The sequence below is a fragment of the Solanum stenotomum genome, chromosome 3 (assembly GCF_019186545.1).
Source record: "Solanum stenotomum isolate F172 chromosome 3, ASM1918654v1, whole genome shotgun sequence".
NCBI classification, from domain to species: Eukaryota; Viridiplantae; Streptophyta; class Magnoliopsida; order Solanales; family Solanaceae; genus Solanum; species Solanum stenotomum.
The window spans coordinates 33,305,750-33,430,573 of NC_064284.1; the positions used below are offsets into that span (position 1 = coordinate 33,305,750).

General features: G+C 33.7%; 3 protein-coding genes across 3 annotated transcripts; 2 read left to right on the plus strand and 1 right to left on the minus strand.

Moving 5' to 3' along the window:
- The first annotated feature begins 8,101 nt into the window (after nt 1-8,101).
- LOC125858888 (uncharacterized) lies at nt 8,102-9,205 on the plus strand. The gene is made up of 2 exons (XM_049538670.1): nt 8,102-8,492; nt 8,850-9,205. Exons 1-2 carry the CDS (start codon nt 8,102-8,104, stop codon nt 9,203-9,205), a joined length of 747 nt encoding a protein of 248 aa, XP_049394627.1.
- A 44,827-nt stretch (nt 9,206-54,032) lies between these two features.
- On the minus strand, nt 54,033-56,585 carry LOC125860199 (uncharacterized). Its single transcript, XM_049540110.1, has 3 exons — nt 56,300-56,585; nt 55,554-55,877; nt 54,033-54,756 (listed from the first exon to the last, which is right to left on the minus strand). The coding sequence occupies exons 1-3, from the start codon at nt 56,504-56,506 to the stop codon at nt 54,229-54,231; spliced, it is 1,059 nt and encodes a 352-aa protein (XP_049396067.1). The 5' UTR covers nt 56,507-56,585; the 3' UTR covers nt 54,033-54,228.
- A 14,323-nt stretch (nt 56,586-70,908) lies between these two features.
- Nucleotides 70,909-108,880, plus strand: LOC125857847 (rRNA biogenesis protein RRP5). The gene is made up of 40 exons (XM_049537500.1): nt 70,909-71,112; nt 71,280-71,485; nt 71,619-71,762; nt 74,790-74,966; nt 77,928-78,021; nt 81,766-81,884; nt 81,999-82,121; nt 82,216-82,287; nt 86,484-86,576; nt 87,702-87,815; nt 87,902-88,024; nt 88,567-88,752; nt 88,831-88,905; nt 92,633-92,769; nt 93,671-93,802; nt 94,177-94,322; nt 94,453-94,518; nt 95,120-95,226; nt 95,531-95,611; nt 95,726-95,800; nt 95,894-95,995; nt 97,202-97,370; nt 97,453-97,598; nt 98,033-98,116; nt 98,205-98,305; nt 99,754-99,907; nt 100,006-100,080; nt 100,304-100,454; nt 101,583-102,207; nt 103,179-103,236; nt 104,509-104,654; nt 104,733-104,916; nt 105,278-105,376; nt 105,753-106,138; nt 106,246-106,422; nt 107,241-107,337; nt 107,438-107,593; nt 107,679-107,909; nt 107,993-108,076; nt 108,201-108,880. The coding sequence occupies exons 1-40, from the start codon at nt 71,025-71,027 to the stop codon at nt 108,306-108,308; spliced, it is 5,691 nt and encodes a 1,896-aa protein (XP_049393457.1). The 5' UTR covers nt 70,909-71,024; the 3' UTR covers nt 108,309-108,880.
- The last annotated feature ends 15,944 nt before the right edge of the window (nt 108,881-124,824 follow it).

Consider the following 124,824-nt stretch of genomic DNA (forward strand, 5'->3'; position numbering starts at 1 on the left):
GAGTCGTACTTCTTTATTGGAGGTGTAATTTTGACGTATTAAATTTGATGTTATTGTCGAAAAACGTTTGTCAATTAAGTCAAGTGTGTATTATTTCACTTTTAATCTTATTTCTTAATTTTACTTTTTGTTTGTTGTTTTTGTTCCCAAAGGGTACAAGTTAATGTATGTTAAATACCCACAGTAAGGGTGAACGGTTAATTCCTTATGGCCCAAAGCTTGAGAAATTTATTTGAAAGAAAATGAATGATCAAGAGCGCAAAGCACAACGACTGAGACAAATTGTTGAGGCTCGAGCTAGGGGTAATAGTAACAATGGTAACAACAATAATGTTGGAAATGAACTTGGTGACGATGAAGATGGTTGGGTTGCAGTGAATCGTCGTCCAGTTCCGAGAGCTAAAGGGAAACATAGACAGGTTGACCCCATTGATTTTGATCTTGATGAGGATGAAACTGATATGGATGAAGTTGGAGCCACTGGGCTATTGTTCTCCCACCCTTAGCACAAGGAGTAAAATTTACCACTATAGGCGGGGCGGATTCTTGCCTTTGTAAAATAAGGCTTATGCCTTAGCCCCGAATTTCGGGGTCCCAAATTTTTATCAAAAATAAATTATGTGTTAAATTTTTTATTGAAAAAAATTATTATTTAAGATAAAAAGTATATTTTAAAAAATATATTATTTTACTCAGTTTAACATATGTTGTCCTTTGTTAAAAATAAGAATTAATAGTGAAGAGTGTTGAACAAAGAGAATTACAAATTCATTTTTTATTTCGTTTTGAAGCATTACAACAAACATATAGAAATGGGGTAAATCAAGTTATCATATTCTTGAATCAGATTCTATGGTTCTAACTCTTATCTTTGTTTAATATTTGTCAACTTTACTTATAGAATTATATTAACAATTCATATAATAATTACCTCATTGAAAGGATGTTTTTCAATATTGAGTTGATAAAATCTTACCTAAAATCAATAACTGAAAAAACAGCATTAAATACTAATAATTTTCATCTAAATAGTGTAAGATAAATAAATTTTGAATAAATACGTATACGAAGTTTGTTTATATTTTAGGCCTCAAATTAAAATTTCGCTTTAGGCCTCCAATTACGTTGAGCCGCCCCTAATTATAGGTATCATGATTCAACTGCTGAACTTGAAATGATTGTTTAGAAGAGTAGTTGGCAATGATCCAAATCTTCACATAATGAACTTCATTAGTATTTATATGTTTTCTGAGATCCATGGAGTTAGTCAAACGGTTATTCGTTTGAGATTGTGCATGTTGTCTATATCTGACGAGGCATTAATATAAGTGAATGAGTTGTCACACGACTCAATCACCATCTGAAAAGTGTTGAAAGAGGGTTTTTGTAATACCGGGGAAACTAGTGAACTAACCTAGAGAGTTCTAGAGCCTTGTGTTAGAATTTTAGAGTTTGGTATGAGGGTTAAAAATCATAAAAATAATTTTCGTACTTAGAATAAAGGTTTTAGGGTTAGGGCATCAAGGTACAACCCCCCAAGGACCACCCAAGGGGTCCTTGAGGAGGACCCCAAACAGCCCAAAAGTTGTCCAAAATAGCAGCCTCCCACGAAGGGCATCCACGAATTGTGGATGGACCCACACCCCATGGGTTGGGGTCGTGGGTCAAGGCTGAAGCTTCCCCGCATGTTAAGCCCCAGAACCCTCCCCTACGAAGGTGCAACACGATTCGTAACCCCACCCACGGTCTGTGGGTGGGGGTCTCGTGGGTGGGGCATATTTTTAGTAAATTAGTTTTAAGTTAGGGGCTTAGGGGTTAATTGGTAATTAGTTAGGGGATTAGGGGAGGTCGGTTAGTTAGTTATTAAACCACCTATATAAGCCTAATAGACCCCTAAACTGAGTGAGTTAAATCATTCTTCTAAGACCCCAAATTCTCTCCAAATAATTCTCTCTCTAGAAGTGAAAAAGAAGGAGGAGGAGGAGGAGAAGGAGAAGAAGGAGGGCAGATTTTCCTCCATTGTTTCAAGCTTGGTTAGGGCTTTGAATTAAGGTATGTTAGCTTATTCATCTTTGGGTTCTTCCACCGATAGAGCCCCCTAGGTTTCCCCCAATTGTGAAGTCAAAACCCCAATTTAGCAAGGGTTTCTTCCTACATTGTGGGTAGTGATGAAGATTGATTCCAATTAACTGGATGACACTTAATTATGTTTGATTTAGCATTGAATTATGATATTATGATGAATTTATGTAATTTCTATGGTTAACCCTAGCCTAATTGATGAATTTGCTCTTTTGTGGGTTTATGCCATGAGAGGTGAAGTTGAAGATTCATAGTGATCTTCTAAAATTAATATCATGTGTAGTAATTGTTCAAGGTTAGGAACATATAGACATGAATTGAACTAGACTTTATTATATGAAATGGATCTTGACTTGTAAAGCCCGAAGTTGAACCTTTATGATGAATTATCACTAGAATCACCTAGTAATGAAGAATGTGATTAGAATACCTTGAAATCTAGGTATGAATGTTGATTGTAGAAGTAAAGCTTTGAGAATAGGGCTTGTAGTCATGAATGTTGATGACTAGGGCTTGAGAGTAAAGCTAATATGATTAACTATATATGCTAAGGCTTTTAGAGTAAAATCTATATGTGAATAGAAGTCTAATGAATAGAATTGTGATGAAAGATCTTTACCTACCTAATTCACCTTATGAATAATAGATGGTAGGAAATGATAGAATCACTTGAAGTCATGATGATATCCATGTCTAATGTAGAATTTTATATATGATATTAGGCATGAATGTTAACTTAACATGAAAAGTGTTCTCACATAGTAATGGTTCTAGGGTTGAGGGGCCTCTCTCACCTAATTGAACCTAAGGCTAAAGAGCCTTCATACCTAGATCATGGATGGTGATAGTTGCTCACACATAGTCTAAAAGAGGTATTTAGTGAAGTAATATGGATTGGTTGTCAAGGACATCTTTCTATGAACTTGAGTCAAAGTAGAGACTTAATAGTTATCTTATATGATTTAGGCCTACCACCGAGTGGATATTGAAATGAGATGGAGGTTCCCACCTAGTTGAGTTTGGGCTTCCAACATGGGATCTCTCACCTAGAAGAGTTCGGCTTTCCTACAGTGAGTCTCATGAGATGAAAGCCTTCACCTAGTGGAATTTTGGGTTTCTAGTAGCAATCTATGTATCCCATAACTACGTGCCCCATAGGAAAGTTAGCTAGTGGATCTAACTAAGCTAACAAACCGGTTCTACCTTAGGCAAATGGACCAACCCTTAACGATGTGGGTAACACCGGGAGAGATCATGTGATAGCTCATATGTTCTCGTGTCAGTTATGGATATATCCCAACTACAACAAGATTAGTAATGAACTAAGATTATGCTTAATGTAGCATCTCATGGAGTTCAAACCTCATGGACTAAGATTATGCTTAAGGAAGCATCTCCTAGAGTCCAACACAATTAATGGTCTAAGATTGTGCTTGAAGAAGCATATTCTAGAGATCAAACTAAACGAACTAAGATTAAGCTTGTGGAAGCATCTCCTAGGGTTCAACCTTAGTGAACTAAGATTATGCTTTCAGTAGCATCTCCTAGAGTTCAAGCTTGATGAACTAAGATGTACTTAATGTAGTATATCCTAGGGTTCAAAATAATGAGGAACTAAGATAGGCTTAAGTACCTCAAAGTGTTCAGGAGTATGAATGGACTTAGACATGTTAATAATGAACCTAGACATGCTAAAAGAAGTATCTCATAGGGTTCAACCTAATAATGAACTAGGATGTGCTTACGGGAGTACTTCATAGTAATCTAAGGTATAAAGAGAAGAACTAGGTTCCAAACCAAAATGCATTAGAATGAGTGTCACGATCCGATTTCTCAAGTCATGATGGCACCTAATATAACCCACCAGCAGGTAAGCCAACCCGTAACCCGGAACAACAAGTAATGGGTCTAAGGGTAAAAACTAAACAAGAATAGGCAAACAACAATATAAACAGGCGGAAGCAAACCAAAAACATATATACAAATAAAGATCCCTCCCAGAATCTGGAAGTCACTAGTACAGAGCTACTACAAAATGAGTACAAGTCCCAAAAGTGGACAACAGAGATTGGACTGTCTCGGAAGGTAAAAGACAAGTCTATATATATACAGATGGAGGCTGAAATAGTACAAAACGTCGTGTGCTCACTATCGTCTCCGGATCAGTCTGCTCTAAGCTCGATCAACGCTGGCTACTAGTGCCCGGACCTGCATTACAAAACAGATGCAGAGCGTAGCATGAGTACCAAAATCACAGGTACCCAGTAGGCATCATAGGCCGACTGAACTTGAAAAGTAAAGACATTATGAAAAGAAGGAATACGCAAATCGAGGTCAAGAACAAAAGTCTAACTAACAAAGGAATGCACACGAGTGTACAAAGAACTAACTAAAGTAATCTATAAGCTAACTATACCTAACTGGGCCCTCATAAGCCCAGAAGGTACACTCGTGCGCAAGTTAAATAAAAACCTGAACGGACCCCCATAAGCCTGACGAGTACACAGAATAACTATAACTAAAGAGAATTGCATATGAGAACCCAAGAACGGAGAACACGAATCAGAACTTCAACCCCAATTAGTAAAATCTGACAATACGGAGGCCGGACCTCGAACCGGATGCTCACCAGAAGTACTTAAGTAACCAATCATAAGTATCAAGTATCTGAGGCCGGAACTCTAACCGGATGCTCTGTATAGGTATCTGGGCAATAGAGGCCGGAACTCTAACCGGATGCTCTATAAAGGTGCCAATGTAGCTGTTGAAAGAGTCACAATCGATCCACACTCATAAATGTCCGTGGAATGCCGTTCATACTAAGCCAATCAATGTAAGTCCTTGGAACCGAATCGAAAATCAAATTCAAATCGCGAAGCAGAACTAGCATCGCCGATTTAACTCGTGAAGCCGTAACATCGGGTAAATAAGGATAACTATCATCAGATCAAGCGTATTGCCTAACTAAGGCCCAAACTATCAGACTCAAGTCTGCTACACCAGTCTACAGGGATCTAAGCCGGTCGAGCGACGTCGGGGCAAAACTAAAGCCTATCGGATCTGAATCATGTATTTCTAAGGCAAGCCCTAGTCAAACCTAAACTAAGGCCCAACATGCTTCAAATAAACAGTAATTAAGCATGCAAGCACTTCACATAGCGAGGAGGGTCAATTAATAACACAAAGCATGCTCACAGTTACCCGATAATTCTCGAAATACGCTGAAAACATGATTTCTAAACATCTATGCATGATTCAATAACTACCAACCCAAATCCCAACTAATCAACATGCATTCACACTCTCAAGCTCAATCTAAGAGAGGAAAACCGTAGTCTACCTGTAGGTCGATCACACGCGCTCCAAAATCACTCCTTCGGAGCTTTCCCTTTCCGAACGGTCTCAAAACGCTACCCCTCTATCAAAAATAGAGTCACAACAATAATACGGTCGTTTAGACACCAAAATCACAACAAACGGAGACGGGTCAATTTTGGAGTCAAAACGGGAATTGTGGGACCCGCGCAGGAAATTTTGGAATTAACCCCAAAAATGAGTCCTAACCAGTTCCCCCAGCTCATATCCCAAAATGGGACACAATTCGGGGCTCGGGAACAACACAATATCAACATGCAACTAAAACCCAAATTTTCTCAAAAACTATAAATGGGACAGCAGTTGAATCAGTATATTTACCAGAAACTGGAGGTCTACAGTGAAATGCGACAACACCACGACGTTCTCCTCGAAAAACCACTCAAGATAGCCTCAAAAATCACTGAAATCGGACCTAGAATGGCTGAGAAAACAAGTCTCAAAATCTTCCAAAATCAAGCTCACAAAAGGGTCGTGGCAGCAGGTGTTTTACGAAAATTACCTCAAACGGGGACCCCAAATCACTATCCGAGCTCACCAACGCGTTGTCCTCGAAAAATATCACAACTTTGCCTTTTGAATCGCCCAAATCGGTTGAGAGATGAGAGAGTTATGAGGGTTTGAAGTTTGGGAAATGTTGCTGTTTTTCTGCATTTATTACAGAAAATCTGCAATAATTCCCAAAACTTAAAACTCCGATGGGGTGCTCCGATCTCGTTCGGAACCCCGTGCATGCAAACGAGATATGCAACCATACCAAATTCGACATTTCAGACTCAACGGTGCAGTCAAAATTTCCATCAGAGGTCATCTCGATAAAAAGTGGGTCCCACTTCCCAATGCCATTTTAAGTCAAAACCCACAAAAGGGCTCGAAAAGATATTGAAAACCTCCAGATACAAAAGAAGGGTCAATTTAGACCAAACTCGACATTCTGGAGTTAACCACGCTGACGGAATTCTCATTCGAGCACGTTTACTCAGAATGTTGACCAAAGTCAAACTTAGGCTTAAACTTAAAGTTAAAACGCCTAATCGCACCGACTCACACTGAAAATCTCGGGAGTCATGTCGACCATGCTACTAGCCTAAAATGACCCTTACGGAGCTGATGGAATCATCAGAATTGGGTTCCGATGTCATCTTCTTGAACTTTTGATTGAAAATGATCGTTCAAGGTTCATAAGCTCCAAAACACAAAAACTTGCACCAAGACCAAACGAACGACCAGGTGACCAAACTGTCAGTCCCAACAAGTCATAAATGACTTGGGGTCGCTATAGGAACGCTCTAAACGACACACAGAAGGCAAGACACAGAAATGACCAAGAGGGTCATTACAATGAGGACCTAAAAGTGGTACTTAGTATTAGTAGTATTACGGAATGTTATTGATTCATTGCACAAGTATGACTTAAGGTTATTCAAGAAAGTGTTCTTTTGTGTGATGTATCTTGAGATAGGATTGTGATATAGTTGCCTTCCTTGTTAGTATTGACTAAAGGTGATAGTTCCCTTGTCTATATGACGTAAGCTAATAATGAGACCAAAGGAAGGTGAGTATGACTATAATGACTTCAAGGTTATGCTTAGTGTGAAGGGTAGTATGGGATGCCTTTCATGCATTGCACAAGTGTGCTTTGAGGTTACTTAGGAGTATAGTGCCCTTATGGTAGAAAAGCTTAAGACTTGACCATGCATATGGGCTATGATTAAGATGACCAAAAAGGGATACTTGTCTTGGGTGGTATTATGGGATGCTATTCATGTATTGCACATGTATGCTTTTAGGTTACTTGAGAGTAGTTCTATTATGGTATAGATGACTAAAGAGTTAATAATGCTTATATGATGCTTATGTTGGAGACTTTGCTTATTATTATGATATTGTCTCTTGTGCTTATAGTTTATGTTTCATGAAGTATTTCATATGATTTTGGATTATGTCTTATATTTGACTAACCCTTGTCTTATGCTCTTATCATTATGGTAGCTAACATTTTTAGTACAATTTGTACTAACACATACTTTGCCTACATTCTCATCAAATGTAGGGGTTTGGAGACTTGAGTTCTATTCTTGGAAATGGGTTTCTTAGGAGCAAAGGAGTTGAAGATCTTGGTGAGTCCTCATAGCTTTGAGGACAAAACCCACTAGTTCCTTTATGTCTTTTATTTTCATGTTGAGACTATTGTATGGGTTGTGTCCCAAAGCTTTTAATTCAAGTTGAGTTTAAATGGCTTGAGAGAAAAGTGTAGTCAAGAATTTCGCTTGTTTTTATGAAAATGACTTTGATTATATGGATAAAAGTCTTTAAATTTTTCGTAATTTTCTATTATCTTATGTTATGATATGATAAGGGCTTGTATGAGACCCCTTCAGGGTCAAGTACGCCATGTTACATCTAGGGTGTACCCCTGGGTTGTGACAAACTTGGTATCAGAGCACAAGGTTTAGAATAGTTCTAGGATTGTCTCAAACCACGTGTAGTAGAGTCTTGTTCATAAATGTGAAGCGCGCCACATTTATGAATAGGAGGCTATTGGATGTTTAGGAAATATCACTTCTTCATTCTCTAAGTCGTGTCATAGAGTTTGGCTTTAGTAGGCCCTTCTTCTAGTCTGTGCCCTATGGTTTTTCAGGGTATGGCTAATACAAGGGCAAATTCTAGGAGGGATGAGGAAGGCAATGTGGAGCAAGAGGTTCCTAGCCAAGTTCCACACCAAGCTCATCCCCAAACTCCGGTTGACCCCGCAATGGAGAATGTGACCCATGCGGAGTTTAGGTCTACTATCCAATTATTAGCTCAAGTTGTGAGAACTCAAGCCAATAGAGAGGTGGTTGCTCCTATGAACACTAATGTGAATTCTGCGGCTTCTAGATTGAGGGATTTTGCTAGGATGAACCCTCTCATGTTCTTTGGTTCCAAATTTGGAGAAGATCCTCAAAAATTTGTGGGAGAGGTTTACAAGATAATTGATGCTATAAGGATGACTTCGGTTGAGAAAGTGGAGCTAGCCGCTTATCAATTGAAAGGTGTGGCCCAAGTATGGTATACTCAATGGAAGAGGAATAGGCCGGTAAGAGCGGGTCCTATAGATTGGGAGGTGTTCAAGAAGGCATTTATTGATAAGTTCTTTCCCCGAGAGATGAGGGAAGTTAAGGTAGAAGACTTTATCAACCTTCGACAAGGAGGTACGAGTGTTCAAGAATATTCTCTAAAGTTTACTGAATTGTCCAAGTATGCTCCGGCTATGATGGCAGATCCTAGGGATGAGATGAATAAGTTTGTGTCGTGTGTGTCTAGATTGGTAAGAAAAGAATGACGTTCGACAATGCTTCATGATAACATGGATATATCCCGTCTCATGGTGCATGCTCAACAAATGGAAGATGAGAAACTCCAAGACAAGAATAGAGAGGCAAAAAGGGCTAGGACCGGTGATGGGGATTTCTCCAATGCTAGATCCGATGGATATGGTCAACCTAGGACCCAACAAAAACTTTCCAACCAGAAGAGGGTGTCTAAACCTAAGCCTCAAAGATGGAGTAATAGTGAATCCGTGTTGCTTAAGCCTACTTGCTCCAGAAAGCATTATGGTGAGTGTCTAGCCAAAAAGGATGGGTGCTATGGTTGTGGTAATGAGGGTCACAAGATGAGAGATTGTCCAATACTTAGGGCTAGAGGGATAGAGGCCAATCAAGCTTCTCTTAGGGGTATGGATTCCAATGTTCCCGAGCAAAAATAGGTTCTAGGTTCTCCAAACTAGTGGTGATCAATAGTGACCTCTTAATGTGGCTACCGGTATGTTTTCATGCTTTATTTGATTTCGGTATTGTTTGGTATCTTGTGACTTGATATGTTGGACTTTGAAATTGTCCTTAGTATGAATGATGTTTAGAAGAGTTTGTGTAAGTTTACTCCCAAGGGGGAGATAGTGTGCCTATCTAGTAGGGTTATTGTGTGATTATGTGTTGCCATGATTTCCTAATATACATGTTCATGAAAATGATTAGGTCTTGTTAGAAATGACTTATATGTATTGTTTTGCCTCATGTTGTAGTGCATTTGAGTAGAGTTGCATATAGACTTCATGAGATGAGTTAATGAGCATGCCTTAGTTTGGAGTTGAAAAATTCCTCCTTGAATAAATGCCTTTTGAGAGTAATTTGCATTTAGGCTCCATGAGTGTGTGTTGAGCATGCTTTAGCTAGGAGATGTTAATTCCCCCCCTTAAAAATGAGTAGATATAGAATTTCATGCATTTTGGGTTAGTAGAAGTAGTTCCTACTCCCTTGTGTTGCATTGAATGTGTTTAGCTTGGAATTGAAGTTTTCTTCCTTGGTTGTGTGCATTTAGATGTAGTGCATGCATGATGGGATGCTAGTCTAGAGTTGTGATTTTAAGAAGTATTTAGAATCGTTATTCGAGGACGAATGATCTCAAAGGGGAGATATTGTAATACCCGGGAAACTAGTGAACTAAACTAGAGAGTTCTAGAACCTTGTGTTAGAATTTTATAGTTTGGTATGAAGGTTAAAAATCATAAAAATGATTTCCGTAATTAGAATGAAGGTTTTAGGGTTAGGGCGTCAAGGTACGACCCCCAAGGACCACCTAAGGGGTCCTTGAGGAGGACCCGAAAATAGCCGAAAAGCTGTCCAAAACAGCAGCCTCCCACGAAGGGCATCCACAAACCATGGATGAACCATCGCCCCGTGGGTTGGGGTCGTGGGTCAAGGCTGAAGCTACCCTGCATGTTAAGCCCCAGAACCCCCACCTACGAAGGTGCAGCACAATCCGTAGGCCCACCCACGGTCTGTGGGTGGGGGTCTCGTAGGTGGGGCATATTTATAGTGAATTAGTTTTAAGTTAGGGGGTTAGAGGTTAATTGGTAATTAGTTAGGGGATTAGGGGAGGTCGGTTAGTTATTTATTAAACTACCTATATAAGCCTAATAGACCCCCTAAACTAAGTGAATTAAATCATTCTTCCAACACCCCAAATTCTCTCCAAATAATTCTCTCTCTAGATGTGAAGAAGAAGAAGATATGAAAGTAGAGCAGATTTTCCTCCATTGTTTCAAGCTTGGTTAGGGCTTTGAATTAAGGTATGTTAGCTTATTCATCTATGGGTTCTTCCACCCATATAGCCCCCTAGGTTTCCCCCAATTGTCAAGTAAAAACCCCAATCTAGCTAGGGTTCTTCCTACATTGTGGGTAGTGATGAAGTTTGATTCCAATCAAGTGGATGATACTTAATTATGTTTGATTTAGCATTGAATTATGATATTATGATGAATCTATCTGATTTCTATGGTTAACCCTAGCCTAATTTGTGAATTTGCTATTTTGTGGGTTTATGCCATGGGAGGTGAAGTTGAGGATTCATAGTGATCTTCTGAAATAAATATCATGTGTAGTAATTGTTCAAGGTTAGGAACAAATAGACATGAATTGAACTAGACTTTATTATATGAGATGGATCTTGACTTGTAAAGCTTGAAGTTGAACCTTTATGATGAAATATCACTAGAATCACCTAGTAATGAAGAATGTGATTAGAATATCTTGTAATCTAGGTATGAATGTTGATTGTAGAAGTAAATCTTTGAGAAAGGGCTTGTAGTCATGAATGTTGATGACTAGGGCTTGAGAGTAAAGCTAATATGATTAACTATAGATGTTAAGGCTTTGAGAGTAAAATCTATATGTGAATAGAAGTCTAATGAATAGAATTGTGATGAAAGATATTTGCCTACCTAATTCACCTTATGAATAATAGATGGTAGGAACTGATAGAATCGTTGAAGTCATGATGATATCCATGTCTTATGTAGAATTCTAGATATGATATTAGGCATGAATGTGAACTTAACATGAAAGGTGTTCTCACATAGTAATGGTTCTAGGGTTGAAGGGATTATCTCACCTAATTGAACCTAAGGCTAAAGAGCTTTCATACCTAGGTCATGGATGGTGATAGTTGCTCACACATGGTCTATAAGAGGTATTTAGTGAATTAATATGGATTGGTTGTCAAGTACATCTTTCTATGAACTTGAGTCAAAGTAGAGACTTAATAGTTATCTTGTGTGATATATGCGTAGTACCGAGTGGATATTGAAATGAGATGGAGGTTCCCGCCTAGTTGAGTTTGGGCTTCCATGGACGTTCCCACCTAGTTGAGTTTAGGCTTCCAACATGAAATCTCTCACCCAGAAGAGTCCGAATTTCCCAAAGTGAGTCTCATGAGATGAAAGCCTTCACCTAGTGGAGTTTTGGGTTTTTAGTAGCAATCTTTGTATCCCATAACTACGTGCCCCATAGAAAAGTTAGCTAGTGGATCTAACTAAGCTAACAAACTGATTCTTCTTTAGGCAAATGGACCAACCCTTGACGATGTGGGTAACATTGGGAGAGATCATGTGAGAGCTCATATGTTCTCATGTTAGTTATGGCTATATCCTAACTACAACAAGATTAGTAATGAACTAAGATAATGCTTAATGTTGCATCTCCTATAGTTCAAACCTCATGGACTAAGATTATGCTTGAGAAAGCATCTCCAAGAGTCCAACACTATTAATTGGGTAAGATTGTGCTTGAAGAAGCATCTCCTAGAGATCAAACTTAACGAACTAAGATTATTATTGTGGAAGCATCTCCTAGGGTTCCACCTTAGTGAACTAAGATTATGCTTTAAGTAGCATCTCCTAGAGTTCAAACTTGATGAACTAAGATGTACTTAATGTAGTATATCCTAGGGTTCAAAATAATGAGGAACTAAGATAGGCTTAGTGAAGTACCTCATAATGTTCAAGAGTATAAATAGAGTTAGATATGCTTAAGGTAGTATCTCATTGGGTCCATGTTAATAATAAACCTAGACATGCTAAAAGAAGTATCTTATAGGGTTCAACCTAATAATGAACTAAGATGTGCTTAAGGGAATACCCCATAGTGTTCTAAGGTCTAAAGAGAGGAACTAAGTTCCAAACCAAAAAGCTTTAGAATGAGGACCTAAAAGTGGTACTTAGTATGAGTAGTACTATGGGATGCTATTGATGTATTTCCCAAGTATGACTTAAGGTTAATAAAGAAAGTGTTTTTTTGTGCGATGTATTTTGGGATAGGATTGTGCTATAGTTGTCTTCCTTGTTAGTATTGACTAAAGGTGATAGTTCCCTTGTCTATATGAAGTAAGCCAATAATGAGACCAAAGGAGGGTGAGTATAACTATGATGACTTCAAGGTTATGCTTAATGTGAAGGGTAGTATGGGATGCCTTTCATGCATTGCACAAGTGTGCTTTGAGGTTACTTATGAGTATAGTGCCCTTATGGTAGAAAAGCTTAAGACTTGACCATGCATATAGGCTATGATTAAGATGACCAAAAAGGGATACTTGGCTTGGGTGGTATTATAGGAAGCAATTCATGCATTGCACATGTATGCTTTTAGGTTACTTGAGAGTAGTTCTATTATGGTATAGATGACTAAAGAGTTGAATAATGCTTATATGATTCTTATGTTGGAGACTTTGCTTATTATTATGATATTGTCTCTTGTGTTTATAGTTTATGTTTCATGAAGTATTTCATATGATTTTGGATTATGTCTTATATTGACTAACTCTTGTCTTATTCTCTTATCATTATGCTAGCTAACATATTTAATACATTTTGTACTATTGCATACTTTGCCTACATTCTCATCAAATGTAGGGTTTGGAGACTTGAGTTCTATTCTTGGAGATGGGTTTCTAAGAAGCAAAGGAGTTGAAGATCTTGGTGAGTCCTCATAGTTTCGAGGACAAAATCCACTAGTTCCTTTATGTCTTTTATTTTCATGTTAATACTATTGTATGGGCTGTATCCCAAAGCTTTTAATTCAAGTTGAGTTTATATGGTTTGAGACAAAAGTGTAGTAAATACTTCCGCTTGTTTTTATGAAAAATACTTCGATTGTATGGATAAAAGTTTTTAAATTTTCCGTACTTTTCTATTATCTGATGTTTTGATATGCTAAGGGCTTGTATGAGACCCCTCCGGGGTCAAGTACGCCATGTTACATCTAGGGTGTACCCTTGGGTCGTGACCTTTCCTAGAGAGTTCTTTCCACTATCAAAGAAGTTGCAGTTGAAAGATGAGATTAACAACCTACTTAGGTATTGCATGAAATATTGCTATGGTTCAACTAGAAGTTGAAATAGTGTCAAAATCATAAGCTGACTGATGACCATCCAATGGAGACTTTCTATGGCCTTTGAACTCAACAACCAAATTCATTGTAGATGTAGTGGCGGGGAGGGGGGGTTATTTATGGCTCAAATTTTCACGGATGTAGCAATTATCCTACTAGCTGAACTATCAAAGAACAACAAGTTCTAACATACTAGAAATTATAAAGTTGCAGGAAATAGCTATGCAGTTGGTTCATCGATGTAGTGTGATCAAGATATGACTCACATAAAAACATAGATAGACCTCTTGACCAATCAGTTTTTAATAGGTGGTGCTAAAAAAGTTATAGGGGCTGCAGGTAGACTTGAGGAGATCTTGATTTTGACTATGATACAAAAGGCTAAGTACCTGAATAATCAGGGCGCTCTTCAGACCTATGGTACAAGAAATCAAGGTAGAAATTATCAGATGATTGGGCTGGAAATCGTGATCAAGAAAATTGTCACAATAAGAATAACTTCAAGAATGAGCGTAGTGGAGTTTATGTGCCTTTTATAAAGGGTTGGTAGTGGAACAAGTAACTCTAAATAGGAAGATATGTTAGCAAAGGTACTGCAGAGGGTAGAATGTACTTACTCTGGAGTAAAAAAGTTGAAGGGTGATCTATCAAACATGAGTCAACTAATAGATTCACACTCCACGTCTATAAAGCAATTGGAGCATCAAATGGGGCAACTGTCTGCAACTCTAAATCAGACATATGTATTCTATGTGACATTTATGTCCTTCAACTTTGGGTATGCACAAGTACACACTCAAACTTGTATAAAATTGAATAAGTAGACATATGCATTCTATGTGGCATAATACACGTAAGATATCATATAGGACACAAATTGTCACATAATAAGCCACGTAGGACACATGTGTCTACTTGTTCAAATTTATATAAGTTTAAATATTTACTTGTACACATGTAAAGTTGAAGGGAATAAATGTCAATTGATGCCAAATTAAATGGTATATTTATCTATTATGCCTTTTGGAAATAAATATGGCCAAACAAAACAATAACTTACCACAAAAGAGAAAAGTAATTTGAGGTTCAACAAGAACAGTCTAGCTGATTGATTTTTAGTGAAAGAACTTTATGATTTTCATGTAATATTACTGATGATAAAGGTTAAAAAAACTTAAATATACAATTTAAGCACTTAAATAACCTCTATTTAACAATAGTTTGACTTTGCACCAATATAGCAATAGAATCTTTACAACATAAAACAAAACCAAAAATAAATTTAAAAACGGTAAAAAAAAACCAATGCACCATTCTGTATTAAATAATATATTAATTCCTTAATTTACTCCAATTCTGTTATTACCCACAAATATCTCACTCATTACTTACTATTTCTCTCTCATGACCTCAAAATAACGTATTGTAACCAAAAACAAACTATCTCTCTCTTCTGTTAAGGTCGTTTCAATGGTTGAAAGTAACATGTATCAATTATAATTCAGCACGTTGAAAGATAAGATGTCATAGGTATGTATCGTTTTTTTAAATTACTTCCGATTTTTTTTGTTAGATTATATATTTTGATTTTTCAAAAAAAGAAAAAAGAGCAGTTATTTCAGTGGTTGAAAACTCTCTTTTCAAGGTTTTTTGTTGTGGCTAGCCATGATAAAATTATTATTTATAAATTGGTTTTGATGAATCATTCATATGACAGTAATGTTATTTATATAATTGTTAAAAACAAATATTCAATATGGATTGTAGATTATGGTATTATGAATTGTAGGATTGCATATATAATCAAAAACAAGATTAATACTAAATATAAGTCGAATTCTATAACTTTACCACCGTTTATTGATAATATTAATATGAAAATCAGCGTTAATAGTAATCTACTCACTTTTTAATTTATTTGATTATACAAAATAATTTGGTAAAAAATCTTGGTTAGATCATGATGTTATTACATCATTCATGTACACTATAATTAATATGTAGATATTAAAAAACTAATATTATATGATGGTGTTATGCATTTAGTTGATTGTTTAATTAAATTTATTATATAAATAAATTAGTAATTATTTTGTTAGTTTGTGGTGTAAATGTTTGGCATATATCATTCAGTATATATCAAATTGAAATATATACCAAATTGTCACCATAATGTACACCTTAATTAAATTGTAATTTTGAAAGAAAAAAAAGTTATAAATAATTGATTATATTATGATTTTATATATTGATGTAGGTTTGAATGTTTCTAACTATTTATGGAATTGTATTGTGATTTCAAGATTGCATGAGTGATATCTGACGCAACCACCAATATGATCTATTGCTTCCCACAATTAGTCGTCGAAACAATAATATTTGAGCTGATAATCAAATGAGTTGTGCTAAGAAAAATTTGGTACATAATTGATTAAATTATGGTGTAAGTCATTCTAATGTTGGGACATACACAAAATATCAATTTTACAACGTACTCTAAAGCCTTATTTGTTTTCATTAATATTAAGACGTCTGAATCTGAATACACATCTGAATGATTAAAATCTTGTCTCTATATCTGAATATTGAATGATTAAGATCTTGTCTCTATATCTAAATATTAAATGATTAAGACTGTTTGTTATTAAACATCTGAGTATATATATATATATATATATATATATATATATATATATATATATAATTTTTATTAATTTGTAAACACAATAAATATTATAATTCAAATAAAATTGTAATTAAATATTACTTTAACAAGATATTAGAAAAAAAAACATTAGTCTTTGATAAACGTTAAAATATTTAAATTATAAATTTATATTTTAACTTTGATAAAAATAAAATGAAACTACATGGACTATATATATAATATAAAAATAAAAGTAATTGTTAGAAAACAATATAGTCATCTTTTTTTTTATTTCAAAAATACATATTTATGAAGTTATTTTGCACTTTAGTCAAATAAAAATTTTACAATAAATTTTATCAATTTTGGGTAAACATGCCACAAGAACAAAAATGAAAAGTATAAGGAAAATAATTTGGATAATTAATAAAGTTGGAGAATAAGAGAGGCTTAAAAAAATTGAAGAAAAAGATATGGAACACATTTTTTTCCGAAAATAAGTGTCTTAAAAGGGACTGAATGAAAATAAAAATGTCACAGATCTGATTCATTCAGACTTTTTCAGACCCATTAAGATATTTTTTCAGTAAAAAAAAACAAACACACTTAATGACCTAATGTTTGAATCATTCAGATTCAGACCTCCATTAAATGCAAACAAATGAGGCCTAAATCATTTTAAATATCTAGTTGATCATTATAATGATATAATAGATAATGAATGCCAATGTTATACCACACCATTTTAAAGAATCAAATTATATACTAGTGAAATTGTCTTTACAAATGAAAATATGTATATTGAAATCATATTGTACATCAATTGACACCATCATATGATTTCATGTTTTCTTTTTTACAATATTACCTAAAATAATTCTATTATTGGTATACAAAGTAGTATGTATAAAAAATTATTAGGGTATGTAAAAGTTTTTTTTTATGATTTTACATATATTGGTATTTCATATAATGGAATATAAATTGATATTTCTTTTACAAAAGAATTGAAACGGAAATGGAGAGAGAGAGAAACTCCGAAAGTAATTATATCAAATAAGGAATGTGTTTAAGGGTAGGAATACTATTAATTAGGCAATAAATTCTCTCACAAAAAATTAGCAATATAATTCAAAAAATCAACCAAAAAAATGAGAGAGAAAAACGTGCATCCTCAAAAATAGGGTCTTTAAGTAAAGAATCATATTCAACTATAATTGACATTGGGAATTCTAAAAGTAAACACAATAAATTATGAGTCTCACAATGTTATCAAATTAGTTGGTGTTTTTTTATTCGTTTATGGTGCAAATGATGGTGTATGTTAAAAATTATATATTAGATTGAAGTGTACATCATATTGTCACCATAATGTGTACCATATTAAGTAAATTTATACCAAAAAACAACGTGTTTATACCCTTTTATGTTCTAATTTTTACCACTATATATTATATACCGCACATAATTTAAACAAAGAAAAACAACTTTTTACCATTCTATTTCATAATTTTACCACTATATACATATATATATATATATATATATCAATTTTGCACATAATTAATACCAAGAAAAGAAGAGGTTTATATCATTTTTTTAATCATTATATAATTATTTGGTTAGTTTGTGGTGTATATGTTGGTGTACATCATATATATTATATATGTAATATCCCAGAAAATTTGTTAGCAAAGACTCGAACCATCCTTCGTTGTGAGTAGGATTTTACCGAGAAATTTAAAATTTATTTAAGTATTAAGGTCCCTAGATGTAGCACCTTGAGTTCCAAGAAGAACTAAAGAGAATTCATTCAAGTCATTCGTAAGATCTTTTAAGTTTTGGGTCAACTTCAAACAACCATAATTTCAATAAAGAATGACTTAGGTGGCCATTAGATATCAAATGAAAGGTATTTGGATTATCTTTCCAACGCCACCGAGTTTTCTAAGTTTCGAGTTTGGATGAGTGAGATATGCATATTTGAAGTCAGAATGTCTAGTTAAGGAAAGTTACCCGAAAATATGAGGGGTATTTTGGTCTTTTCCTTACCAGTCAAATTTAATTCATTTTTAGTAAGATTTTAGGAGTCTAAACTGATTTGGTTTAGTTTTACAATCCTAATATACGCTTAGGTTTTAGAAGAGAGTTCAAGAAGAGAAAAGAGGAGAAAAAAGGGAAGGTTCAAGGTGTTCGTCAAGATTCTTGAGTTTTCTTACGGATTTTCACCAAGGGTTTGATCCCTAAGACGTATGTAAGTTTTCATAGTGTTGGTTTCATTCACCCACACGCCAATCATGAGTTTCTTTTACGAATTTCATCCATAAATTTAGGTATATTGAGTTCTTGATAAGTGTTCTTGAAGTTTCATTTTAAATCTTGTTTTGTTGGGGTTTTGAAGAATTCTTGAGATTAAAGTTAGTGATTTGAGGGTTGTTTTGAGTAGATTAGTGTGTACTTAGGTTGGGTATTCGAATCTAAGTGAATGGGGAAGAAACCATTCAAATCTAGGCGAACTAGGGTGAGAAAACAAGTAAAGAAATTCGTCAGGGTTTTCTGGCAATGGGCTGGCGCACCGCCACACCATTGCGCCAGCTGAGAGTGTCTGTAGTTCATGGATTGGAACCCTGCGCCACTCAGTGCGTCAGGGTCACCTATTGATAAGTCCTGGATTTGAACTAATTTAAGGCTTTGTTTATATAGATTTAATGTCCTCAAATGCTTAATTTGTGCCATAAACTGATGTTAAATCCTTGATTTCTAGGTCTATGGATTGAGGAACAAAGCAAGGACACTAACAAGCAAAAAAGAACAAAACAAGCTAAAGAAATGAAGAAGGGCGAGCCTGAGAATCGCCAAGAGCACTTGGCGTGTCATCGAGTGGCTCATCTGACCGACTAAAGTTCCAGTATGCCAAGCCCTGAAGGAAGAAACCAAGTCGAGAACGAAAAGGAGCAGTCGGTGAATCGCCGAGCAGTTTCATGAAGCAAAGATAGATCGCCCAAAGTTATAGACCTCAAGGAAGCTAAATTTTAAGGCAAAAAGGCGAAGGAAGAGGTCAAAGGGAGGCTCCCCGAGTGGTTCGGCGAGCCCGACTTACTTCACCAATCGGCCATTCGTGGCTTATTTTTGGCAACTATAAATTAGATTTTCAACATTCAATTTAGTATGATATGTTATCTGGAGAATACGAAATTAGCTTAGAACAATTTTCTCTTAAGTTTTTCTTAGTTTTTGAAGAACCTTAGAGATTCAATTTGGAGATTTTGGAAGTGGGTTTCAGATTTTCTTAAAAAATGAGCATTGTAAAGACTAAATCTCTCTTACCCATTTTATGGCTAATCGATTCAGTAATAGTTTTTACCCTTTTATGATGCTTGGCTAAAACCCCAATTCTTGAGGTGTGATCATGTGATTATGGTTTGAATTAGTTTATGTGTATTGTTAATTACTAGTTTAAATACTGAATTAAAGTGAGTTTAATCATTCATTGAAGTTTAATTTATGAATTGTAGTTGCAAATGCAGTTCTACTTTAGTTTTCTTGGCTTGCTCGAGATAGAGGATTTAGAACTAAGATTATTGATTAATGATTTATGGGTATTGGGTTGAACTGGGTTTAGCTCGAGAGAGTGAATCCTAAACTCAATCCTACCCATCTAGCTCAAAAGAATGGATGTATAAAGGTATGGGTTGTTCTTCATTGTCATGCTTGTTGATGTTAAAAAAAAACCACCTGATTCGGGGTAGTTGTTCGAGAGAAATCTATCTCCCTTATAGTCTAGCCTACTCACTGATTTTCAGTTGTTTACTAGTAGTTTCAATTACCCATAGATCAAAATTTACCTATAATCGATCACATCCCGGGAATCTATCTCCTTATTGTTATTTTGAATTGTTTGTAACTGTTGTGTAGTTCATAATTGCAAATCAAAATCTCCATTTGACATTCGTGTCACCCCTTTAATTTGATTAATGTCTATTTCGATAATTTCTATTCTTATGGCGGATTAGACCACATTCATACTTCTTAATTAAATTCTAAACACGTACCACTCCCTGTGGGATTTGACCCCAACTCATTTAGTTGGGCTTTCTACTGATTTACGATCGTTGACACCTAGAATTGAATGAGGTGTGCTTGAAACGTTGAATCACCTGCCCCCACCCGTTCTTCATCGTTTAGTCTGTATGAGTTCTTTCAAAGGGTACCTTTACTCCCCTTTGATTCTAACCACTCTAAACTACTTCTAAAAACATAGAAATCATTCATAACATGAATCATAACCTTAAATTCATAATTCAAATTCAAGGTAGAGTTAAGAGTTATGTCCTGAGAATTCTTTTGAATATTTTGAGAAAGTCCCTTTAAGTCTTTTGAGGAGTCTTCTACAATTTCTAATAACTTGTTTCAAGACGCGAGAAAGTATGTATGAGAATGAGGAGAATGTATTCATGAGTCTACATTATCATTAACTCAAATTCAAGAAAAAGTTAAAAGTAGACTTCAAGAAAGTCTTTGAGTTCAATTGTGAATCCTTTGAGATCAACTATCGATTTGAACTAAGTTCTGAGGAAGTAAGTATGAGAATGAGAAGAGTCGTATACCTGAGTTCCATATTGTTATGGTGACCCTCAAGTCGAGTCGTTCATGCCCATAAGTTTCGCATGAACTTTATAAATTGAGCATTTTTTAGAGGGGTAGTATTTTCAAGTTCTATGTTCTTGAGCACTGAGTTCCTAATCATTTTGAGATTATATTCCTAATCATGGGACTGTTATATGTTACCCATGAAGCCCTTGTGTTGAGTTGAGTTGTCCATGCCCATAATTCAGCATGAACCCTATGAGTTGAACATTCTTGAGATAAGTAGTATCATGAAGACCTTGAGTTGAGTTGTTCATGCCCATAATTCCGCATGAACCCTCTGAGTTGAGCATTCTTGAAATGAGTAGGATCATTAAAGTTCATGAGTTCTCGAGTTGTTGAGTTTCGGGTATTGAGTTCTATGTATGATTATTGAAAACCTTGAATTGAGTCGTTCACATCCATAATTCGGTATGAACCCTATTTTGAGAAGTCTTTTACAATTTTTTCTAAACTTTTTTTAAGACTTGAGCATTTGAGTTAGAGAAAAAGTAAAGTTGAGTTCATTTTCTTTAAAATGATATATGGGAACTAAGTATTTCCAAGAGAAAATGTTTTCACATTTAAGATGAGAGGAAACACCGATTTTCAAAAGAGTTTTTGAGCAGTTTTGAGTACCATTTATTTTAAGAGAATGATTTTTGAATAATAATTTCAAACCACAGAAAGCGTTATGTTTTTAAACATATGAGCTAGTCACATTTTGGGAGTAGTATTGAGCACCGATATGGGGACGAGTTCAGATAACTCAAAGTCCTCATAAATCATGTAGCCAATGTGGGTAGAAAGGGTCATACTTTTTAGATGATTTCTTAATGTTTTTTAGCATAGACTTGTGGATCCACTTAGTAGTAGGTTCTATACCCTGGCAAAGTATAGAACAATTCTGGCAGCATGGGCTAGACGTTGTATCATCAGATAACTCATAGTGATGGTTGTCGGTTAGAGAATCTCCCACAAAGTTTATATTGTATTTTTATATACAAACTGAGTTAATATTGTATTCTTCAATACATTGAGTTATTATCTACTATTTTAAAAAGCTTTCCATATGTTGCATCTTTTATTGTTGTTTTATTCAGAGTTGAGTATCTTATTATTGAGTTGAGCCATATTTCTCTGAGTTGAGTTGAATTATGTTTCACAGAGTTGAGTATCTTATTGTTGAGTTGAGCCCTATTTTATTGAGTTGAGTACATTCTTACTAAGTTGAGTATCTTATCCTTGAGTATCTTTGAATATCCTTGAGTACTCCTTAAGTTAAGTTGAGTGAGTTGTAAAGAGGCAAGTATGTTTCTTTTCCAACAGTTCAAGCTTATGTTTATGCTTTTGAATTCCCCTTACATGCTCGTATATTCCATGTACTGATGCCATTTGGCCTGCATCGTTTCATGATGCAGATACAGGTAACTAAGGTCATCAACAGGAGCTACGTTGATACCACTTGCAGTTCGAGTTAGCTTTGGTGAGCCTCCTTGCTTCCATAGGATTCCATTTACTTCTCAGTTTTGTTAGGATGTCATGGGTCTTGTCCCGAATTCTATCTTTGTCGTTTAGAGGCTTCATAGATAGACATTAGAATTTGAGAAGTCTGTTTCGTTTACTTTGTTAAATGTTTTAAAGACTTGGGTTGCCTATTTCTGGTGAGTTGAATAAACTATTTTTATTCAGAGTTAGTCATTTGAGTTAAAGATTTGTAATTGAGTTCAATGAATTTTATTCAGTTTTTAAGCTTTGTATGCTTGAGTTAGTTTTCCGCTTGTAGTCAACCAGGATGAGGGTTTACTTGGGGACCAACAATGGTTCTCGAGTGCCGGTCAGTAGACTCGGGTCGTGACAATATATCTGATTGAACTGCACACCAAAGTGTCACCATTATACACTATTTTAATTAATTTGTAATTTGTTTTTCACTCCCAAAAAAATTAGCATCAAAATTTAAAAAGTAAGAAAAAAATACGTAATAGAAGAGAAAGAGAAAATATTTTTACAAGTGTAATTGTACTAAGTAAGAAAGAGGTTAAAAAAAGCAAAAAAAAAAGGGAAAATTGTACACAATAGCAAGCATATAAATCAGAATAAATCATATAGCTACTGTTTCATATATTTGTATTTCGCAACAAACGTGCAGCTAATGTTACACCATTTTTGCCATTCAGTTGGGACCTACAAATTTAAAAAAACGGAAGATTTCTCTTCCATTTTCTTTCAATTTCTCCTAAAGTCTCTCCCCAAATCAGTTTTATTTTAATCGGTTGGGGACCACTCATTTCCAAAAACGGAAGATTTATTTTCATACAAATCTCTTCCCTATCTTTTTTCTCCCAGTTTCTTTCAATTTCTTCTAAAATCTCTCCCCAAGTCAATTTTTTTAAAATACATATATTTTAGTCATATACACTTATAATTATACAAATACAGATTTTCTCCTAATCGTTCTCTTTTGCATTTTCTCTCTTTCTCGCTTTATACAAATACAAATTATACAAATTACAATGTATAATTATACTACGTCGTTGAGTGGGGATAGACTGAACCAACTATGGAGCATTACATTGTCTTCCCGTATTTGAGCCAAGCAAGGCACCTAGGTATATCCCTATCCTAGACACAAATCAATTCAAGTGATATGCAAGAAAAAATCATGCTCCTTATATTCCACGTTCTATCCCTTTATTTCTCTCCTGAGTTCAAAAGAAAACAATAAATTTATTCTAATGGTGGTCAAGCATCAAAATAGTAATAACAAGAATATAAGAACAATCAATATGATAAACAATTATGCCGAATCAAAATTACTAAGCAATCATATTGTAAGTACATATAATCCAAGAACAAGAAGTTTAACTCCAGATAGACATAGAGTAATTACAACCAATCATTCAAAGAAATGATGTAAAATAAATAAAAGAGAAGAAAGGATGAAACCCTAAACAAAAAATTATTGTCTACATTATATCCTCCTCCTTCCAAAAATTAATACAATGAACTATTTATAGATATAAAAAAAATCCTAAATAAAATAATTGAGTCTAAAATGAATTAGGAACCAAAACCAAAAGAAATAAGGTCTTCCGCGTGAAGTGTAGTGACTGTAGTTTGCCGCCTCAATTGGTAAGTGGCTTCAGAAGTTGCCACGTGGAAATGACATAATTCAATTCGAAACTCTTCTTCAATTGACACTTCTAATATATATAAATAAATATAAATATTATATATTATTATATTAAATTTAATATATTAAGCTATATACTTGATTTCCTTCTTCAACCTTCCATCTTTAATTCATTTCAGCTCTAAATTTCTTCATCTTCACACCAATTTAATCCTATAAATAAAATATATTATTAAGCACAATCCATAAAATTCATGCTCAAAAAGGACAAATATAAATACTAAATGTGAGGTCAAATAATGATGATAAATATGTACTTTGACCTCATATCAGCATTCATAATTCCACAACACTCCCCCTTAGATGTCCATGTATTGATTGATAATATGCCTTAAGAAAATCTTAATTAAAGAAACTTTAGTGAAAGAAAAAGAGTACATATATCTTTAAATACACATTTGCTTGTTGCCTCACTAAAAACCTTGCTAGGAAAATCCCGTGGGACAAAATCTAGGTGAAGGAAAAAAGAGCACAACGCGTATTTTACTCCCCCTGATGAAGATAACGATTCAGATGGTGAAGTCTTCACATTCCAATCTTGTGTACCATCTTCTCAAAAGTTGAGGTTGGTAAATATTTGGTGAATAAATCTGCTAAATTATCACTTGAACGGATTTGTTGTACATCAATATCACCATTCCTCTAGATATAATGTGTGAAGAATAATTTTGGTGAAATCTGTTTTGGTTTTATCTCTTTTTTATGAAGCCTCCTCTTAATAGAGTTATGCATGCAACGTTGTCTTCAAAAATGATTGTGGGTACTTTGACATCATACTCCAAGCTGCATCTTTCTTTGATCAAGTGTATCATTGATCTCAACCACACACATTCTCTATTTGCTTCATGAATATCTATTATATCAGCATGATTTGAAGAAGTAGCGACAATGGATTGCTTCATCGATCGCCATGATATAGCAGTACCATCGTATATGAACAAATAACATGTTTGAGATCGAGCTTTATGTGGGTCAGATAAAAAGCTTGCATCCGCATGACCAATAAGATGTGCACTATCTTTGTTAGTATAAAATAGACCCATATCACTGGTCCCTTTTAGAGGTTGCAATATATGTTTAACTCCGTTCCAATGTCTTCGTGTCGGGGAAGAACTATATCTTACTAACAAATTAACAGAAAATGTTATGGCAGGTCTCGTAGCATTAGCAAGATAAATAAGTGCAGCAATAGCACTGAGATATGGTAATTCAGGACCAAGGATTTCTCCACTCTCTTCTGGAGGTCGGAACGGGTCTTAATTCACTTCAAGTGATCGAACAACCATTGTGGTACTTAATGGATGTGATTTATTAATGTAAAATTACTTTAAAATTTTCTCAATGTAAGCATATTGGTGGATGAAGACCCCGTCTGCTAAATATTCAATTTGTAGACCAAGACAAATTTTTGTCTTTCCAAGATCTTTCATCTCAAATTCTTTCTTTAGATATTCATTTGCCTTTTGAACCTCTTCAGGGTTCCAATGAGATTTATGTCATCAACATAAATGGCAAGTATATCTAACGAATTCTGATGTCGTTTTCTTAATAAAATTACAAGGACAAATGACATCATTTATACATCATTTATATATCAAGTACTCACTAAGACGATCATACCATATACGCCCTGATTGCTTTAGACCATACATGATTTTTATAATCTGATCGAGAACATTTCCCAAGATTTTGAACTATATGCTTCAGGTATTTTAAGTCCTTCTAGAATTTTCATATAAATTTCATTATCAAGTGAACCATAAATATAAGTTGTAACCACATTCATTAGATGTATTTAAAGATTTTCATGTACAACTAAACTAATGAGGTATCGAAAAGTTATTGCATCCATATCGGGTGAATATGTTTCTTCATAGTCGATGTCGAGTCTTTGAGAGAATTCTTGTGCAACAAGACGTGCCTTGTACCTTACAATATCATTTCGCTTTCGCACAAAAACCCATTTATAGCCAACAACGGTTTTACACCATTTGGGGTATGGAATACAGGTCCAAGAACCTCACGTTCAGAAAGCAAGTCTAATTCTGATTGAATTGCTTCTTGCCATTTTGGCCATCACAGCTTCGTCGACATTATTCGATAGATTAAGGCTTAAGACCCTCAATGTCTTGCATAAGATTAAGTGCAATATTATATGCAAAAACATTATCCACTATAATTATTAATCGATCTAAATTTATTCCATCACCCGTAGAACTTATTGAAAGTTCTTCATTCACTTGAGTCTCGAGTTCACTTATCTCTTTAGGAATATTAGGATTAATCAGATCTTGAACCTGTTCAGGAGACTCTTTTATAGTGTCTTCTTTATCATTTTTCGCGCTTCTTTTTTTACATTTTTTGTCTTTTGAACCCAATGGTCTACCATGCCTCGGGCGTGTTTGGGATTCAGAAGCCATGACACTTGTAGAAGGTCACTTTGGGACGTCAATCCGAATAGGCACATTCACTGGAGGAATATGTGGCTTTGCTATCCTTTTTAAATCAGTAAATGTGCCTGGCATTTGATTTGATATATTTTGCAAATAGATGATCTTCTGGACCTCATTTTCACACATAGGAAAACTGGGTCAAAATGCGATAATGATGAAAATTTTCATGCAATTTCTCTTTTAGATTCATTTTTTCATCCCCATAATTGCGGAAAATTTATTTCATCAAACCGACAATCTGCAAATTGATCAGTGAATAAATCTTTTGTCAATGGTTCAAGGTAGCGAATTAAAGGAGGGTGAGTCAAACCCAACATATATATGTCTAACCTTCGTCAAGGGCCCATCTTAGTACATTGTCGCGGTGCTACGGGCACGTATACAACACAACCAAAGATTCTTAGATGAGCTATATTAATCTCATGACCAAATACTAATTGTGACGGCGAGTATTTACTATAATTAGTCGGTCTAAGATGAATGAGTATTTCGGCATGTAAGATAGCATGACCTCATACGGTAGTGGGCAATTTTATTTTCATAAGTAGTGGTCTTGTTATCAATTGTAAGCGCTTAATAAGTGACTCTACAAAGCCATTTTGAGCATGAACATGAGAAACAAGATGTTCAATTCTTGTCCCAATTGATAAGCAATAATCATCAAAAGCTTGGGATGTAAATTCTTCAGCGTTATCAAGGCGAATTGATTTAATAGGATAATCTGGAAATTGCGCCCTTAATCTCATTATTTGTGTCAATAACTTTGCAAATGCCAACTTTCAATGATGATGGTCTGGCAATTAACTTACCTTGATAACAAACAACATATGAAAATTTATCATTTGTAAGAATCTTCAGGTTCTTTAACGGATGCCAATTGAATTTTCATGAATTCCTCTCATCATTATTGATCCAGGATGAACTATTCAGTCTTGCCATAACACAAAAGCATTTAAATCAGTACACTTTTGGTTTACGATCGAATGTGTTTCGATTGTACTAATTTTTGCATAATATAAGCCAGAAGATAAGGTTGGTAATTTCTCCAAAACATATTCCTGGCCGGGGACATTCTTGGTTATAACAAGGTATTCAATATTCATTTCATTTAGTGTCTCAATATAATATCCATTTCGGCAAATATCTTTGAAACTTAACAAGTTTCTTGGGGATTTAGAAGAGAACAACACATCTTCTATAACAAGTTTTGTCCCCTTAGGCAAAATATAGTAGCTCTTTCGGAGCCTTCAATCAATTTTGAATTATCAGAAATTGCAGTAACATTTGTTTTCTTCTAAGCAAGTAAGAAAAGTATTTCTCATCTTTAAATATGGCATGCGTTGTTACACAAATATTTGCATGATCGACTATTGATCCAAACGAAATTTTGGGTATATCCATATTTTCTTCAAAAAAAAATATAAACAAAGTAAAATATTACTACTAAACAGGGCTATAATACAAACATTATTTATTTACAAGGATTAGAAAAACATAAACATAACAACTAGTACAAACAAATAGAAAAGGAAAATATCTAAATTATCACGGGCTCGTCACATATCATTTTTCCTTGAGGGAATACAAAGAAATCAGCTACACCCAAATGCATAGGCTCAACATTATCTTCAGTTACGAAATTTGCTTCTGCATTATTATTCATCTTATGTATGGGCTCAACATTATCTTCAGAGATAAAGTTTGCTTCTTGATTATTATCACAGTTTTTCAAGGATGCTTGATAGAGCTGAACTAGACTCTTAGATGATCGACAGGTACGTGACCAGTGCCCCATTCCTCCACATCTATGACATGCACTTTCTGAATTTTTCTTTTGCATCACTTCTTGTTTTTCACCCTTTCTTTTATACTGGTGGGCATTTTTTTTGTGCAAGATGACTTGTCACACCCCGAGCCTACACCCTAGGCGAGACTAGCACTCGAGTACAATTGCTGGCCCCAAGCGAACCCTTGGTCTGGATTACTTACTCAGCGGAAGACTTAAACATAAGAGATAGTCTCAAAATATAATTCATTCAATAACTTAAGAGATAATAACTTAGCTAAAATGGCAACTCAAGTCTTAATGTATCCAACTGAAAAACAGAAATACTAAAGAACTATGACTACTCGCCTATGAAGCCTCTAAAACAAAGAGGGATGTCGAGACAAGAACCCCGCTCATCCTAACAATTGAAATACTAGAAAATAATGTAAAAAAAATCCCTCTGGAAAGCAAGGAAGCTCACCAACTGACTCTGAGTGCTCAACTGGATCAACGAAGCGCTGGATGTTGATCATGGTTACCTGTGTCTGCATCATTAAATGATGTAGACCAAATAGCATCAGTACATTGAATGTACGAGTATGCGAGGGGAATACTAAACATGACATAAGCTTGAAAGGAATCTGAAAAGAACACTTACCTTGGCTTTACTCAACTCATAAATAACTCAACTCAAATGCAAAGTAAACAACAATAATGGTGCAGTTATATAAAGCATTTAAAACAAGAGGTAGCAACTCAATATGTTAAAGAAATGCAATAACAACTCAGTTTACATGTAAAAGTAATATAATAATGTGGGAGTTTCTCTAACCAACAACCATCAATATGAGCCTAAGTGATGATACAACGTCTTTCCCACACTGCCAGAATTGTCATAAACTTTTCCGTCATATAGAATGCCTTAACTAAGTAGAATTACTAGTCTATGCTAAAAAGCACTAAGGAATCATCTAAAAAGTATGATCATTTTCTACCCATGATGGCTACATGGTTTATGGAGACTTGAGTTATTATGAACTCGCATCCCCATATCGGTGCTCAATACTACTCCAAAAATATACTCAGCTCATATGTTTTTAAAAATAAAATTCTTTCTTTGGTTTGAGATGATTACTTAAAACTTAGCTTAAAAGCTCTCTTGGAAATCAGTGTTTCCTTTCTTGCTCAAATGTGAAAACATTTTAACTCTTGGGAATACTTAGTTCCCGTATAATCTTTGAAGAAATGAACTTTACTCTTACTCTTTACCCAACTCAAAGCTTAAGTCTTAAAACAAGTTTAAAACGTTTGTAAAAGACTTTTGGAAAACACTATGAACTTCTCTTGACTTAACTCTTAACCTCTTGACTCTTAACTTTCCTTGAACTGAATTATAGATTCAAGGTTCATGATCTCATGTTTATGGATGATTTTATGATGTTTAGCCGAACCTTAGAGTATAGAAATCGACTAGAAAATATAGGTATGTTGCTAAGGAACTAGTACGGAAAGAAGGGGGGAAAGGTGGGAGAACTAGCGTCCCTGGCACTGTGAGAGGCGCGGGGCGCCAGCCCTTGAATTTCAGAGGCTGACTTGGAGCGCTCTGGCTGGTGCGGCACCCTAGAGGTCAACTTTCAAGGGCTGCTTTGGGGCGCGCTGAGAGGTGCGGCGCCCCAGCCCCTTCCCTAGATTTTTGACGAAACTTATTCTTCGTTTTTCAACTATAAACCCTCTAATTTCACTTGATTTTTCCCCAAACACTTAGAATCGAATATATGCTCAAAATACATAAGATTCTACCCGAAATCACACCTAAAGTCATGAATCAAACTCAAGAAACTTCAACAACAAGAACCCACAAGATTTCAATGAATTATCATCAAGAACTCATAAGATTTGCTACTGAAACAATACAATTTCGCTGAATTAAATCATGATTGGCGTGAGGGTGAACTAACCCAACGCTATGTGATGTCACATACCTCGTAGGGATTAACCCTTGGCGAAATCCACACGCAATTCTCCAAGAAATCGACTAATCCTTGCTTTTTCTCCTTTTTTTCCTCTTCTTTTCTCTTATCTCAAAATCCTAACTCTTTTTTGAAAAGCGTAAACTGACTAAGTTCAGTTTAGACCCCAACTAATTACCAAAAAATGAAATTGAAATAATTGGGTAAGGAAAAGACTGAACTACCCTTCCAAAATTTGGATTAAACTTTACTTATTTGAACAATCCAACTTCCAATGGGCATATCTCACTCATACAAACTCGGAATCGCACAAACTTGGCGGTGTTGGAAATATAATTCCGAGATCTTTCCTACGGTATCTGGAAGCACACCTAACTCATTCTGAGCTAGGAGTTAAGGTTGTTTGAAGTTGACCCAAAACTCATTCTTAACTTAACAAATTTTTCAGATTTTTCATTCTTTCCAAAAATGACTATTTCCAATTATAGTTCTTTCAAATAGCGAGGTGTTACACGAACATCATGATTATAATTTATTTTATGACCACGGTCACGATTGTGGCCACGACCACAATCAAACCCACGACCTCCTTCTTGCTGGTGATAATTTGTTTGATTCACTTCAGGGAGTGACATAAAACCAACGGGTAAACTTTCATTATTTTTCATCAACAGGTCATTACGTTGTTCAGAAATAAGAAGATGTGAAAGTACTTCATAATATTTTTTAAAACTCATTTTTGATATTGTTGTTGCAGGACATATTCACAAGAGGAAATGTGGAGTATGTTTTCTCAAGCTTAGCATGTTTAGTGACATCTTCTCCACATAAATTTAACTGTGATATAATTATATACATGAAAGAATTATATTCAATTATACTTTTAAAGTCTAGTAACCTCAAATTGAACCAATCATGACATGCCTGTGGAAGAATGACCAACTTCAGGTGTTCATATATATCTTACAAATTATTTCACAGTATAAGGGGGCCTTTAATAGTGAGGTATTGCATTTTCAACCCCTCGTCAAGATGGTGGCAGAGAAATATCATAGCTTTGGCACGATCTTGGATGGATGTCTGGTTATTATCTTTGATGGTGTCTACCAAACCCATCGCATCCAGGTGGATCTCAGCGTCTAGTATCCATGACGAGTATCCTTTTACGATATATCCAACGCAAAAAACTCAAGTTCAAAAATATTAGACATTTTTAGAAAAATAAATTCCTTACCCTTTTTACCTATTTAGAGTAGCTCGAGTTGGTGGAGTCTCGTGTTGATACTGTGTTGTAAAATAAAAGTTATTAACTAAAGATAATAATAAACAAGGGAAGGAGAATAGTTATGTATCATTTCAATTCTTAGTCTCCTCTCATAATGAAGGTAGCAACCCTATTATAGGCAAAACACATGTGGGAAGAAACAACATTCACTAGCTTGCACGAGTTGTGCACTAGTTTCACTCTTAATAGAGCAATTACACACTGTACACACGCCTCTCTATGGCATCCATAATTCCCTAACATTAATAAAACAATACTAAGAATAATTTATATAACAACACCATGTCACTTTCTTATAAATATTATCTCAATTTAAAATATAAAAATTCTAATATCGTAAAATTCTAACTTAGAAAGTGCAAATTTACCCTTATTGTAGTGTAAGTTATATGGTCAATTAAAAATACAAATATTAGTTTAAATTGTTAAGAGTATTACCATGGACATTTTACATAAACAATAACTATTACCCTCATAATTCACATTTATAGTAAAATAATGTATTTTATCATTTAAAACATTTTAGTTCTCTCTCTCCCCTTCTTTTTCTTTTTTTCCTATTTTCCTCTTTCTGGTTCTCTTCACTTCGGAAAAAACTTATCCGCACCGGGTGTATACACCAAACTAATGCAATTTTTATTATTATGTGATTTAATGAATTAAAACACATGTTAATTAATTAAGGTTAAGCAAAATGAACTATAAATTTAAACACTTGGCATGCATGTATTGGATTGGTGTATACTCCCGGTGAGGGTAAGTTTTACCCCTTTACTTCTTCTCTTCTTTTTCTTTTTTTCCATTTTCTCTTTCTCCCTCTCTCCTTCCTGTCTCTTTTTTTTCCAGAGCTTATTAACGGAAAAAAATATTTTTTGAAATTTCTTATACAAATATATTATAATCTTATTCACTAAAACATTTCTCCTTTCAATTTATAGTAATATAATGTATTATACCATTTATAACATTTTTTAGTACTGTTAATATGAGAAAAAATAATAACAATTATAATACATTTTGAATACAATATATTATACATATTATAGGCATATTTTAATGCATGTGGTGAATACAAAACTAAAACATTTTTAATATATATATTATAAGTATTATATGTGAATTTCAAACATTTCAGTACTAGTTAAATTACTTTACGTTATTAGAAATGTATTATATTTGTTCTGGAATAATAACTATGGAATTTATAGTAACGTTTAATATCGAATTCAAATTGTATTATAACTATCGTTTATATTTATACAATTTTAATACAACTGTAATACATATATTTCAGAGCTTCACCTTTTCTTTTTTGGTATATCACCACCACCAAACCACTGATTATTTATATTTACCACAGTTTTGATACAACTTTAATACAATTTTTCAAAACTTCTCCTAATATACAATTTTAATACAACTTTAATACAAATTTATATCAAACGATTATTAAAGCTACAATTATGTCATATATGATTAAAAAAAAAGTAACACTAAAAATTGTAATTAATCAAATAAAATATATTATTTATGTAAACATTCCTATTACAATACCTCGATAGAATATTGTCGAGAAAGGTAGATAAGAGATAAAGATTATAAATTATTTTGAGGGACGAGAATATAAATAATTAGGACCCTTTATTTATATAAAGAAAATTAATTTGGTTTTTGATGTGAGGCCAAAATACATATTTTTAATTATTATCTGCCTCACATTTATTATTTATATTTTTCCTTTTTGAGCTTGGATATTATGGATTGTGCGTAGTAGTATATTTTATTTGTAGGAATAAATTGGTGTGAAGAGGAAGAAATTTGAAGCTAAAACGAATTAAAGACGCAAGGTTGAAGAAAGAAATCAAGCAAACAGCTTAATGGATTAAATTTCCCACGTGTCACAGAGGGAACGCATCAAGCAACATTGAAGGCGGCGGATGAAACAGTGTTTCAAACGGAATCCAATTCCATTTGGTTTTGGATTCCCAATTAGTTTTGGACTCAATTATATTAATTAGGGTTTCTTATATCTATAAACAGTCCATAAGAATAATTATTAAAGGAGGAGGATACAATGTATAAAATAACGTTTTTTTAGGGTTGTATCTTTTCTTCTCTTTAATTTATTTTACATCTTTTCTTTGAATGATTCGTTGTAATTGCTCTATGTCTATGTGGAGTTAAACTTCTCGTTCTTAGATTATATTTGCTTACAAAATGATTATTTAGTGATTTTTGTTCGGCATAATTGTTTATCATATTGGTTGTTCATATATTCTTGTGATTACTATTTTGATGTCTGGCCACCATTAAAATAAATTTATGGTCTTCTTTTGAACTCAGGAGAGGAATAGAGGGGTAGAACGTGGAATAAAAGGAGCATGATTTTTTCTTGCATATCACTTGAATTGATTTATGTCTAGGATAGGAATATACCTAGGTGCCTTGCTTGTCTCAAATACGGGAAGACAACGTAATGCTCCATAGTTGATTCAGTCTATCCCCGCTCAACAATGCAGTTAGGCTGTCAACTGTGGTAGACGGTTAGAGGTTGGGAGATCATGACTTTATTATCAACCCCGTGAATCAACAACTAGATAATCAAATAATTTGATGAAATTGATGCTAAACATGATTGTCAGTTAAATCATAATCCTAGATCGATTCATTCATTAACTGTGTAAACATCAATCTTTTCTTAGTTAGTTGCTTTTTAGTTATTTTATCTTTATTTTTAGTTTAGTTAATATATATTCATCTTTTGAAATCCTCCCTTGAATAAATAATTAGAATTAGTATAATTTAGTAAATAGTTAATCGACAAGTCCTTTGGATTCGATAATCCGGCTCTTTTAGGGCCATTATATTACTTGTGCGACCACGTACACTGTGTGTGCGCAATTGGAAGGTAACATAATTGTTAGCTAAATATTAATTATTTCACTTTTGTGAAGTATAAGTTTGATAATACAAATACTAATAACAAAAATAAAAATAAAAATTTATCTTCAAGAATTCAGATTCAAAAATATTTCTTGGCATGTAAACTCAAAGTTCTTGGTTTTAATCGTAGTTCATAAATAAAAGACATGATATATCACAATTTTATTAACCAATGTAAAAAGAACTCACTTCTCACTCTAAAAGCAAATAGTTCCATATTCCTCTCTTTTTTTGTCCCCCTTTCTTCCGAAAGAACAACCTTAGGGCCACTTAGTACTTATTTTTAAATGTATAACGAAATGCATATAACACTCCATTGCAATACTAAATAGGTAGATAATCTCTACTGTTAAGAAAATATTTATTTTCAACTTTTAATCCACTAAAACAATAAAAAAGAATTTCACAAATAATAACTCTTGCGATTTTAAGATTTTCCACAAAAAAATAACTTGATCAAGAACATACCTCATAGTAATACATATTTATGTCTTTTACCTGCCATGAAAAAGTGGTAATACTCCAAGAAAACAATAAAAATGTAAAAGAGATTAATCAGAGTTGCAAACCACCAAAAGTAATTGTAAAATAGAATTGAAATGAGTTACCCAATTTTACTTATGTGAACGATCCAACAAATTACCCATAAGTCCATCATGACCAATGTAAGATCTCACGGATAGATGAAGTTGAGACAATCCCTCAAAAAGATTAGAGAATCGTGCTAATAACGTGTCATAAAATAAAGACACAACACTAAAATCAAATGGAAAGAGCAAACAAACAAGAAAGAGGATGATTAAAAGTAACAGTAATTTTCTGTCAATATTTGGTATATTATTTCATACAATGTAGGCCTTTTATAAGCCTAAAGTAATTTGAAAAACTACGCATACTACAGTACATATGGGTCATAAGACATCCACACCCACTTATTATATACAGCATTAGTCTGTTAGTGGTAATTTTCTTTTGAAAAATAAAATTCAAAAGAGGAAATATATTTTTCTCACAATGTTTAGATCTTTTTTTTAATAAATTAACTGATATATATAAATTGGAGAAATATATATATAATAACAAAAGGACAATAATATCATTAATAAGAAAACAACATCAATAACTTTCAAGGATTGGTTGTCAAGATGTCACTTTAACAAACTTATCATACAAGAGATGTGAAATATACAAGTCTGAAGGTGCAGCATATAAATTTTTTATATAGTTTCTATAATTCATATGAACAATTCAGTCTTATTTTCGCATTCTAGAAAATAAGACATGTGAAGTTGTCCACTTTCATGTGACTTATTAAGATCTACAAATGAGATTCATAGTGTAGTTTCTCATGCTAATTCAACAAAGCACTACTACGTAAGTTCATGTAATTGCAATAGTTTCCTGTAATATCAATTGGAAACTGTTTCACATTGTCCGAAGGCACTCAAGCAACAACTTATTGAAGGTATTTTCATCTTGTTCGTTTTTATTTAATTTCTCAATACATTACCGTTAAATATGATTCATATCGTCTCTACTACTTTTATGAGATACATGTGTAACACACGTGTTCAGATACTAGTATTTTTTAACAATGTTTAGATCTTTTTTTTAAAAATTAACTTACATATATAAATTGGAGAAATCTATATATAATTTAAAAAAAAGGACAATGATATCATTAATAAGAAACATCAATAACTTTCAAGTTTTGGTTGTTAAGATGTCACTTTAACAAACTTATCATACAAGGGATGTGAAATCTACAAGTCTGAAGGTGAGCCTCCGGCCTATAAATTTATTATATAGTATGTATAATTCATATGAACAATTGAGTCTTATCTGCTTTGTCACGACCCAGACCGTCGTGATTGCCACCCACACTAATCCTCCGGTGTGAGAACCATTACTACAACCCAAACTAACAAATTTTTGAAAACTAAGGCATTTAAAGATACGAAAGCAAGTTTAAATCACAATAAAAATGGAGTCCCCATAAACTCCAAAGGTTTAAATAAACAAGTCAAACTAATGCGGAAGAACAACCCTAGAACCTGAAAGTCATTATACCAAAACTCTACTAACGACAACTCTAAGAACAAGGGGTACAACCCCGAAACTAAACAAACACCTTAAACAAATAGTCTGAATCCGAAAAGAGTGGACTTAAACAAGGAAGATCCATGGCAGCCCGAAAGAAATGGCTCACCCTTGAATCCGCTCACGCTCAATAGTCACCTTAGGTCTATCAATAGCCGCCTGAAAATGCCTTGTACTCAACAAAGAAGAAGCAAGTGCAGTATCAGTACGCAATCACAGTGTACTGTTAGGATCACGCGACTATCCCAATAAGTGAAACACATGCAAGTAACCACAACATTATAAAACAGGCATATACCAAACATATACAATATTAGTCAACTTTTCAAGATCAATATAGCATCCCACATTCTCAATAATACACATTAGTTATCAATTTAGAACAACATGCAGTCTTCCAATATCAATCATCATTAGATATAAACGTAATCGTCACAAGTAGATGCACAACACAATTCAATGGTGCTCTCATGGAACCCAATTCAATGGTCCTCTTATGGCAACCGATCCCATTTCATACCGAAACGTGGCAACCGATCTCATATTTATGCCGGAACGTGGCAACCGATCCAATGTTTATGTCGGAACGTGGCAATCGATCCAATCAACAAATCACAATCACAATGTATATTCTCACAATCATACAAGCAGAGATTATTCATGGCATACAATTATTCAATTATCCTCATTACGATTAGGGTGATCAATAATGCAACATTCGCATACATACATGCATTATAATGAGCAATTACAAACATATATCACACCAACAAGAAATCACAACCATCACCTACCTCGAAACAAGCTTGAAACCCTAAGAAACTTGATCCTTCCCTTTTCGATTTCGTTCCGCTTGTTCTTGGTCTACAAACAATCAATATAATACGGGAACCAATAAACAATCACTAATTACCCAAATTGCTAACAATTCTATGAAACCTAGATCATACCCATGATCACAAGTATACAAAATAGGGTTGTTTCCACCATAGAATCTAGATCAAAATCCTCCCCCATCGATAATTACCCATTCTATTACGTTTTATGAATCGAAAAATGGATTCGGGGAATGAAAAACTTACCTTTAGCCCCAAGAATGGTGAAAAATGGTCAAGAAGTCGTATGGGGTCGTCTCCTAGCTCTCAAAGTCGAAATGTGCAGAATAAACACATTTTAGGGGTTTATTTACGACTTAAGTCGCGTCGAACCCGCCACAGCGGCACTGTCAGAGTAAGAACCGTGTTAGTGTCTGGGTGTATCCTGGGGATGTGTGGGTTATGGTGTTGAATTAATGAGAATGAGTTGGATTGTGTATCGTTGGATTGACTCGGGGTAGGCAATGATTAGTCTCGTTCAGAGGATTGTCCTAAATTGCTCAGTAAAGTTGAAAACTGTTGGGAGATTTAGAAAGGAGAAAAATCCCAGAAAAAATTTATTGCCTGAGTACTGTTTCCGTCTGAGCCGCTGGGGCGGGATTTTACCGCCAGCGCGAGGCCCCCAGTGCGGGACAGGGCGAGACATAACCTCAACCCTCTCTCCCTTATTTTCCCCTAGTCACAATTATAGACCCCGAATCATACCCGAACTAACTCCCGCGATCTAATTCAGTGTTCATCAATCGAATGTAAGTTATAAAATGTGTCGAAATTGTAGAGAACCTGAGCATATAAGGAGGAAATCAGTGAGGCCGTGGAGGCCGGGGAAATGGTAATGCAGGTAGAGGGGTAGTGCAGCCAGGCAAGGAAGTTGCCCGTCAAGATGACTTGGCTCATTTTTATGTTTTTCTGGGTAAGACCGAGTTTGAGGGTGTGATGCAACGGTCACAAGAACTATTATTGTTTGTTACCGGATGGCTAATGTGTTGTTTCATCAAGATTCTACTTATTCCTATGTGTCTGTGCGATTTGCCTCTAAAGTTGATATGATTTGTGATATACTTGATGCCCCCATCCATGTTTCTACCCAGTTGAAGAGTCTGTCATAGTCACCCATGTGTATTGTGTTTGTCCTGTTGTGTTTTGGGATTTTCAGAATTGGGTTGATTTGGTTATGCTGGATATGACTGACTTGATATAATCTTAGGCATGACTTGGTTGTACCCCCTATTATACCGAGCTTAATTGTAATACTAAGTTGGTAACTCTAGAGATCCCAGTAGGGAAAGAATAGAGTGGGAAGGGGTGTACACGTCTAAGCTAGCTAAGATTAGTCACCTGAGTTTGAGGCGTCGTGTTGTTGAAGAGGTTGACTTCGTAGTGATAGTCAAGGCTAACTGAGCATAATGGTAATAAGAGTTCGTGATGGATTGTGATGGGATGTAAATATATAATAAGATTGTTGGTTAAGCAAAATTTGTATAGTAATTACGATTTGTGAGTATCTAAGGTTGTGGTTTTCTAATATTTGGTGAGTAACGTGGTTGTATGGAAAGTTTTAAGAGATGGTGGGACACCACTTGAATAGAATTTAAAAGAGCTAGGGTCATGATGAAGAAAAATAGTAGGATGTAGTACAACCTTTAGAGAGAGGCGAGAGCAAGAATATTTTATTTGATTCTTAAGACTAAAGAGGTATCTTCAAAGGGGTAGATAATTGGGTTTAGAGACGCGTGATTTCAGTTGTTTTTTGCTGTGGCTATGGTAATAGTGTCACAAGACCATCAGATTGGTCAAAAACTATTAAAAAAACTTGAGAAAGGAGTATGCAGACATTAGCTTGAGTGTGATGATAAGTGTTTGGTTTTGGTTTTGAGTCTAGTAATAAGTATGATTGAAAGTTTAGCGAAATATATTGTAAGATCTATGAAGATGCAATCAATGATAAATGAAGATCCATTAATTCATAAAAATTTTGAAGGTACAAGCTAATGTTGATAGAGAAAGAGATTGTGTTATATGGTGGAAATTACAATTCACATATTTCATTGTGAGTCTACATTCGTGGTGATGTATTTTGTCAAGGTATGAATTGGCAAGGTGAGAAATGATCAATTGTTTCCAGTATTGAGCATTTGAAAAGACTTACACCTGGGTTGAGTCGTAAGTTTACTACTATTGATTGTCAAGTACCTAAGAAAGGTTTCATTTTCAAAAGTGTTGGTTTATAATAAGTTAAATGGTCGGAGTGTTTATGATGGTTGTTAGTATTGTGAGTATGATTCACTAGCTATGCTCTAGTCTATTTTCCACTTTGGTGGGTGGATCCCTAGTGGTGGATCAGGGATACCAAATCCTGCGATGTTCTCTTGGTTGAGTGGGAAGATTGGAAAGATTTGGTTATTTCGAATGACATAATTGGTGTTGTCTTGGAGTTGTTTAAGTATTTTAGTGGTTCTACATGTACCACCTTGCTTATGAGAATTTATAGAAGAGCTACCAAGCGTATTTGTGGTTGTCTGGCAATCTTAATATTCCTTTAGTCGTCGAGGTCATGTATCGATTATGTGTGGTTAAATGTGGGGATCATTGGGTCCAATTCTACTGTTCTTAAGAGGTAATCTACAATTACTAAATCTAACATTTCGATAGTGTTGTTAGAGGGTTTGTATGCTTGGACATGTCCCTCGAGGAGTATCTGATGTCTAAAGATCAATTTTTTAGAACTTATGCTAGTGATGGTGTTACCGACGTTGGTGACCCTATTCAACTGTCGGTAGTCTATACACATCCTCTTATGCTAGTGATGGTATTACCAACGTTGTTACTCTAGCTAGGACCATAGAGTTGTAACAACCAAAAAATTTGTAGGTTGAACTAGAGCCTAAACGTATTGTCAATAAGGTATAAAATGAATTCCCCTAAACTAGTAGACCATCTAGGTGTCCTATGGTGATCTATGAGTTAAGGCCTAAGAGAGGAGTGCCAAGCAAAAAGGAGCAAGCCAAGGCCAAAGGTCAAGACTGTCCCAAACTTGGAGCTACTGTCTCAAGCTCCACGGCCATCACCACGGGCAAAGTGGGAAGCTTCGTGAAGTTTCATTGGCCAAGGGAGAGGGACCTCTAAGTGTCTTGACACTACCTCATCCTTCACGAGAGGGACCACGAGTCGTGGTCCACTTAACGAGTCATGGTCTACTTCACGACTCGTGAAGGTGGGCGTGGAGATCCCTTAGCTTTTGGGAGTTTGGGGTTGTTAGGGTAGCTACTGCCCAAGGCACCACAGACATCACTACGGGTCGTAGTGCACTTGACGAGGGAGAGGGGTGGCTCGTGAAGGTCACTTGGCACCAAGGCTTGAAGGCCTTACCTCCACAAGGCCAAGTCATGACCAAGGCCATCACCACGGATCGTGGGAGGCTCCATGATCTTGCCTTGGCCAAGTGTTGGCTTATGAATGAAAGGGGAGCTACTGCCTCAAACACCACGAGCAACACCACGGCTCGTGGTGCACTTTCATGACCCAAGAATGGTGGTCGTGGTCCCTGACAGGGACCATTTAAATGAGGAGTTTTGGGACTTTTCCTTTTAAGTCCCAATTTAAGTAGGGGTGTTTTGGGTATTTTTAGAGGTCATTTATATATTGGTTTTAAGCCTAAATTCATGAGTTTTGTCCATTATACAAAAACACCCAATTGAAATCAAACTATCCCACTTCTCTCTAAACTCTCTCTTTAAAAACTTTAGAAGAAGAAGAATGCATTGGAGTTAGGGTTTCTCCATTAATTCTAAAGGAATCAACTAAGGTATGGTTTCTCTTCACTCTTGGGATCTTTTCCCCAAGAGGCCCTCTCAAAATTGGATTTCAAAGTTCCCCAAATTCTAGGTTTTCTCTCAATTTTGTGGATCACTTTCCAAATGTGTTTTCATTGAAATAGAATGATTAATTATGGTTGTATATGATGATTTGTGGATGAATTAATGTCATGTTGATGGTTTTGAACAAATTCCCATAAGACCCATGATTTCCCTTTTTTTCTCATTTTAAACCCTAGTATGACTTTAATGGTGAATGAAGGATGAGAATCTAATATGTAATTGTGGAATTCATTATGGTATTATGATGTTGCTCTATATGATGAATGATTATCATTGAATTAGGGTTGAATCTTGATGTGATCCTTGAAGACTATGAATGAAGATTGTCAAAGTGATGAATGTTCATCTATTGAATTGTTGATCCACTTATGGTGGAGGTGCTACTTGATTATGAATTGTAGTGATTGAGTTATGTTTTTTCTTCCCTACAACCCCAAGTGTTGACAAGTATGCTATGATGTGAACATGAGTGTTAAGCTATGATTATGGTAGTGTTGGTATGATGAATAGAATGTAAATCTCATGAACACTAAATGACTTCTATGAATGCACATTGTTATATGTTGATAATTCTATGATGAAAGGTTATTCTTATCTTAGAACTTGTGAGCTATATGATGAACGATGGTTTGAATCCCTAATGCACTCCTTATTGAAATAATGTGTAAGTAAAGGCTTAATACTACTTCAAAAGGGAATTATGCTTAGCACCGAGTGAACATGAATATGAGATGGAAGCTTTTACGTTTAGCAAGTCGAGCTTCCCATATGGGTTCCTTCTACGTTTAGCAAGTCCGGGTTCCCAATATATATGTTGTCTCATGAGATGGAAACTTTTTACGTTTAGCAAGTCTGGGTTTCTAATAGTAATCTCCTTGTTTCTTAACTATGTTTGCCCACATAGGTATTAGCTAGTGGATCCACCTAGACGTTATTATGTTAGTTCTACATTGGCAAGTGGAATACTCTCTTTTCGATGTGGGAGTAGAACACCGGATTCCATGAAGCTCACATGGTCTATGTCGGTTATTGCTAATATCCCTATGTTTCAAGAAGATGATCTAATGTATGAATATGACTTATGTAAATGACTTATGAACTCTAACTAGGACTACTTGAGGGATACTACTTAGTATAGGTGAGGGTATGGGACTTTACCTATGCATTGCACAAGTGGGTTCTGTGAGGAGTTCTTGTGTGAGTCCTTTATATATGGTAAGGTATGAATTATGTTAAGGTTGATTTCACCTATTATGATGTTGATTATGTATGTGACTACACATGTGTCTTCTTGATGGCGTTACTTAATATATATGGGGGTATGGGACTTCATATGTACACTGCACAAGTAAACTTGAAATGAGGGTCATGGGTGGTGTCTTATGATGGTATAATGTAAATGGAACTCAAATATGTAAGGTATGGGTTATGGCTTCTTGTTATGATCATGAATGTCTCTTCATCTTGTAATGTGGATTGGCTAAATGTTCCTTGAATATGTATTATGGCTTTTAACTTAAAATAGCATGTTTTCATATAAAGGTCCCTTTTATGCATGTTTTAATTGCATGGCTTCCATACTTAGTACAATTGATTGTGCTAACCCATATTTGTTCCTTTTTCTACTAAGTGTATGTCCGGGAAGTGATTGTGCTACTAAGAGACTCAAGCTTGTACTTAGACTTTCTCCAAGACTTTTTGGTATGTCCTCAATTCCAGGGACACACATTATGACACTTATGTTCCTTATATTGTAATAGACTATTAAACTTCTTATTTACTTGTCATTTTGAGACAATTCTATTGTAAAGGGCTATGATCCCAATTTGAGATTCTTATGTGTACTTAGATGGTTCCATTGAGATGATGAAGTCTAGACATTCTACTCTCTATTTTCTATTATGAGACACTTTGACATTTATGTTGAAAAGTTTTTATATTTCCGCATTATTCAATGTCTATATCCAATGACGAATATGCTAAGGGCTTGTATAAGATCCCTTCGGGGTCAAGTACGCCGTGTTACGCCTAGGGATGCTCTCGGGGAGTGACAAGACTGAAGGAGGAAAGATACCAATTTGTATCANAAAGTTTTTATATTTCCGCATTATTCAATGTCTATATCCAATGACGAATATGCTAAGGGCTTGTATAAGATCCCTTCGGGGTCAAGTACGCCGTGTTACGCCTAGCGATGCTCTCGGGGAGTGACAAGACTGAAGGAGGAAAGATACCAATTTATATCACCCTGATACCAATTGGATTCAAGTCATAGCACGAAGGAGTAGAAAGAAGTGTGTTTTTCCTAAAGTCTAATAGCCTCTCGAAGAAAAGTACGGACGTCATCGTACCGTTCCGCAAAACTCTATTAGACTCGTTTTGGTACAATGAGATCAACGAACCTAGGGCTCTGATACCAACTTTATCACGACCCAGACCGTCGTGATTGGCACCCACACTAACCCTCCGATGGGAGAACCATTACTACAACCCAAACAAACAATTTTTTGAAAACTAAGGCATTTAAAAATATGAAAGCAGGTTTAAATGACAATAAAAATTGAGTCCCCATAAACTCCAAAGGTTTAAATAAACTAGTCAAACTAATGCGGAAGAACAACCTCTAGAACCTGAAAGTCATTATACCAAAACTCTACTAACGACAACTCTAAGAACAAGGGGTACAACCCCGAAACTAAACAAACACCTTAAACAAATAGTCTGAATCCGAAAAGAGTGGACTTAAACAAGGAAGATCCATGGCAGCCCGAAAGAAATGGCTCACCCTTGAATCTGATCACACTCAATAGTCACCTAAAGTCTATCAATAGACGCCTAAAGATACCCTGTACTCAACAAAGAATAAGCAAGTGTAGTATCAGTACACAACTACAGTGTATTTGTAGGATCACGCGGCTATCCCAATAAGTGAAACACATGCAAGTAACCACAACATTATAAAACAGGCATATACCAAACATATACAATATTAGTCAACATTTCAGGATCAATGTAACATCCCACATTCTCAATAATACACATTATTTATCAATTTAGAACAACATACAATCTTCCAATATCAATCATCATTAGATATAAACGTAATCGTCACAAGTAGATACACAATACAATTCAATGGTGCTCTCATGGAACCCAATTCAATGGTCATCTCATGGCAACCGATCTCATATTTATATCAGAATGTGGCAACCGATCCCATATTTATGCCGAAACATGGTAACCGATACAATGTTTATGCCGGAACGTGGCAACCGATCCCATATTTATGCCGGAACGTGGCAACCGATCCAATGTTTATGCCGGAACGTGGCAACCGATCCAATCAACAAATCACAATCACAATGTATATTCTCACAATCATACAAGAAGAGGTGATTCATGGCATACAATTATTCAATTATCCTCATTACGATTAAGGTGATCAATAATGCAATATTCGCATACATACATGCATTATAATGAGCAATTACAAACATATATCACACCAACATGAAATCACAACCATCACCTACCTCGAAACAAGCTTAAAACCCTAAGAAACTTGATCCTTCCCTTTTCGGATTCGTTCCGTTTGTTCTTGGTCTACAAATAATCAATATAATACGAGAATCAATAAACAATCACTAATTACCCGAATTGCTAACAATTCTATGAACCCTAGATCATACTCATGATCCCAAGTATCCAAAATAAGGTTGTTTCCACCATAAAATCTAGATCAAAACCCTCCCCCATTAATAATTACTCATTTTATTACGTTCTACGGATTGAAAAATGGATTCGAGGAGTGAAAACCTTACCTTTAGCATCAAGAATGATGAAAAACGGTCAACAAGTCGTATGGGGTCGTCTCCTAGCTCTCAAAGTCGAAAAGTGCAGAATAAAGATGTTTTGGGGTTTATTTACGACTTAAGTCGCGTCGAACCCGCCACAGCGGCACCTATCCCCCCACAGCGGTCCCGCCACAACAGCCAAAACCCCCGCCAAAGCAGCTTGCACGAAACAGTGAGCTATTTTAAGAAATTCAAAAACCTTTTTTCACAACACACCTTTAACCCACGACACTCAGAAATACCTGTTCACACCAAAGTCAATTTCGGGAGTTCTACTCACCCAAATTCAATTCCGTAAAGTCGTACGGATTATTTAACGCGTTAGCTATCTACTCATGTAATCGATATCACATTTAAATCAACCAATTGCTACTAGATTTACCTACACCTTAATGACTCCGATTTTGTCCAAATCTGGACTAGGTTAGGAAATTTCAAGTTACTACCAAAAAGTTTTTTGACCCCAATATTTCCCCATTGGCTTTTTCGTAACGACGGAATCAGGTCGTTACATTCTTATTCTATAAAAATAAGATACGTGAAACTGTCCACTTTCATGTGACTTATTAAGATCTACAATTGAGATTCATAGTGTAGTTTCTCATGTTAATTCAACTAAGCATTACTACGTAAGTTCATATAATTGCAATAGTTTCCTGCAAAATCAATTAGAAATTGTTTCACGTTGTCCAAAGGTACTTAAGCAACAACTTATTCAAGGTATTTTTAGCTTGTACGTTTTTTATTTAATATCTCATTACATTACCATTTAATATGATTCATATTATTTGTACTACTTTTATGAGATACACGTGCAACACACGTGTCCAGATACTAGTATCGATGCACATGAATACCAAATCATGAAGTATGTTATTTTTCTCTTATAGATAATGTCAATAAAATTAAACCATGAATTTTAGTATAATAATAAAGTATAAGTTCTTATGAATAATGGATGTGGAAACTTTCTTATGATTACTAATTGTGTGCATATAAAAGCATATCTATCTATCTATCTATATGTATGTCTGTCTGTCTAACTATTTGTCTATCTGTCTAACTATATGTCTATATGCTTATCTATCTGTCAGTCTATCTGTTTGTCAGTCTGTCTCTCGTTTGTTTGTCTCTGTGTCTATCCGTCTGTCTGTCTATCTGTCGACCTGTCTATATGTTTGTATGTCTATCTGTCTCTCTGTCTTTCTCTATGTCTATCTGTTTGTCTATATGTCTCTCTGTCTATCCTTCTATTTATCTATATGTCTGTCTGTCTATCTATTTATTTGTATAATTATTTTTCTATCTATTTGTCTATCTATCTGTCTATTTGTCTGTCGATCTTTGTGTCTATCTGTCTATATCTCTATTTGTTTATTTGTCTGTTTGTCTATCTGTCTGTCTATCAATCTATTAATCTATTTATCTTTCTATATATATATATATATATATATATATATATATATCTTCTATTTTTATCTCTCTATATCTATCTATTTATATTTATCTATCTATCTATATTATCTTAAAAGCATGAACTCCTAACTTGAATGTTAAATTACTATAATATCCCTAACTTAGGTTGTGACTTTTTCGATGAGCTGTGACTTTTTCGAAGGCTGTGATTTTTCGATGAGCTGTGACTTTTTCAATAAGTTGTTACTTTTTCAAAGAGTCGTGACTTTTTCAATAGGTTGTGACTTTTTCAAAGGGTTGTGACTTCTCGAAAAAGTCATGACTTTTCAGAAAAGACACAAAAACATTTGTTCATACTACCCTTTGTTGACTATGAATAGAGGGGCTTCCTCTCATTTTTCAACCACAATGTTTTTAATCTTCGACTCTTTTTCTTGCATTTTAAAAAATTTTGTGTGATTTATTGTCATTGAGTGAGTTCGAAGTTTAGCGGAATATAAGGTACCATTTTTCTGATGAAGTAAGTCGTTCAATCCTAAGAGGGTATATTCCATAACCTCGAATACTTGAGGAAAATAATTTTGATGATATAATAATTATTTTTTTGCTTAATATATACATTAGTATGTAATGTTCCAATATATGAAGTTAACATGATGTAGTCTAAATTCATTTGTTTTTGTCAACAATTTCTCTTGAGATGTAGATATATGCTTCTGAATATCTTTTCCAAAATATAGACAATTGTCACGATTTATTTTTGATGCTCAAGACAAAAGAATGACTTTATTTATCAATGTTATTTATGTGATTTAAACTCTCATTAAGTTTGCTTCAAAATAGTTATTACAATATAAACAATGCCCTTTTGTTTTACTTATTTACTATTTCTTAATATTTCAGTATTTTAGATGAAGAAAATTTTATATGACTTGTAATAAGTTCAGTTGAAGTTTGTATTAGTTTAATTTTTATTATTTATTTAATAGTTAATTTTATGAGATAAATATTTTCATCAATGCATATATATATATATATATATATATATATATATATATTTGGGAAGGTATTTGTATTTAAATTAAAGTATTATACATGTCACAAATGTATTATCAAGTTAACAAGATCTTCTAACTTCAAAATATATAATTTTAAAATGTTTCGAGTAAAAAAAAACTCACAACAAATGTGAAAATATGTGAATATATAAAATGTAGTTGTTCTCTTCACATGTTCATATGACATCTAAACAATTTAACGTGGAATACACATTCAAAGCACATCTGGTTAGATGACAAGAAAAATACAAAGCAAATATTGTATATAAGGTAATATTAGGAGATAAGATTAATTACATAATTGAACCTCATCAAATTGAAATAAATATATACATTATTACATTTAACTAATAAAATTTTCCATTGACCATCTTCATAGGTTTGCGTGAATAAAAGATATATATGACGATCCACGTTGAACATTCACAAAAGAATCTGCAATGTTATTTTTTGTTAAGTTTATTATTCAAATCTTCGCTTGAATAAGCAATACTATTTACTATAACACATATTTTTGGAATTGGTAATCACGTGCTACGCATGTGTCAAAAAACTTGTCACCTTAAAAGTATGAACTCCTAACTTGAATGTTAAATTACTATAATATCCCTAACTTAGGTTGTGACTTTTTCGATGAATTGAGACTTTTCCGATAAGTTGTGACTTTTTTCAAAGGGTTGTGATTTTTCGATGAGTTGTGACTTTTCCAAAGAGTTGTGACTGTTTCAATTAGTTGTGACTTTTCCAAAGTGTTGTGACTTCTCGGAAAGGTCACTTTTCGATGAGTTATGACTTTTTCTGATAAGTTGTGACTTTTTTCAAAGGGTTGTGATATTTTGGTGAGTTGTGACTTTTTCAATATGTTGTGACTTTTCCAAAGGATTGTGACTTCTCGGAAAGTTCATGACATTTCAAATAAGACACAAAAACATTTGTTCATACTACCCATTGTTGACTATAAATAGAGGAGGGTTCTCTCATTTTTCAACCACAATTTTTTTAATCTCCTACTCTTCTTCTTGCATTTTAAAATTTTTTGTGTGATTTATTGTTGTTGAGTGTTCGAAGTTTAGTGGAATATGAGGTACCACTATTCTGATGAAGTAAATCGTTCAATCCTAAGAGGGTATATTCCATAACCTCAAGTACTTGAGAAAAATAATTTTGGTGATATATAATTATTTTTTTTCTTAATATATACATTAGCATGTAATGTTCCAATATATGAAGTTAACATGATGTGGTCTAAATTCATTTGTTTTTGTTAACAATTTCTCTTGTGATGTAAATATATGTTTCTGAACATCTTTTTTCAAAATTATTAAACTTCTCAAGAGTGAAAATATGTGAATATATATGAATCATTTAAAAATTTATCAATTACAAAATAAATTTTATATTCAGTAATATGAAATAAACATTTTCATTTTGTCCCTACACTAAATTAAAATCTAATAACTATATGAAAAAATAGTAACATTAATTAAAAGTCATATTTATTTATGTAAGTATAAAATTTATTAGAAATACATCTATTGCACATTAATCCTTTAGTTATAACATTATAAATTCTCTTAGTTATTACTAATTATTGCAAACGTTATTCACACTCTTTAACATTCTTTAGTTATAATATTATGAATTCTCATAGTTATTACATTAATTATTTCTATCTTTCATCTTTTCTTGTATTAACTTTTGACCAATAAATTTTCATATTATTACACCGCCCCTATATATGTGATAACGCGATGTTGTTATTTTTCCCTAGATAAATCGTGCTTGATTGAATAAATTGAAAATCGTTTACAAGTATATGAACTACATCTTTGTTGGGTGTAAGATAAACAGGTGATTATAAACTCATTGATAATAATCTCATGCAATAACCTAAACATATCAATATTCTATTACACTTAATTTCCGTATGACTATATTTTTGAATAACAAACCATACGGGCACAAATTAAATATCAGTAATATAGGAGACTATTTGTGCAAACTTTTAAAAAATTACATTTAGAAAATCTAAATAAGAAATTTGGTCAAACTATAACTTAAACACTAAACTCAAATGATAAAATCACAATTCGCAAAACTTTCTTCCTCTCTCAATAAATATCTTTAGTTGAACAACAACGAAAACAAATTTTCTCTCTATGGATTCTCGAAAGTCTTTTACTGATGTTAACACCCCTCAAATTTCAATAAATCATGGAGAAAACTTTGGTATCTATGTCTTCATTGTTTGTTTTAATTTGTGAAAGATTTAGCTTGTATACATTATTTATATAAATTTTTAAAACTTTATTGCAAAAAAAGGAATTTTTCTCAGTTAACTATGGACAGTCAAATAATTATCTTCGATTTATGTATACAGTCAATCAGAGCCAACAACAAAAATGTCATCTATTATGTTATAACTTATAAAATAAAAATTATTATACAAAGATTAGTTCTAAAAAAGAAAATGTAGTTGTTCTCTTCACATGCTCATATGACATCTACACAGTTTAACGTGGAGTACACGTGCAAAGCACATCTAGTTAGATGATAAGAAAAATACACGACAAATATCGTCTATAAGGTAATATTACTGAAATACGACTAATTACATGATTGAACTTCATCAAATTGAAATAAATATATGCATTATTGCATTTAACTAATAAAAATTTTCATTGACCATCTTCATAGATTCGCGTGAATAAGAGATATATATGACGATTCACATTGAACATTCACAAAAGAATCTACAATATTATTTTGTGCAAAACTTATTATTCAAATCTTCAGTTAAATAAGCAATACTATTTACTATAACATATATTTTTTGAATTGGTAATCACGTGCAATGCACATGTCGAAAAACTAGTATTACCTTAAAAGCATGAAATTCCTAGCTTGAATGTTAAATTATAATAGTACCCCATTAGCATATCTTTTATATTTTATATTATATTATATTTATTTAAGTATTTATATTTATATTATAAAAATATTAAAAGCATACACCTTTTCACATTGAAGGGTTAAGACTTTTTCAAAGATTTGTGACTTTTTCAAAAGGTTGTGACTTTTTCGATGAGTTGTGATCTTTTCAAAGGGTTGTGACTAATCCAAAGGGTTGTAACTTTTCTGAAGAGTTGTGCCTTTTCTGAAGAATTTTGTCTTTTCTGAAAAGGTACAATAAACACATGTTCATACTACCTTTTCTGATAAGGCACAATAAGCACATGTCTTTTCTGAAGAATTGTTTCTCCTTTGTGACTTTTCTAAAGAGTTGTGACTTCTTGAATGAGTTGTGACATTTCTGAAGAATTGTGACTTTTCTGAAGAGTTGTGCCTTTTCTGAAGAATTGTGTCTTTTCTGATAAGGTACAATAAACACTTGTTCATACTACCTTTTCTAATAAGGCACAATAAGCATATGTCTTTTCTGAAGAATTGTTTCTCCTCCTCCTCCTAAAACACCTAATTTAGTACATATTTTATATTTATTTATATTATAATATAAAATATACTAAAAGGACATTGTTTCACCACGAAGGATTGTGACTTTCCAAAGGGTTGTGAACAAATTTTCTAAGTTTTCTATTATTCTTCTTAACACCCAATTTAATACATATTTTATATTTTATACTATATTTTTTTTAAGAAACTTTATGGATCATGATCTAATTTATTGATTATCTCAAAGAAGCTGGACAAGTACTAATACCAAAAGCCTTAGCCCGAATCCTACAAAATATTTCATACTATATATATTTATATTATAAAGTATATTAAAGGCACGCACCTTTTCGCATCGAAGGATTGTGACTTTTTCGATGGATTGTGACTTTTTCAAAGAGTTGTAACTTTTTTGGAGGATTGTGACTTTTTCATATCGGCCAAACTTTACAATATTTTAGAGATATGATTAATACAACAATATTTTAACTCCTAAAAAAAATATATTAACAGGTACAAGTACCTTATCAAGTTGTAGCGTAATTTATTCTCTCTTTGTTGTCTCTTCCTCAATTCTGATTCCATGCATCAAGAATGCTTTAAAAGTTTTCATAATAAAAAAACACAAAAGTAATTCAATATAAATTCATAAAAGATAAAATTTTATAGATCATTGAATAAAACACAAATGTAAGTTGTCGGACAAACTGATGACAGAAGGGAAAATCACACAAAAAGTAGGTACGAACCAAAAAATGATCGTGGTTGTGATAAGTTGTTTAAGAATTGAGCAATTGAAATAGCTTTTCTTTTGACATGTTGAATGGAGGAAAAAATTACAAGGAAATTATAGTTTTTTTTTTGTGAAGATCCAAAGTAGACTTCCAAAGAATTGACGAGTTCCACAGAAATTAGGGATGAAATTTGTCACGAAGAAAAAGATACAAGAACATGTATGATTTGCCTAGTTTTTATAGTTAGTTCCTTAAGAGACCCAACTAAAAAGATACAACAGTATGAAGGGACACAAGAGTTGAAGAAGCGGGTTTAAAGGTAAAAATACAATAGGGGTAAAAACCTAAAAGTACGAAGGAAAACATAAAAATAAACTCCTAAATTCTAAGTATATATTTGATCAGATTGAGATAATTTGGAGGCTGGAAAGAAGGAAAAGGTTGTAATTTGACTTTTTGAACTCTAATTAAGGAAAGTGAAGACTTCTTTTACTCTTTATGAAATGTTAATGAAATGTTTGAGTGAGTAAAGGGGGTAATGGATTAATGGGGGTCCCCTATAAATGAGATGACGAACATTCATGCGGGTACAAGTGTCATGTTATGAATTATTTAGGGTTTGTGAGCATGATTTGAAGGATATGTGATTTATATTGATTCATATACATGTTACCTTCTGATAATACAAGTGGGGGAGATTCTAAAAGCTCCTTTATGAGAGATGCTAAAATAGGGAAGAACTAGAAAATAACTAAAGCTTCTTGGAATTTCTTGGTATCTTATTTTTTATTCTCTGCAAAGCTTCCTTTATAGGTTTAACAATTTAACCATACCTCAACATAAAACAACAGTACACTTGAGTACTAAAAAGGCTATCTCATAGCATGTGACTATGCTCTAACGTCTTGCTTGAAACTAATTGGAATAGATAGGTGCGCAACTCGAGATTGATTGTTGGATTTTTTAGTGTCATTATAATAGCTTCCAGCTATAAAACAACCTCTCTCGAGCGAGGATTTTCTTGGGTGTCCAGTTGTGAGTTTGTCTTTTGGGGGCCAAATACCTCTAATCTCTACCCAGGCAGATATTCAAGGCTTCCTATGACATAATGGGAGAGCCCTTTCCGTTCTCCTCAGATCCTGCAAACGTTCCTTTGTTCTTGGGCTTGCTACGTGTCATCATGTGATCTGCTCTTGTTAGTAGATCTGATTTTTTTCCCTACATTAATCAATTACACAAAAAATACATTTCAATCAAAATAGACTAGTCAAAGTTCCAACTTCTAACTAAGTGGAGTCATTTTTTTGTACTAATACTATTTTATATATCTGATTGTATTAAAATAATAATAATAATATATATATATAAATTGTATATGTAACTATATAATTCAGTATGATGTTAATATTTTATTTTATAAATATCAAATACCAAAATATTTTTAAATGCATACCAAATATCATAATGACGAATTGATGTATAAAAAATTTCAATTTCATATAGCATTTGGTATCTACCATGACATGCCCACCCCTACTCAAGACTGCATAATCATCTCTTTTGACAAAGTAGATACTTTATTTACATTCAATGAATGCTCCAATTCTAATTTAATTGGTGCATAATGCAATCAAATATTTAGCACTTAAGGGTCGTTTGGCTGAATGTATAAGAAGAGTGTTGAATGAGGTATATTAGTTATGTTGGTATTCATTGAGCTCACATTAATTATGCTAAGATAATTTCTCATGTGGTGTCTGATTTAATATATTAAAAATAACATGCATCACTTTTTTTTGAAAAAAGTTTTATACAAAAAATATCCTCCACAAAATAGTGGAAAGGATGTGGAAAAGATGTTGAAGAAAATTGTCTTTACCATGCTAATATGCATTAAAAACCCTTACATTGCTAATATCATGATTTCCCATGTATTAATTTATACATAGCATAATACCAAATAGAGTGTGCATTAGTTATACATAGAGTAAAAATATATCAAACTAGGTATTTATAATATAAAAAGCTAATGCATGAATTATTTTTTGTAATGCATCCTATCAAACAACCCCTTATTGTATATGTTATTGATAGAGGTTAAAAAAGTTGGAGAAATTGATACAACAAGTTCCTACATTGATACAGCAAAGTTCAACAATTACACCCAAAAACAAGATATTAATACATTTCCTATGATGATCTGTTAGCAGCATATAAAACAGAACAAAGAGGAAAAACAAAAACCACTCTTGAGATATTCAGTATCATCAAAAGTAACAATATATATATATATATGATGGCTTGATCATTTTTATCGATCGATTGGTGACCTCCAGTCAAGATTTTCCTCAGGATATCCCTTGATTAGTCCTTGAGGAGGAATGAAAGAGTCAATAGAGAGACCGGGGACGTTGAATGCAACATCATCGATGGTATATGTCTCTTCCATTCTGGTGATTGCAGGCCCAGACTTTAAGTTATCCCCAAATCTTGTGATAATCACACTTGAACAACCTGAATGTGCAATCATCACGCCTTCTACAGGCCGATAGTCCTCCACTTTTGTACCCATTGTTGTTTCCCAATACGTTGGAGGGGAACCGGGAGACTGTATTCTGGTCAAGTATGAGTCTTCTACATAAACTAGCAATCCACTTCTTTGGCTGAAGTAACCAAACACGACATGCTTGATCATCTCAGCTGTATTGTCACTCCTTTCAGTTAAGTCAGGATGATTGGCAGATAACTTTAGCACAAAGGAATCAATACCCAATATATTCTTTTCACCAATGTATTCGGCTGCAGAGAAAACTGCTGCTACAGCGAGTGGATCAAGCCCCTACAGACCAATTCTGTGTTAGGAATAAGAGAGGAAAGGAGTTTTTCCTTTAGCAGGACTAAGTTGTTAGTAGGCACAGAAACGTCTCGCCTTTAGATCAAACCCAAATCACATTTATTTGGGTCGAAGTTGATAGTATATTAATCTATGTTGCTCGGACTCTTCAAAAAATGTCTACGGGTGCATGTCAGATACTCCAAGAGTAGTGCATTTTGAAGAATCCGACACGGGTGCGGCAACAATTTTGAAGAGTCCGAGCAACATAAATACTAGAACTATGTATATTATGTCTTTAATCTATCTAATAAAGATTGGGTCCAAGTTTAATGAAAGAGGAAGATTCCCAAGTACACCAACAACTGTATTACTAAAATGCAAAATAGTCACTACCTAAGTTGCTCAGACTCTCCAAAAATGTTAGCACACCCGTGTCGGATCCTTCAAAAATACACTATTTTTGGAGGATCCAACACGCACCCATCGACATTTTTGGAGAGTCCGAAAAACACAGGTCACCACAAAACAAGCTTTTTGCCTAATTAGTACAAAAGGAAATTGGTTCTTTTCTGAAAAAAACATGTACTTTGCCTTTATAGTATTGTCATAAAGTTGTGAAATAAGTGGTCACATGTAACACCATCACCAAATGTGTAGTGAGGTAGGGAGTAACATGGGAAAGGTAATAGAAAAACAAGATCCATATTCCCATTTACCCTTCACCATAAAGCTAAAAACTTGCCTATTAAGTAACAGTTTAAAAAATTGAGTTAGGAATATGGGGTGATGATGTGACTTGCCTGAAGAGCTCGACGTAGAGGGCGTATAGCGCCTTTGGCAGCATGAGAACCTAGCCAAGGTGTGTGTCTCCAAGCAACATTACCATCACTACCAGCTACAACTTTGTGAGCAGCAACAACTAACTCAATTAACCACTTGTTAGGTACCATTTGCCACAAAACAAAGCATCCCTTTTGTGAAATAGTACTAGCAGGTGAACTAGCATCCACTATAGCCATTGATACTTTTCCACTTACATACATATTCTTTACTACCCCTTGTATCTTCCTACACCCACTTGCTGCTGTGAAGTGTTCAATTATGTATTCAGCTGATGACGATACCTATATTCATTTATTAATAACCAAATACGCATTCAATATTGTACAACAAATTTAATATACTTGTCTATACACAATGAATACATACTAAATTAAACATCTCAATCCCCAATCCAAAGGTAATTTTTGAACAATTCAAAGTATTATACTAGTTTCAAATTGATTTTCTTTTTGCATCGAGCCCCACAATGTGGACTTAACTATAAAAAAAAGTGCAAATTGTTGATAGTATACTACTGCCAACAAGGGTTATGGTGAAGTAATAAATACTCTTTCACCAGGTCTAGGTCTCGGGTACAAAATTGTCTTTGTTAGGCAGTATTTTAGCCCCAATATGGGTGCTAATTCAGATTTAGTCGGGTTCAAATGTGTGGATCCCCAAATATGAGCGAAAAAAAATGAAAGAAAAAGGAATGTTTACTTACTTGAGAAATGGGTATTTTAGGATTGGAAGAAACAGGGAAGAGAGGGCATCCAAGAACACTTAGTAGAATCCTGAGGTCAGATTTCTTAGTGATGAAGATCAAAGAGAAGTGAGTTTTAAGCCAATTTCTCCATGAGGAAGAAGAAGAAGAAGGATGAGTTTCTTCATCATTTGTTGGTACTTCTGATAATGGTGCTAGACGAATCATTTCTTCTTCTTCTTCAGTTGAACCAACAATACTCTGATATTTTTACATCACCATACATATAAGCACTTTGGATTTGTAGAAAGGATTTGTTGTTTTAAATACAAATACTATTCTAGTGTTTCTCTTTCTTCTTGCTTTTCTTCACGTGCACCCAACCTCGCGTCACACTTACTTGCCAATACCTTTTTACTCACATATACTTTCACGATATGTCACATAACATAATAAGTGGTTTTAAATTCTTGTACGAGCATGAGATTTTTAATAAAATGTTGAGAAAAGTGTTATAAAAACATTCTTAAACTTGACAAGAATTTAGGGATATATTTCACTCAAGTGGTGTATTTAAGCTTAATTAGTCAAGTAGATGGGTTTTTTAAGATTATCCATAGTTTAAGGACGAAACTAATAAATGCACTAAGTTTGAGGGTATTTTCAATACTTGTCTTTTTTTCTAAAAGAAAGAATTATTTAGTTGAGACTTGGAGTGTTGATACGGACGAAAATGTTTTTAATTCTATTTTGATTGGCTAAAATGTTTGAAAAATATTTTCTCTAGTTAAATAAGTTTTTTTTTAAATGAGAAAAGTAACTTTCCTAACGAACGTATGAAAAAACAAGTTGCATAAGTGGAATTCTCAGTTTATTGTCTGATCCCCACCTATTCAATCCCCCAACTGGCTCCACACCTTGACCATCACATCCCGTCTTCAATATATATATCTTTATATATATAGGCTCTTGAAATAATATTTTTCTACTTACCTACTAAACATGAAAAAAAATAAGTCCGATACCAACTTGTTTTCGAAGAAAATCATTTTCCATCGTGGGAAACACACCCTTTGAGGAAAGTGAGAAGGTTAGGTAAGAGTTTCTTAAGTAGAAAACCAACATTCTAACCGGTAGGAGAGGAGTTGTTTTAATTAAGAATAGTATACTAATTAAATGTTGTACATTATTTGTCATTGTTTTATGACACAATTAAGACCTTTTAATTCTTTAGCACTTCTAAAATATTGAAACACAACTAACTCTTAAGCTAAATTCACGGTTTGCCAAATATATATATATATATGAATGCCACGCTGTAATTTCCATTAAGTATTATGAACTAATGAAAAAAAAAACTCTAGTTCTAATTTTTCGAAATAGTTTTAAGGTGATTTAAATCTATTTTTTCTTTAAATGAGATCATGCACTACTTTGCACCTAAGGATGTGACCTAGTGGTCAATGAAATGGTTGAAAACCTCAAGATTTCTGATTTAAAACTCAGCAAAGATGAAAAACACTAGGTATTCTTATAATATGTCCTAACCTTGGTGGACATTTGTTATTGGTGGGAGGTGGCAGGTATCCGTGGAATTAATCGGAGTACGCAAAAGCTAGCCCGGACATTAGGATTATCAAAAAAAAATCCCGCACTACTTTGTAGCCAAGGATGTAACTTAGTAGTCAATAAAGTGGTTGAGACTCTGAGGTCTTATTTTCAAAACTCAGCGAAGATAGAATATAAAAAAAAAAAAAACACAAAGTGATTCTTCCTATAACCTTTGTGGATAAAGTTGTCTGTTATCTGTTATTGGTGAAAGGTGACAGTACCCGTGGAATTAAATGAAATATGCAAAAGCTAGCTCAGACACCAAGATCATAAAAAAAAAATCGGCATTACTTTGCACCCAATGATGTGGCCTAATGGTCTTAGGTTTCAGATTCAAAACTCAACAAAGATAAATAATAATAATAATAATAATAATAATAAAAATAAATAATAATAATAATGATAATAATAATAATAAAAGAAAACTAAATACTTCTTCACATCTGTCTTAGCCTTGACGGACAGAGTTATCACGTATCTGATGACAAATATCCCATAAAATTAATCCGAACACCATGGTCATAAATAAAAATCCTGCACTACTTTATTAAAGCGCCTTCACTTGGGGACCCACTACGGTATTGGGCGTCGCATGGAAATGAGAAAGGTACTTGTGCCTATTTATTCTTCACAAGATTCCATAACACAAAGTCAAGATCTATTCTACCTTAAATTTTTGAAAAATCCTATTTTGCTTAGTATTTTTTTTAAAAAAAAAAAAGCCTTAATACATAATTAGCTTCATAAATTAGTTAGAATATTTTAATTATATACTCAAATTAAGTCATTTTTCACTTGAGCAATCGAACCCTTGATAAAATGTTTAAATTAGACATTTTCGATTTATAATTCGGACAAACTTTTATGTGTGTATATATTCATTCATATATTAAATAGTTAAGTTGATCATAAAAATATGTCATCTCCTTAATTATACGCATCAACCTCAAGTAGAAAATATATAAAGCTTTACGACTTATTGAAGTATCAACTTGAAGTTAACAGAAATCAGACAATAACGCAAATGCAATATCATTAATTAGATTCGATCGTTTACTTTTTTTAAAAAAAAAAAAGTTGTATTATATTAATTTTTCTATTAATCTATTATTATTATGCATAATAAAAAAGTTCTTTGTTAGTCTACTATGATGAGTGTGACATCCCAAAGTAGAGCAAATATGCTTGCAATAATCACAACTTATCTTAATATATAATATTTTGTAGAGTGAGGGTGACACTCTCAAGCAAAAGCTAAGCCACCGTGTGGTTATACTCAATGATGTTTAATTGCATTATATACTTTACGATTTTCATTGTTTAGTTTACTTCAATTTTTAGTTCAAGCTTGAAATATTCATTTTTAGTTTTTTTTTATTTAGAAAAAAGGAAGAAAAGAAGTAAAATATTCATTTATTTTTTTTGACAAATTACCAAGTTGGACCACAGTGCTGGTTAGATGATTTGCAGAGCAAATGGTGGATATATTAGTAGGTAGTGGAGTTGAAAATAGTCAGGTACATAAATGATGCAAGATTTAGAATTTTTAATTACATACGATTTTTTTTGCTTTTAAGTATTGAAAATATCTTAAAGTCGACGTAAATTATTAGTTTCATCATTAAATTATTGACAATCTTAAAAACACATTTTATTTGACTAACTGAATTTAAATACACCTACAATCTTACAATATGAATTAAATACACCCCTAGATTATCGCAAGTTTAAGAGTATTTTCAACATTTTTCTCGATTTTTTATTAAGAGTTCTATGCTCTTACAAGAGTTTGAAACTACTTGTTATGTCATGTGGCAGATTGAGGGTTTATCTACGTTTAGTTTGTTAAGTAGAAAAATATTTTTAAGGCTATCAATAATTTAAAAATGACACTAATAATTTACCCCAAATTCAAGATGTTTTCAATACTTTTCATTTTTTTAAAAAAAAAATTATATACGATCATAGCTATTGGCTTTGGGTCAAAAGAATGCCTCCAACAGAAATTTTATAACTGAATCATATAATTCCAAAATGTTTGTACCAAACCACCAGAAATGCCATCATTACCCACACACATATTATATATATATATGTATATATATATATATATATTGAGATTTGAGGGACTGAAGATAGAGACCCTTTGCCTGCCTTTGCCTCCCTTAAAAGCTCCAATTTTGTATCTCTATTTCATTTACAATAATACTACTCACTCACGACTGTTTCACCTTTAATCAGTTGTCATCGATTCAAGCTTTAAATATATAGAAAATCTTGTTGAGAGTGTCATCTTCAAATGGGCTTTTTAGTGCGCAATTCAAATTTAATCGGACTTCAATACATGCTCCGAACATTGGGAAAATCAAAAATAAATAAAATAATACTCTCTTTGTCCCTAATTATTACTTGTCCACTTTTGAATTGGCACACCTATTAAGATAATAATTGACATAGTGAGTTTACCATTTTACCCTTATTAACTATGAAGTAGATGAATTAAAATCTTAATATTTTCAAAAAGTTCTATCTTTTTCAAAGTAATTAATTGAGGATATAATGGGTAAAAAAAAATTGTTTTTTCTTGATTTATCAAAATTGACAAGTAATAAGGACAACTAAAAAAGAAAAAATAGACAAGTTATTAGAGACAGATGAAGTAATAGTCATGTACTCTTAGCATGTCTTCGACGCGCCTTTCCTTTCATTTTCATGTGTGCAAACAACTCTAGAGGAAGGGAACAAACAATAATAAATATAAATATATATATATATATATATATATATATATATATATAATTCTAGTAATAAAGAATGAATTATTATGAATTAATCAGAAAATTGTCATACAAAAATTACTTTCTTATTAAGATTTAATGACATATTTCTATTCACATCACCCCGCCCCTCAAAAATTATATATAGATTTTTTGGTAAATTTAATTTAATATGGTCAATCAACCACTACATTACATTATGTAATGAAATCTTTCATGTCACCATAATCAAGTACAGTATTATCTCGTACAAAATTTTATATTCGAGATTAATTATTCCAAGTTATCAACCAAACTACCTCGAAGTGCATTGCAATCTAGCTATCGAGATTCAAGAGTATCTTGATTCAACTACTTGTTTGAACCTAGCTATATAAACATATTTTATATACTATTATTAATTTTAAGTAAGAAAAAACATAAAAATTTTGGGAATGGATCTCATCATATTACTTAAATATATATACTCTTATCATTTATTAATTTTTCGTATGTGGTTGAGTAATTTGGTAGTCTTGTTCTTCAAACATTTCTAACACATACACATGTGAAGTGTGAAAGGTTGACATAATTGATCATTTTAGAAAATCAATAAACTCTTACTTTCTACCGCACGTTTTTAAAGAGATGGTATTATTATTTTTCTTGTTAAAGGATTTTAAATTTATGACTAAGAGTATGACTCATGTTGGAGTGATAGAAGTGACACCAATTACATTCGCAGACAGCTCAAATATATTAGTGATCTAAATCCAAAACTGAACAAAGACCTTAAATTTTAGTTTTTTTTACTGAAGTTTATTATAGCAAATTCATTTAATTTTTCTTAAGACATAATGTTTTAGAATTGTCAAACTGCTATAAAAAAAATTTCCTCTTACATGAAAAGTTTATATTTTCTCTCAATAATACTCAATATTTGTCACGATCCAAACCGTCATGATTGGCACCCACACTAATTCTCCGGTGGAAGAACCACTACTACAATCCAAACCAAGCAACTAAACCAAAAACTTAAACATTTGAGTTACGGAAGCAAGTTAAATAGCTAAAGAATGAAGTTCCCATAAACTTCCAAAATATCTAACAATGCGGAAAATACACCTAGAACCTGAAAGTCAATGTACCAAAACATCTAAAGTTCAACAAGTCTAAACAAGAAGGGTTACAACCCCAAACTAATGAACTAATTAACTAATTAGAAAGTCTAAGTCTGAAATGTGGACATAGACAGAAAGAGAAATCATGGCAGCCTGGAAGAACTGGCTCACCCTTGAATTCGAACTATCACTGATCTTCTAAGTGAGGTCTGTCAATAGCCGCCTGAAGATATCCTGTACTCAACAAAAATAAGAGCAAGTGTAGTATCAGTACATAACCACAGTGTACTGGTAGAATCACGCGGCTATCCCACTAAGTGTAACATACATAAATCAATATAATCACATGCATATATCAAACATATACAATATTATCAACATTTACGAACAACGAACAACTTCACATTTCTCAAGATACACAATTATGACAAGTCATTGGTCCTCTCATGGAACCCAAACCCAAACAGTTAGCATATCGGAACATGGTACCCGATCCAAGGTTTATGCCAGAACGTGGCAACCGATCCAAGTTAGTGTGTCGAAACACAACACCCGATCCATTCAACAAGTCACAATCACAATCACAAGTACATTCTCATAATCATATAATCAAGTCATGATTCAATGGCATTTGTCAATCATAAATCCTTATTTACAACAAGTATGATCAATAATGAAACATCCACATACATATATGTATCATAATAAAGCAAGACAAACATACATCACGCAATCATAGAATCACAACCATCACCTACCTCAAAACAAGCTTGAAACCCTAAGAAACTTGATCCTTCCCTTTCCGAATTCGTTTCACTTGTTCTTGGTCTACAAACAATCAATATAATACGGGAATCAATAAACAATCACTAATTACCCAGATTACTAACAAATCTAACAACCCTAGATCATACCCATGATCCCAAGTATCCAATTTAAAGCTTTTTCTACCATAGTTTCTAGATCAAAACTCTCCACTATCAATAATTACCCATTAGATTACGTTCTACAGATCGAAAAACGGATTCGGGGAGTTAAAATCTTATCTTTAGCCTTAAGAATGGTGGAAAACTGTCAAGAATCGCCTGGGTTAATTCCTTAGCTCTAAAAACCGAAAAGTGCAGAAGAAAAATGTTTTGGGGTTTATTTACGACTTTAAGTCACGTCTGACCCGCCACAGTGGCACCCACCCCTCTACAACGGCCTCGCCGCCCTGGTGACCAAAATCACTGCCAAAACGGCTTGCACAAAACAGCGAGCTAATTAAAGAATTCAAAAATCCCCATTTCACAACACGCCTTCAACCAACGACACTCAGAAACTACTCGTTCACGCTAAGATCAATTTTGGGAGTTCTACTCACCCGAATTCAGTTCCGTAAAATCGTACAGATTCCTTAATGACTTATCTAACTACTCATGTAATCAAAATCATAAATAGATCACCCAATTGCTACCAGATTTCTCTAGATTTTAATGAATCTGATTTCGTCTAAATCTAGACTAGGTTGGGAAATTTGAAGTTACTACGAAAAAGTTTTCCGAACCAAAAATGTTCCTCGTTGGCTTTTCTATAACGATGGAACCCGATCGTTACAATATTGAAAATGAGGCACTCAACTTTGGAGGCCTAAGACTAGGGAATGTGTATTGGTCGGTTCGGTTCGGTTTTAAAGTTTATCGATTTGGCTTATTGGTTATCGGTTTGTAGAGATGTTAAATTGTTATAGAACCATTAAGATATTGGCTTATCGGTTATTGGTTTATCGGTTATTGATCGTTTAGGTTATCGGTTTAACTGTTAAGATTTGACAAAAAAAAATATTGAAAATCACGTAGAAACAAGGTGACAAACCAAATGAACCACGCATATGAGTTCACAAATTACATCTTGCTTAAAAGCAAACACATTTATATTGTAGAATAACCAAGTATTTGAGACAACCAAAAATAAAAGTAGGAAGTCAAACTCTATGTCAAAGACTTTATATATAAAATGATATAAATATAATTATTTAATACCCTATTGGGTTATCAGTTAACCCGTTAAGAAAAAACCTCAAACCGTTAAGAACCGATAACCATCATAACAAAAAATATCAAAACCGTTATCAAAACCGCTAAACCAATAACCCATTACTGATAAATTAATAACTTTTTTTTTATTCAAATTATCGATTTCGGGTCGGCTCGTAAAGTCTCCCCTGATTACATGTCACGACAGAGGGGGAGCACAAAGCCTAAGTTGTGGTGGGACCATAACCCATGGGTGGCCTATAACTAGTTATTGCACTGTAACCAGTGGCCTAGCTTGTTATGTGTGCTAGGAGCAAAAGAGGTCAGACATATAACATATTCCAGAGGTTGTATTCCTGCATTATGATCAGAAATTTATGGATCATTGTCATGAGATCTGAAAGTGAACTCCAAATCATAAAGTAGTATTTTAGAAAAAGTTTCAGGAAAGCATGAATTACTTGAAGTGCATTATTTTGAGAAAGAAAAATATAAGCAGCTTTAAAGAAATCATATCTTAATTTCGAGAAAGTACAATCGACTTTTCATAAAAGCATATTCTTTTAAAGCAAGTTCAACACAGTTATAAAGGAGCATTTTGATATTAATTCGAGATATAAATTATATATCAATTTCCCCCTAAAGTGGAAATTTTTCCCTTAATGGGACATCATATCGTTATTGAGCATTATTTCATTGTTGTGGGAGTAGTATTGAGCACCGAGTTGGGTAAGGATTCACATAATCCAAACTCCATAATTGCACGGCTAGCATAGGATAAGATTGTGTTGTTTATTCGGGCGACTCCTCAAAAAGACTCTGGTAAGGTTTCAGAGATTGAACCTATTAGTTATGTTCTTCTTATACTCTGACAAGGTATATGAGGACTTTGACACATAGGCAAGATGTTGTATCCTCATAAGCTCACGTGATGGTTGTCTTAGAGAAAACCCCCAAGAAAAGTGAAGTTATATTATTTTCAATATTTTCTATCATTGCATATAATATTAATTGTTGAAGTACACTTGCATGCTTTGCTATTCAGTTACCTTTATATTAGTTTATACTAGAGTTACTCATTCAACTTAGTGTATGGAGTTGTTCATTCAACTATTTTACATACCGTACATTCCATGTACTAATGTCATTTGGCGTTGCATCTTTAAATTATGCAAATTTAGATGTTCGTAATTGTCAGGAAATGCTTCATATGATCTATTTCATTAGCTTTTGTGAGACCTTCTTGCTTCTAGAGTACTCCAGTTTAGCTAGTTTTGTATTTAATTATTTGTCATTGTTAGTAGAATAGTTAGGTAGTCGTGGGTCTTGTCCCGACACGTATCTTCAGTTCATTAAATGTTTCATAGACGAGTTAGATGTAGGGGTATGCATCGGTTGGTTTGGTTCGATTTTATTTATTATCAGTTCGATTTATCGATTTTCGATTTTTAAATATGCTAAATCAATAAGACATTTTTATCGATTTTCAATTTATCAATTTTGGTCCTTGATGGTTCAGCTTTCGGTTTAACCAATAAAAAAAATACTTATAAAACATATATATGCCTTCTCCAACAAATTTGATGTGACAAGCCAATAATGTAACTTTATAGAACACTCATAAAATGGAAACAATAATAACTAACTTGAAAGAACTATACAAGTGCAAGACAAAGAGAAATTAAGAGGAATATGATTCTTACTTTAGGTTTTGACGTTTTGTATGATGTGAAGTTTTGAATTCAAAGACATTGTAAAGTGTGAATTGAATGTTAAAGGGCAAAGATAATAACTGGTAAGGTACTGAGTTAAGTAGTTAATATTTATGTAGGATGAAGTTGTAAATTACTACTGTTTTAATGGATTATCAGTCTGCCCAATAACCCAATATTAAAAATCAAAATTAAACCGATAACTCGATAATTTTTTTACAAAACTATTAAAAATTTGTTAACCCATTAACCCAACAGTAATAATCCAATAACATTTTTTCGATCTAATTTATCGATTGGTTTGTTTTTCACACCCCTATTACTTTATTTTTAAGATTACACTAGTTATGTTGTTGTAAACACAATTATACAATTGTTTCTTTATGTACTTGTATGTATATGTTGGGGTGTACATCGGTTCAGTTCGGTTTAAAGGAGCAAGCAGGCTAGACTTTGTGCTAAGCAAACTATATGACTAGCTTACCTAGTTTGGTAAGTGTAGATATGCAAAAATTTATGGGATTAAGTCCAAATTTTGTATGAACTAAGTTCTAAATTCAAGATATATTGGCCCAAGTCAACATTTTGGGTTAATAAAGCCGGATTAATTATTTAAGTCAAGATAGCATGACTTAAGTCAAATCCAACTACATTGGGCTAGGCTGGGCCTCTACAAAATGGTCCACCCGCATATTTCAAGCTCAAGGGTCCATTAGGATTACTTGGAGGCTACCCTAAAATCCTAATTGTGTATTATCGGTTCAGTTTTTAAATACATTAAATTAATAATCAATTCAATAGAGTATTTTTTATCGATTTTCGGTTAATCGGATTTGCTCTTTAACGGTTCGATTTTCGATTCAACCAATAAGAAAATTCTTGTAAAAATAAATATATGACTTCTCCAATAATTTCACACGACAAGAACTTTACTAATGCTCATAAAATAGAAATAGCAATAACTAACATAAAAAGAACTATACAAGTGTAACACAAAGAGAAATTAAGACGAATATGGTTCTTACTTTAGGTTTTGAAGTTTTGTATAGTGTGAAGTTGTGAACTCAAAGTCACTGTGAAATGTATATAGAAGGTTAAAGGGCAAAGACAATAACTAGTAAAGTATTGAGATTATTATTTTAATATTTATGTATGGGTAAAGTAGTAAATTACTACGGTCTTAATGAGTTATCGGTTTACCCAATAATCAATATTTAAAAATTAAAACCGAACCAATAACTCGATAATGTTTTTTATAAAACCATTAAAAATCATTAATCCAATAACCACAAACCAAAAACACCTTTTTCGATTTAGTTTATCGATTGGTTCAATTTTTGTACATCCTTAGTTAGACGAGTTTGTCAACTTTTATATTCAGATGTTCTCAAACACTATCATTATTATTATTTAGATTTTTTTTTTCAGACTTTAGATAAAGTTGTTGAGATGGTTTTGTTATGTATAAACTATTTTGATGTTCTTATTTTATAAAGCTTCTGCATAAATTTGTTCAGTCCTCCGTACTACTAAGCTAGACCAAAGGTCGCTTGTGACCAACAATGGCTCTGAGTGACGGCCATGCTTAGGGTGTAGGCTCGAAACGTGACAATGAGATACAATGTAAGTATATTTTAGGTATTGTAATGTTTTAGCTGTTTATCATTAACAATGATGTTTTATGAGTATTGCGTATTTAGTTATTTGTAATTAACAATAATGATGTTTTATAAGTATTGATTGTGTTGTGTTCGAAAATGTATATTTATATGAGAAAAATATAAAATAATCATTATAATTTTATAACAAGGAAAATATAAATTTTCATCTAATTATTTGTTAAAATTTAACATTAAAAAAGGGAAAATTTGGTCATTAAAGTTGTTATTGTCAAGAATAACGTACAATTAACGACCAAATTACTAGTTATTTATGATATTTTTAAAGACCAAAATGGTAGTTAGCGAAGGAAAAAATTGGTCTCTAAAGGAGCTATAGAGATCAAATTTGTTGTTGTCGCTAAAGGGTCTTTAACGACGAGATCAAAATCATGTCGTGAATCCATTCTACATTGAAGAAAAAATCGAATATTCACTGATCAAATCATTCACTCCATGGTCTGATAGATCTTTTGAAGAACTTTAGCAACCGAACACGATTAGATTTTTTTCGATCGTAATTGAACTGTAACAATCGGATTTGAACATTTAGCGATCAAATTTTCTCTTTGCTAAAAGCCTTTTTTCTTGTAGTAAAGGAAGCTAAAACGAACAAAATATTACCTATTGCAGGGCAACAATTTGAAACGATGAGAAGAGTTTCGTTGGGAAAAACCTAAGAATGAACTTAAAGTTTTTAAACTTTTTTCGAGTAAAAATCTCTCGTTTTAGATGAAAATAATGTGTATTTTAGATGATAAATTCAATTATTTTTAGATGAGACATTTGCGCTTAATAATGACCCAAAAGAAGGGTACTTCTAGGGAGATTTTTGAATCGATTTTGGGGGGAAAATGGAATCAGAGAAATTTCAAAATCCTTAATGGTTAAGGATTAAGGTGACTGAAACCACACAATCTCGTACGAATTTGAGTGAAAAAATAAAATGAAAACCTGTAAATTTGAAGAAAAATATTGGATATTAGAGTGAATTGAGATCATAATTTGTCTGGGCCAAAATTGTTGAGTATGAAAATTGGTCTCGAAAGAGGCAGAGGATGTGGTCAATTTTGAAATAAAAGAATGACAAAGGGGTTACAATTTTTGTCAAATTGAATGACCAATTGCATTACAAAGTTAACCAATAAAATTTAAAATGTAATCAAATTGAATTAACTTGACTAAAGTTAAAATGAAACAAATTATTATTGTCAATTAATAAAGTAAAATAATTATTAAACATAAACTAATTACTTCAAAAAATAGAGCTACTAGTTAGTGACTCTTTTGATATAAAACACTATTTTTTAGATGAATTTTTAAAAAGTAGTAATTATATAAATCTTTATATCATAAACATATAGAAACATATATACTACTTATTTTATTAGAAAAATGACAAAATAATTAACCCAAAAATGACGTTAAAAATATTTTTGGACTTCATAAAGTTTATTAATTCGAATTGTTTGAAATTAAAGAAATTGGAAGTTAGGGCCTGTTTGTTCATGCGATATGAAATTATGATATGAAGTTGAAGTATTGTTTGGACATGCAATTTGGACCTTTTATGTGATATGTTTTCTCATAAATATAAAAACTCATAAGTTGTAAAACTATTTTAATTGTCCAAATTATTTATACAATCTTACCAAATAAACAAAAAATTATAAAATCACATAATACATTATCACAAAAATATTCTAATCAATACAATATTTATTGATCAAACCTTAAATCAATAAAAAAATAAAATTGAACATAAGAGCGTTCAAGTTGTTAGTAACTAAGAAAATTATTTTTTGAATTAGTGTCACAGTGGTTAGTTTTATCCACTCAATACAATGATGAAACTTCTATTATTATTAAACATTGATTTGAATGGAGTAGTAATAAATTTGATAAAAAAATAATGAATTTGGTGAATATAAATGGTAAATTAGGAATTGATTTGAAGTAAAAATAAATTTTATATTGATGAGAATAATCGTTATTTATGAGATATAAACGATTTAAAAAGTAATGATATGAATTATTGATTTTAGGGATAATTTCAGAGACTTCCCTCCAGGTTTCGCTCTATAACATTCACCTTCCCTGTGGTTTACGATTTTACGTCTACCTCCCTTATTTTCATTTTCTTGTAACCATTCTTTAAACCTATTTAAAATAAATATAAATTAATTTAAATTTGACAATTTTACCATTCTATTATTATTAAACATTGATTTGAATGGAGTAGTAATAAATTTGATAAAAAAATAATGAATTTGGTGAATATAAATGGTAAATTAGGAATTGATTTGAAGTAAAAATAAATTTTATATTGACGAGAATAATCGTTATATATGAGATATAAACGATTTAAAAAGTAATGATATGAATTACTGATTTTAGGGATAATTTCAGAGACCTCCCTCCAGGTTTCGCTCTATAACATTCACCTTCCCTGTGGTTTACGATATTACGTCTACCTCCCTTATTTTCATTTTCTTGTAACCATTCTTTAAACCCATTTAAAAAAAATATAAATTAATTTAGATTTGACAATTTTACCCTTTTATATATTAATTTCTTCATATTAATAAATATTATATAAAAAAAAAACTCATTTAACAAATACTTTAAAAATAAATCAGCACAAATAAATTTTCTTAAGAATTAAAAGTCTTCTTCTCTTCAAACTTCCACTTCATCAGTCATATTCTTCTGCAAATCTCATATCATTGCTAATGCAGATTAAGTATTCTTATTTTGTGGATTTTGATGCTACATCACGTATAAAATACTCCTTTTGTCTTCTGGATAATTATGTTTTTCACCCTAAGTATTTAGTTTAGGTCTTATGGCTTGATGTGATCTAAAAATCGAGTATAGTCACCTTTTGTAACTACAATACAAAAAGTAAAATCAGAAGTACAAAAATCTATATTTCCTATTTTTGTGAGATCTAAACACTTAGATCTCAAGTTCGTCCACTTTCAAATAGAGTAATTGTGGTTTTAAGTATGGATGTGAATTATGATGAAGGTTTGAAGCACGTGTTCAATATTTATGCAAATCACAGAAGTATACATATTATTCTTTACAATGTTGAGATGGTTCCTTCTCCCCAACAAGTACGTGATGACTCAAATGGAGATTTTGACAATTAGACTCCTAATGAATCAATGAACATGAATAACGCTACAAAGCGGGTTATATCGAGTGAAAAAGATTGTAATAATGATTTACTTTTTAAAGTATTTGTTAAATGAGTTTTTTTTAAAATAATATTTATTAATATGAAGAAATTAATATATAGAATGGTAAAATTGTCAAATCTAAATTAATTTATATTTATTTTAAATAGATTTAAAGAATGGTTACAAGAAAATGAAAATAAGGGAGGTAGACGTACTATCGTAAACCTCAGGGGAGGTGAATGTTATAGAGCAAAACCTGGAAGGAGGTCTCTGAAATTATCCCTTAATTTTATTTACATATATGAAACAAATGACTAGTAGATATATATAAATTAAATGTAGATTTTTTTTTATACAAAATATAAATTTGTGAATTAATTTTTGTATTAGAAAAATCTCATATCATGATTTTTGAAGAATTTGAGATTTAATCTGATGATATGAAATCGCATATCCAAACGATAAAGAAATCATATGGCCAAACGTCGTAATTGTAACATTGTGTATGGGCTAGAAAATTGTAAAGCCCAATAGTTATGATGAAAGAACAAAAAACCTAAGTAGGAGCGGAGCGTCTGTCTGTCTGTGTTGCAAAAAACCCTTGTAAAACCCTGTGAAGTTTACCGGCCTATACCTGTCGGAAAAAGGAAAAACAATTCCAAGTCTCGCCGGCGTTTTGTCAAGGAAGATGGCACCCAAATTCCAAAGCAAAAAAATTGCACTTAAAACCTCAATGCCTATGCAGCTTGAAGATGAAGTTCCTGACTTTCCTAGAGGTACTTCTTCTTCTATGACAACAAAATTTGTTCTAGTTTATTTGATTTTCGATTTATTGAAGGAAAATATGTACTATTTCCCTATTATGGTTTCTTCAATATAGATGGACCTCCAGACGACATTTTTCCACTAATATTGTTTGTTTGTGCTGTTTTTGGGTTTGTAGGTGGGGCAACTTCTTTAAGCAGGAAAGAGTTGGATGAAGTTCGAGCTGAGGTGGATGCAGAGTTTGAGGCTGAAGAAAGACTATTGAAGAAGAGGAAGAAGCAACACAAGGTGCAAAGGAGTAATACAGAAGATGATTTAGGTTCCCTTTTTGGTGGTGGCATCAATGGAAAATTGCCAAGGTTTGCCAACAGGATCACTCTAAAGGTATGTCTATCAAACATTTTTTCTCTTTTAAAATTACATGTTTACAAGTTCATTTTTATTCACCTGCATTTTGAGTGGTTATCCTAACAACTGGCACCAAACATTTAACAACTTTACTTTCTTATGCATTCAGAATATATCTCCTGGAATGAAGCTCTGGGGAGTAGTTTCTGAAGTAAATCAGAAAGATATTGTTGTCAGTCTCCCAGGAGGCTTGCGGGGGTTAGTTCGAGCATCTGAAGCACTTCCTCCCTTTGTGGACGATGGAGCAAAACTGGTATTGGATCTTCTGACAACTTATTTTCTGATATAGGTTCTGTGAATTGTATTTTTAATAATTCCTGAAATCCTTTTATTTATGAAGTTTCCGAACAACACTTCAACTTTTTTTGTTACTTGTCTTAAAAAAACACTTCCAGCTTTTTTGTTCAAAGCTTATTTTATGCCAGAGTTTAACCGTTTGGCAAGCTGGAAGGAATTTGAATTATTATGTAGTGTATGGTGTATCAATATCTTCAATTTATCTATTAAATATAAGGGAGGATAAAAGAAGGTGAGATACGGAAACCAACCCAAAGTGATATTCCAGCACTAGTTCAAGCTTATTGACTAAAATGCTGTTGAAGTCAATAATTGTTCTAACTAATGCTCTCTATGTTTACTTAAAAAAATTTCTAAGTAAATAATCTCTCTTTTATAAGCCCCACTGAATAGTGTCTGAACTAAAAGTCCTGAACTTATGTGATAATTGTTCATGTGTATAACATTGAATTTCTGAACCCACACTAGAAATATTTTTTCCCCCTCTATTGAGAAAACGAAAGCAACAAAGAAAACTAGTGAAACTCAAATATTTAGGAGTGAATAAACTTCAGGAACTTTGAGAATTTTAGTTCATACTTTATGATTTTTTGATTTGTTCTCATCCCTCAAATTTTTGGGTTGTTATTTTGCAAAGTTTCTTTTTGCACTTTTGTACTTTTTCTTTGATAACCGAGAAGTCTTCGAGAACTAGTGGTTCAGAGTTATTGCAAGTAGCATAATATCGGTCTTTCTAGCAAAAGTTGCTATGAGTTTGTGGTGGCATTTTAGTCAACAAAGCCAAACTAGTGTTGAAACGTCATGCCATGGTTTGTGAATATTCTCTCATTTGAAGAAATGCACTACAACTTAGAAGCACGTAGAGATGATAAACTGAAAGATCGGCTGAGATGGTTAGGTTATGTCCTATGTCCATCTATAGATCCATTAGTCGATAGGTCTGAATCCATGGTGCAAGTTGTTAAATGGGGAAGGGGTAGGCCTAAAGTCACATTTACAGAATTTGTCTCAGAAAACCTACAATTTTTTGGAATTCATGCAGATTTGCAAAATATAGGGTAAAATGGAAGAAAAGATTTGTATAGGCAATAACAGTAAGTTGTGGTTAACGTATAGTTCTTTAGGAGGAGCCTTCAAGTCTTGTTAGAGATTAATATGACAGTAGAATATCTAGAGAATGTCTTTTGGCAGGGAATTTGAACTTCTAAACATTGAGTTAGTACTGATCTAAATGAAGCATTATGGTTAATATTATTCATTTTGTGGACTCCAACTTGCGTGGCATTGAGATATTATTGTTTTTGTAGAAGAAATGCATTATAAGTTATACAATCATCAATTGGCTTAAGGTTTTATCCACCCCAGGGTTAAATTAAATGGAAATGTTTTTGAGTCCATGTGTTTATTGTTTCTCAAGGCTTACTAAAATATATGTCGTTATTGCATCTCAAGAAGATTCTATTGTACCACACTTTTTTAGTTCTTAATGAAACCTTGGTCAGTATTTCAATGGATTCATATCCTTTTAGTTCTTAGCCAATTTCTCGAGGATTACTATTTCACGAGAACCAACATATAACCCACAACAGAGAGTTCCCAAATATTACTATTGCAAAACCTTCCCATAGAAAGGTATTTCATTTAGGCTCAGATATGGATAAACATTGAGTATAGCATGTTTGAAATATGTTGTAGCATGAGAGCTTTGTTCAGTTTTTTAAGGGTTAAGGGTTCATATCCTTTTAGTTCTTTGCCAATATCTTAAGAACCATCATGAGAGATGTGGAGTAGTTACGATCTATATGAAAACCAATTGGTCAAGGTTAAAACGTTTCACTTGAACTTGAGTTCTCGGCTATTACTGTGCAGTGTGCACAACATTTTTAGAATAGAAACATCATCTTGTTTAAGGTTAAAAGTGGTTAAACAATGAGCTGTAGTATATTCAGAGTATGTTACACCCACAAGAGTAATTGTTTGGTACAAAAATTGATATTTTGTGGAGAGAAAGAGCTCAACTTTTTGTTTTTTACTGTTCATGACCTGGAAAAAGTTGCTAGAAAAATCGTAGAGGCTTATGCCACAAAACAAAAAATGAGGGGAGATCTCCATATGTAACCCCATTACTTGATACATGTAATGTCAACGCTTGAATTGGAAGCTTTTATAGGTTTGTACACATACTTGGATTTGTTAGGATTTCCTAAATTGCTGATTTACTGATCTATGCTGGAGGAAAACATTGGTAGTCTTTTCTATTATGAGACGATGATATATCATCCAGAGTATGACATCTCTTTAGCAGTGCATAAATTAAATCGAGTCTCTGTCTCTAGCCTTTATGACGTATTAAAGATATATAATCCTCCAAGTTTTCCTTTCACCATAGAGATCTTATCATTGACATAATTTATCTATTTATTTGTTCAATTTTGAGGTAATAAACAAATTAGACAAATGAATAATAGCTGAAATATCGCATGCAAACAGAGCGCTTGATTTTGTATACATCTTGTATGAGGAGCTTTCCCTTTCAGTTAATTATAACTATTACTTATCAAATATGTGGATAACACATGTATTAAATAATTCTAGTAAAAACCCTCAGGGGTTGGCCTGCTGGCAATTGACTTGAGCCTTGGGGTTTGCTCCCTTTCAAGGTCTCAAGTTCGAAACCCACTAGGTGCAAACAATTTCTGAGGGCTATCGGACTGGGTAAAACCTGAATTAACCGTGGTGCACTTGCGGGAAACTCCTTGCCGAGGGCCTGTGCACCCCCGGGATTAGTCGGGGCTCAAAGAGACTCGGACACCCGGTGCAAATCAAAAAAAAAATAATTCTAGTAAAGGTAAATTCAAGCCAAGGTTCCTTAAATTTTCAACATAGTTTATCATCTCTCTAATAGAAGTAGTTGTTGAAGATATTGCCTATTCTTAATGATTGTGTAATTTTGTTTTTCTAATAGCTTAATTTACCTTCGCAGTCGGAGATGGACACTAATTTTCTTTCTAGTGTATATCACACCGGGCAGCTGGTTTCTTGCATCGTCTTGCACTTGGATGACGATAAGAAAGAAGTAGGGAAGAGAAAGATTTGGCTTTCCTTGCGTCTCTCTTTATTGCACAAGAACTTGACTCTTGACGTTATTCAAGAAGGAATGGTATGTTAATTATCTTTTAGTTATCACCATTTTGAGTTATATTTTACTGTGTTGTAGTCTGAATTAGTAGCTTGTTGCAAGATGAGGTTATATTTACCTTTTGCTAAAAAGGAAAAACTGAAAGCTTCATTGTTTCCCCAAGAGAAATAGTCCAGCCTTTTGCTTTAGGTTGATGAGAAAATTAGGAAGTGCTTATCGAAAAACAAAAAAGGAAGGTAGAAATTATACAACAGTCTAATTTGCGTTTCAGATTTTTGAGACATAAGATGATAACAAATACTTGAGAAAAGAGTGAATAAGAAAATTGTTAATTTTCTATTGCGGGTTAAAGCAATAATTGTGTATAACAACCCAGAAATCCACCTTGTGGAAAGGTTAACTCAGAGATCCTAGGTGAACATATGCTATTCAATCTTTCAAGTATGTCTGAATTCGACAAAAAGATTTGGTTATATGAATCCTCTGTAACCATTCTGCAATATCAAGCCAAGATCATTCCTATTTTACTTTGCTCATAAATAATTTCCCTTTTAAGGCAAATTTTGGGCTCTCTAATGTTAGAGCTTCTTTAAATTTCACACTGACTTTTACCAAGTTTTAGTTTTCTTATAACTTGTTTAATTACCTGATAAAACTTTTTCCCTTTATTATGACTTTATATGATATGTCAAACAAAAACGATCTTTTAAAAATCTTTTGGCAAGGTTTCTGATGGATCAATATGGGCGGTCAAAATAGGTTGAGTTAATAAATAGGCGGGTCATCAACCTGCCCGAACCTGCGCAGATCATGTTTTCATGGGCTAATTTTGTCACCTCTAGTAATCACGTTCTAAAGAATTTGTCTTCCTTTAAGGTATTTTCCTATTGCAACAAGCATGTCGCGATGTTTTGTGTTAGCCATCCTATAATGATGCTATTTTCTATATCTTTATTTAGTATGCCATTCTCTAGTAAAGATTGACTGTTCATACGTAATCATGTTCTAGTGTGGTCCTTATTTGACAAGGGGTCTAATTGATCGTCCATATAATGTCTTACTTCTACTTATCCTAAAACCTTTACCTTGTAAAGTGATTCTCCACTGTTCCATATTCTGATGGACATTCTTGTCACTTTCAATTATTAACACAATATCATTTTCAAAAAAGCATGTACCAACTGAAGTCAAAATGGACATTCACATGCTGCTCTAATTGAAAAGTTCTCTTCCTAAAAAATATCTGCAATTGGTCAGAGGGTGTAGAGCAATGATATTAAGAGTGAATTGTTAGGAATGAACAAAATATGATTAAAAGAATGTACAATTGATAGGACCATTTTTAAAAAAAGAATGTACAGTTAAAACAATACAAAACAAAATAAAAGAATGTATTGTTGGTAGTAGTTTTCTTTTTTTGGATAAAGTAAGAAATTTTCATTAGAAAAGGGAAAAAAGCTTGCTCGTATACCATTTTAACAAAAGAATGTACAATTGAAACAATACCAAACAAAATGAAAGAATGTATGGTTGGTGGTAGTTTTTTTTTGATAAAGTAAGAAATTTCATTAGAAAAGGGCAAAAAAGCTTGCTCGTATACAAGAAGTATACTAGAAGTAGAAAACCATACACACGAACATGGTTTTCTACAAATAACATACACTCGTCTATACGTGTAGGAATTCTATAGATGCACCAAAAAGAAATAATGGAAAATAGGTTACTCCTCATGTGTACAAAGTCTTTCTCTACTCACTCAAAAGCTCTTCTATTCCTTTCTCACCATATTATCCACATAAGTGCTAGAGGAGCAACATTTCATTCCATGCATCTTATCTTCCTTCATCTAAATGGCCAACTAAACATTGTTTCTTTCATAGTGTTTGACATCACTTTTGCGACTTTTCCTTTAGTCGATCATGATGGGAAGATCCCGCTGCCCCAGGATCTCGGCACCCCTCTCACCGAAAGGTGAGATATTTGCCTAACCAATACCAATGCGATCCCTTTCTTTCCATTCCTCTCCGGTCCGATCCGATCCCAAAAAAATATAGCAGCTTCAGGCACCCACTCAAGTCTGAACCATCTTAGAGTTTCCCACCATAAACAAGGAGATATCTGACAATGTAGAAGGTGATTCATATCTTCCCCTGATTCTTTGCACATTAAACACCAACTGACACAAGCCGTCTTTTTCTTCCTCAAATTCTTTGCCGCCAGGATAACTCCCTTTGTATCTAGCCAAGTGAAAAAACATAGCTTTTTTGGTGCCCTAGGGATCCATGCTGATATATATGGCAAATCACTCTCTTCCCTAGTTAGAAACTTCTCATAATATGACTTCACCAAAAAAATACCATGCCCCTTTGGCCTTTGCCCTTCTTCTCCATATATCATGGCTATCCATAATAGCTTTTTGTCGGTGATGCAAATCAAGCAAGTCCTAAAAATTTGTCAAACTACCATTCTTGCAAATTTCGCCTAAACCTCAAATCTCAAAGCAATTCTCCCCGTGTGCACTCCATAACCGTTGAATCAACATTTTTTTTGTCCAGAAATATTTCACACCCCAACCTTGAGAGACACACCTAGCACTTGACGCCACTTTCCTTAGCAGGGCGTATTATCCTTGATCCTTATTTTTAAGGTAGCTAAGGTAAAGGTATTTAGGTGACTGAACTAATCATCTATACACACAGAGAATCTTATGTGTGCTCCAGAAATGTACAAAACAAGCAAGTCTGAGATGGTGTTCTCAGCTCTTGGCATTTCTTTGTAGAACAACTTCCTGAACTTTATATTACTTAACCTTTACTAGAAGAAAGATGTACATTATCTAAATGTTTGGGCATAATCAACTTTTGGAACTGGTGTATTATTTTGTATCTGCTAAATTCGTGTTCTTTAAATGTTAAATTCACATTCCTTTACTCGATATTATACATTTTCCTGAACTTGTGCCTTATCTTTTTTGATGTACAGATTCTTAGTGCATACGTGAAAAGCATGGAAGACCATGGTTATATAATTCATTTCGGGCTGCCTTCCTTCTCAGGATTTATGTCAAAAGAATCAGGTAATCTTCACTTCCACTCAAATACTCCCTTTTGATTCATTCTCTGACTAACAGCAGTATTAGCTGCACCTAGAAGCTAGATATGTAAAATTTAGATATACATATCTATATGCAGATCCCTGAACCTCCTTGCTTTCTTAAACTTTATGAGGCTTTAAAGGGCCAAGATTTCTATTTCCGTGGCTCTTATGCTGTGTTCATTGGTGCTTGGATGTCATTTCTTGAAAGTGTGTTCTTGATTAAGGTGCATAAAGCTAAAGAATATGCATTTTTCTATCATGCATTTGTTTGAAGCATTTTTCTTTCATGCATTTGTTTGAAGGAAAAAAAAATTGCTTGTAGGAAGAATCAAGCTTCCTTCTAATATCCTGCCAAAAAAACTTAATTTGGATGATTGATGTTGCAAACCTATAAATATGTAGAAATGTCTCCCCTTTAAGAGTTAAGTTTTTATTTGAGGTGGTTCACACTATTTGATGTTGTATTAGAGCAAACACAAGTCTTTATATGAAGCTCATTGTCACTAATCAATAAAATACTGTCATGTAGTGGAGTGTGTTGTATACTTAAATAGATAAACAAATAGTAGTATCTCATCTCTAAGAGTGAAAAGTCAACTTTTCGGCACTTTTCTCTTTTAGGTATAATTAAACTGAGATTTGATGTGTTAATATGTGGAGGATATCAAATTTTGAATCAATGTTACTTTTCCTTGTGGGATATGCTTCTATCTCCTCTTTTGCAAGGCCAACTTTGATGGCCATAGTAGTGTACTAAATTTTAACCTTTGAAGGGACAATTTGGAGTTGAAGAAATCATTGAAGCTTCTCAAGGAACATATGATTTTTTTGATTTGACCCAAATCATTCTTTCTTCTTGTCTTTATTGGAGCACACCAAAAATAATGCCTTGTAGAATTGACAAGGTGAATTTGATGAAAGACATATTCGACAAAGAACTTGTTCTTTTGTGCGTATCTTTTATGTATATAAGGTCTCTTGGAAATAAATTTGAAAAAAATGAAGAAATTAGGTCTTGAGTTAGAACCTTGTAATTTTGTCATGTGATGATTTTGGTGGAATTTTTGTCTTTAAAGAGTAGCAAGCATTTTTCTTGCATCTAGTTTGAATCGTATTTAGTAAGATGGAGAAGATTGTACGAGGTCGTTTGGTTCACCTATGTACTAGTTTTGCAGGAATTACGATGCAGAGTGAATTGATTTTTTTTTCCTGACTAAGGTTAGATAACCTTATGAATGATGTGACAAACACGTATATTCAAGTTACTGAAGAGTAGAACACCTACAATAACTATGGTTTTCTATGAATTGTCACCCAACCTTCTATACATATAGGAACCACGTGGGTTCTCCATAAAGAAGTAAGGAATAAGAGATTATTCCTCAAATGTGCGATATCAATTTCCACTCCTTCCCCCTTCGGGGTGGCCCAGTGGTTTGGGCTTGGGACTTCCATGTTGAAGTCTCAAGTTTGAAACCCCTTGCCAGTGAAAGCAAGGGGTTTGCCTTCTAGGTCGAGCTGGTCGCATCGGGCTTGCCTAGTGCGGGTTACCTCTCCTATGTGGTTTGTGAGCTATTGCATAGGAGCACAGGTTTTACCCTGTGCGCACCCAAAGGGTAGCGTTTGCGGATTTTCCTTGTCATAAAATAAATAAATTCTACTCCTTAAAAAGCTCTCTCATTTCTCTTCATATAACCCACACGGGGAAGAACAATGATGTTCCCGCTTGAGAAATAGCCTTACATGCCGTAACTCTCCAAACAGTAGATAAGAAGTTGAGCTTTGATAAAGAACGTCTAGAATCCTAAGCTTGAATCTTTGGGAAGGATTTCTTCGAAGATCCTATGATCATAGAGAAGAGTCGTAGTAGACTAACCTTGGTGTGGGGAAGTATTGATAGCAGAGAATACTCGTGCTAGGACTTGAAAAATCGGAGAATGAGGTAAGAGTTCGGAAAAACTTGGACTAGGTTCTAGTTTGAGACTTGAGACCGAACTGCTTTTGGGCATTAAGGCTCCATTGTGCGCGATGGGCGTCACGTTTTTCCCTTGCATTTAGTCGCGGTGCGACCTCGAACTTGGGCACGATGGACCTTGCGTCCTCCATCTTCATGACGAACACTCATCATTTTCCCCCATTTCCCATCTAATCTTGGTCGCGACGCGACCTCCATCGTGACGAACTTCATCGCGATGGACGTTGCTTTGCACCCTGTATCGTGGCTAACACTTTTTAGGCTAAAAAACATGACTTAGGTAAATCACGCGTAGCATCTTGTACCAAACTTGGATCAACGGAGTGGTTTGATGCTTTGGAATCTAAACACGAGCACGGTGTCGGGTATGACCACACATTCTTATTAAACACTACATGGCCCTTCCAAATAAACTTTAAATTGCCGAGCACAATCATATCTTTAGGTTCGGATCACATTATCCATGTCTGATACTCTGATGGGTCAACCCTTAGTATGGAAGTACGAGCGTTAGTGGAACCCTAGACCTGAAAAGAAGCATAAGTGAGGTAGGTCTGAATGTGTAGCGATTCTTTTCTTTTCCTTCTTTTAATAGTAGATTTTTTTTTTCAAAAAAAAGAAACGTTCGTTTCTTTTGCTTCACACTTCTGTCCCAACAAGCGGTCTCTTCTTCCACCGTGCGTCGCCTCAGCCATCTGAAGATTGTTGGAAGGTATAACTTTGGGGAAAATGAAATTAGGTTAGAGTACCCTTGTCCAGCTTCTAGACCTATTATGTATATTCTTTGCTGTCCAGAGCGTGGCACCAGAGGTTGGAGAAATTGATGAGAAATATTTGGTGGGAGGTCACAGAAAGTTCTGCCTAATAAGCAGGAAACTATGCATCTCTTGTGAAGGTGGGGATATTGGGATCAAAGACTTGAAGGCGTTCAATAGAGCCCTTTATTAGGGAATTTCAGTTGTCAACCATATCCATAAGGTCTGTTAAGTCTTCAAAAGACAGAAACATCACACATTATACTAGTTTCTTCTGTGTACTTCTATTATCAATTGTAGGAAATCAGTATTGTATCACTAAGTTGTACTTCTAAATCATGTAGTCCTATGCCATGAACTTTTGCAGAGTTTTCACTAGCTGGATTTTGACAGTTTCATGATTTTAGGCTGAAACTACTCGACCATTATTTGCAATAAACTTTCTGCATTTTCTTGATTTTTATTATCCTCTTTTTCCGATTTCTGCCAGTGCAAATTCGTTTTTCTCTTTCAGATACCAAGTTGGTAGGTATCAGTGTGAGAAATATTTTGTTGGCACGAGTTTCCTACTGAATAAATTGCTGTCTATATAAAGTTACTGATTTCAAAATAAAAATAAAAAATTGCTGTCTAAATGTTAGTTAAACTTTATTTTGCATATTTCGTACCTTTCAACATCATTTGGTCATATTGGAAACACAAAACAGAACATTCTCTGCATGATACAACAAGAACATACCTTGTGTAATCTCACAAAGTGTGGTCTGGGGAGGGTAGGATGGAGTGTACACAGACCTAACCCCTACCACAAAACAGAATATTCTCTGCATGATACAACTAATTTATTCATTCTGCACCTTAAAATATTCATTGCTGCCAACTTGTTCTTGAGGCATTATTTTCAATTTTTCATGATACGTTATATTGTACCTAACTTCTTATTTGCCTTTTGATATTGAACCTAATTTCTAATCTGGTTATATCCTTTTTGCAGAAAATGTGGAAGTTAAGAATAGAAGCGGGCAGCTGGTACAAGGGGTTGTTAAAAGTATTGATAGAACACATAAAGTTGTTTATTTGAGTTCTGATCCTGATGTTGTCTCAAAATGTGTGGTATGTTTTTGGAATTAATTCTACAGTTTTGGTTGTTGTTAACTTTTGCATATTGTTCCTTTTTGCCTCATAATGTGTTAATGTATAACATACAATAAATTTACCTCTGTACAGACCAAGGATCTTAAGGGTATCTCAATTGATCTTCTCGTTCCAGGCATGATGGTTAATGCCAGTGTGCGTTCAACTCTTGAAAATGGAATTATGTTATCATTCCTCACGTACTTTACCGGAACAGTAAGTTTGCGGTGTTTCAGTTCTGTCACCAGAGTTTAGCATTCTATATGATTCATTGTTTCCGTCTACTTATTTTTACTTTCTGCTGCTACAGGCTGACATGTTCAATTTGCAGCAAACTTTCCCCTCTTCGAATTGGAAAGTTGATTATCCACAAAATAAAAAGGTAATAACTCCTCACTTTTGTTTGAGAGGGCTAGCTGGTATTATAAACAAGAGAAGTACACCAATAGTGTGCTCTTGAAGTAATTACATCAAAAATATAAAGGAACAGCCAGAAAAATCTGTCACCTTTGTCCCTTATAAACTATCTAAAAATAGGGTAATGTCCCCTGGATCTTTAGGTACGGTATGGATACACCAAAAGTAAAAGGTTGCTAAACAGTTCATTTTTAGACTTTGGAAAGGAATGCTCTTGTTCTCAAAACAAATTTCTCTCCCTCTAAATTGTCCACCAAATGCAGGCAGGGACAATCTTCCATCTTTTCTTGTCCTGACTGATTTCCATCTCTATTCCAACATGCTAGTACTTCTGCAGTATGCCTTGGCATGGACTATCTAATACCCCTCAGGTTAATGAACCATTGCCATAATTTCTCAGTCACTTTACAATGCAAAAAAAGATATTTATTGTCTCTGTCTCAGCTTCACAAAAACCCCTCACTTGTTTGGATAAAAAAGGCGAAGCTGAAAATGATTTTGGAACAATGCTTCGAATGAGTAGGTCACATAAATTTGTGCAAGTTTTATGAAAAATCAATGTGTATCATGAATGAAAGACTTGCTAGACCAATATTTTCTTTCTTCTTTTTATCAAGAATGAGCTTGTACTTTCCAAATACGTCTTCTGTTTGGAAGACAATGTTCCTTGAAAATCAAGGCATTTACTTGGTGCTTGGCACAGGAAGGTATTAACCTATGATTTTCAACTTTGCTAATGGGAAGATGGCCTTACAAATTCATAAAGCTGTCATTGTTGCATAGTGTGTAGGAAGAGCGATGAAAATAATTCTCATGTTTGTTTGCATAGCAATGAAAATCAACGTATTTACTTGGTGCTTGAGAGGCTTAACACCAATGGGTTGCTACCACTAAGAAGATCTTTTATCCATAAGTTGTGATTGTAGCATAATGTGGTGAGAGAGCAGTGAAAGTCATTCTCATTTGCTTTGCATTTGTGCTTTCGAATGTTTTTTGTTTTTATTGTTTGTGGGAGCTTTTGTTGCTCCATCTTCAAACACCGAGATGTTTTTATAACGAGATTTTTATTGGTCCAATATGGAGGACTGAACCTCAAAAAAAAAGTGACAAAGATGAGTTAAACAATTAGGGGTCCCTTGGTTGCTGGTTAGGAGTAGAGTTATTCATGTATTAGAACCCACTTAACTAGTACCATGTTTGGTAGCATTTTAGTTGCTATGTATAGAATTCAACACACCAAGTACGGTGTTTGGTTACCAGTTTACAATTCTGCATAACTAGTACATGTATAGGTTATATGAAGGAATTTATGTATTATGTTATGCAAGATAGAAGATGGAATAACTAATACATGAATAACTAAACCATGCATCACTAATTTCTGTATTACTAATACATGCATAACTCTAACCAACAACCAAATGACCCCTTAATGTTCTAGAAGTTGTGGGGATCAAGTTGCGCAATTGAGTTGTTTTGCATATCAGTTAATTTACCATTAACCATTGCTAGAGCGTAAGAAAAATCACTATCCCAGGGAAAGTCCTGACAGTTCTCTCAAGACAAATACACCATGAGGGCACAACATTTAGCTTGGAAATGTTATGCCCAAATCCGGAGGAGCATGTGACCAATACTCGATGCAATTAATTTTCATAGAATAAACTAACAAAACATGTCTACCCAAAATCATGAACATACATAGCGCCCAAGGGTATGATCTTGTGGTCAATGAAGTGGGTTGAGCACCATGAAGTCTCAGGTTCAAATCCCAGTAGAGGCAGTAAACACTGGGTGATTTCTTTCCATTTGTTCTAGCCTTTGTGGACAGAGCTACCTTTTGTGGACAGAGCTACCTGGTACATATTGACGGTGGGAGGTGACATGCATGTATCTCGTGGAACTAGTCGAGATGCGCAAGCTGGCCCGAACATGACGGTTATCAAAAAAATAAAATCATGAACATGTATACAAAATTTTGTAAGAAAGTTCATATCTTTAATAAGAGAAACATATGGATCAATAGCCTAAAATCATAAGTACAGCCCATTGCCTCAAAATATGGTGCAAAAATCATACATAAATGTAAAATAACATAAGTCTCATGTACATAACTAGACCTTCATAATGTATCGCAGAACCTTTATGGATGGTACATAAGGAGTACGGCTTGCACCAGATATGACTCGTCTATGCAAAAGAATATTAGACATGACTAGCACCTACTGATAATAGTAGTGAGGCTCACCCAAATAAGTCGAAGAGGAAGAAATTGTTTAGGTCGTCTCACCAGTTTGTGTGCACCCGTATCTGCATGGAAAACATAACCAAATGACTTCCAAATGCATCCCAATACAACCAATTGATATATATTTAATTTCCATCAATTCTACTCCAAACAATTTCAACATAACCAAATAGGACTCATGCATTGGCTAAACCATTTAAATCCAAACCCCTTTATCTATACCTTTAAACATACCCATTAATTCATTAAATGGTAGTTCTCAAAATGAGTCATTGGAGTAATTACCCAACTCATCTTCTAACTTCAAGTTTACTATTCATCATCTTCTCAAGACCCAAATATTTTAAAGAAAATTCTTTAGTCAAATGAAGTCTAAGTTGTGGGTTTACCTCTTTGAAGGAAAATCTTAACTTCTCGAGAATGTAGTGTTAATGATTCTTAGAATTTCATTTTCAATCCATGAGAAAGTTGATATTTGTGTTAAATTTTGGAAATCACCAAAAACCATCATACATTTCTTATCTTGAAGTGTATTTATGACTATGGCCTTGTCTCCCTCTCTCCAAAGCTTTCAAGCTTCATAAATGAGGCTAAATTTCTATCTCCCCGACCTCATTTCTATTTATAGAACTATGGTCTGCCAGCTCTTCTCCTATCCCGCACCTCTTAGACTTGCCAGTTTTCCCACCATGAGGAATGGTTGGTTTTCCAGGTCCTTGTTTCATTGGGCTTGCGGATCTCCAATTTGCTGTAACGAAGCATGGTTCGCTAATGTCTTTTCGTGGCGCTCGCCTGTGTCTGTAGGTTACTGAACTGCTAAGGCCATCAGTACACTGCCACTGTCTCATGCCTTGGCCATTTCCTTAGGTCCTACATCCTCTTTTGCGACACAGGAAGTTCCTGGGAGTTCAACTTAACTCCAACTTCTTTGGGTGACGTTACCACTTCAAACCACCTCCAATTCTTGACATACATATCAGTGTTATCAAAGGCGCACTAAGCCCTGAAGCGAGGTTCAAAATGTGTTGAGCGTTTTGCCTTTCCCTTGCTTAATGTGCCTTCAATGAAGTCATCAAGGTTCTAAGGCATGCTTTTCCTTGCCAATTAGCCTCTTCGGAAGAGGAGACCCTAAACAAATGATATTTCATTTTATCGTAAACTTTTTTCAATTTCTTTGTTCATATTTTTGTCATTCATGCTTATAATTATTTGTCTTAGTCTAAACATATATATATATATATATATATATATATATATTTGTATTTTTTTCTTCTCTTTGTGCCTTTTTCCATTAAAGCCCTAACTGACCTTAGAGTTTTTTTGTGCTTTTTGTTTTTGATAACACTGATACATATGTTAATCATATTTCAATGACTTCACCACCCTCGTGCACCTCAGGCTACTTTAATCATGTCATTAGGGTTGTAATTAGCCCAAATCAATATTGAATTGTATGGGGCTTTACAAGGAAAGATTGTAAATTGATGCTAGAGCAAGAAAATCTCATAAGTTATTCGGAAGCTTCTTCCATAAGTTGTAGGCAAATTTTCAGTGTAGGAAAAGATGATTATGCCTTTACATTAGGCAATATCAGGAGTGCTTCAACTCTCAGTCTGTGCACCTGTAACAAGTCACCTGTGTTCAGTCTATTTAGAACAAAGGGATCATGCATATGCCTTTATTTTGGAGGATGAGATTTTCAGTTGAGTGTCGGAAGGAAAAGGAAATAGAGTCTGGAATTGCACCAAGTAATGGTTTGCAAATTCTGTTTTGTCCACCTCCCACACCCTTGCTGATCAAGGAAGGTTGAAATCAGTTTAGGGTTTATATTGAGTTTTCTTGCTATGCTTTACTTTTTCCAATTAAATTGTCCTCTCTTTAATTTCAGTGAGCACTTTATTTTCTTGGTGTAGGTTAATGCTCGGATACTATTTATTGATCCCTCAACTAGAGCTGTTGGTTTGACATTGAATCCTCACCTGGTTCACAACAAGGCTCCTCCTGCAGTAAGTTCTTAAGATCCTAAGTATATCGACTCTAAAATATTGCATGCTGCAGATTGGTTGTTTGCATACGGAGAATTATTTAATGAAGCTGTTCATTTAATTATACTTGGCTTGCACTTGTTTGATTCATAGAAGTACCTTTACTTAGTTGAAACATGGAATGAGGGAAAAAAATTGAATTATAGGAGGACAAATATGGCCCTAAAAGCTGATGGAGAGTAAAGATTGTTTTAGTCAATTTTAAGTTAGACACAGACCTGGACCTTTTGCATTTCTCGGGATATGGTTGCAGGAGAAATCATTGCTTATTCTATGTATGAATCTTGCTAAGGTGCTTGAGTGTCTATGGTGGATGTTATAGGTCCTGATTCAAGTGTATTTGTAAGACCTTACGAGGTGCTTTTTGATGGGTAGAACATTGCAGTGAGGTCTGTTCCAGGTCTTTTAGAGATGTCAGACTTGCCTATAATTCATGGGCCCCATTTCTCTTTGTTTGCTTTTAGCGCATTTCGGTCTGATCCAGATCATACATATTGCATTCTTTGTCTGTGTGCTTCAAAATGATTGTCGAGATGATGAGAAACTGTTCATCCATCGTAAGGGCATGAGACCTCTCAAACAAAGAGGAAGCTTATCTTCTCGTCTTATGTTGTTAGCACTAAGCTGTGACTTCTCAAGTTTCTTCCGAGATGTGCCAAGTACAGTTTAACTTTTAGTGTTTAAGATGGAAGCTAAGAGGTTGCTACCAGCATTCAGTGAAAGTAAAGTTCAAAACCAGCAACTAGTATACTAATGTCCGCAAATTAGGGGAATTCACAACAAAGCAAGTTTTCTGTTGTTTAAGTTATGAGCCTATCAATTACTTTGTCAAAAAAAGAAGAAGTTATGAGCCTATCATTTACTTTATCAAAAAAAAGAAGAAGTTATGAGCCTATGATATGCAAGTTGTATGGTAGTATACTTTTATCTATTTAGTTAGTCCTATTGAAAAACTAAATTTCAGCTGCAGTGCTTCTATTATATTGCGAAGTAAGCATGGTTGCATTCATTGCTTTGTATCAACTCGATGTTTATATATTAATCATTTTGTATTATTAAATTAAACTGAGCTTTTCGGTTTTACAGCTTATCAAGGTTGGAGATATTTTTGATCAATCAAAAGTGATCAGGATTGATAGGGGTTTGGGTCTTTTGCTGGAAATCCCCTCTTCCCCAGTTCCAACTCCAGCATATGTTAATGTAAGAATATTCCTGGATTCCGTAGTCTTTGGGCCTTATTATTTATGCCTTTGAACTCAACTTTATTAACTCAGCAAGTTTTGCAGGTATCTGATGTTGCTGATAAGGAAGTGAAAAAGCTGGAGAAAAGTTTCAAGGAAGGGAAACTTGTTCGCGTCAGGGTTCATGGATTTAGGCGTCTAGAAGGACTTGCTACTGGGGTTTTGAAGGTACACTTATTTATAGTTGGAAATTATTCTTTTGATTCAAGTGAACTTTAGATGTTGAACTGGTGTTTGTCCAGGGGCAAGCTGTGACACACTCTAGTCCGATATACTTGTATGTGGATACCTTAGTTGAAGAACTCTGTCAAGAAGTTACTATTTTGGTTCTTGTACTTGGAACTGGGGGCACAACACAAATTGCCAACGTTACCTTCCTTTTGATTTGTGTCTTTGCCTCTGTTTTCTGCTTGGTCTTGAGAAGCTTTATGCATTTCTGTGTTAAACCTGATTAAAAAACACCTTTTCTTTATTTACATATCGAATTTTGGTAGAGCTGAAGAGCTCTGTGGCAAGATAAGATGTGTTCCTTGCTTTTCTTTTTCCTTTATTATAAAAGAGGGGAGCGGGGGAGGTCTGAGTAGGGTATTTGAATGTTGCTTCATTTTGTTTCTTGTTATTGAAATCTCAACACATATCTAATGATACGTTCTCCTTAATTTTATCTGCAATACTAACACTTTTCATATCTTTTCTTTAATTATGAACAGACCAGTGCATTTGAAGGGTCAGTTTTCACTCATTCAGATGTCAAGCCTGGGATGGTTGTAAAAGCTAAAGTCATTGCAGTAGACAGCTTCGGTGCCATAGTACAATTTTCTAGTGGTGTGAAAGCACTTTGTCCTCTTCGTCATATGTCTGAATTTGAAATTGTAAAACCCAGGAAAAAATTCCAGGTATTCCAGAATAATATAGCAGGTGTTTTCTTTATCTCTTTGGTTTGAACTGCAGAGAGTTAATGATATCTTTTGCAGGTTGGAGCAGAATTAGTCTTTCGTGTTCTTGGTTGCAAGTCAAAGAGAATCACTATTACACACAAGAAGACACTAGTATGGCTCTTTTAATTAACTTGATTCGTAGAGCGTACTTGAACTTATTTTTCTTCTGTTTAGCTGTTTTTTTTCTTTTATCTTGTTCAATCTATTGATGAGTTTCTTAGCTCAAGCCTCTCTTATGTATATTGCGTCATTTTTCTGTTTATCTTTGTTTTTTTTGTCTTTTGATATTTTAATTAACTTGAGCCTCTTATTAACATTGTGTTAGTATTGCGATATTACTGATATATAGGGAAAAATGTTTACTTAGTTATCCTAAATGGAAACAAAGTTTTGGCATAACCACTTTCAGTTCTTTTCCTAATTGTGGTTTATCCTATCCTATCCTCTCTAAGACTCTAACCTGGTATCTTAAAAAAGGATTATCTGCAAGAGAATAAAATTTCAAGAATTTTTGTATATTTATAACAATCAAATTAAAAAAAATGTCTAGAAGCAAGGAGGCCGGAATCCTACAAGAAGGCCGTTTGAGTTTCCAGCCTTAGAGCTTGGGGGAAAATGCTTGAAGAGGGAGATGGGCAGTGAACCAAGGTTCTCAGTTTTAGAGGAACATACACAGGTGAGGAAGACTTTTTTTGAGATCATGCTTGATTGGATCTTTTTCTAAGTGGGTGGGTTCACCTGAAGCTGTTGAAATTGGGTTGTGGAGGTAGAGGATGTAGAAGATGGTTTGGAAATTTCTCAGCTGGGTGATACTCGTTTCTTGTTTCAGTTTGCAAATGAGAAAGCAACCTAAGTTCTCGAAAGAGAAAGAAGATGGTTGGGTGGAAACTTTCTGAGATTAGAAATCTGGGATGAAAAGGTGGGCTGTGTGGTTCTTTGACCTCTTCAAGAAGATTGGGGATTGATGTTGGGGATTTATTGATGCAGTAAGTAGCTTGCACAACCTAACGAGTGCTAGACTTAGTGAAGAGGGTGGGTGGGTAAGCTTCTAGTCTCTTAGGTGGTTGAAGATGGCGAAAAAGACTTACAATTTGGGTCTACCCGGAGTTCAAGCCAGAACTATTGGGTGTGCATGAAAGGGAGGAGGGGAGAAGTTTAAAGGGGAATAGAAGGGTAGGCAAGAGGGGAAGGATGATGCAAGAGAGAAGTGGGTGTGGTTACAGCTTGTCGAGATCTATGGGGGAACTACTGGTAACGGCTAACACAAAAAGATTCGATGACAATTTTGAATGGGAAAGAGGGAATTAGGCTAGTAGAGGGCAGAAGGAAAGATATGCCCATGAGATAGAGAACCAGGCCGAAGGAGAAATCATAGCTGGTTTATTATGGGTCAGACCGTGAGTTTGTAAAAAGCACAAATCACAACTTTTTGAACCGACTAGTTCGAACCGACATGGCTGGGTTTTAGAAAACAAATGTCATTTACTCCATGGATGCAAAGAATGATGCTCTTCACAAGCCGAAAAACATTTAATCGATTGTTAATGGAAGAATTGAAGGTCAAGAGACTGGATGTCACGATTTATCATGGAGAAGGGTTAGGGTTTGGTCGAAAAATAGTGGGAATGGTGGAATGGAGAAAGTGTCGGGATAGGATCCAAAATTCAGAGAAGTCTGACAACCGGAGACATTGTTTTGGCGAGGTTTCATATGTAATTACACTGACAATAGGGATTTACTAGAAGAAGGCGTTGCTGCCTACAAAGTTTTCGGCTGACACAAATATGAGTGTATCAAGGGATGAGGTTGATCTGGTCTGTGTCTTGCCTGTGCTGGAAAAGAACATTGTTATTGTTGAAAAATTGCAACTGGTGCCTTTTGCTCAAGATTTGTGCAAGAATGGAATGGGTAAGATCCAAGGGACTTCTAACAATCCCAAACATACTTTTTTTTTAGAAATAGGTAACTTAATCCCAAACATTGTTTTTTTATAAGGGAAGTGTTGATTTTTGATAATCAGACTTTCTTAGAAAGGGTGTAGCTACTGGCAACAGTAGTACAGATGTTCGTGGAGCTGATGTGGTGCCGCTAGCCAGCCTTGAAGCTGATGGAATTTTTCCAAGGTGGGGGGGAGTAAAACCAATATTTTTAAGAAATAAAACATGTGTGCTCATGTGGTTCTAATATCTATAAGAGGATAAGACAAGAAATTAGATTGGGGAAAACATAAACTAGAAGAAAGTCCAACAAGTAGGCGAACATTTAATTATTAGAATTTATCCAAGGGAGAAGAAATTGAGCTCATACATGGAATCCATTTTAGGATGAACCTAAGAGTAGTACATTTACTGCGACACAAGTGAATACCGCGATGCTTACACAAGGAGTACAATCCTTTATTCATCCATAAACTAAATTTAAAATGAAGACCAAATGAACTATTTATACGCTAGGTCAATTAGGTAATATGACTAAATGATATAACCCTAGGCCCTAAAATTAGTTTAATTGCCTTGAGCCTTGTTGTCTTCTTTGTAGATAGCCATTTTAGCACTTTTGAATTTTAAAGTCTTTTTTCCATGCACCTCCACGATACTTTTAAGTTCTTGATGGATGAAAAGCTGGCTCCAAATCCATCATTGCCACTTTGGGTGTTGTCATATACTCCCTCCGTTCCTTTTTATATATCACCTTTTTAGATTGCACTTGCATTAAGAAATTAAGTAACTTTACCCTTCTACCCTTATTTAATGTTTTCTTAAGTCAACTTTTCAATAAATGATAAATATGCTAGATTTCAAAAATTAAAATGCATTTGGATGACTATTTAAATTTTTGAGTTTATTTTCAAAATCAGATTTTATAGAATAGTGAATGGAGAGAGTAATTAATCTATGTATGAAGTACTCCAATGAATATTAATTACTTATTAGTTTTCCTAGGTTGGTCAAAGTATATATTTTAAAGACTAATTAACTACTCTATCAAGGGTATAATAGGAAGAATATGGTAATTTATGCGTTGATTTCATGAAATGACAAGTATTATGGTTCAACTATTTATAGTGACATATATAAAAGAACGGAGGGAGTACATAACAGTTTCACAGTACGTGGAAATGAAAAACTAGTTCATTTATAGTGCTGCCTATAACAATCAAAGAATAATGGGCTTAGCAAAAGATAAATGAGTCCCATCTCTTTTTTGGATAAGGTAAAGGTTGAAGTGAGTCCTATTTCAATTATTCATTGCCTCATGAGTGCACTAAGACCCACTTCATTGTTTCTTATACCAAGAAACTAACAAGTAATGCCAAGTTAGCATTCTTATTCTTACGTTACTTTGACAACTGTTGTATTTTACAATCTCATTGTACAAAAGGATTTTTATATGATTTTAGCTTTTTGAAAGACGATGTTAGTTAATATTGGTATTGGGTGTATTGGTGTAAGATATGTTGAAGTGGGTTAATGGTGCATCCTATCCCATTTTTAGGCTTAACTCATTGTTGGCTTGTAAAATTTTCATTATGTTTCAGTTAGTAAAAATATTGCATTAGGTTGTGTTGGAACCTTCTGTGAAAGCCTGTTTTGAGTCTGCACTTATCCTGTGTAAACCCATCCATATATCTCTTGTACTGCAAAATCCAATCAACTATGTATCCATTCTATCACTTGCTACTTATCCATTCTATTGTTGCAGCCTCATAACGAATTGGCATTTAAGAAAATTACTCGTAATTATTTGTCATTCTCTCGTACCTTCTCAAAAAACTATTAGTTGTCATTCTCTCATCATTTGGACGTCTCCGACAAATTTTTCTTGGGGTCGTTTGTAGGTTAAATCAAAACTTGAAATTCTTGGTTCTTATGCTGATGCTACTGAAGGACTAACAACACATGGATGGATAACGAAGATTGAAAACCACGGTTGCTTTGTCCGCTTTTACAATGGAGTACAAGGGTTTGCCCCTAGGTAGTCCCTTGCAATTCACCCTTCAAACTATATGCCAATACCTACCACTGTATCTATATTTGGTTATTTTATAATGTGTGGTAATACAATGATTTTAGGCTTTTCTTTTCTCTTTTAATCTGATTATGTTTATTTAAATGATAGTACTTTAACTCTGTTCTATTCACTTTCGTCCGTTAATCATGATTTACTTCTCTGAGACGCTTAAGTTTGTATTACCTATATGTTCCAAACAACTTTGTTCTCTTCTGAGTTATGAGTTTATTTTACCAAATCTGTTGGTGTGGACCAATATAATGGCAATTGAATATAATCGTGTAGGTTAGCTATGAGGATCTTTTTCAGAATTGGAATCTGTTATTATCAGTATGAAATTACATAATTTCTTGATATTGAATATATTGGTGTAGACTATAATATACTCCAGATTCGAACTCTGTTATTATCTGTATGAGATTACAGAGTTGCTTTTATCCCCAGAACACAGTCGAGTATCAGGACGAGTGTGAAATAGAAGTTCTCTTGATATGTTGGAAATTGCCTTTGTGTCAGCGTTGCTTGCATATGGATAAATTCTTCAAATATGTGCCCTTAGTATATCTTATTGCAGATGTTAACTTTCTAATTTAAAGAAAACTTTGATTAATTCTTCTTCTTTGCGTTCTGACAAAGTGAAATAAGACTAGATATAAATAAAATGAATTGGATGATCAACTTTTTTTATGATCAGGGTAAAGGCTACATGTGATTTGAGATTTGTCAGTATTTTTCACTCTATGTATTATATAAACACAAAAATATCATGGTTATGGTACTTTCTCTACCCTATTATATGTCTATTGATATTTGTGTGATATTTGTGACGTCTTATTGGCACTGACACATCCATTTGTGTATCCAGATCTGAACTTGGACTAGATCCGGGGTGTGAAATAAGTTCCATGTATCACGTTGAACAAGTAGTGAAATGTAGAGTTACCAGTTCTAATCCTACTTCACGCCGTATTAACCTCAGTTTCACAACATCCTCAAGGTTTGTTTCTATTTGGTCTTGGATGCTAGAGCAGTTGTTTTAACAGTGATGTTCCTATCGTTATTGGTACCATATGTAAATTTTGTGGATCATGAATAGATAGATATCTTGAAATTATTATATTTGGCAGCTCTTTTGCTTTCTTTATGGTAGTTCTGTAGAGTTGGTGTCTGTTGAATCATTGAAATCTTTAGACTGGAATGTTTACTGCAACTTTCAAGCTTTTCTTCAAGAAGAGCCGCTTTATTGCCATGTTGATCTGTAATATGTACCCTTGCCCTTCACCCCTGTGGCTTGTTTATAATATTGCGCTTCTGGATTGCAGTTTTTTGATTAAATAATGATTCCTCCATTTATTTGAATGTTAATGCCAGAGTATTCAGCAATGAACTCGTTAAACCAGGAAATGTTGTTTCTGGAGTGGTTGAACGAGTGACTCCGGATGCAATCATCCTAGATGTTACTGCTCAGGGTCATTTTAAGGGCACAATCTCACCTCAACATTTGGCTGATCACAGTGGTGAAGATCATCCATTGAATCCTTCGTTTCTCTGCAATTGCTTTTACTGTTTTATGATTTCCCTGCATTTTTCCTTATGTACTTTCTGTATCAATTAGGCAGTTAATATTGTTGTTTTTACCGCTTGAAGGCCATGCTGAGTTGATGAAGTCCGCCTTGAGGCCTGGTTATGAGTTTGATCAGCTTTTGGTTCTTGGTACTTTCTCATTCCTACATCCAGCTGTATTCAGTGATATCTTTAGTTAATATCTGCTCATTTCCAACCATTCTTTTCCATAGCTCACTTTTCAGTTGTCCTGTAATTTTGTAGTATTTTATTTGTTGGATAGACATAACTAATAGTTTTACTGAGAAGAGGCCAAAGTGGTAGTATGCCAATACAATAATACCAAAAAGATGGTGTCGTTAATCTAGATAAGGTGTGTCATTGAGAGCAGAACTTATCATGTCCAGTATGAAAACTGAAAAGTAGAATAGGGGAAACAGAATTCTAGGTTTTCTTGTCGCATTCTGCAAAGTCAAGTACCAAATACTGATTTAATCATTATTGCTGTAGATGTTGGAGTTGGAGATGCCCATTATAATACGTTATATTAATGCTGCAGTCAACTTTATATCCTCTTGTTATTTATTCTTGTTATTATGTGATTCTTCTGTAATTTGACAGACTGCTGTTGATAGTCTAACCTGTGGTATTTCTATGTTCTTCTAGTTTTTGGGGCTGCATTAGAGTGTGTGTGTTTAAACACGGTACTTTGCACTGACTAGATATTTGTTTGGGTCTTTGATGTTTGTAGATGTTGAGGGAAGCAATTTAATACTCTCTGCAAAACATTCTCTTGTGACCTCAGCTCAGCAACTTCCGCTGGATGTCAATCAAGTCCATCTTAACTCTGTGCTGCATGTAAGAACATACTTATTAGTTTTTGAGTTTCTTTGATCCCTCCTTTCTAGATAAGTTAGGCAACTGTTAATAATCCAATGGCAAGGAACTGAGGCACAATTGGTCTTTGTTTTTCTCCCTTTCTTGTGGGTGGGCATAGTTCTTACAAAACTGTGATTGTTCATGACCATAGAGATCACAACAAATAAAGCTTTTCTATTGAAATGCTTAAAGCATTAGTAGTTGACGTTGGTTTATTGACCATGATATTACTTTCTGGTGATTCCACTTCTCCGCTAACTACAGCATAAATTTTTTCATCCAGGGGTATATTTGTAATATAATTGAAAGTGGTATCTTCATTCGCTACCTTGGGCGCTTGACTGGGTTTTCTCCAAGAAACAAGGTATATACTTCTTGCAGTAAATATATTACCTTCACGATTGTCTCTTTTATTTGGACACTGCACAATATGATCAATAAAAACTGCTGAGTTATCACCATTTTGTTTTTCATGAAGGCTACTGATGATAGAAGATCCAGTCTTTCTGAAGTTTACCATATTGGACAGTCTGTTCGCACTAACATTATTGATGTAGGTCAACAGTTTGGTAAAGTGAAGCTTTAGTATGTTATGCTTTTGGGATTCCCTGTGAAATTTTGCTTCTTCCCTTCCTCTCTTATCCAGGTCAGCAGGGAAACAAGTCGAATTACAGTTTCTTTGAAGCAGTCTATTTGCTGTTCAACAGATGCATCCTTTATTCAAGAATACTTCCTTGTGGAGGAGAAGGTAATTACTGACCGTGAATCCTATGTTGCAGAACAGCTCTGCTGATCTTTTGACTGGCAATATATTCCTGTTTGCTTTTCATACACAATAATTTTATTGTCTCTTGCATATTTCATATTACTACATGGAATGTGCATCTGAAATTGGTTGGAAAAAAACTATCAGAACAGAGAACAGAATCTTGTAGGGGATATAGTAGATTTAGTTGATTTTATAGGAAACTTGTAAAGTATACCCATGGGTGGGATGTAAGTTTCCAATTCATCATTTTTTGGATGATGAATTTTTTTGGTGTGAATACAAAGTTACCTTGTCTCAAAAAAAAAACAGGGAACAAACATTTTGGAAATCTGTTAAAATTACTGTATGGGCATTGTGTAGGCAGATTTTCTGCCGTTATAAGGGAGGGACTTCCTATCTGATAGTGCATTTGAAACTTCCTAATTCGCTGTAAATCCTTTTCAATTGGGTTAAATGAAATTCACTTCAAATCTTTTGCCCATAGGCTGAGTTATGTTATATATTATTCAACTTTGCCCTAAATTTAGTTCAGACTTTTTCCATTTGATTTATCTTCACCTACTTCTTGTTCTTGGTTGTGTTCATCTGGACTGGAAAGTAAAATGTCATATGTTCTTATGAATTGCCTGTTTTGACTACGAACTTTTGGAAGTACCATAGATCTCCATATTGTAGCCTTTGACTTGAATGATCAAAGACTGTTACGGTCTCTGCTCATCTGTTTTATCATTAAATTAACCTTTTCAACTTTCAAGAGTGTGAATACCTGCCTTGGGTCCACAATATGTGGGCTTGTGTGTTCGTATTGTCTCCTGCTTACAGAGGAGAATGTGGGTAACCTGAAGCAAGATTCAAAATTATCCTGTGTGCTAAGGTCATGCATTGGAGTCACTAGTGTCATCATTGTTCCATGTCAGTAGAAATGCTTTTTCATTACTAGAGTATCCCATAAACACACTTAAACTCATAATAATAAGTAATCAATGCCCATTTGCAAGTTTTAAGAAATCAATGCTTAAAGAATCAGGTGATATTTTCTTTTGCTACTACAAATATGACATATGTTTACAGGATCTCTGTCCGCAATCAGATCTTGTTATATAAAAGGTGATGTAGGGAATACTCTTTTCTCTTAGAATCTAGATCAGTTTGAATGGATCTTTATTCATCTTTCTATGCTATCAGATTGCCAAGCTGCAGTCGGTGGACTCTGGAAGTTCTGACTTAAGATGGGTGGAACAATTTAATGTTGGTAGCACTGTGAAGGGAAAAGTTCATGAAATAAAGGAATTTGGTGTTGTAGTAAACTTTCAGAAATATGATGACGTTTTTGGTTTTATTTCCCACTATCAGTGTAAGTCCCTTTGAAACATTAAATAACCAGTTATATTTTGTTGCCTTGAGATCTAATATTAAGTAAATGATATTCTTTTCAGTAAGTGGACTCCCTGTGGAGACTGGCTCAAGTATTCGCACAGCAGTACTTGATGTTTCCAGGATAGAGCGCCTGGTGGATCTATCTTTGAAGCCAGCTTTTGTGAATAAATCAAAGAAAGAGACCACTAATAGTCAAGCCCAGAAGGTTATTTTTGAATTTGCTATTTCATCGTTATGCTGTACCATTCATTCTCTTGGTTTTATCGCTTCATTAAAGAGCTTTTTTGAAGAAAAAGCAATACCTTCTTGCTTTCATACTCTACTTATTTTATAACCGAGAGATTCCCGAGGGCCAGTGTGCACAGTTAGAAATTTGGTGGAAATGGCCTGTACCTCTATCCTTTTCTACTTACTACTAAGATACCAGGCTTTGGTTTGCAGCAGGGTTCCAGCCTGTGATGGGAAGCTAACCCACACATCACAAGCTGGGCTGTTTTCGAACTAATTCTTCCGAGGAAGACTATTGGTTTTTCCTATAAACATTGTATTTTATTTTCTTGTTTTATCTTGCATCTATATTGGTTGCACAATGCTACTTTTTCTTTTTCATATATTTGATTCCTTTACCTTTTTAAACAGAAACGCAAAAGGGAAACACTAGGAGAATTGGAAGTAAATCAAACTGTAAATGCGGTTGTGGAGATTGTTAAAGAAAATTACATGGCAAGTCTTTCAGCTTTTTTTTTTTGGCTGTATTCCGTCTAACTTCGATCCATATTGTTAGGTGTGCTTAACATTTTCACTTTACCAGGTTGTTTCACTGCCATCATACAATAACACTCTTGGATATGCATCACGAGCTGATTACAATACTCAAAATCTCCCTCCCAAATCATTTACCAATGGAGAAAGGTAATAAGATCTGATAATTTCTGGGTTATTGAAAAAATAAAACCTGATAATTCCTGTTCTATTTGTCTTTATTGGACCTAACTCAATGCCAAAAGCTAGCTCAAGTGGTGAGGATTGCCCAAGCCATATAAAGAGCACCTATTCTATAAGAGCCAGATGTGGAACTCTTTAACACCTCCCCCAACACCACGAATGGACATCGGTAGCGTGGACAATTTTTAACATGGGGCCCAACATCGGGAAACAAGAATTTGGATGGGTCCTGCTACAAAATCATGTAAAGAAATGAATTTTGGGTCTAACTCAACCCAAAAGGGTGAGAATTACGTAAGCCATATAAAGAGACCGTCCATCCCATAAGATAGATGTGGGACTCTTCAACAAAAGTGATGTTCAGAAATTTCGCCGGTAAAGCAAATGAGACGTGGATCTTAGATCATGGGGGTAAATGCTGTGACTTAAGCACCCAAGATGTGACCTAGTGGTCAATGAAGTGGGTTGAAAATTATGAGGTCTCATGTTCAAATTCCAGCGGAGGCAAAAACATTAGGTGATTTCTTCCTATCTATCCAAACCTTGGTGGATAGAGTTACTAGATGTTGATGTTGGTGGGAGGTAGCAAATACCCTGTGGAATTAATTGAAAATGTTGCAACTTTACATCACTGTGAGCTAGGACCTCACATGTATCACTTGACTTGGGAAGGAAGTAAAGTGAATCAGAAATTTCAGAGTAAAACTTGCTTCAACATGGTTGCAATTTATGCTGTGACACGCAAATGGCTGGATGAGGTAGCTATGATATAGATGAGTTGATATGATCGAAAGGAAAAAAGCATATTGAAGAATCTTGTTGTATGGTTTCACGTGAAATATGGAATAATCTATATATATAGCAATGCCAATTTTTCCCTGTAATAATCCTTAAGGAGTGGGAACTTGGTGAACATTCAATGTGCTTTTACCATGGGTAGAACTGTAGGAGAAACCATCTTTGTATGATGTGCGCGCTTATGCCAGTCAGAAGATATAGCTAACCGATACTTGAATGGAAGAATATAGAAGAGAAGGCTACCATGGAATTTGAATCACTTTGGGAGTGGGACGTCAGGAGTGTACACATCTTTCTATCTAGTATGTAATATAAGGGGATTTCAAGGCTCAAGAAGTATTAGTATAATTATGGGACATACCAAAATTAGAATCTTATTTTTGGAACTAGTTGCGTNGGGGGGGGGGGGGGATTGTTGTCTACCGCTACAAGTTGCTTAGAATTTCCTTTCCATATTGCTGTAGAAGAATGTACTCATTCTTACTTCATTGATGTACTATCCAATTCCAGCTTCATGCTACTGTGCTTTCTATTTTATGGATAGCTAAAGTAGGTCATTTTTATTTGATGCTTGCTATTGTGATTTCTATTTTCTAATTCATTTTTCGTTAATGTAGTGTCATTGCCACTGTTATGGCCCTTCCTTCTCCTTCAACAAGTGGGAGACTGCTGCTGCTGCTTAAGTCTATCAGTGAAGCTATTGAAACGTCAAATTCCAAGAGGGCTAAAAGGAAATCTGGTTATAATGTCGGATCGCTGGTTCAGGCAGAGGTATGGGTATCTTTCTTGGCAATAGTTACTCTTCTGCACGAAGGATTCAAATCACAAATTAGCCGGGGACTATATTTTATCTTTTCAATTAACTGCAGATTACTGAAATAAGGCCACTTGAACTGAGACTAAAATTTGGGTCCAGTTTCCATGGGAGAGTGCACATAACAGAGGTAAGCAATTACTTGATGACTTCTTCTCAAATGAATCTGTAATGATACAATGAGTTCCCCTCTCCACCCTCGAGTTCCTCCCATTCGCAATAGAAAAGGAAAGAAAGTGTACCTGATAATAGTAATCCTTGCCTTCTTTAAAGAAATAAGAAAAGTAGTAAAAAATAAATGTAACTTAATTTTTGTGTTCCTTAACTTGTCTCTTTCAATTCTTGATGAATAGGCATCAGATGACAATTATGCTGAAGCTCCATTTAGTAACTTCAAATTTGGGCAGACTCTTACTGCAAGGATCATTTCAAAGCTCAATATGTCAGAAAGTGTTAAGAGAGGCTATCAGTGGGAGCTATCCATTAAACCATCTACACTTACAGGTGAAATGATAACATGGCTAAGTATGACATGAGACCTTTTTGGTTTTTGCCGTCTAGTACCTCGTATGGATTCCCATCACTTGAGTGGCTTCTATCTCGTCCATTCTGAGCATATTTTTCTGTTGTAAGATCAAATGACCCCCCCCCCCCAGTGTTATCAAAGGCGCGCTTTAAGCGAGGCTCAAAACGTGTTGAGCGCTTTGCCTCGCTTTATGTGCGCTTCAGTGTCGTCATCAAGGTTCTAAGACAACTTTCCTTGACAATGAGCCTCTTATGAAGAATTGACACTAAACAATTGATATTTCACTTTATAATAAAAAAATTCAATTTCATTGGTCATATATTTGTCTTTCATGTTTATAATTATTAGTCTTGGACTAAACATATATATTTATATTTTTTTTCTCCCTTTGCGCCTTTTTTCATTAAAGCCCACGCTTTATTTGCGCTTTGCATTTAAATCCCCCACGGACCTTAGAGCTTTTTTGCGCTTTTCGCCTTTGATAACACACTTGCCCCCCCCCCCCGTGCGCATAAAGTCCCGTAGATTGTCTGAGTTTACTTTTTCACTTGAGAGAGTGCAATAAACTGAAATTTGTATTGTGTGATATATAACTAGAAGGTTTACTTGCCTTAGTTTTTGTCTCTTTGCAAGCCCCACAAGCCTGACATATGTAATAGGCCAATATTTTACCCAATCCTTATGTCTTTGCATGCTTATTTTATGAAAAAGTCTTGTGATTCTGTCCTTTTCTATATACTGGATATGTTGGGGTATTCTCTGATTGGTCTATTTTTTCCCCAGACTTATATATTTGTGGTTGACATATATATATTCATGATGCTGAAAACTGTTAAATTTTAATCAACAAATGTTCACTTTCTAAGCTTGAAAAATCTTGTCTTTCTTTTATGAGTTCCACTGGATATGGGCAGAATGGATGCAGAAAAGGTTTATCCCGTTCAAAGAAATAAAAAACAAAATAAATCTTATGCACTAGGGTGGTTACGATATTCAGATTTACATTTGTTAAATTGACACGATTCATTCATGTTCAAGTGATGCAAGTCTGCTTTTATTTTTGAAGGTATCCCTTTTGACTATGGTTGTTCTACTTTTGTATCCAGGATCTGATGAAATTGAACCCGTTAAGAAATTCAGTTATTCAACTGGCCATCTCGTTTCTGGCTTTGTGTACAAAGTTGACAAAGAATGGGCTTGGCTAACGATATCCCGAGATGTTAAGGCCCAGCTCTACATCTTAAATAGCTCAAGTGAGCCTAGTGAGCTAGATGAATTTCAGGAAAGGTTCTCTGTCGGCAGGGCCTTCTCTGGTTATGTTTTACGGTTTAATAAGGAGAAAAAGTTAGTGCGCTTAATTTCGCAGCCACTGTTGGTTGACCCAGAAACTGCCTGTCAAGGAGATGGTCCCATGGATCATTCAAGTGAAAGTGTGGCATTTCATATTCATGAAGGCAGTGTTTTGGGTGGCAGGATTTCCAAAATCCTTCCAGGTGTTGGTGGATTGCTTGTTCAGATTGATCCTCACCTATATGGTAAGGTTCATTTCACTGAACTGACAGATCCAGGGGTAGCCGATCCTCTGTCTGGATATCATGAAGGACAATTCATAAAGTGCAAAGTGCTGGAGATTGCTCAGTCAAGCAAGGGAACTGTTCATATTGATCTCTCGCTTCGGTCTATTTCACACAGAACCCAGAAGGAGAAACTCTCTGCACTCAATGACACAGTGTAAGTTCCAGATCCCTTGCACTTGATTTTCTAAGGAAACATCCTAAGACGCCTACACGTTATGCTCTTGTCCTCTTGCATTATTTCTTCAAGGTCAACATACATGAACTTCATGAGACTGGATAAATTTATAATCTTCATCGGTAATAGATTTCTTATCATGCTGCAAAAATAGAACATGCTACGAATGTTATATTTTTTTCAATATGATGGTACGTTAGCCGATAAAAGTAGTTGTTGCCTGATTTAGGAGGTTTCTGGAGAGTTCTCTTCAATGAATTCTAAGGTCAATGTATTGTATGCTATGCACTTGATCCCAGTGATGACTTCTGTTATCTAAAGTGCATTGGAACTTTTTATGTTTTCACTATCCTCCTCCTTGCAGACCCGAGGGAGTCAAATTAGCTGACTAGGCGGGACAATAGAGGTTCTGTTCAATGAATCTAAAGGTTGATGTGTGCTATGCACTTGATCCCAGTTATGACTTCTGTTATCCAAAGTGCATTGGACCTTCTTATGTATTCACGATCCTCCTCGCTGCAGCCCCAAGGGACTTAATATAGATGATTCGGCCATAATGTCCCATTATAGTTGTCTCATAATATATTAGGTAAATTGGTTATAGAATTGGTAAAGTTGTCGCATTACTCTGGAATCTTACTCAGGCGGACAGGCTATTTCCCTTGTTTGGCTTAGGAAATGAAAGATGAAGGAAAGTAAAGTGAAGCCCTTCCACATAAGTGTTTCCGTCCCTCTAAACCAAAATAAACAATTTAGATGTCTTTCCAACTGCACCAAACAATTGACTGAGAAGGTTGTTACTTGTACAAAAAGAAGTATTCAGTGACTCATTGAGGCTATCTAACAATTATTTTAATGTGGATATATAAGGTGTTGGCACCCATATCATTTGTGTACTTTTTGTTTCTTGATTGATTTTTTTTCTGTTTTCTTTGTTAATTTTTATTCAGGAATTTTCCTGTATTGGTGGAGAAAATTGAGGATCTTCATCCAAAAATGATGGTGCAGGTACAACATGATTTAGATGTTCCTTTTTCTCTTGCAAGCTGCATAGCAATGTTTATCCGCATCAATTTACAATTACAAAATGCATCATTACTTGAGCAAATAATAAGTTTTTTTCTACGAAGCAATTTAACTATGAAAGGAGCCATTATAAGATGTGCACTAATTTTGCATTTGAAATAAACAAATTTGAAGTCTTATAAATTTCGTAGATCATGAATTCTAATGCAATAATATTTTCATAAGTAAAATTTTACTATATGCGAAAAAATACACATTATTTTGGTAGTTCTACTTTGGTCCTCATTCTGATTGACCTTGAGATGGTTAAGTAGAAAAATAAAAATTCTTGGACGCTACCATACCTTAAACATTGCTCAAGCCTATAAAAGGGATACCTATTCCCTTGAAGAGGGCATCTCAAATATCTCATAAATTGGTCGCGAGATATTCATAAAGGGATCAAGATATCAAATACAGTCTTTCTCAAAGTTTGCCCTGTGATCAAATTATCTCAAGGAGGATCAAATCAACCTACATTTAATAAATATGCTATTAGTGGTCCTCAAATGACGAAGAAAAATCAGAGAAAATAATTATAATTTTGTATTACAAGAATAGTAGTACCTCAAATTCCGCTTAACTTCGAACTCACTCAACGAATGCAAAAATCACACTTGAGATTTTAAGAAGTATAGAAAACTTTGAAAATTCGTAGTTTAAAAATGAGAGAAACCCCTCTATATATAGGCAACAAAGGGTAGTATGAATATGTGTATTGTGCCTTATCAGAAAAGTCACACCCTTTAGAAAAGTCACAACCCTTTAGAAAAGTCACAAGCCTTCGGAAAAGTCACAACTCTTCGGAAAAGTCACAACACTTCAGAAAAGTCACAATCCTTCAATGTGAAAAGGTGTCTGCTTTTCATATAATATAAATATAAAATATAGAAGATATACTAAATTGGATAGTAATTGTTGTATTAATCAGTATAGACATATCATAGGGAATTCTAATGAAATCTTTTATCATCCTTCATTCTTATATATGCATTAAAAACTTTTTTTTATTCATCCTTAATTCCTTTTCCATTAAAATCGTTTTCTACATAGAAAACAAAAAAAAAACATGATATAGACTGATTGTATACTCAAACTCATTGGTAAAATCATTTTAGTAGTTTAGTCTTTCTATGTTACTGCATCTGCAATTATGTTTGATTTTTTGCCAATCAAGTGTAACGTGGAGGTTCCTTTTCCATTTTTTACTTTTAGGCATATGTGAAAAATGTAACACCGAAAGGATGTTTCGTAACACTTTCGCGCAAAGTTGATGCAAAAGTTCTCCTGTCAAACTTGTCTGATGGCTATGTGGAAAATCTAGAGAAAGAATTCCCTGTTGGTAAACTTGTCATTGGAAGGTAAGCTTTCTCAGTATGGATAAATTATTTAACTGTCTCAATCCTCATGTTCTCGTATACTAATTTCCTGTACTACAGGGTGGTCTCCGTGGAGCCATTGTCTAAGCGAGTTGAAATCACTCTAAGGACATCAAGTGCCGTTGGTGCTCCCAAGTCTGATAAAGATGCTCTAAGTAATTTGACTGTTGGTGATGTCATATCTGGCAGAGTCAAGCGAGTTGAACCATATGGGTTGTTTATCACAGTTGATCACACAAACTTGGTATGTAACATGTCACTTCCAGTAGTTTTCACTTGAAAATAAGTTATGACCCAAGGGACCACATTATTACTTTTGAAACATGGATCCAACTCAGTGTATTATTAATAAATCAGTCTACATCTTTTTACGTTATTGTAATTTCATCAGCTGTAATGAATTTCTTGACTCTTTACTGATAAGTGTATCTTTTTTCTGCTTTGTATTTTCTTCAGCTATAAGAAATTTCTCTATTCTTTAAGAATGTTCTGATACTAATCATTAATGTATTTTTCTCATCAATTTGCAATATTGATGAGCTATAGTTCCTAGCAGAAAGCTTGAGTTTTACATGTATGCTGATGATTCCAGCTTCATTTTCTAGGTTGGGTTGTGCCATGTGTCAGAAATCTCTGACGATCGTGTCGACAATATTGACTCTAGACACAAAGCTGGGGATAGAGTGACGGCAAAGATTTTGAAGGTAAATGCTTGTTCTGTATGACACTCCAATTTGGTAGTGTAGACAAATATTTAGAAATATGTGAAATTTTATCATGCCAAAAGGAAAAGGGAGATTGATGTAAAGAAATTTATTTATATGCTTTGTTTGCTCTTCTTTCTCCTGGTTTTGGACAATAATAACAATGTTAGACCATGTTATATACGTGAATTCTAGAAGTCGAAACTTGATTTTGCATGTCAAATTATTTTATCACTCTTCCTCCTTAATCATTACAAGTGCTAATCTAGCTCTTCCAGAATTGCATGAGTGATGACTACGGGCTGTATAGCTTGTGTGTCATTTCTGCCATCAGGGTCTGTTCCATTCAAACTCATTTTCTTCAACCTTTTGCCAGGTGGATAAGGAAAGACATCGAATTTCACTAGGGATGAAGAATTCATATATTAATGATGCTACAAGTGGTGAAACATATACAAGGCCGAGTTCTGGTTATGCAGTGAATGGAGATGCTCTTTCCATAGGTCTTGAATCAACTTCTTCACCCGAGAGTAGCTCTCAAGGCCGGGAGGATCTTGATGGTGAATCTGTTGATGGGAAGGACCTGTTCCTTGCTGAAGTTGAATCTCGTGCATCCATACCACCACTGGAGGTCCCACTTGATGATACAGAAAATTTGGATATGGGAGATGTATTTAATCAAAACTCAGGTGATGCTACCAATTTCGGTACTTCAGGCGACAAGAATCAGAAACATGTAGCAAAAAAAGCTAAAAGATTGAGGTACTGTTTATTTTTCTTTCTTACCTGTTCTTCTGGTTTACTAATTCACAGAGAGCAATGTTGTCCATATCATAACTGTCTTCATGTGATACAATCTTTTTAAGCAGGGAACAAGAAATTAGAGCTGCTGAGGAAAGATTACTGGAAAAAGATATTCCCAGGGATGAAGATGAGTTTGAGAAATTAGTTAGAAGTTCCCCAAATAGCAGCTTTGTCTGGATAAAATACATGGCATTTGTGCTGTCTTTGGCTGATGTTGAGAAGGCACGATCGATTGCAGAACGGTAAATCTTTTTGAAGTTATATATTCTACTGTGAATTCTATTTCTGGCAAATGAAGAGTTTAAACAAGCAAATATCTTTGGTAGTATAAGGATGTAGTTGGAATTTTATCCTTAGAATAAACCTTTTAGGTGATAAATTGGTTAAACTTTACCTATCTTGGTTTGGTTTAGCTAAGTTGATGTTTGGTCATATTGGTATTTAAGCTCTTGGATGTGAGCTGTTACTTTTATTGTTGCTCTCAGCTCTTCTAAACTATGTATTCTCCTTGTGAAAGGAAAAAAAAGGTCTGCTTCTTGTGATTCAAACTTCTATGTGATAGAATAGTCAATATATTAACTGGACTGTAAGATTATAATTGCCTGTTTACCTTGTCAAATTGCCAAGCATGAAATGCTTTTTTTATTAACAGAAAAATCTAGCACTAAGTTGGTTCTAGTACATTTACATAGTCAGAACTCTCCAAAAAAAAAAAGTGTTCCTTCTGTTAGGGTTGCCCCTCTCACTGTCAATCTAATGATCACATTTTGGGAAAAACTATCTTGGGCAGGTGTGCCATCACATTTAAGTGCCTCAGAAGATATTTGTGATCTATATGGATTTTAAGTATAACACTTTTGCTTCTAGGGGTTCCTTACATGGAACAATTAAAAGAATCACATGAGGTGCAAAGTCAAGTGCACAACTCATACTTGGCCATGTGGAAGTGCCGATTTTTTTGTTCTTTGTTGTGCAGTTGTGTTCTTAGGTACTATGAGTTGTATAATGTGATGGAAAATTATGTATAACCTGTTAATTGTGTCTTGATTCTTTTCTCTAGGGCTTTGAGGACAATAAACGTGCGAGAAGAGTTGGAAAAGCTGAATGTTTGGGTTGCCTACTTCAATTTAGAAAACGAGTATGGAAATCCCCCAGAGGTACAGCAAAACAATGATATAGAGCCATTTTTATATTTGTTATATCACTTTACAGTTTAAGTATTTGCTTCTGAATCCCACATTATTGATTACGATCCAGGAAGCTGTTGCAAAAGTATTCCAAAGAGCATTGCAGTATTGTGATCCCAAAAAAGTGCACTTTGCCTTGTTAGGAATGTATGAGAGGACTGAGCAACACAAACTCACAGATGAACTTCTTAACAAGATGGTTAAGAAGTTCAAGCATTCGTGCAAGGTACTGACACCTAAGAGTGATTTTGGAAATACTTTGGCTGATCCCTATTTAACTATTGCCAACTCTTTTTATTCTTTGCTTTTAGGTTTGGCTTAGGCGGATTCAGTGGCTGTTGAAACAAAACCAAGATGGAGTCCAGTCAGTGGTGAATCGTGCTTTGCTAAGTCTTCCTGCACACAAACATATTAACTTTATCACACAGACAGCTATTCTAGAGTTCAAGTGTGGAGTTCCTGACAGGGGTCGCTCCTTGTTTGAGAAGATGCTTCGTGAATATCCGAAGAGAACTGATCTGTGGAGCGTATATCTTGATCAGGTACTGTAGTAAATTGCACTCTATGTGTGTGTGAAGAAAATCTTTTTTATTGTACATGACTCAAAACTAAACCAAATGAACAGGAGATTCGTCTGGGAGATGCAGATGTGATCCGTGCCTTATTTGAAAGGGCAATTACTCTCAGCCTTCCACCCAAAAAGATGAAGGTGATTATTATATTTTCAGGACCCTGGAATACTTGCTAAGATGTTTCTTTCAATTGATTTTCTTCTTGTTTTAAGATGGTGGTGCCCTATCCCTTTCTAATGGTTTGTGATGTCTGGAGTGCAGTTCCTCTTTAAGAAGTATCTTGAGTACGAAAAGACGCTTGGTGATGATGAACGAATGGAGGCTGTGAAAAGGAAAGCAATGGAATACGTTGAGAGCAGTCTTGCTTGAATTAAATCCAGCAGTCATGGAGCTACTCTTGACATGGTTCCAGAGTCCTTCATAGTGCTGGAGAACAGATCATTATTGCATGTTATTGTGTCCAATTCAGAGATTGCCTTGAGGTTGAAACTGTCTGCTGTTGGGACGTACAAACACGACAACTGTGGCTACAATCTATTGAAAGTAACGCCCTCCAGCACTACAACCACCTTCTCTTGTTGGACGACAGTTAAGTGATTGAAACAGAGCAGTTAGGAGATTGAAATACAAGTTTTAAAACATGCTAGAGAGCAGAGAAGCATGTGGATTTCCGAAAAGTCACTTCAATTTTGTAACTTAGGTAAAAGAGTAATTTTTGGAGAAACTGCGGTGTAAAGAGAATCTCAGTTTTATGCAAGAGAGACATGATATTGTGGAGGAGTTTGTGTGTATGAATACGAGTTTTAGTAAATGATAATGAAGTCATTATTTACGCTATAAATTTTCTTGCCTAGTTAGGTCATCTCCATGCTATTTACTGTTTCTATAAGTGAAGGCTGATACGACTCTTTTGGTTTACAGCAAGAGGAGTAGGAGTTTTCTATTTGTGTATATGATTATCTATATGAAGTCTTGAAATGGCTATTAACTATTGAATGCGCTTTTGATTGATGTATTAACGTAAAAAAGAAGTTTGTGGGAGTACATACCTTAAGGAGAAGCCTTATTTGTTATTTCCTGTGTTGGTAAAAGCAAAGAGTACAATAAAACATCCCTAATGTTTTGATAACTTGTATCTGAACAAACTAGATGTCTCTTTCCTCTTCAAATTAGGACTTGAAACAGTTTTAATCATTCTCCATACACGATTGAAAAAATGGATAAGGTTAAAAAAATGTCCTTAACCTATTAGAAATGGTTAAAAAATATCCTTATTTCATCTATTAGGTCAACTATGCCTTTAACGTATTAGAATTGGTTTAGAAATATCTTTATTTCATCTATTAGGTCAACTATGCCCTTAACGTATTAGCACGGGTTCAAAAATGTCATCCTTCTACCTATTGAATAAAAAGGGAAAACTTTCCATAATAACAAACGTTAGGCCTTAAATATGACTCCTTAGTTGTAGTTTCACTCCGGAATGGACCTATGTATACGGGTGGGGGTGCCACGGCAACCAGTGACCTCGGTTAAAACATCTATCTATCTATCTATCTATCTCTCTCTCTCTCTCTCTCTATATATATATATATATATATATATATATATATCTAGGTTGTGACTTTTTTGATGAGTTGTGACTTTTTGATCAGTTGTGATTTTTCAATGAGTTGTGACTTTTCCAAAGAGTTGTGACTTTTTTGATCAGTTGTGACTTTTTGATCAGTTGTGATTTTTCGATGAGTTATGACTTTTCCAAAGAGTCGTGACTTCTCGAAAGGGTCATGACTTTTCATATAAGACACAAAAAACATTTGTTCATACTACCCTTTGTTGACTATAAATAGAGCGGCTTCCTCTCATTTTTCAACCACAATTTTTTCAATCTTCTGCTCTTCTTCTTGCATTTTAATTTTTTTTGTGTGATTTATTGTCGTTGAGTGAGTTCGAAGTTTAGAGGAATATGAGGTACCACTATTCTAATGAAGTAAGTCGTTTTATCCTAAGAGGGTATATTCCATAACTAATATACCCTCGAGTACTTGAGGAAAATAATTTTGATGATATAATAATTATTTTTTTGCTTAATATATACATTAGTATGTAATGTTCCAATATATGAAGTTAACATAATGTAGTCCAAATTCATTTGTTTTTGTCAACAATTTCTCTTGAGATGTAGATATATGCTTCTGAATATTTTTACCAAAATATAGAGAATTGTCACAATTTATTTTTGTTGCTCAAGAAAAGAGAATGACTTTATTTATCAATGTTATTTATGTGATTTAAACTCTCGAAGTTTGCTTCAAAATAGTTATTAAAATATAAACATTGCCCTTTTGTTTTACTTATTTACTATTTCTTAATATTTCAGTATTTTAGACAAAGAAAATTTTATATGACTTGTAATAACGCCAGTTGAAGTTTGTATTAGTTTAATTTTTATTATTTATTTAAGGGGAAACTACATAAATGGGCCATAAAATTCAAAATAATTACACGTTCATACCCAAATCCAAAGTAATTCCTAAAATATCCATTCTTTCATGAATAATTACAATCCATACCCCCATTCATTAAGGGTAAATTCGCTTAACTGATACTAAATCGGTATCATATACTGTATTTGTATCATTAAGGTTGATAATTTCGCTTAACTGATACTAAATCAGTATATATATACTGTATTGGTATCATTAAGGTTTCTTGTTAAGAAATTACTTATTAGCCAATGATACTATAAGAGTATATATGTATATTTTGTGGTATCATTAAAGTTTCTTATTCAGAAATTATTCATTAGTCAATGATACTATAAAGGTATATATTTTATGGTATCATTAAGGTTTCTCGTTCAAAAATTATTCATTAGTCATTGATACTATAAGAGTATATATATACTCTTATAATATCATTGACTAATGAGTAATTTCTTAACAAGAAACCTTAATGATACCAATACAGTATATATATATATATATATATATATATATATATATATATATATATATTGATTTAGTATCAATTCAACGAAATTATCATTCTTAATGATACCAATACAATATATATATACTGATTTAGTATCAATTCAACGAAATTATCAGCCTTAGTGATACCAATACAATATATGATATTGATTTAGTATCAGTTAAACAAAATTAGTAAGGGGGTATATAGTGAAGTAATTTAGTGGGGTATGAATAGTGTAATTATTTAGATGAATGTTTGTAATTATTTTGCTTTTATGGGGTATTTGCTTATTTTTCCCTTTATTTAATAGTTAATTTTATGAGATAAATATTTTCATTAATGCAAATATATATTTATATTTGGGTAGGTATTTGTATTTAAATTAAAGTATTATATATGTCACAAATGTATTATCAAGTTAACAAGATCTTCTAACTTCAAAATATATTATTTTAAAATGTTCCAAGTTTTTTTTTTTTTTTTAAAAAAAACTCACAACAAATGTGAAAATATGTGAATATATAAAATGTAGTTGTTTTCTTCACATGTTCATATGACATCTAAACAATTTAACGTGGAATACACATGCAAAGCACATCTGGTTAGATGACAAGAAAAATACAAATCGAATATTGTTTATAAAGTAATATTAGCGAGACAAGACTAATTACATAATTGAACCTCATCTAATTGAAATAAATATATACATTATTGCATTTAACTAATAAAATTTTTCATTAACCATCTTCATAGGTTTGCGTAAATAAGAGATATATATGACGATCCACGTTGAACATTCACAAAAGAATCTGCAATATTATTTTTTGCTAAGCTTATTATTCAAATATTCGCTTAAATAAGCAAATACTATTTACTATAACATATATTTTTGGAATTGGTAATCACGTGCAACACATGTGTCAAAAAACTAGTTACCTTAAAAACATGAACTCCTAGCTTGAATGTTAAATTACTATAATATCCCTAACTTAGGTTGTGACTTTTTCGATGAGTTGTGACTTTTCCGATAAGTTGTGACTTTTTTCAAAAGGTTGTGATTTGTCGATGAGTTGTGACTTTTTCAAAGAGTTGTGACTTTTTCAATAAGTTGAGACTTTTCCAAAGGGTCGTGACTTCTCAGAAAGGTCACTTTTTCGATGAGTTATGACTTTTTCGATAAGTTGTGACTTTTTTCAAAGAGTTGTGACTTTTCGGTGAGTTGTAACTTTTTTAATATGTTGTGACTTTTCCAAAGGGTTGTGACTTTTCGGAAAGGTCAATATTTTAGATAAGACACAAAAAATATTTGTTCATACTTCCCTTTGTTGACTATAAATAGAGGGGCTTCCTCTCATTTTTCAACCACAATTTTTTTTTAATCTCCTACTCTTCTTCTTGCATTTAAATTTTTTTGTGTGATTTATTGTCGTTGAGTGAGTTCGAAGTTTAGCGGAATATGAGGTACCACTATTCTGATGAAGTAAATCGTTCTATCCTAAGAGGGTACATTCCATAACCTCGAGTACTTGAGGAAAATAATTTTGATGATATAATAATTATTTTTTTGCTTAATATATACATTAGTATGTAATGTTCCATTATATGAAGTTAACATAAAGTAGTCTTAATTCATTTGTTTTTGTTAACAATTTTTCTTGTGATGTAAATATATGCTTCTGGACATTTTTTTTCAAAATTATTAAACTTCTCAAGAGTGAAAATATGTGAATATATATGAATCATTTAAAAATTTATCAATTACAAAATAAATTTTATATTCAGTAATATGGAATAAACATTTTCATTTTGTCCCTACACTAAATTATAATGTAATAACTATATGAAAAAATAGTAACATTAATTAAAAGTCATATTTATTTATGTAAGTATAAAATTTATTAGCAATGCATCTATTGCACATTAATCCTTTAGTTATAACATTATAAATTCTCTTAGTTATTACTAATTATTACAAACGTTATTCACACTCTTTAACATTCTTTAGTTATAATATTATGAATTCTCATAGTTATTACATTAATTATTTTTATCTTTCATCTTTTCTTGTATTAACTTTTGACCAATCATTTTTCATATTTTACACCGCCCCTATATATGTGATAACACGATGTTGTTATTTTTCCCTGGATGAATCGTGCTTGATTGAATAAATTGAAAATCGTTTACAAGTATATGAACTACATCTTTGTTGGGTGTAAGATAAACAAGTGATTATAAACTCATTGATAATAAACTCATGCAATAACCTAAACATATCAATATTCTATTACACTTAATTTCCGTATGACTATATTTTTGAAGCACAAACCGTAGGGGCACAAATTAAATATCAGTCAAATAGGAGACTATTTGTGCAAACTTTAAAAACTTTACATTTAGAAAATCTAAATAAGAAATTTTGTAACTTAAACACTAAACTCAAATGATAAAATCCTACAATTCACAAAACTTTCTTCCTCTCTCAACAAATATCTTTAGTTGAACAACAACGAAAATAAATTTTCTCTCTATGGATTCTCAAAAGTCTTTTACTGATGTTAACACCCCTCAAATTTCATTAAATCATGGAGAAAACTTTGGTATCTATGTTTTCATTGTTTGTTTTAATTTGTGAAAGATTTAGCTTGTATACATTATTCATATAATTTTTTATAACTTTATTGCAAAAAAAGGAAACTTTTCTCAGTTAACTATGGACAGTCAAATAACTATCTTTGATTTATGTACAGTAAATCGAGAAGTAAAACATGAGAGCCAACAACAAGAACGTCATCTATTATGTTATAACTTATAAAATAAAAATTATTATACAAAGATTAGTTCTAAAGAATAAAATATAGTTGTTCTCTTCACATGTTCATATGACATCTAAACAGTTTAACGTGGAATACACGTGCAAAGCACATCTGGTTAGATGATAAGAAAAATACACAACAAAATCGTCTATAAGGTAATATTATTGAGATACGACTAATTACATGATTGAACCTCATCAAATTGAATAAATATATGCATTATTGCATTTAACTAATAAAAATTTTCATTGACCATCTTCATAGGTTCGCGTGAATAAGAGATATGTATGACGATCCACATTGAACATTTACAAAAATATCTGCAATATTATTTTGTGCTAAACTTATTATCCAAATCTTCAGTTAAATAGGCAATACTATTTACTATAACATATATTTTTTGAATTGATAATCACGTGCAACAGACGTGTCGAAAAACTAGTCTATATATATGTGTGTATGTATGACAAATCCATTATATATTACCTTTGCCCCTCATTGAACAAAATGGCTAATTGTGCAACTAGCAAAAGACTTGGGGTCTGTTTGGAAAGCCACTTGGTAATTGGAATTGGTGTAATTACTAGGGTAGTAATTACCAGCCTAGTAATTATACTGTCTAGTAATTACACTGACCTGTTTGGTTGCCACAATGTAATTATATAGTAATTAGACATGTCCTATTTGGATGCCACAATGTAATTACACATGTTCTGTTTGGATGCACAATTGCAATCATAAAATTATAATAAATTTTAAAAATAAAAATTAATTATTTAAAATTTATACTAGACAAATAAGAAACTTTATAAATGACATTAAATTAAATATTTAAGATATATATTCTTTTTTGAAAATATATTAATTAATAAACATATTTTCTGTAACTAATATTATGAAAAAATAATTGATTTATATTTTTTCAAATTAATATATTTCAATTGAATTGATCGTAACAACTAAAAGTATGAAGTTTCTACGAACATCGTGAAATGCATGTTTGATAAAAAAGAATAATATATAAACAAAATGTCATAAATTATTAAATGTTTGACAAAAATATAATCTATCAAGTCTAATTAAAAAATGACGTGCAATGTAAATTCAATATTACTAAAACAAATGAAACTGAAAATATAACATAGGTTATAAATTCAAAACAAAAAATTTAACATAATACTCTTATAACAAATTTCAACATAGCAATAAATATGATTTATTTTTAATTTTTTCTTAATAAAGAAAACGTAAGTCTATAACCTTACTTAACAATAAATTCTATTTTAATTTAAAAATTAGAATACTAATAAAATTATGCTAATGAGAAAATAAGCATGGCATAAAGAAATAGATAATACGAGAAAATTACATAGAATCACGTAAAGTAAGGTTGAGAACAAGACGAAAATGAAATATAATAATATAAAATAAAAAATAAACTTTTACAAATTTTTAGAATAATAAAAATAAAAAAAGAACTTAAAATAACAAAATTAAAAAAAATTAAAACAAAAAAATAAAAATAGAAATAAAAAAAGAAATTAAAAAGTAATCATGTGGTAATTACACCATGTAATTACCAACAATTCACAACCTATGTCTGTGAATTGTAGAGTGTAATTACCCCCTGCCAATTACACAAATTACCTGCTGATCAAGTAATTACATGTCCTTCCAAATAGGATAAGACAGTGTAATTACACCAAATCCAATTACCAGGGTGTCCTTCTAAACAGGCCCTTAACGTTTAACTTGAGGCGCCAAGGGTTTGAAACCCCTTGGCAACACTAAAATTTTTATGCTTTGTTTGTGAGATCTCAACTCTTTTGTGTTTCTTTCTTCCTTTTTTTTTTGTCTTTTTCATTAATGTGTGGAAGGGTATTAGCTCCGCCCCCCCCCCCCCCCCCCCCCCCCCCCCCCCCCCCCCCCCCCCCCCCCCCCCCCCCCCCCCCCCCCCCCTTCGGTAGTTCTTCTTTATTTGTTATTACTTATTTATCTAATTAATTATTTTTTGCTTGACTTAGTTCTTGATTTTTTTATTTACTCCCTCTTTCATTGAGTATTAATCTCTAACTAGTGAAATTGTTCGCGCTTTACGCGATGAGAAAAAATTTAATTAAATATTTAAGATAAATCTTTTCCTATATTCTAATATAAAAAATATATTTTAAAGATCCTTTCTAGTTTTCAAATTCAAATAGATTAAATTTCAAGTTTTAGTTATTATTAAATTGCAGTTTGAGCAATGTAATAATAACGGTTAAAAAATTAAATGTAGTGTGCATTTTTTGTAATTGACATGATATTTCATTTTAGTTGAATCGTAATATAAAATAACACAATATTTTCTTTTAGTTGAATAATAATATTTTGGGTGAATTAGTGATGTACTTGAATAAAAAAAATACAATATTAAATATATTATAGTAAGTGAAAGAATTAAATTGTCGGAAATTCATCTATATATATATATGTGTCTGTGAGAGAATGTTAGACATGCTGATGTCTAACATTCCTCTAAGGGCTAGAAACTTATTTATCTTTTTTTGTAGTATTTTTGACCATTTTTAAAAAATTTAAATACAAAAAATTTCACCTAAATATTAAAGATAATCACATTTAATTATTGGTTTCTACTATAATATAATGGATTATCAATAAAAGGTCAATTAAATGTAGAAATCAAACACAATAAAGCCTATTGAAACTAAATCAGCCCACGTAGCTGCATTCTCTTAAAGCTAATTAAGTCGTTTTATAATAAAACTCAATTAAAGAAAACACTTAAGACTCATTCAATTATAATTACTCAATTCTATCTTTTCATAATTATATGTTACTAATTCTTTTGCTAACTACAAAATACTAAAGCAAATATTCTACACTGCACAACATTCTGCCCTTTTCATCCATAACTTTCTTTTCAAATTTTTTTGTTTTGCTTCTTTTCATTGGAAACTCTTTTTCAAGAAGTTTCTTTCTTCTTCTTCTCTCTTTTTTTTTTTTTTTTTTTTTTTTTAATTATTGGTTTTGTCTCCACAATTATTAACTTTGTATGTAATTTTCATGCCTGGTTTTTATTTGTTAGGAAATGGAAGAGAGCGACATATATATGACATATTTACGAAAGGAACTCGTAAGAATCAAGCTTGAAAAATATGCAATCATTAGCGACATATCAAAATTTATCTACATATATTTTTCTGTTGCAAGCTTGTATATAGTTAGTTATGGTGTGAATTCAAATGTAACAAATATTATTTTTCTAGAGTAAATGCCATGTTTTAAATTTATGAAATAATTATATTAATTTTATATGGAATTATTATTACTATTATGATTATTATTATTCACAAACAAAACCTCTCTTTATACGATTCCTAAATGCTCGCAAAACAAGTAACAAATTTTAAAAAATATAATTATTTCTTTCATCTCAAAATAAATGATTATGACTAAAAATAAAATCTTAAAGAATATTCTTCAAGCTCCTCACACTTCCAATAAAAAAAATTTAGTTTTGAAAGAGTTCTCTTCTCTTTGACAAGAGAGGTTTCTTTAATATAAGAACTCTTTGTTTAGTATAAATCAACTGATTTTCTTATCTTTTTTATTGAATTTATAGAAAATCTAATAGGCTTATCGTAATAACAGGAAAAAATTGATTTCTAAAACATGATTTTGATTATTTTGAATAAATTAATCAGAAAGAAAAGAAGAATTGAATTAATTACCCAAAAAAAGATATAATTAGTAAGACAAAAAAGGATATAAAAAGAATTCAATTTAAATTTTAAAAAAAATCATTTATTACTTATTAGACCTTATCATAAAACGAATTTCATACTATTTTTAATTAATATTTTTTCTTAAAATGAAATTAAAGTTTAAATTAAAGTAAAAATAGGGAGATCACATAAGCTTAATTTAAAGTAAAATAAGGAAACCACATAAAAATAGTTGATAGGATTCGATGATATTTTATATTATTAGCTTAATTTAAAGTAAAAATAAGGAAATCACAGAAAAATAGTTGATGGGATTCGATGGTATTTTATATTATTTTTAATTATTTTTTTAAAAAAACGAAATTAAAGTTTAATTTAAAGTGAAAAATGAGAAAATCACATAAAAGTAGCTGCATGTTTTATTAAAGGCGGAATGACCTGGGAGACCTCGTACTTGGCTCCGTTTGTAAGTTGGACCATTGTACTTCTGACTTTACCAACTGAATCCTTAAACTCATTCAAACACAATATTTTAAACCCATTTCTCATCAGATGTGTGTGCGTGTATTACACTCGTTTTACACATAAAATTCCACATCATTTTTTAATGATACATCAATATTATTATTATTTTTCAATGACATATCAGAAATTAAATATTTAAAAATAAATAATATTTAAAAAAGGTGCAATTTTTCTCTCTCTCACTACTCATTTTCCATATTCCCTCTTTATCTTCTTCCTCCCCACCCTTTGCCCTTCACCCCAAAAATAAAAATTATCATTTTTGTCTTCCTCACACTCAAATTTTTTCTCAATGACAAAATGTGATAGATTATAATTAGCTTTTACACATGCTTTTGGGTTCTATTTATTTAGATTTGGTAAAAAGATATATCAAAAAAATTTCAATTTGAAAAAAAAATGTTTATAAGTAAATTCAAGCAATAGATCTTGAAAAATCAAGTTTTAAAAAAAGTGAATGAGATATTTTTTAACAAAAGCTTTTTATTATGATTATGATAATGAAGTGTATGTCAAAGAAGAAGAAAAGAAAAGGGGTAGGGGCGAGGCGTGGGTGGGTGGGGGGGGGGGGTTTGGGGCTGAAAAGAAGAGGAAAAAGGTGGGGCTAGGGCAGGGCTAAAGAAGAATAAGAAGAGAGAAGGGGTGGGGGTGGCGATGGGTTGGGTGGCCGAAGAAGGATTTCTTGATTTTTTTTAAAATTTATTATTATTGTTTTGTCTTATAATTTTGAGATTTTTAAAATAATTTTTTTTATTCACTTGCTTCAAAATACGTGTGATAACGCGTTTGTCCAACTCAACCATTTTAATGTTACATAAACTCTGTCAATGGTCAGAGGAGTTTAAAAAATAGAGTTTCATCATATTTAAGGGTTCATTTGGCAAAGTAACAAGTATAAGAGTTCAACTGACAAACATATACAAGTATAGAGATCTCTCAGGTCATTCCGTCTTTTATTAAATTATTAGTGTCAAGCAGGCCACAATAATTTTTTTTAAAAAAACGCGCATTCCCAAAGTCGAAACCGAGCACCGCATGGATTTGTGAGAGCTTTAGTCACCACACTACAAATTTTTTAATTTTAAAGATGTTCAAAATACTATCGTCTATATTACCCTTATTTAGAAGTGTCACTTAACAAGGACCAACACTGCATCTGCTCATTGTACCAAAGGCAGTACTAATTGTACATTTAAAAGGACCAACACTGCATCTGCTCATTGTACTAAAGGCAGTACTAATTGTACATTTTCAAATTGTACATTTAGAGGACCAACAATGCATCTTTTGATTGTACTAAACGTAGTACTAATTGTACATCAATGAAGCCCTCTCTCATTTTCCTTTCACTTTCTCTAGAAGTTTCTCAAATTTCTAACCCTAATTTCTCTCCCTCTCGACTCTTCTTTCTACTTCTCAACTCTTCAATGGCGAATCCACCTGTTCTTTACTCTTTTCTGTTTGTCTACATCTCTCTGAAGCTTTGCTGAAGGTTTCTGTTTGTCTCGGACGACCTGCGCAGGTTTTTCTTCATGGTTCAAGCGAAATTTCAATGGCAACTCCATCTCTTCTTTACTGTTTTCTCTTTGTCTACAACCTTTAAATCTGTCTCTGAAGCTTTGCTGAAGATTTCTGTTTCTCTCCTACGAGCTGCGCAGGTACTTCTTTATGGTTTAAGCGACCCTAATTTCTCTCCCTCTGAACTCTTCAATGGCGAATCCATCTGTTCTTTACTGTTTTCGGTTTGTCTGCAGCGTTTAAAGTGCTGTCTGAAGGTTTGCTCAACATTTTTGTTTGTGTCGAACGACCTGCGCAGGTACTTCTTTATCATTTACGCCAAATTTCAATGGCGAATCCATCTGTTCTTTACTGTTTTCTGTTTCTCTATAGCCTTTAAATCTCTCTGAACCTTTGCTGAAGATTTCTGTTTGTCTTGGACGACCTGCGCAGGTACTTCTTCATGGTTTAGGTAAAATTTACATGTTTCCTCCATCATTTGCTATTTCTCCGATTCCTAATTTGTCTTGTGTTTTGCTCTTTCTGTCATTCTTAAATTGTCGCCTGTAGACTATATTAAGCCATATTATACTGTATGCATGTACAGCAAACTTCTGCTGAATAATTGCATGTATTTGTCTATTACACTATCTTCACCATCGAACCACCACAACCCCTCAAAACTGCCAAATTGCCTTTCACCCTTTCAATGCTTCAAACCTTCCGCTTTCAACGGTTTCTCCATTTCTGTTTTCCCTATTGTTTACGCTTTCAAACTCTTACATTTTCTGATGGTTTTTGCCTTTTTCCATCTGAAGCTCTGTAAATCTATTTCATCTTTATGTCAGATTTAATACTATTGGCCGTTGATAAATTCATCAAATTTATCCACCAAATCTTTTTTTTGGCTTCGTCTCGACGGACTTACATGGAGATTCCAACATTCATTTCAACCTTACTTTTCCTGCTTAAACATTTTGTCATTTCTCACATATGTTCTATCCTCACGTGTTCGGTATTCAGAGGTTTTATATGTCTTTGCTTTCATTTCCCTCAATAGTTGTCCACACAAATTCATTGGCAAAAGGAAAGAAAATCTTTCCTGTAATATAATTACTGATTCATTTCATGTTGATTCATTTCATGTGTTCCATATGTAGTTGTAGCTTATTTCATATTCACTTTGCTGCAATTCAATATTCCTAAATAGTCACTTTATTTCACAGGAAATTGCCTTGAACTCAAACATACAAATAGTAGTGATACAGAACACCCTACACGGTCTGCAGCAGCCTGTTCATTATCCCGACCTTAGAGGGATTGGTTCAACTGTCGACCCAAACCGTATATAGAAGCTACTCATTCGACAACATTGCCACACATCCCAGACGTGGCCATAGGTACCTTATATGCTTTCTCGCATGATCTATACAATTTGATAGACGTAGGAGCTATTCTCTCATATTTTACTTCACTTTTAACTACAAACTTTTAAATCCAGTCAGAATTTAGTTACCATTGTTTGCCCATCACTTTTCACTGAACTTTTTTAATTATCGTTTTTGCTTTCTTTAATTTCCTGTTTTCCACGATACTGCAAATTCTCAAACGCTATTCAACATCATTAACTGCTACAAATATTTCATGTAATATAATTAATTATTCCTTTCATTTGTTCCATATGTATTTCTAACTTATTTCATACTGCAATTCTTCAAATTGAATGTTCCTAAATAGTAACTCTATTTCACACGAGATTGCCCACAGCTGGAACATAGAAATACCGCTGATACAGAACAGCGTGCAGGGTCTGCAGCAGCCTCTTCGTTATGACCACCTTAGAGGGATTGCTTCAACTGCTGAAGCAAACCCTGTATAACCACTAGCCAGTCCACAAGATTCACACACATCCCACACATTCTCACAGGTACCTTATATGTTTTCTCTCATAATGTATACAATTTGACATACCACTGATACAGAACAGCGTGCAGGGTATGCAACAGTATCTTCATTTGCGTCACCTTAGAGCGATTGCTTCACCTGCCAACGCAAAACGTATATACAGCCTACCCACTCCAGAAGATTCACAGACATCCCACCCGTCATCACATGTACCTTATATGTTCTCTCCCATCAACTATACAATTTCATAGACCCAGGAGCTACTGTCTCATATTTTACTTCACCTGTAGCTACAACATTCCAAGTACCGTTAGAATTGTTATCTCACCCATTTGTACTTTTCACTCCAGTAGGAAATTCTCTCATAATGATACTAGGACTAAATTTTCGTACTTTATTTGTACTGCTAATTTACTACTTCTCTTACTGATTTAGTTTGCAGTTTTTGTACGTCACTTTTCATTCTACTCTTTTAATTAATGTTTCAGCTTTTCACACATTTTTTTTCACGATAGTCCAAATTGTTACTGGCTATTCGAAATCATTAACTGCTAGCCCTACCATTGTAGGGAAATAGTTGCTTGTAAGCTTATCCTTACTTTCTTTCATCGGCTTATGCTTTCTTTTTCCACAATTAAATGCCCTTACAATATAAATGACATTTACATATTACACTGACATAAGAGGCAAAAAACTACATAAGAAAAATAAACACTATAATACAAAATACAACTTTCATCCTTTACTCTACTTTTGTTTCGGAATGTGAATTCAAAGGAGGAAGCGTTCTTTAGTTGATCTTTCTTTTGTTACTTCCTACGTCCTATATTCCTACATAAGGACAGAAAGCTTGTACAAAATTGCCAACTTTTGTGCTATCTTCAAATCCAAACTAACAAAATTTAATGGCTGTTCCCACAGATTTTCTGCTATATGTTTGCTGTTTATATATCTACCCCCACCAATTACATTTGAAAGCTCTATCCTTTCTTTGCATATACTTCCATTGTAACTTGTTCCTATTAGTTTAACTTTTTGTTCCTAACTCATTTTATCTCTTAATTGACCTCCGCTAAAGCGCCCTAGCAGTTTTAGACATGACTCTACTTCCACTATGACAAGACTGCTGTCTCTGTTTTTAGCTCTTCCTTATTTGCTTATTTTATACACCATAGAAAGTTTATTATGCTTCTGCAGTTTATATGTCATACGCCCCAATAGTAACAGCTACAACTGTAAAGTACTATAGTTGTTCCACATACTCTCATAAACTTCAAATTAAGGTTCACACATTTTTCATTTATCCACTTTCTCTATTGATAATGGACAGTCACTGATTTTCTTCCTCTATTTGTATGAGAAGTTCTTTTCACATTGATTCACCGTGTGACATAAAAGCTACTATACGATTGCATTTAGCTAGCAAATACACCATGTTTCGTTGGACAACTTCAATCTTATTGCCTAAAGCCTAACATTGGTTTTCTTTAACAACAATACATGTAGCCTTCACATTCAGTGTTTCCTCTTTTATTTCTTGTGCTTCTGCTTTAGCATTCAATTACCCAAAATATAATGCTTTATATTCATGCCTCTTTGCTTCGTTGCATTTGGGAATGGAATCATTTCACAGAACGCCTCACAAATGTGAATGTTCACTGCATTGTAGGATGTCGGCTTAAAGAAGCTACGATAATCTTACTCTAACATTAGATGATAATGGATGATAATTAAAAAAAGGAGAAAACCCACTTGTAACATCAATAGAAAATGGAGCCTTCAAATGATAAAATTACTATACAACAAAGTCCCACGTTTAGCAGTATGAGACCAAATGTTTGCACTGAAAGCTGAATCACTTCAACTCTGCTGATGTACCTTCATTTTCCGAGCTTTTCCAAACAAATTTGTACATTAAACACTTATACTTGTGAAATATTCATGTGTATATATAATATATATGCATGTGCAAATGAAAACACAGATTTAAAAGGAGCAGACAGTTTAATTTTATAATCTAACATAACTTCAATCTCCACTTTTTCTGACTTCCTCTGCAAATTAATACAGCAAGTTTTTCAGCTCTGTTTGTCCCACCTCTATGTAGTGTCAGCTTTCTCCCCAATATTTAACTTGCTCCCGCCTTCTCTGTTTCAGTCCACGCAATTGTTTATGCTCTTATCTAATAAAGCTCTTCAAATTGTACAACAACTACTATGAAAGCTCTTAATTTATTGGCTATTTTTTCCCCTACAGGAAATTAATAAATCCCCTGTTTTCCATTGTTCAAGATTCCCAACAACACAGAAAAGGCAATTTCAGTTCAGGTAACAAATTTTTTTTACTCACATTTGACCAGATAATTTTATCAATCACCGTAGAAATTCTTTATAGCTATTAGTATAACCTTTCTTATGATTTACACCTACCACAAAAGTAACATTTCCATGGGCTTCCATGATCTTCACCTTTATGTTTACCTTACTGTCAATATCACTCTGTTGCATTAATGAGTTGCCTGAATTAGCTCTGCAAAACGCTTTCACTATCATGTGCCTTAAATCCATTCATGTCGCTACACAATTCTTATAAACACTTGAGGGTAGAGGTCAGTTGTTATGAATAGTTAAACTACAAAGTTCATTATGCATTTTCTTACAATATTATTGCACTTTAACTGTAGCTGGGTTACATTAACTACATTAGAACATTATGAGTACATACATGATAAATATCATACGGCCAATATTCTCTACAGATACATTAATTTTTCAGCCAGGGTGTAAATTCGTTATAGAGTTTCTTACAATATTATGCGAATAGGTCAAGGCCCTACAAACCAAATTCTCAAACGTTTAGTCATAACATTTTCGTTAGCTGTCTATTATTTTGGTTACCTTTTTCACATTCTTATGCCCTACATTTACATTTCCCAAAAATGAGTTATTTACGCTTCTATTTGAAAGCCTATATGCAACTACTTTCTTCTACATTGAAATAGTTCGCTGCACATGACCAAAAATGGGCCTTTCTTGCAACAGGGCTACTGAAAATTAAGCTGACCAAAATTAAGAGTACATCATTACATGCCATTCCTTAAATTCTATCTGCTAGGAGCTACAACATGTAAAATTCTTTGTTTTAAAGAGGCAACCTTTACGCTAATATGTGCATTTCTGTGACGGCGACTCCATATTGCTTCTGCTGGATAGTATGACTTTAATTCCTACACTATCAACTGATCATGCTATACTGCTGAATTTATCAGTTCTAAATATCACATTTTTTTCCTTAGCTACATGCCTTTTTCACTTTCCTCTGTTACCATTTTCTCAGACAATTTTCTCTTCACAATATCCTATTCTTTTTCCGATTACAATTACTATAGGTTTGGTTAAAACTTTCCATCTTAAGAATCGAAAGAAAATGCGTTCACCT

Excerpts from the sequence above, each read along its gene's own strand:
- LOC125858888 (XM_049538670.1), top strand. The coding sequence starts at position 8,102 with ATGGCTAATACAAGGGCAAATTCTAGGAGGGATGAGGAAGGCAATGTG. Across the intron at positions 8,493-8,849 it reads AGCCGCTTATCAATTGAAAG|ATGAGAAACTCCAAGACAAG; the intron begins GTGTGGCCCAAG and ends AACAAATGGAAG.
- LOC125860199 (XM_049540110.1), bottom strand. The coding sequence starts at position 56,506 with ATGATTCGTCTAGCACCATTATCAGAAGTACCAACAAATGATGAAGAA. Across the intron at positions 55,878-56,299 it reads CTAAAATACCCATTTCTCAA|GTATCGTCATCAGCTGAATA; the intron begins GTAAGTAAACAT and ends AAATGAATATAG. Across the intron at positions 54,757-55,553 it reads CTCTACGTCGAGCTCTTCAG|GGGCTTGATCCACTCGCTGT; the intron begins GCAAGTCACATC and ends ATTGGTCTGTAG.
- LOC125857847 (XM_049537500.1), top strand. The coding sequence starts at position 71,025 with ATGGCACCCAAATTCCAAAGCAAAAAAATTGCACTTAAAACCTCAATG. Across the intron at positions 82,288-86,483 it reads ATTATCCACAAAATAAAAAG|GTTAATGCTCGGATACTATT; the intron begins GTAATAACTCCT and ends TTCTTGGTGTAG. Across the intron at positions 95,801-95,893 it reads TTCGCACTAACATTATTGAT|GTCAGCAGGGAAACAAGTCG; the intron begins GTAGGTCAACAG and ends TCTCTTATCCAG.